Genomic DNA, 124,521 nt, shown 5'->3' with positions numbered 1-124,521 from the left:
TCGGCAAAAAAAAGAAAAAAATCTTAAGGAGCCTTTAGCATGTCCTCAAGTGCCTGAAATTCCACAGCACTCCAAAATAGGCACCCAAATGATTCATTTCCGAGGTGGGCATCGGATATCATGCTTCATTTAAACTATCTGTGTATGTATGTATGCATGTATGTATGCATGTATTATTATTATTATTATTATTGGAGTGATTTTTATTGACTGATTGTCAATCGGAGAAGGAGGAGGGGCAGATTTGAACTCAGGACCTGGGCACTGTCCCTGAACTTTTTCATTCCCGGTTAGGGCCTTTGAGCCACAGCGCCACTTCCAGTTTGGGGTTGGTTAATTGGAGATGAGAGTGTCATGGACTTTTCCTGCCTGGGCTGGCTTCGAACTACAATCCTCAGGTGTCAGTCTCCTGAATAGTTAGGATTACAAGTGTGGACCACCAGCGTCCAGTTTATGGGAATGATTTTTATAGCACTTCATAGGTGCTAAGTCCTTTCAAGTCATTAATCAGTTATTCGGCCCTGAATCTTCAGGTCAGTGTAGACATCTTCCATTTTACCGGAGGCTACCTAGACATAGTGGTTAAGTGGCTAGCCCGAGGTTAGGGAGCTTGACACTCTCAAACCTGTGTCTTGAATGATTCAAGAGAAAGAAAATTCCAACACTGTATTATTCATTGGAAGAAGGCAAAACTTATCTGGCCATTTTAAAAGTCAGGGGCAAGAAAAGGATTAATTGCATGCTGAGCTGATTTCTATTAAAACTTGACTTTGTGAAGTAGTGGGGGAAATAATCACACAGGCCCTAACTCATCTAAGTGAACTAGCTAAGAGCCTCAATTGCACACTACAACAGACGCTGCAGATATTTCTTCCTGAATTTTTATATGCCGTTCACACGCCCATTCTAAAATAGAAGAGGTGTTTTAGAACCAGGGTAACTAAATTTAATATTTAAGAATTATCTTAATAAAAGTCCCTTAGATTTACTTTTCAAAATTAATTTATTATTATAAAGGTGATGAGTCATTTCTTAAATGCTATAGGTGGCTAATACTCATATTCTTTTCATGGATAGGACTTTTTTTCCATATATTTTTTATTGTAATTAATAGAAGGGTTACATTATATTCACCAGATAGAAGGTGCATTACTTCACATACATTGATACCCTTTCTTATGTCTTGGTCCCTATTTCCCTCCTCCCACCCCCGCCCCTCAGGACTTTTTATTTGTCAGTGTTAAAAGTCTGAGTTCTAAGCTGGGCATTGATGGCTAACACCTTTCTTGTTAGCTACTCAGGAAGATAAGATTTCAGGGTTGCTGTTCAAAGCCAGCCAGGACTGGATAGTCTGTGAGACTCTTACCTCCAGTTAACCACTGAGACTGGAAGTGGAGCTGTGACTCAAGTGGTAGAGTGCCAGCTTTGAGTAAAAAGGCCAAATTCGACTGTGAAGCCCTGAATTCAAGTCCACACATGTCATGTCTCTTGAAGTAATGCAGCATGAGAATGGTTCTAATTAGAGATTTTAACTTACTTTAATAAGAAAGTATTTATTGAGAGTTCACTGTGTCCTGGGAAAGCATAGTATATGGAAGCCTGCTTCCTGTTTGTCTCTGGAGTGTGGAACAGAGGCAAGTGCATTTGCATGGAAGAACAAGAGCTTCAAATATACTATGATAAAGTTCTCCTGTAATGATGGCTGATCTGTGCTAGATTGCTCATTAGGAAATGTGGAACAAGATGTACCCCACCCCCTTGGTTGGCTTGAGCCCTCAGTTCTGGAGTGGGGAGTAGAGACCCATAATTTACAGAAATAAATTGTTCAAGTAAAGCTGGTATCCATGCATGATTGTGTTTTGTTTTCTCTGCATGTATATTTTGAACCTTTATTTGATGGGAGTGAGGCTAATGCTTGAATTTGAATTCAAGCCTTGTGCTTGCTAGTGATAGAACCGGTGTTCTACCACTTAAGCTACCAGGCCCTGCCTTTTTTCCTTTATTTTCCAGGTGGGATGTCAAGGTTTTTGCCTAGGCTTTTTTCAGATGATGAGTCTTCAACCTCTGCCTCCCTGTGCAGCTGTGATCATAAGTATGAACTACCACATCTGGATAATTTATTGAGAAAGGGATCTTGTTAACTTTTCACAGGCTGAACTTGAACCATTATCCTTCTACCTCTTGACTAGCTGGAATTACAGGCATATGCTGCTGTGCTTAGGAACATTAAATTGAACACTAAATTTTGTAAATACTACTAAAGAACTCAGAATGTTAAAAGTGGGTAATTTGGAGGAAAGAGGAGTGAAGACCTGCCCCCACCCCCGAGGTGAGACATGGCACAGTGAAGACCACCAGGGTCTAATAGACACTTTCAGATATTGTACAAAGAACAATGTCAAAGGGGAAGAGCCGCCCCCAAGGGCATGTAACAAAATATTTGCCACTGAATAATCATTCATGCTGGTGAGACAACTGTTAAGACCCCTAATATCTGACTGGATAGAAAACAAAAAATAATTCATGGAAGGGTCTCATGTGCTGGCAACATATTCCACCAGATTACCTATATATAAAGTTAAACAACTTACTATTTTATTTTTTTTTCTGCCAGTCCTGGGTCTTGAATTCAGGGCCTGGGCACTATCCTTGGACACTTTTTGCTCAAGGCTAGTGCTCTGCCACTTGAGCCACAGCACCACTTCTGGCTTTTTCTGTGTATGTGGTACCAAGGAATGCATGCATGCTAGGCAAACATTCTAATACTAGGCTATGCTCCTGGCCCTAGTTTTGAACATGGTAGGGCATACCTATAATCTCAGCCACTCTGGAAGCTGAGGTAGGGAGATTATTTAGTACAGGACTTGTGGAATGTCCTGTGCTATGCCCTACGAAGTTTGTCATCCATATGGTGACTGCCTAAGAAGGGGTATACCAGCCCAGGTCAGAAGAAGGCAGTTCACATTTGGGCTTTTGACATTTCTCTAAAGAAGGCATCTATGTGCCGCTAGCATAATGGTATAGTCTTGAAATCCTGTAAGACAGAGGTGGGGGCAGGACTGTGAACCCCTGGACAGTCTGGGGTACATGGGCAGACCCTGAAGAAAACAAAACCAAAATCTAACTAGGTTCACTTTTTTCAAAGATGTCCCTTGTATTATTCTCAACTGCAGACGGGATTGACAATTGAACATTATCTATAAACACAAGAAGTTGGAGGTCACCCAAGCATTCAATGCTAGACAGATGACTTGATAAAGCATGATCGCTACTCAAATGATGGGCACCAAATGATGTCTCTGCAGGGGAAGGTCATGCTCAGTGCTAAGCAGAAAAGCAAGTTTTATCTAGGTGTGCAACTTGCTTATTCTGTGGCTAGTCAAACTCGGTCTGTTCCCTGTAAGATAAGAGGTTAAAAATCGTATAATCTCCATGCAGTTGTTATAGTTATTACGTGAAATTCAGCACACAAAGAGTTTAGCAGAAAACAGCAAGTGTTGCATAACTGACAATTATAGATAATAGTCTTCCCTCCTTCCCTCTTTTCCTTCCTTTCTTCCTATCTTCTTTCTTCCCTCCCTTCCTCCTTCCCTCTTTCTCCCCACCTTCCTCTTTTTTCTTCCTTCCTCCCCCCATTTAATCCTTCCTCCCTCCCTCCCTCCCTCCCTCCCTTCCTTCCTTCCTTTGCTTCTTTATTTCCATTGCTTCTCTCTCTCTCTCTCTCTCTCTCTCTCTCTCTCTCTCTCTCTCTCTCTCTCTCTCTCTCTCTCTCTCTCTTTCCTTTCTTTCTTTCAAGAAATCTGGGACTGGAACTCAGAGCCTCCTATATACTTAACATGAACTGTGCAATCTTTAGCCTTTAGTTCCTTCTCTCTCTCTCTTTTTTAAGGAAGACATACCCTTGCCATTAAAGAATCATTGTCACTATTTAAGTTCAAGATCAAAGATTAGAGAAACCTGGAAAGGCAAGGGTGTCCTGTGCCAGGATTTATGAATTCCAATACAACTTAACTCCTAATTTCTCTGCCTTTCATCCAGTTTTTGTATTTTTGAAGGTCTTCTTCTGTTGGGTGGCTCTACTACTGTGTGTGTGTGTGTGTGTGTGTGTGTGTGTGTGTGTGTTTCTGCACTGGTTCTTGAACTCTAGACCTCAAGCTCTCCTTTAGTTTTTTGCTCAAGGCTGGCTTTCTTCCACTCCAGCCACACTTCTACTTCTGGGGGTTTGCTGGTTAATTGGAAATAAGAGTTTTATAGATGTTGCTGATTGGGCTGTCTTTGGTCCTCAGATGTCAGCCTGTTGGGTATCTAGGATCACAGAGATGAGCCACTGTGTGCTTAATATATATATATATATATACATATATAATTTATTTATTTATTGCCAGTCCTGGGGCTTGAACTCAGAGCCTGAGCTCTGTTCCTGGGCCTCTCTGTGTTCAAGGCTAGCGCTCTACCACTTGAACTACAAGCCATTTCTGGTCTTTTCTGTTTATGTGGTACTGGGGAATTGAACCCAGGGCTTCATGCATGCTAGGCAAGCATTCTACCACTAAGCCACACTAAGCTATTTTATAAGATGTAGGAGGGGGAAAAAAAAACCTTATTTCTTAAATTTAATTTGTAACAGTACTTTCCAAAGATGAGACAGACCTGAAGTTCATAGAGAAATTACAAGTATTATTTAGCAGGGAACTTAGTGACTCTCCATTTATGCAAGAGTTGCAGGTTGTCACCCCATTTTTTTTCCCTGCTCTGCTACCCAGGTGATTCTAAGCCATTGCTGAACATAAACGAACTTTTCTGCTAGTCCCAAAGCTCTCTGCACAGCCCCTCTGTCTTCTTATAGTTCTTGCCTTCTTTTCTCCAGCCAGCTGAGAACTACAGAAACAGATGTTCCATAGAAAATCAGGCTGTTGTAAAACTTATCAGCTTCTTTTTCTTGCTTTGCTTAATAAATACCCAAGTGAATATTCTAACTCCTATCCTTGAGTCAGCAGTGAGTGATTTAGTTTTTGTATTTCTTATTTAAAACCCAAATAAAGGAACTAGGTGCTAGTGACTGACATCGGCAATACTAGCTACTTGGGAGGCTGAGATCTAAGGGTCGAGATTCAAAACCAGTCTGGGCAAGAAAGTCTGAGACGCTTAAATAACTACTGCAAAGTTAAGAGTGGAGATATGACCAGGAGTTTGGCCTAGTGGTAGAGTGCTTGTCTGGCATGCACGAAGATCCAGGTTCGATTCCTCGGTACCACATACTAGAAAAAAAAAAAAAAAAGAGTGGAGATGTGGCTCCACAGAGTGCCAGCCTTGAGTGAAGAAACTAAAGAATAACAACCCAGGCCCTGAGTTCAAGCCCTAATACTGGCACAAAAATAAAATAAGAGTGAAATAACAAAACCTAATCAAGGGAAAGACTCCTACCTGTAATTCTTTCCCCACAGCTATCCAACAACTGGAAATGGGCAGATCAGAGTGGCCCTTGATTCTGTGTACACAGCTACCTATGAGCAGGCTGGGACGTGCAGAAAGGGAAGAGAATAGGCAAGCCAGTGCACAGAAGGAACCATTGCCCCTGAATTCTAATGTTCTGGCATTCATTCAAGGACAAGTGTGATTAGGACTTGGGATAAACATCTTCAGATAACCTTCAGAGAGTACACACACACACACACACACACACACACACACACGCGTACACTTCTAAACAAAATACCCAGAACTCTCTCCACCCCTTGGCTTCCTTCCTCTCTGGTTCTTTCAGAAGTTGTTTAAGACATGATACAGGCCTGGGAGTGTAGCCTAGTGGTAGAGTGCTCGCCTCGTATGCACAAAGCCCTGGATTCAATTCCTTGGTACCACATACATAGGAAAAGCTGGAAGTGGTGCTGTGGCTCAGTGGTAGAGCACTAGCCTTGAGTAAAAACTGTCCAAGGACAGTGCCCAGGCCCTGAGTTCAAGCTCCACGACTGACAAAGGAAAAAAAAAAGACATAGTACACCTTCAACTACCCACTCCCTCTTTCCCTCCCTCTTTCCCTCCCTCCCTCTCTTTCTTCCTCCTTCCCTTCCTCCTTGTGCCTTCATATAGAGAGCCTTTTTTTTTTTTTGCCAGTCTTGGGCTTGTGCTCAGGGCTTGAGCACTGTCCTTGGACTTTCTCAAGGCTAGCACTCTACTACTTGAGCCTCAGCACCACTTCCGGCTTTTTGCTATGTATGTGGGGTACCAAGGAATCAAACCCGGGTCTTCATGCATGCTAGGCAAGCACTCTACCACTAGGCCAAACTCTGGGCCCTAGAGAGCCTTTTGGGGGAGGAGACAGCTATGTGAAATTTCAACCATCCCCCTCAGGAAAGGTGGCCCCTAGCCCCCCCCCACAACAACCTCCCTCCCTGGCTTCTCAAGGCTACTTTGTGAGGCTAGGAGTAAATGTGAGATTTACCAAGAGTGGATTCCAGGGGCACAGGCAAAGAAGCCCTCCTGCCCCTCAACTTACTGTAAGTACCAGCACTTCCTTGAAATGTTTATTAGACAGAAGGAAACTAAGAAGAAAGACTGTTTGACTATTCACTGGGCTGTGATGTAAAAACTGGATGTATGTGCCTCACCCCAGGTCTTAAATATCAGACAGGAGACTAGATCGTTATTTCTCCAGAAAAGCTGAAAGGGAAGAGTATGTCTCTCCTTGCATTACCCATCATGTAGAGGTAGAGAATTCTCTGTGATCAGGGTTGTCTCTTATGTTGCAGTCCCACCAGATGTCAGTAGCACCTCCAAAGTTGGAACAACTCTGGTACAGCTAAATGTTCCCTGAGGAGAGATAAAATACAAAATGGCCAGCTAAATTTGAATTGCAGAGAAATGTTAGATTTAAAGTGTTCTTGTGCCAACAAATTCTCAGTTGTTGATCTACAATTCAAATTGGACTGGGTGCTTTGTCAGTGCATTTGTTAAATCTGGGAAAGAACTGTTTTCAATGAACAAAAATCCCTTCCCATTGTGTTAAACCCCTGCCTTAAAGACAGCAGGAACTGGGAAGTTGTTATTTGGTGGTTTATCAGGTGCTGAATCTGGTAAAACCTGGGAATGGGTGGCTGGACACCCAAGCTTTTCTTCTTGCCAATTCCAGGCACTTGCTTCAAGGTAGACCTCTGGAGTGTTCCTTTCTGGAGAAGGTGAGCAGGCCACGGAAACAGCTTGCCACCCTGGTATTTGAAGTTATGCAAAGCTGACTCTCAGGCTGCCATCCCAATAGGAGGCCTGTGTTACACAGGCTCTGCCCAGTGATGCCCAGACCCCTCCCTACCCCCCCAACTTTTGCTACCACTTCTCTCTTAAAGAGTGGACAATCGGATTAGGCGGAAACTCCACCCTAAAAGTGACATTTACCATTTACCATTTGTGTTTCTTAACAGAACCCTAAATGTATTCAAGGTGGTGATATGTTCAGTTCTGCTCCTGGATCACCATTGGCCCGAGCCATTTATGAGGATCCTGTCCTCTGTGGGATCCAAGCAACTCCATCTACGGAAGTCTGTTGAAATGTTCCAAGCTCTGCTGATAGAGGGGTCTGGAAATGGCAGACACTGCCATGACATTGCTGTAAATACAAATGCAGCGTTTGGTACAATGGCGACTCTCTCATGGTCAGGAGGGAAAGGCTGAAAAAAACCGTAGAGTTATGTGTCCTAACAAATGCCAACATGTGCCTATATTGCATTTTGTGTGTGTGTGTGTGTGTGTGTGTGTGTGTCTGTGCGCGCGCACAGATGTGTGTATCTTGGGATTTGAACCCAGGGCCTGGGCACTGTATCTTTGTTTGTTGCTCATGGCTGGCATTGTACTACTTGAATCACAATTCTACCTCTGACTTTTTGGTGGTTAAATGTAGATAAGAGTCTCACAGACATTTCTGCCTGGGTTGGCATCAGACCATGGTCTTCACATCCTAGCCTCCTGAGTAGCTAGGATTACAGGTGTCAGACACTGGTACCTGGCTTGCTTTTCTTATGACAAAAAAAAGAGCAAAGTGTTTTTGCTTTTTTTTTTTTTTTTGCCAATCATGAGGCTTGAACTCAGGGCCTAGGCACTGTCCTTGAGCTTTCTCAAGGTTAGCATTCTACCACTTGAGCCACAACACCACTTCCAGCTTTTTTTTCGTGTGTATATGGTACTGAAGAATCAAACCCAGGGCTTTGCACACGCTAGGGGAGCATGGTCACACTCCTAGCCCAGCTTTTTGTTTTTTCTGTGGAGGGGGGTAAGGATTTTTTTTTTACTTGCAGCTGAAAGCATTCTTTTTTTTTTTAATTGTATTTATTGTCAGGGTAATGTATAGAGGGGTTACATTTACATTTGTCAGGCAGTGGGTGCAATACTTCTAACCTTAATACCCCTTCTTATGTTTTTGTCCCTTTTTCCCTCCCTTCCCCACCTCCCAATGATAGCATTCCTATAATGCAGAGACCAAAGTAGATTTGGGACATAAAACAACCAAACAAAAATCTCAATGTACTTAATATCTGTAGAGAAATATTATACTGTTAAAACATTTCTCCCAAGAATAATATTGTCATTAGTTTGTCTTTCCAGCATTTATATAAAGGCACCTCTCTCTCTCTCTCTCTCTGTCTCTGTCTCTCTCTCTCTCTCTCTGTCTCTCTCTCTGTCTCTCTCTGTCTCTCTCTCTCTCTCTCTCTCTCTCTCTCTCTCTCTCACACACACACACACACACACACACCAAAACATATATACATACATTCATATTCTCTTTCTGCACTGAAAGTAGCATACTGTATGCATTTGATACAGTAATTTACAAAGTGCTCCACAGTTTGTTTTCATAACTTATACCTGGGCAGTCTCCCTGCATAAACATGAGCCTTTCAACAGCTGCACAGTGTCTCACTAGGTAGATGTCCTAATTTATCTAACCAGTATTCAATTAATGAATACATAGGCAGTTTGCAATATTTAAATCTGGCAAATTATATTCCAATGGATAGACTTATATGCCTGTCCTTTCACACTTATGCAGGTGATGGCAGAGGAGAGATTCTCAGAAAAGAGATTGATGGGTCAAAGGAAAAATGCTTCAGCATTTTTGTTAGATATTGCCAGATTCCCCTCCAAAAAGTATAATATGACTTTGCAATAAAATATGGGAGAGCCTGTTTCCCCTAGTCTTTCCAAAAATATGTGGTGTCTGGTGTTTAGGAAAAATACACCCCCTGTCCCCCTCCCAATGCCAGAAAAATGGCTTTTTGGCATAGTTTCATGTTTTTACCTGTGTACGAATTGTTTAGAGTTCATCTATCCACAGAGTCCCCAATCTCTCTCTCTCTCTCTCTCTCTTGCCAATCCTAGAGTTCTCTCCACTTACACTGCCCCCTTAGCCTCTTTTGCTCAAAGCTAACACTCTACCACTTGAGCCATAGCTCCACTTCTGGCTTTTTCTGTGATTAACTGGAGGTAAGAGATTTTCTTGCCTGACTTGGCTTCAAACTGTGAGCATTCAGACCTCAGCCTCCTTAGTAGCTAGGATTGCAAGCGAGAGCCACTGGCGCCTGGCTTCATCCCCTTTGTTTTTCTTGTTGTCTTGAAGTCTAGGAGCTGTCACAGAGTACCTGCCAACTCAGCAGTCACAAGCAGACATTTCTCCCCAGAACACTTGCAACCACTGGCCAAGAAGCAATCACCGGGTCTCAGCACTATTAAGAATACAAATCAAAACCATAGTAAGACACCACTTTACATCTGAAGAAAGTAGAGGGTAATAGATGTTAGCCAAGGAATAGATTTAGGTTTGGATGAGGTTAAAATGTGAAAAAGAATGGTCAGTGTTTATTCCATTCCAATATCAAGACTTGGAATTGGTCAGATGCTCTGCAACTAGAGAAATGATTTCTGCCCCACCCCCCAGATGAGGATATGATCCTTAGTCTGGGCCCACCTGGGCTTCGCAGACACTCATCATGTGACTGTGACTGCAGACCCCTAAAGAGACTGGCTGTTCACGTTGAGTTCCCAGACCAACAGCATCACCCACCACTATGGGAAACAAAATTCTGGGTCAAGCCGGGAGCTCATGCTTGTAAATCCTAGCTATTCAGGAGGCTGAGATCTGAGGATTGCCATTTGAAGCCAGCCCAGGCAGAAAAATCCCTGTGCTACTCTTATCTCCACTTAAACACTCAAAAACTCAAGAAGTGGCTCTGTGGCTCAACTGATAGAGCCTTGCCAAAAAACATTAGGCCCTGAGTTCTAGCCTCAATACAATTAAAAAAGAAAATCATTCTCAAGACAGGAGCAGATCATTAAGAAGCACTTTTTGCAGAAAGAGTTGTTTTCTAATTTTCTGAAATAAAATTCAGTTAATGGCAAGATGAATGCATAGAAGCCAGCGTGCTCTGTATATTTGCACAATAGTTTTACAATCCACTGGGAAAGAAAATGAAAGATTATTTAAACAAAGCACACTGTACTTGCAGAACTTTGAATGGTCACGTGATCCCAACGCTTTCCGCTTCTGTGATTATTAGTGCAACAGTGAAAAGTGCACTCTGAAAAACATGAGGTACAATGGTAGGAAACTGCTTCTGAGAATGTTATCAGCTTGCTTTGGGAAGGCAAAGGTTATCAGTGCAGAGGAAGCCCGGTTACGCAGAAGCAGGGTACTATTCCCGGCCAAGTTCCGAGGCTCCACAGAGACTCATTCTTAACTGCCCAACTTTAATTCTACAATGTTGGTGGTGTGAGTGTGTATGTGTGCACGCACATGAATGAGCGCCAGGCCTTGAACTCAGGGCCTGGGCACAGTCCAGGTTGGTATTCTATCACTTGAGCTCTTGAGCCCAGGCTCTACTTCTGGCTTTTTGGTAGATAATTGGAAATAGTCACAAACTTTCCTATCCTGGCTGTCTTCAAACCACAATGTTCAGATCTTAGCCTCTTTAGCAAATAGCTAATGACTTTATAAGAAGTAGTTTTTAAATCTGATAAAGTGCCAGTGCTTAGTCTTCATCAAATAACAAATGAATCCCAAGGAACCACAAGTCTTTTTCTTCACCTCCCTCCCCAGACTTCATACTGTCCAAAGGAGAGTTCTACCACTATTGGTGTGGATTGCCTGCACTGAAATCAGACAGGCAAGAGAAAAGAAGACAAGGGAGGCATAGGGGCATATAATTGTACTTCAGGTTATTCCAGAGGCAGAGGCAGAGGCAGAGGCAGAGGCAGAGGCAGAGGCAGAGGCAGAGGCAGAAAGACTTGAGGATCTTAAATTCACTGCCAGCCCAGGCAAAGTCAGAGTGACCTTGTCTCATAAACAAAATTTAAAGGTAAAGGATGGGGGTGACTCCAGTGTCAAGATGCTCACCTAGGAAAGCAAGGCTCTGGCTTTTGTTCCCAGTAACACACACACACACACACACACACACACACACACACACACACACACACACACACTCACAAACACACCCCTAAAAAGGTATTAATTTTTTTCCTGAGGCTTGAATTTCTTGCAGAGGGGAAATTTAAATTATAAAGCTAAGACATTCAGACAAGTCCCAATGCCCAGATAGACATCTTGGAAATGTTTCATCATCCAATAAGAAAAAGAAAACCCATACACATACATATACATATATACACACATACACACATATACATACTATATACTATATGCATATGTATATACATACAATATAGTAGATATTATACATGATAGATACTATATATTCATATTATATAATACGTATACATAATCTATATTGTATATCATTTATTTCATGTGTGTTCACCATATGCCTTTTAATTTAGATAGATTTCTTTTTTTTTTTTTGCCAGTCCTGGGCTTGAGCTCAGGGCCTGAGCACTGTCCTTGGACTTTCTCAAGGCTAGAGCTCTACCACTTGAGCCTCAGCACCACTTCTAGCTTTTTTCTATATATGTGGTACTGAGGAATAGAAGCCAGGTCTTCATGCATGCTAGGCAAGCTCTCTACCACTAGGCCAAACTCCTGGTCCCTTAGATAGATTTCTTATGGGCTAATCACTTATCTCAATCATGTCTCTATTTCCTGTTTCTTTGGGGACAGTGCAGCTCTTGGTCAAGGCTCTTATGAGGGTCACCCTTGCACAAAGCTTTGCTCAATATCTGGCAGCTTGCTCCCTCACAAGCCTCCAAAAATCTTAAATTTGGTAGTGCTGAAAGTGGAGTTTTAGGTTCCAGGGCTCCAAAGTCCAAGCCTATTGTGTCAGGCTGGACTTAACACGTGGAAGAGCAAATAAAAAGATGGGCAATGGGGAAGGGCAGAGAAAGAAAATCTATTATTTGGCATGGCATGGGTACAGTACAGGAATAGGCCAAGTAAGTACTTGAGCCCATCTTTGGGATCCAGACATGAGCGTCAGCTTTTGTTTGTTTTTGTTTTTTGCCAGTCCTGGGATTTGAGCTCAGGGAGTGGGCACTGTCCTTGGGCTTCCTCAAGGTTAGAGCTCTACCTCTTGAGCCACAGCAGCACTCTAGCTTTTTTCTGTGTACGTGGTACTCAGGGATCCAACCCAGGGCATCATGCATGCTAGGCAAGTGACTTTACCACTAGGCCATGCTCTTGGCCCCATGAGCTTCAGTTTTAAAGAGAGAAAAAATGAGAGCAGGTGGAAAGAGGAGCATGCTCAGTTAAACAGGTTCAGTCACTTGTGTGGCCTGGTTGGTCATCTCTCTCAGACCTAATTTTAGAAGGGATTCCAGAGAAATTAGGATCACTGTCCTTGCTTGAGGGGAACAATCTGGTCAAAGTAAGAAGTCACTGTTTCTGGGGGATAGTCTGTCTGGAGGAGTCTGTTTTGGAGTTTGTTATCCCTGTTTTCAGGGGCAGTTTTCTCCACCTCTGCTAGTAAATATCATCAGCCAGTACTGTCCTTCCAGGATTCCAAAATAGTTCTAAGGCTAGTGGCTTAGAACAAAAACAGACACAAAAATGGAGGAAGGGACATCAAGCTTTTCTCATGTTTTCATTTCCTTTTATGGGTCTGGGTAGAGTCAGTGTTTTTAGCAAAAGCAGCTATGGTAGCATCTTGTCCAACCCAACACATGGCTAATGTGGCTCTCCCTCCCATTTGATGTAAATATTGGTATATTTACTTCAGAAATATTAATGTATTTAAGGAATGGATAGATGAGATGTCAGGAAAAATAAAATAATTAAAAGGGTAGATTCAGGAACTTAGAGCCAGGAAATAAGTCACTAAAACAGAAGCTTCTTTTAGAAGCTTGACTAGGCAGAGAGACACAGAAAAAAACAACAAAAAAACAACCAAAAAAATCCAAGCATTTCTGAGAAATGCCCTAAACATTATACCTCTGTCCAGGTGTGTCAATAGGCTTCAGCTCTTAGGCTCTGTGTTTTGAGTAATAATAAGACCCATCTTAGCCATGTTTTGAATAAGAGACACACCCTATTGTCTCCATGCCTGGAAACTTAGCAAATGATTAGAGGTTGCTAGGTGACGGAGTAATGGAGTCCACCAGTTCAGAAAGTATAAATAACCACTAATTCCATCTCCCATTTATCAAGCAGTCTGTCCTTTTCTTTTTCTTTCTCCTGAAATAGGGACAGTGGATCTAATGGGCGCCATCTTGTCCATGTGGTGAATGATAGAGGATTGGGTTTAACTGACACCATCTTGTCTTCATGGTGGAGGCAAGGAATCCCACCTCCTAGATGATGGGTGTGCCTAAATTCCTAGAGGCAGGAGCAGGGACTTGAACAATAGGTTACTAGACCTGCCAGTCTTGAGTCATGCACTCCCAAGCTTCCTGTGAATCTACTTAGGCCTGGTCCAGCTCAGGCCTCCTGTCTCTGTGTTCATGTTTCTCTGTCTCCTGGCACTCTTCCTGGTCAACATGGAGTCTCAGTTCAGCTCCCCATTGGAGTTAATCTAGTTTGTTGGTAGTGTGTTTCTGCTCTTTCTTTCTTCTCCAGCCCTCATGGCTTAGTTTTCTAACCGTGTTAAGTGTATTCATTGGGCTTTGTGACACGAGTTCATCTGCAGACTAGTGGGACTCCAATAAAAGCCTCTAAATTTGACCTCTCAAAATGTGGCTTCTTTGTTTCCTCACCATACAGCACTCCCTGTTTTATCCCAGCTTGCTAAATGAGTCCTTGCCAAGCTTCCCTCTATGGGATGATCCTTTTTGGGAAACCCTTCAATATGTTTTTTTGTTTGTTTTTGTTGTGAATTTCAAGGAGTGTGATTCACAAGGAAACTGGAGGCCTGGGGGGATGCCCCCCCCTCCAGTCCATTCCCTTTATTGGTAGTGTGTTTACCACATGTGTTTAATCACAGTAACTAGGTTTTGGTTGGCTGCAGCAGGCTCTGTAGTCAATCAACTAACAAATTGAGCTATAATGAATTGACTGGGTGGTGAACTAGGCCTGGTTGGAATTCCCAGAACCTGTTCTGGAATCATCTGATTTTGTAAATTAGTTTTGTTTTTCCCCAATAAAACCTACTAAATTTAATTGGTCCGAGAGATTTTTCCTTTCAACAAGCCTAGCTTGTTCAAGCCTACCCTTCCTCTGCAATCTGTTGAGGGAAGGCCTCAAAGGACTGGCCTCTAACATTGATCCCACAATTTCTGCCTCCCAAGTAGTTAGAATTACAGGCAGCTTTTGAGTTTTAAACTTCTACTCTTCCCCCCGCCCCTCCCCCTGACCACCACCTTGATTATCAGGAGCAAGTCTTCTCCCCCTTTCCATGGTCACAGAGGCTATTGGAGAATAACTTCCATTCCACTCTCTCCTCCCCTCCTTCCTTGGCTTAAATGCCCACCAGGCAGATGTGCCACCCCTGTTAGACACTTAGTACAGATTCTGGCACCATGACTTGCATGATAACCAGATGATCTCTGCCCCCGATGATGGAAGCACAGCTGGCCTGGAAACAGATGTGTTCTTGGTTGCTGCCCTTTTGAAATAAATCCTTTCAAGAAAGAAAAGTGGGAGGAGCTAAGGGTTAAACATAGGGGCAGAGGGAAAAACAGCTCTTGGATTCTACTTCCACAAATCCTTTTTGTTTGGGTGGGAAAGGCTTTTTTTTATATATAGAAAGAACAAAAATTGTATGTATTTAAGGTATTCAATGTACTAAATTATCTATAGCAGTATAATGTTATCAGTCTAATGATTGCCATGATTAAGTGAATTAATACAACCATCACCTCTTCCAAGTTGTCATCATCTTTCTGTGTGATGAGGACAGTAAGATATACTCCCTGAGCTGACTTCAAGTATATAACCTAGTATTATTAACTAAGGACACAGGGATATACAGAATTTATTTCTTCTATTGCTCAAAGTTTGGCCTCTGACCAACATCTCCTCACTCAGTCAACTTCTGGCAACCTCATCCTGTCATCTACTTGTATGAGTTCTACTTGTTAACATTCCACCTGTAAATGAGGCCCCGTGGTATTTGCACTTCTGTGCTTGGCTTGTCCTCTGGGTTCACCCTCTTGTTACACATAGCAAGGTTTCCTTCTTCTGTATGGCTGAGCCATTCTGTTCTGTGTATGTATCACATTTTCTCTGTCTGTCCATCTGTCCGTCTGTCAGTCTGTCGATACTGATTCCATATCTTGGCTATTGTGAATAGAGTTATAATGAGCCACAAGGTGTAGCTGTTCTTTTCAGACATACAAATGACCCACGACATACAAGGGATTGTCTTAATATTTGCAACTTTATAATGATGAACCGAAATTATGGAAGTGGCTCAAGTGGTAAAGAGCTAGCCTTGAGTTGAAGAGCTCAGGGACAATGCCCAGGCCCAGAGTTCAAGTCCCATGACAGACAAAAAACAACAACAACAACAAAAAAAAACCCCAAAAAACCCCCTGGAAGCACTGAATACAAATTATTTCTTATTTTGAATTTGGATCTTCCCTATAACATATGGCATTTGGATCTCAGCTTCCAGTCAGCCCTGGGATCATAAGAGTAAACCAGACTATGTGTGCCATACCACTTAGCTAGGATGCTTGATAGTAGCTTTGGTGAAATACATTTGTTCTCATCTTAGGATAAGTCCAGCCTACCATAGGTTGGGCTCTAGCTGCATGATAAGTAAAAAAGCCTTGTATACCCAGAAGCAAGAGGGCCTGATTGAATGGCAGCTGGAGGTGGAATTGAGGTGAGGGAAAGAGCTTTCCTTTGCTCTGTGTGACTAGTCTGGAAAGCAAACACTGGCAAAACTCTCCATAGCTGGAGAAGACTGAAGTTCCTGGGTAAAGTAATGCAGAAGACATTGACACTCCCTTTAAGAGTTAGTGTTTTAAATCGTTGCATTTTTAGAGAGAACATGAGCCAGGGTACATTGACTCTGCACAAGGAGTTGATGATGATGCTGCTGTCTGGCTTTAGGCCATTTCTTGAACAGAGGTGGGGGGTTGACCATATTCTATGTGTTTCTCCTTTCCTTCCCTGGATAAGCATATTCTTCTCTGCCATGGGCCAGGTGATGCACCTCAGTGGTATCTTCCAGAGATCATTGCCTATTAGCTTCCTGGCACTTCCTGCTTGGTGGTGGTGGTGGTGGTGGTGGGAACCTGAAGGGAATGGAAAGGTGAAACAGCAATGCTTGAAGTACCTGGGAAGCTGCCCTTCTCCCAGCTCCTGTGGACCCTGGGTTCCTCCAAAGGCCCTGCAGAAAAGCCTTGGTGTACAGCTTGCTGTAAATGGGAGGTGCTAGAATCTTTAGGAGGCAGGGCCGAGTGGGGGGGGGATGGGGTATGTCCTCAAACAGAAGAAGCATTGGATTCTGGTCTCTTTCCAGCTTTGCAGTTGCAGCTTTGCTTCATCACATCCTTCACCAGTAGCTCAAAAGCAGTAGGGCCAACCAACCATAAATTGTAACATCTAAAATCACGAGCCCCAAACCACCCTTTCCTCCTTATAAGTCGATTAAGTCAGCCATGTTGTTCCGGTGGCAAAGAGTGGGGAGGAACAATCTCTTCCATTGTAGCAAAGATCACAAACCAGCACTCTTGTCTCTGGTGCCTCTTTTCCCTTTCTAGCATCTTTTGAGTTTTGCCCAAAACTTATCTTTAAGTTGTAGCACAAAGGAGATGGCATATAACAAAGCAGTTTATGAATACAATGCCATCTTAATCACCCCCTTTACCAGTCTCACTCCCCTCCACCCACCCCTTCCCTTCTTTTTCTTAATTTTGTAATATAGACAATGAATTCTTCATGGCTTTCTCCCCACTTTCCCCCCTTCATTTGTCTACCCCAAACCTCCTTGCACGTACCCATTTTTTGATATTGATTTTGTTGGGCTTGGACCTAAGCTTCTGAAAATATTATACCATTTGAGCTCATCATAGAGTCTTTTATCACACTTATCAGCAGCAACTTGATTAAGTGCTTCTAAGTTGACCACTTTTGGAGTGTACCATCTGTTTAGGTTTATATTGAGTTGAAAATACCTGTCTATAGGATTTAGTAGTCAATACCTTCAGTTTCTTGTTTGTGGGCTGAAATTTTGAAAAATCTCCCCCTTACCAGGGTCCTAACTGTTGTCTGTGTACTTTCTAAGTTTTCGATTTCTATTTTATTAATTTGTTTGTTAGTGTTTCCTAACCCAAACTTACAGTGTGTAGTGAGGGAACAGTGGCAAAAATTCAGGCATCGATGAGTGTAGCTGTGAGATGTCTGTATAGGGCTTTCATGGAAGTTAAATTTAAGCACGTAAGGTGCACAGTAGAAGGCTTGCATATGGAAATTATTTAGTAAATAAGAAGCTATTCTGATTATGTTATTGAGGAAAAGGTTTAGCTTGGGATTAAATGATAAGGTTTGAATTCAGCTCTACTATGGAGTAGCTATATGACCTTGGAACTATGGCTTAAAAAAAACCAAACTGCTACTTCAGCTCTTCAATGATCCTGCTGACTTCCCATCACATGGGTCAAGGCCTGTGGGATTCTCAGTGCCTGTCTGCTGTCCCTGAGTCTGGCTGGCTGGCGCTGGGCCTTAGTGGCCTGATGCAAACACTGGGGCTGGCAATAAACCAACGGTTGTGCACACAGCTAACCAAGCTCCTGTCTCCTTGAGGCTGTCACATCAGAGTCTGAGTGAGTCTCTAGGCCCTCCTTCCTAAGTTTTCTGCCAAGCACATCCTTCTGAGTGCGTCTTTCTCTGGGTTTCCTTGGATACTGGGATATTTGGGGGCCTCTATTTGGATATACTTTGGAAGCTGGCTGACTCTCTTCCCCTTCTTAGAATGCTCCCCCCCCATCTCTGGCTCTGGTTGAGACACTTTGAGGGACCTGAGTGTCTGTCACCTGTCATGAAGTTAGTCAAATATAATTTAAGATTCTACTCCTAATAGAGTTGGAAGGTTCAGGACACAAGCAACCTAAACAGAATGACATGGGGCATAACTGCTGTCTTACTTAGAGCATTCAGCTGTGGAAGAGAAGGCTGAAGTGTTCAATGAAGACACCTGGAACTCTTCAATGCCTTCCTTCTCTACTCCGATTTCCACTTCCATAGAGGAACAAGGCTGAGCTTGTACATGGTCACCACGCGTGAGTACTCAGGGCACAAAACACCCAGGGACTCCTCCCCCTTCTCCTTGGTCCCTTCCACATGCTTCCAGGGAGTTCTGCCTGGTAGAAAAATTTTAATGATTTAAAAAAATTGTAATTTTAATATAAAGATAGTATTTCTGAAGATGTCTATTTGGGGTGTGTGTGTGTGTGTGTGTGTGTGTGTGTGTGTGTGTGTGTGTGTGTGTGTGTGTGTGTGTATGTGTGTGTGTACCAGAATTAGAGCTTGTACTCAGGACTTTGTGCTGTGTTCTCATCCAGATTGCTATTTATTTATTTATTTATTTAATTGTCAGTCCTGGGGCTTGAACTCAGGGCCTGGGAACTGTCCCTTAGCTTCTTTTACTCAAGGCTAATACTCTACTACTGAGCTGAAGCATCACTTGCAGCTTTTTCTGTGGTACTCAGGGCTTCATGTATGCTAGATAAGCACTCTACCAGTAAGCCACATTCCTAGCCCCTCACTCAGATTTTTTTTTCCCAGTTCTGGGCTTAGGCTCAGGGCCTGAGCACTGTCCTGGGGCTTTCTCAAGGCTAGAGCTTTACCACTTGAGCCTCAGCACCACTTCTGGCTTTTTTTTTTTCCTATGTTTGTGGTACTGAGGAATTGAACCCGGGTCTTTGGGCATGCTAGGCAAGCATTCTACCACTAGGCCAAACTCCTGGCCCATCACTCAGATTTTTTTTTTTTTGCCAGTCCTGGCTTGAGCTCAGGGCCTGAGCACTGTCCTTGGACTTTCTCAAGGCTAGAGCTCTACCACTTGAGCCTCAGCACCACTTCCGGCTTTTTTCTATGTATGTGGTACCAAGGAATTGAACCCGGGTCTTCGTGCATGCTAGGCAAGCACTTTAACCACTAGGCCAAACTCCCGGCCACACACTCAGATTTTTTTTCATATATTTTTATTGTAATTAATAGAAGGGTTACATGATATTTGCCAGATAGATGGTGCATTAATTCCCATACATTGATACCTTTTCACATGTCTTGGTCCCCATTTCCCTCCCCCCTCATCTTGTTTTCCCCCCTTCCCTATCCAATTTCAAATAACCAAATACAAACATATCCGATATATCAGGTAACAAAGTGAGATACTGTAACAATATGAGATAACCAAGGGACAGCAAAAGAGATGAGCGATAACATAGTACATTAAGAATAACAATCATTCATTATATGGCTTATGTTTCTATATCCTAGAGATCCTTTCATTTAGTGTCCTACTATATGGCCTTTTGTATCAAGGTTTTGCTCTATTGCAAATCTCTGCTAGGAAAGCCCAAGGTTTCTACTGATTATGACAAATGAGGGAAACCATTGAGCCTAAGTTCCTTTGAGTCTGGCTTACTTCACTTAATATGATTTTTTCTAAGTCTTTCCATTTCCTAACAAATGGGGCGATGTCATTCTTTCTGACAGCAGCATAGAATTCCATTGTGTACAAATACCACAACTTGTTGATCCACTCATCAACTGAGGGACATCTGGGTTGGTTCCATATCTTTGCTATGGTGAATAGTGCTACAATGAACATTGTTGTGCTAGTGGATTTAGTATGTCCTTGTTTCTGGATGATTGGGTAAATGCCAAGTAGTGGAATTGCTGGGTCATAGGGGAGCTAAATGTTTAGTCTTTTGAGGCACTGCCACACTGCTTTCCATAGTGGTTGAACGAGTTTGCACTCCCACCAACAGTGTAGTAGTGATCCCTCCTGGCCACATCCCCTCCCGCATCTGTTGTTATTAGTTTTCCTGATCCTGGCCATTCTAACTGGAGTGAAGTGGAATCTTAGAGTTGTTTTGATTTGCATTTCTTTTATGACCAGAGATGTTGAGCATTTCTTCATGTGTCTATAGGCCATTTTTGTTTCTTCTTCAGAGAAGACTCTCTTTAAGTCTTTGGCCCATCTTTTAATGGGATGGTTGTTACTTTGGAGATTAGTTTTGGAGTGATTCAATTTTTTGAGTTGTTGATATATTTTAGATATGAGGCCTTTGTCCGTTGTTTGGTTGGTGAAGATCTTCTCCCACTCTGTAGGCTTCCTAATTAGTTTACTAGCTATGTCCTTTGCCATACAAAAGCTCTGCAGTTTAATGCAGTCCCACTTATCCAGCCTTTCTCTGATTTGTTGTGATTCTTGTTCCTTATTAAGAAAGTTTCGACCTGTGCCAAGGAGGTCTAGTGTATCTCCTATTCCTTCTTGTAAAGTTTTCAGAGTGTCGGTTTTTACCTCCAGGTCTTTGATCCATTTGGAGTTAATTCTAGTGCAGGGTGACAAAGAAGGATCCAACTTCAGTTTTCTGCATGTGCTTAACCAGTTCTGCCAGCAACACTTGTTGAAGAGGCTGTCTTTCTTCCATTCTATTTTTTTGGCTCCCTTGTCAAAGATTAGGTGGCCATAGGTCTGTGGTTTAATATCTGGGTCCTCAGTTCTATTCCATTGGTTCTTGTGCCAGTACCAAGCTGTTTTGAGAATTATAGTTCTGTAATAGAGTCTAAAGTTTGGTATTGAAATTCCTCCTGCGCTGTTCTTTCTGCTAAGAAGTGTTTTTGCTATATGGGGTCTTTTATTATTCCATATGAAAATTTGGATCTCCTCTTCTATTTCTTTAAAGAATGACATTGGGATATTGATGGGTATTGCGTTGAATTTCACGCTCAGATTTTTTATTCACAAATTGTTCTCTATCCACTTGAGCCTTGCTTTTTCTTGGCTAGTTGGAGATGGAGTCTCTCAGACTTCTATCTGGGCTAGCTTTGAACCTTGCCCCTCAGATCTCAGCCTCCTGTGTAGCTAGGATTACCAAAGTATAACCCACTGGCATCTGGAGCCTAGTTTTAAAGTAATACAGTTAATAAAGATGCTTCTATTTTATTGCTCGATGAGAAGGCTTCCAAAAATTGCAAAGATTGCCCCCCAAACCAACTTGGCCTCTAGTTGTTTTCCCAGTGACACCATTTTGGGTTGGTGTAATGTGGTATTACAACCCCATGGTTAGTTGTTGGTGGCTCAATCCTGTAATCCTAGCTACTTAGAGGGCTGAGATCTTAGGATCTTGGTTTAAATCCAGATCAAGTAAGAAAGTCCATGAGACTCTTATAGCTAGTTAGCCAGCAAAAGGCTGAATGTGGAACTGTGGCACAAATGATAAAGTGCTGGTCTTGTGCAAAAAAATAAGCTCAGTGACAACGATCAGATCCTGAGTTCAAGCCCACACACACATCATCAACACACAATCTGAATGTCTAAGAAGCAAACCTTAAATCCCTTCAGCTACCATGACTCGCTGTAAATCCTGGTGGCTATGCCCTGTGGACATGGCGAGACTTTTCCGGTGTTCTTCCCACTGTGTGTCCTGAGGATCACTTTAATGAACTCTGTGTCCTTGACTCACGTTTTGATGAACCCTTCTTGCCAGATGGGAAACAGAAGTGACACACCAGAGCTGAGCCAAATTACTTAGTATTTTTCATGCCTAAAACATTTGTTTTCGTAATTCCTTGAAAAATAGACAAAAGGCTGTTGTGTGAATGTCTCCTGCCATTGTTGGGCTGGTAACGTCAGAGTCTCCTGATCATTTGTTTGAAATTGTTTCTGAGGGACAATTTCAGATTGTCATGCAATGAACCTTTACTTATGGTCTTGGCCAAGTCTCGTAATAACATCCTTTCATTGTGTTTCAGCCATTCTCCTTGATTCTCCCTTTCCTTCCCCCACCCCTACCCCTGGTACTATAATGCAAACTCTAGATTTTGTGAATGCTTTTAAATGTTTCAATGTTTGTAGTAGATAATGGCCTGGTTTGGATAGAAGCACTCCCCTAGCTCCCCAGCCCTCACAAAAATGAAAACTCATGTGTTGAAGGCTTGGTCGTCAGCTAGTGGTAATATTTTTAAAATATATTGTTATTTTGATTATTAAGAGGGGTCACCGTTTCATAAATCAGGCAGAGTACATTTCTTTTGGAACAATGTTACCCCTCCCTTCGCTTTCCTCCAGTTTCCCCTCCTGTCCCTGCCCAGAAGTTGCATAGTTTACTTCACACATAGAGTAGGCTAAGTGCCTACCATGGCTGCATTTTTTTCATCCTTTCTCCCTCTATTTCTATACCCCCTAGTCCACCTCAAAAGACAGATAAAAGAACAAGCAAAACATCCCCCCCCAAGAAAACAAACAAAAAGCCAAAACAAACAACATCCTCTGCCACCACCAATAACAAAAAAGCTAGTAGTACTATTTGGGGAGGTTTTGGAAGAGGAGGTGGAGCATCTGCCACATGCCCCAATCACCATGATGGTCTGATTCACATGGAGCAAAGATCTGTGAAAACATGAGTCAGAGTAAATCCTTCCATTTCCCAAGTTGTTCATGTGGAGTATTTTGTCACAGAGATGCAAAGGTAGGCAATAGAGAAAATTGATACCAGCAGTGGGTTATGATGGTGGCTGCTTGACAATTCTTCAGACTTTGGAGTTAGTTTGTGGTGGCAATTTGAACAATTTGGAGACATGGGCTACAGCAGCAGTAGACAAAGATTCATGGGTAATTCCGTTAACAGTATTCACCAGTGTGCAGGAGTGTGAACAGCAAAGGCCAGGCTCAGGAGGTTTCACATAGAAATGAAGACTATTGGGAACTGGAAAGGAGGCCATTCATTTATATCCTGCCAAACACTCTGTCTATATTTTGTTCATGCCCGGAGACATTATTAGAGGCTGACTTTGAAAGGCTTCTCAGCTCAGACGTCTCAAAGGAGACTTTGAACTTGGACTAATGTTTGATCTATTGAGTCTGTGGGGACTCTTGGAGTTGGACTGAACACATTTTTGCATTCTGAGATGGATACAAGCCTTTTGTTTATGAAGATATGTTTGCGTATTTGCTTGACAAGGCATGGGATTGGGATGGTTTATTTTGGTTGTCAAGTGGATTGGATTGAGAAACACCTAAGCAATTAATAAAATACATTTCCAGAGAGGATTAACTCAAGTTTTCTCAAAGTGGAGCACCTCATTCCATAGGTGGGGGGCCCTGAAGGAATGAAAGGAGTCAAAGGAGAAAATAACTAGCACAGGAATTTTCCCTCCATCTATTCTTCCTGGCCACCATGACGTGAGCTGCTCTGTACCCGCACATACTCCTTACCAAGATGGACTGACATCCCTGAAGCAATAAGCAAAATATGCCTTCTCTCCTTTTAAGTTGATTGATCAGGCATTATGTCAAAGCAACAACAACAAAAATATGATTAAGTACAGATGAGAATCACAAAACCAGAACAGAATTCCGTATGCTTGTACCCATCAAGATCAACTGTATGATCTAATACATTCCACAATTAGTTGGAATTGTCTCAAACATGTCTTTTTTTGGAGCCAGTCCTGGGGTTTGAACTCAGGGCCTGGGTACTGTTCTGGAGTTTTCTCAATGCTAGTACTCCACCACTTGAACCACTGCACCACTGCTGTATTTTTCTGTGTATGTGGTACTGGGAAATTGAATCCAGGGCTTCATGCATGCTAAGGCAAGCACTCTACCATTAGGCCACACTACTGGCCTTCAAACATCTTTTTAAGCAGTTGGTATATTCGAATCAGGATTTAGCAAGACCCACACATTTTGGAATAGCAACAGAAAATTAATATGCCCTGAAATTCAGCTTATACAGAAAAGGAAGAATAGCATTCTTTTTCATGTTCATTAATTTCACAGCCTGCGGAGAGTTGGTGAGTTTGCGGTTTCCATAGATGATCACTGGTTTGATTATTAATTATCATTATGGGAGCAACTGAATTTTTACATATTGGACATAAACTATTATATGTTGTTTGATGTTCAAAATGATCCAATAGTTGCCAGAGAAAGCCTGTCCAGATTGGCTTCTTTATCTTTTTTTCTTTTTTCTTTTCTTTTTTCCAGTCCTGGGGTTTGAACTCAGGGCCTAAGTAGTGTCCTTGAGCTTCTTTTGCTCAAGGCTAGCACTCTACCACTTGAGCCACAGTGTCATTTCTGGCTTTTTCTATTTACGTGGTATTGAGGAATGGAGCCCAGGGTTTCATGCATGCTAGGCAAGCACTCTCCCACTAAGCCACATCCCCAACCCTTCTTCATTTTTTTCTTGTGGTACCCCACAGTCTCTGACCACATCTTTGCTTTTGGGTACAACAATTTATTTTAGTCTTAGGCAGAACAATTCTGCTTCAGATTTTGAGTTCATTGTTTCTGCAAGGGAGCTGGTATGTAGCATTTCATGTTATGATGGTTACTGCTTCTAGGTATGAGGAACAGTACTGAGGACTTAGAAGTACCTTCAGTAACTTAGAAATATCTTCAGCTCTGAGTAACTCAAGTCAACCACTCAAGGATTTTTTTAAAAAGGTACTTCTCTTATAATCATGAGAAAAAGTAAGTCAGTGCTTGTGGCTTGGGAGGCTGAGAAGGAGAAACTTGTGCCTTAAAAAAAAAGTCTGAGAGACCCCATCTCTAGAGAAGAAACTAGAGCTAGAGGAATGGATCAGGTGGTAAAACACCTGCCTTAAAAGTGACAGGTCCTGAGTTCAAACCTGGTACTGCCAAATAAAAATCAGTGGGAGAAGCTGTACATGAGGTACATGCAAATTAAAAATAAGGAGGGTACAGTGTCTCACACCTGTAATCCTAGCTACTCAGGATGCTGAGATCTGAGGATCTAAGTTCAAAGCCAGCCTGGGCACTAAAGTCGTGAAACTCTTCACACTAATTAACCACTAGAAAACCGGAGGTGGGGTGTGGCTCAAGGGGCAGGGTAGTAGTCTCGAGCTGAAGAGTTCAGGAACAGTGCCCAGACCCAGAGTTCAAGCCCCACAACTGACAAAAAAGAAAAAAAGGAGGATTGTAATCCAGGGGCAATTTGGGACAGGAAGCAAGAGCTTAAATAACTCAGTCATCTCAAAATTACCATGCAAAAAAAAGGGCTGAGGGTATAGCTCACTGTTCATTCTGTCCATTCATCCTTCCCAATCATAGATTCAAAATGCCTCGGGGCTCTGAGATGATAGTGGAGATGTTGGAATGAGACAAACCCCATTTTGAAGCTAGCTCTTTCACTTATTCATATTTTATTTGGCCTTGAGCAAACTACTTAGCCTCTATCAACTTTGGCTCCCTTGTGAGTGGCCTCTTTCACTCCTAATTAAGTTTGTGAAATTTGTGTGATTGCATTTGCATTTATTCTTATTGCTACCTAGTATTCCATTGTGTGGATATGCTGCAATTTCTTCATTTATACTTCCTTGAGTATAACTGTTCCTGGCACAAATGCTTGCCATAAAAAATTCTTGAACCTGATTTTTGAAAAATAATTATTGACTAGGTATTTAACTTTTATTTGCCTGTACACACAAAAACCTTAATTTTTTTTTCCCAGGTTGAAACCAGATTGATGTTAATAGGAAATGTATTAAAGAACCTAGGGGGCGCTGGCGAGCTAATTCATGCACAGTCCTAAGGAATGATTTCAAAGCATTGTTGATGCAAGAAAAACAGCTATACAAGGAAAAAAAAATAAATCAAGTTCTTCCGGGGCTGCACAACAGGCACGTTAGTATGCTTTGAAAAAAAATCTGTCTTTTTTTTTAAAAACAGTTGTTTCCTTTTTTTTTCCCCTGATAAGTAAAACAATAGCTTCTAGCCTAAGATAGTTATTAGTGCTTGGGACCAAACTCAGGGAAGGCAAGGCAAGTGATATACTACTGAGCAGCACTCCAATTTTTTTTTTTTGCCAGTCCTGGGCTTGAGCTCAGGGCCTGAGCACTGTCCTTGGACTTTCTCAAGGCTAGAGCTCTACTACTTGAGCCTCAGCACCACTTCCAGCTTTTTTCTATGTATGTGGTACCAAGGAATCGAACCAGGGTCTTCATGCATGCTAGGCAAGCACTTTAACCACTTGGCCAAACTCCCAGCCAGCACCCCAATTTTTAAATTTAATTTACTTTTATTGTTTTTGTCATCACTAGGACTTAAAGTTGAGGCCAGAGCACTTTCCCTTAGCTTTTCCCTTTGTCCAAGCATGGTACTCTACTATTTGAGCTACACCATCATTTTCAGGTTTTTGCTAGTTAATTGGCATAAAGAGTCTCATAGACTTTTCTCTCGAGCTGGCTTAGAACCAGGATCCTCTGATCTCACCCTCCTGTGGAGCTAGGATTACAGGCAGGAGCCACTGGTACCTGGCTTGTTTTTATTTTATTTATTTTAATTATTTTTATTTATTTTTTGTCAGTTGTGGGGCTTGAACTCTGAGTCTTGGCACTGCCCTGAGCTCTTCAGCTAAGGCTAGTGCTCTAACACTTGAGCCATAGAGCCACTTCCTTATTTCATTTTTCATTTCACATTTCAAACCTTTTTCAAACAAATTTCAAAATCTGTTTTACTTCTTGTTGAAACTATGATTGTATTTCTATATGTGTTTAATTTCACATGAGCAATATGACTTTGATATTGGTGATTAAAGCTTTTCTCAGTATTGTGTTTATTTTGTTGAATCCCCAGGTGATATCAGGCCAGAGACTAGCCAGGTAAGCTGTGTATATTTGAGTTGAGCATCTGGAATTACTTTTCAGATATTTTGGCAACAAGGGGATCCCCAATGTATTTTGCTCCAAGCACTTTAACACTTCTTTAAAAAAAAGAAAAGAAAAACAGCTCTGAAGTTTATAAAGAAATTTCATCTCTAGCTCCCTTAGTACTTTAAACTTTACTTAGTCAGATAGAGTTTGCAAAAAAGATACTTTGTTCCAAGAAACCTGCAAGATATTAAAATCCTACACATTTTGCTTCTCCTTGCTAGAAATAGAAAAAAAATGGCTGCCAAGAATAAATGAAGCTTTAAAACCACTTTGTAAAACTATTGGCATGTTGTCTAAAATCGACCAGTCATATAACCTATGACCCAACAATTTCATTTCCCTTATACATGCACTCAACAAAAGAGTCTGTGCAGAGCTGGCTACCAAAAAACTTAAATAGCATAATATTCCACCAGCACAATTCGCAACAACCCTAAGTGGCAAACAACCCAAGTGTCCATTTATAGTAGGATAAATGAAGAAAAGCTGTCACAGTTGAAGGATGGAATTTTACACAGCCCTCAAATGAACATAGATAGTCATTAGGATTTGACAGTATTCTCATCATGCCCAGCTATTTTTCAGACTCGTGTGTGTGTGTGTGTGTGTGTGTGTGTGTGTGTGTGTGTGTGTGTGTGTTAGAAAAGGATTTGGAGTTTTTGAATGATCTAGCACAGGGACAGTGTAAGTGGACCCTAATTTATGAATGCTGGATAGGATTTTTAAGATAAAGGAATATGTAGGCCAGAACAGCTGACAGCAACTAGAAACAGAGAGGATTGGGGCTGCCAGTCCCCGTTCACCTTCTGTACCTTCTACCCTCCTTAGCAGAACTTTGATCTAAGCATCAGGACTTCTCTAGACCTCTGCACATGCCCAGCTCATAGCGCATTCTCTATAATCACTTAGGAAGCACACACACAGCGTATCTCCATGCATGGTAATGAAGTATGTTTTCTCTGGAGGAGACCATAATCTAGGGATCTTGTTCTCCCTCACCATCTTCTTGTACATGGTGTCACTGTTTTGTTTTGTTTCGAGCCTCTGAATTGGCTCTCATGCTTCCATCTCCAAAGCCCAAACCTGTGCTTCTATTTCTGAAGCTTAGTCTTAAAAATGTATATCTTGAATGTTGTCCATAAAAGTCTTACAGTGCTGCCTGAGTTGAATATTTTAGGGAGATGTTGTAATTATTGTCCAACGCCAGTGAGCTCCTCCCGTCAGCAGAGGCCAGACTCCAATGTGCTAGAATTACTGTTCTGAAGTAGTCCAGTGACTCATTGTAACATCCAATAAAAACAAAGCACGTTTCAATGTTGCCACACCTAGGCAAAAAGGGACAGGCCACTTGATTGACATGCAGCAGAAGTGAAGCTCTTTGCAAGTTGAAAGTGTCTGAAAACAAGACATCCAGAGCAGGAAGGAGTTCTAAACCATTGGAAGACCAATGACACTTGAATAGAATGGTGATACCTCCCCTGGGCAAGCTCCTGCACAGGGTCTGGCAGGAGGTACCCAGGGAACTCACTTGCAGGTCTCAATTCAGGAAAGGAGCTGAAATGTGGTTAGCTACTCTGGGTGCCTTTGAAGAGTAAAATGGAAATACAGGATTCCTGAACTGAGGGCTGGTGGCTCACACCTGGAATCGAAGCTATTCAGGAGACTGAGATGGTGGATTGCAGTTTGAAGGTAGCCTAGACAGGAAAGTCTTATATGTGAGGGGGATTGGGCACTGGTGACTTATGTGCCTATAACTCTAGCTATTTAGGTGGTTGAGATCTGAAGATAGAAGTTCAAAGCCAGCCAGGGCAGAAAAGTTGGTAAGACTCTTATCCCTAATTATCTAACAAAAAGCTAGAAGTAGAGCTGTGGCTCAACTGGTAGAGTGCCAGCCTTGAGGGGAAAAAGCTGTGTGAGAATGTCAAGACCCGAATTCAAGCCCTAGTATCAGCACACAAAAAAGTAAGCAATGCTGGGCACGGTGGCTCATACCTGTAATCCTAGCTACACAGGAGGCTGAGATCTGAGGATCTGGGTTCAGAGCCAGCCTGGGCACTAAAGGACCGGAGAATCTTATCTCCAAGTAATCACTAGAAAATGGGAAGTGGGGCTATGGCTCCAGGGGTAGGGTGGTAGCCTTGAGCTGAAGAGTTCAGGGATAGCACCCAGGCCTAGCAGAGTTCAATCCCAGTGACACCCTCCCCGCCCCCCCACACACAGAGGCAAGCAAAACAACAAGAATTGGTTGTGGATTTGACTTCTACCGTTCTTTGAAACATTACTCAGTCCTTAAAGAAAGTCCTGGAAAGAAGTTTGTTAACGATAGTGTGAGAAAAGCAGACTGTAAACAGGAGTATGTGTAGATGCCATGGCTCCTATGTACATGTGAGAAAAGATTAGGAGTATGTACACCAAAATGACAACTGCTGGGAAATCATGAGTCATTACCTCTTCTTTGTACATTATTTTCTGAAGTTTTTGCAATGGGTAGTATTTTCTTCTTGGCAAAATTTCAAAAACTTAAGGAAAGTATGAATAATAACATAATCATATATTCACAAACCAGAAATGATGCTTGTGAGTATTTTTGTTACAGTTGTTTTTGGCCCTTTTTTCCCCTGAGTACTGTACCTGAAATTCCTTTTGCTCACTCTACCACTTTGGCCACAGCTCCACTCCTAGGTTTTTTATTTTATTTTATTTTTTTTTTATTGGAGATAAGAATTTCATGATCTTTCTTTCCCATGCTGGCTTTGAGCCACAACCCACAGATCTCAGCCTTCTTAGTACTTAGGATTACAGGCATGAGCCACAAGCACCCAGCTGTTTTGGGGTTTGAATTTAGAGTTGCTGTTCCCATTCCTGCCTCCCCATCTGAAGATCTGACCACCCTCATGACTGTGGTGTGTATCCTCTGTATTATTTGAATGCTCCAGAGAGACCGAAGCAATGGAGTGTTATTACAGTGTTTATGTAGATAAACAGTGTCTGTGGGGTTCACATCTGTGGATTTAACCAGCTGTGAATACAAAATACTGTACTTAGGGAAGGATGTGTATATGTAAGAAATGTGTAGGGTTTTTTTTTTTTTTTTTTTTTTTTTTGCTAAACAGATTTTTATTTCCTAAACAGGAGTATAACAACTGTTTATATGGCGTTTACATTGGGCTGGGTATTTTTTTTTTTTTGCCAGTCCTGGGCTTGAGCTCAGGGCCTGAGCACTGTCCTTGGACTTTCTCAAGGCTAGAGCTCTACCACTTGAGCCTCAGCACCACTTCCGGCTTTTTTTTCTATATGTGGTACTGAGGAATCGAACCCGGGTCTTCATGCATGCTAGGCAAGCACTTTAACCACTAGGCCAAACTCCCGGCCCTGGGCTGGGTATTTTAAGTAGTCTGGACATGACTTAAAAGTCGACAGAAGGGTGTGCACAAAGTGCTAAGTAGTATATCATACAATGAACTTGAGTATCCTTATATCTTAGTCTTATATCTTATATCTTATATCCTTATATCTTTGGAGGTCTTGGAACCAATCTCCTGTGGATATTAAGAGATGACTCAGTATGTGTGTGTGTGTGTGTGTGTGTGTGTGTGTGTGTGTGTGCAGTAAATCTATAGAAGCAGTTCATGCAGTTATAGAGATGAGCAAGACCCAGGAGCTCTGATGGTGTGAGACTGAAAGTCTGTGAATCAAGGGAGCTGATGATGTAGTTATAGTCAGAAGGCTTGAGATCCAGGGGTTACTGGTATATGCTACCACACCTAACCTGTTTACATGTGTTTTAAAAATCAATATAAGAGGACTCATTTTTAAAATTTTCACCAATAGGGCTGGGAGTTTAGCCTATTGGTAGGGTGTTTGCCTAGCATGCACAAAGACCTGAGTTCAATTCCTTGGTACCACATACATAGAAAAAAAAGCCAGAAATGGTGCTGTGGCTCAAATGGTAGAGCTCTAGCCTTGAGAAAGCCCCAGGACAGTGCCCAAGCCCTGACTTCAAGGCCCGGGACAGGCAAAAAAAATTCACCAATAGTATGTCTAATTTTTATTTGTCAGTTAGACTTCCACAAATCTAGGGGAGGCAAGTGACATTCCTGAGAGCAATCCATATAGATATCTGCAACTGCAGTGTCTTCCTCTGTGACAGTATAGTATTTGTTTAAATATATCATCTTCTCTTTACCTATTTTCTTAATGGATGGTTCATTTGATTCCAGTATTTGTCTGCTATAATCAATTCAGCAATAGCTTCTTCTTCTTCTTTTTTTTTTTGCATAGACTGCCTTTGGCAGAAATTATCATTAAAATGTCTGGCACTATTAAAAGTAGAATTATGAGATCATAGAATAATATGTACATAATTCAGTTTTACTGCTGAGCACAAAATTATTTCCACAATGACTGGAACAATATGTTCTCCTACCAGCAGTGATGAACATTTTCTATTTGTCTAGACCCTGATCAACCCCTGATGGTTTTAGATTTGTCAATATTGGTCCAACTCATAGATGGGAAACAGATCTAATCCTGGTTTAATTATCATTCTTTGGTTAGCAAGATGGGTTAGTGACCATTTGGGTCTCGTGTTCCATGAATTATCTATTTATTCTCTTTACCTATTTCTCTTTTTCACTTTTTTGTTTGTTTTCATTAGCCTCAGTTAGTTTTACAAAGGGGTTCCATTTTAACATATCCGTTTTTTTTAAGCTTATGTTGGTTATACAGGGGTAGATTTTGTTGTTATATCTCCACATTTATAGTATATTTTAATTCATCTCACTCCATCTCTTTGCTTACCTTCCTCCCCAAAAAACATCTCCAGTACTTTACATATTTTTCTTTTATATTTTACTCATTTAATATGATATGGGTAGGATATGATGAAAATATTGTCTCCCTGTTTGGCATTATCTGTTTAAACTCGATTATATTGTCTTTCGTGTGTGTGTGTGTGTGTGTGTGTGTGTGTGTGCGTGTGTTGTGGCCTGTATGTGAAATGCTCCCCATAGACTCTGTGTTGCTTGCTTGGTCCACTAATTCACAGGGTCCACAAGTAGAGCCACTGAGGGGCAACTAGATCCTTAGGGCTTTGACCTTATCCATGGGTTTAACTAGTGCTTAACGGGCTCTATTCAGAGGTGGGGCCTGGTTAGAGAAAGTAGGTCACTGAGGGTATACTTTGAAGGACATTGTTTGTCCTGGCAACCCCCTCCCCATCTCTCTCCCTTCCTTCTCTCTCTCCTGTCTCTTTTTCCCTCTCTTTCTTTCTCCCTCTGTCTTCCTCCCCTCTCTTCTTCCTCCCCTCTTTCTATCTTCCACTTCTCTCTCCTACTTCTCCTTCTTTCTCCCTCTCCTTCTCCCCCTGCCTCTTCTTCTCTCTCTCCCTCCCTTCTCCCCTCCCCCCCCTGCTTCCTGGCCACCATAAGGTGAGCAGCATTCCTCTACTACAGAGTTGCTACTAAGATGTTTTCTCTGAGCTTAGGCCCAAGGTGATGGGCCCAAAGGACCATGGACTGCTATCTGACAGATGACTCAAAACAAATCTTCAATTTAGATTTTTCTCAGGTATTTTGGTCCCAGAATATATATATATAAATATATATATATATAATTAAATACATATTCCTTTCCTTTTCTTTTCTTTTATTGCTAGTACAAGAGCTTGAACTCAGTGCAGGGTACTGTCCTTGAGCTTTTTTTTTTTTAATCCTTTTAATTTTTTTTTTTTGCCAGTCTTGGGTCTTAAATTCAGGGTCTGAGCAGTATCCTTGGGCTTTCCTCAAGGTTAGCAATCTACTACATAAGCCATAGTACCACTTCCAGCTTTTCTGTGTATGTGGTACCAAGGAGTTGAACCAGGATCTTCATGCATGCTAGGCAAGCACTCTACCATTAGGCCACACTCCTGGCTCTGAGCTTTTTCAATCAAGGCTGGCACTTTACCACTTGATCCACACCTCCACTGCTGTGTTTCTGCTTGTTAATTGAAAATAAAAGTCTCACAGACTTTTCTGTCTGGGATAGCTTGAAACCACAATTCAAATCTTAGCTTCCTAAGTAGCTAGAATTACAAGCATGAGCCACCAACACCTAGAATTAAGATAGATTTTTTTTTATCAGATATTCTCCCATTTATCATCTCAAGTATTCTAAAATTTTGTGTGTGAGGTGTGAAGTAGGGATCTAGTTTTATTTCTTTTCAAAGGGTGAGGTATTCTATCAGTTATTTACTGCTACATAATAATCTGGCCCCAATTTAACTGCATAGAACCCCAATATTTATTACCCTACAGCCAGGAATCTTGATGGTCTTGGCTTAGTTTCTTATTAGGACATGGCCATCATGCTATGGATTGAATGGCTCTGTCTCCTGAAAGCCTGTAAGTTGAAGCTCTATCCTCAGTGTAATGGTATTCAGATGGAGGTCTTTGGGAGGTAATTAGGTTTAGCTGAAGTCATGACACTGAAGTCACAGGATGGGTTGAGTGTCCTTATAAGAAGAGCAAGAGCTGGGAGTATGGCTTGAGTGGGAAAGCTCTTGCCTAGCAAGTTAGAGGCCCTGAGCACAAATTGCCAAGTAAAGAAGAGGATGAGACTTAGCAGTCCCAACCACCAAGATATAAGCACATAGCAAGTCAAAGCCGGCCCTTCCCAGATGCTGGATCTAACAGGTCCTTCCTTTCCGACTTTCTACAGCTAAAGCCACCTCATCGATTACATTTTGTTGAACACCCGAGTGCACTGAGGAGGAAGAGATGATGCGCTCACGAGGCTATGGGCTGGAAGCCTCTTGTCTCCTCCCTCCACACACTCCCTGCCCCCAGGAGATTTCTCCACGTCTGCCCAAGAATCCTCAGGATTTGGTAACTGGCCTCCCTCAGGGGGAGAAGAGCCAGGAGGAGGCTGTGTGACATCCCTTGTAAAGTCACACACTGTCACTTCCACTTCCTTCTATGTGTCAGAAGTGAGTCATACAGTCTAGAGGGTGGGAAATTCCATCCCACAGCTTAAAGGGAAGGAGCATTTAAAAACTGGCTGTTAAAACCCACTTACAGATGTAAGAAGTCTTCCGTTCCATCCCTCCTTGATTCACTTTGAAAAGCGACTCTTTGCTTTCCGATGTCTCATGACACTTTTTACTGTTTATCAAGTTCTCACAGGAATAGACATGTTTGGGGGCCCTCTGTGCTCCTCCATTGATGCTTATTGAGTTCTGCACCAAAAGTGTTCTAAACGAATCTAGACGTGTGAGCAGTCCTTGTGGTAGGTCACCTATGAACCACATTTCCTGTGTACAGATCTTTGGTTTTCCTCCTTGACTATAGGCTGGCCTTGACTTTACAGTCAGGAGAAGTAAAAGGATGTTAGCTTTTGGCCTAAACCTTGGGCCTGTGAAACGTTTGCTCCTGTTGTCTTGGCTCTTAGCATCCAGCCAAGTCAAACCTGAGCAGAGCCAGTACTGACCACCTTAAGAACAGCAGCCTGGACACCAAGCCCACCCCAGATGGAGAAGCTCAGTGGTGATTTTAACCCTTGTGTTCTAGAGACCAATAATGGTTCCTAGTCCCTTCCTACTTTTGTATCTCTTTTTCAAGGTTAGCTGGGGAGAAAATAAACAGAAAACATTTCATCTTTCTCTCTCTTCCTTCCTTCCTTCCTTCTTTCCTTCCTTCCTTTCTCCTCCTCCCTCCCCCCTCTCTCTTTCTTTCTTTTTGTCAGTTATAAAGGTTGAACACAGGGCCTCTACCACTTGAGCCATAGCTCCATTTCCAGTTTTTTGGTGATCAAGTTGGGGTCTGGCTCTGAACTTGGATCCTCAGATCTCAGTCTCCTGAGTAGCTACAATTATAGGCTTGACTATCATTTGCTTATCTTATTTTTAAGATTAATACCCTTCCTTCCTCTTTCCTTCCCTCTTTGCCTCTCTCCCCTCCTTCCTTTCTGCTTTCCTCCCTCTCTTCTCTCTTCCCTTCCCCTCCTTCATTCCTCTCCCTTCTTCCTTCCCTCTCTCTGTTTTGCTTTCCCTCCCTGCTTCCTCCCTCCCTCCCTTCCTTTTCTGTTTCTTCTTCTTTCCTTCCTTCCATCCATCTTTACTTTTTTTTCCCCGCGAGTACTAAGGTTTGAGCTCAGGCCTCATGCTTGCTAGGCTGGCATTCTACCAGCAGTCCTGCTTTTTGTGGGTTGTTTTGAAGTTGGAGTCTAGCCAACTTTTCTGCCCAGACTGGCCTCAAACTGTGATCCTTCACTTTCTTGAGTAACGAGGCTTATTGGCATGGTCCACAAGTGCATTTTTCAATTTTCCAAAAAAAAAAATTTAATTAACACAGAGTAATTACTTAGGGCCCAGTGTGACATTTCAATACATGCATAGTGATAATCATAGTAGGATAACTGGCACATAGGAACAATACAATTTCTATTGCTATTATAAATGAAGCTTTCCCTCTTACATTTACTAGTTGGCTGTTGATGGCATAAGGAGTGTCATTGTATTTTTTTTAATATGGAATGGTTCATGAATTTGCATGTCATCTTTGCACAGGGGCCATGCTAATCTTCTCTATATTATTCAGTTTTAGTATATGTGCTGTAGAAGCAGGCACAGAAGTATTATTGAGTTTTATTTTGTATTCAATGCCCTTGCCAAACTCTCCTTTAACAAATGGTTTGTTTAGAGTTTCTCTTGGAGTTCAAATAGAAAAGTACATTCTCTTTCTTCTTCCATCCTCTTTATAATTTCTATATTTTTGTAAAACTTGTGTTGGGAAGGTTTTCAAAATTGCATGAAAGGAAGTGGCACTGTGACTCAAGTGATAGAGTGCTAGCCTTGAGCTGAAAAACTCAAGACACAGTGCTCACGCCTAGAGTTCAAGCCCCATGACTGACCAAAAAAAATTACATGAAAGAAGTTATAGCTTTTGTTCACTGATGTTTATTTGGCTCTTTCTCTCATTTTGAAGAGTCTTTCCAGAGATTGTGTTTTTTTTGTGTGTGAGAGAGAGGTGGGGGAGGGAGAGAGAGAGAGTGCTTGTCCTGGGGCTTGAACTGAGTGCATGGATGCTGCCTTTGCTTGAGCTTTTGTGCTCAAGGCTAGCACTCTACTACTTGAGCCATGGAGCTACTTCTGGCTTTTGGGTGATTAATTACAGATAAGAGTTCCAACAAGGACTTTCCTGCCTATGTTGGCTTCGAACCGTGATTCTCAGATTTCAGCCTCGTGAGTAGCTAGGATTATAGGTATGAAGCCACCAAGGCCTGGCTACTTTTTGGTCTTTTAAATAATAACATTTTTGTTTTACATTCTTGATTTTCAATTCTATTTTTTTTCCAGTCCTGGGCTTAAGCTCAGGGCCTGAGCACTGTTCTTGGATTTTTCTCAAGGCTAGAGCTCTACCACTCGAGCCTTAGCACCACTTCTGGCCTTCTCTAAGTATGTGGTATCGAGGAATCGAACCCTGGTCTTCGTGCATGCTAGGCAAGCGCTCTACCACTGGGCCAAACTCCTGGCTCAATTCTATTGTTTTTATATTTATTTCTCTTTACTTCTAGGTGTTATTTTATTTCTGGTAGTACTGGGGTTTGAACGCAGGGCTGCAAGCTTGCTTAGCAATTTCTTCTTGCTTTTAGTTTGTTTTTCAGCTAAGGTCTAACACTTTTGCTAGGAACTGGCCTCAGACCTTGCTCAATCTTTCTAGCTCCATCTCTCCAGGAGCTGGAATTACAGGTGCATAATACCACATCAGGGGCTTTCATGGATTCTTTAGCATTTTTGCTTTTTAGATTAAGTTGACTTTAAATTTCTAATCTCTGAGGAATGTATTTAAACTCTAAAAGTACTCCTTACTTTCCATTTTTAGCTGTACCTTCTATTTTTTAAAAGAATTTATTAACATTGATTTTTTACATCATATTTCAAATGATGTATTTAATAAACAAATATTCAAGAAGGAAATCTCTATGCACCTTCTATTTTATGTGTATTATTTCATCATTTCATTTCTAATTACTTTGTTTCATCATAGTTTATTTTTGAATCCAGAGATTACTTAGGATATTTTTACATGCAGATTTATGGGCTGGGAGAATACATTTTTACACTTTTGATGTTGGTTTCTATTTTCAGTACATTGTGGTTGGTAGAAGACTATGATCTGATGGTATCATTCCTTTGGAATTTCTTGTGATTTCCTTTGTGCTTAAATGTTCAAGTGTGGAAATGTTCTGAGTGGGCCTAAATATTGAATATGTGTTATGTGTTGTCATGTGTTGGTTAGGAGTGTGACTCAGTATGGAGCATGAGCTTTCTTTTTCTTTTTTCAAGTATTGAGATTTGAATTTAGGATCTTATGCTTGGTAGTCAGATCTTCCAGTCCTTTAAGCTAGTCTCAGACTATGAAACACCTACTTATACTGCCTGCTGGGATCATAATCATATGCACCATCATGCTGAGCTTACTTGGTGATTTGAACTTCCACTAACTTTTTTCCGGGACTGGCCTCAAACCTTGCCTATTTCCATCTTCTGAGTAGCTAGGATTGTAGATAGAAGCCACAGGAGCTTATATTTAGTGTGAACAAGCTCCAACACAAAATAAACTGAAATCAAATAAAGGTGTCTTTATTTGTTTGGTGAAGATTCTAAAATGAATAGGTTTTATAACAAATATTTGTTTGGAAAAGAGATGGCAAAGTGTGCGTGTATGTGTGCGTGCGTGTGTGTGTGTGTGTGTGAATTGTCTATGTTCAAGGGCAGCAATGTTTACTGATTTGACTCAGGAGATTTAGGTAAAATGCTTCCTTTTCAACTTGAGGGAAGTGAGCTCTTAAAATCCATTTCTTTCTTTGTGATAATGAGGATGGATCACTGTATCTTCCTGGAAGAGCTAGGAGGAGTGATGGATTCAAAGTGCTTGGTAGGCAAGTACTCAGAAAGTGGCAGCTATTTTGAACCTAGACAAGAAAGAGCAAAGAACTGAAATAATAATGGCAGAGGGTTCTTTCAAAAACTCAAGTACTAATTACAAATGCAGGACGGATCTCAGAACTGTTCATGGAATTGCTGCCGAGCTCTGACCACTGCTGTGCTGCAACTTGGCAAAGGCATGATTCTACAAAGGGCAAAGTATGGCATTCCACAGATATTAAGATTTATAAGGACTTTGGATATTTATAGCATTCAGTTAAAAATATCCAAAGCGGTCTCCACATTGCATTAAAAAGAAAAAAAAAACAGGTCGAAATATCCAAATGTTCCCCTTTATGCTTCTTTAAAGTACTTCAATGTATTTTCTAAAACTGTGGATGCAAGTATTCCAAATTGTTGACCATAGCTATGGATGGCAGGAGGAAGAGATGAAGCCTGATAACATCCTATTTTCTGAAATTCCTGTAATATGTACAAATGACTTTTAAATTAGCATTAAACCAAATAGCTATGATGAGAAATTTCATGTTAAAAGAATCAAACCCTTCTATTTTTATTTCTAAATGTTTCTGGATATCCTAAACATTGAGTCAAATGACGTTTATTTCATCTTTTTTTATTTGTTGTTCTTTCTTGTGGGGGGGCTTGTTTCGGCAGTTCTGGAGTTTGAACTCAGGGTCACATACCTGTTAGGCAGGTGCTTCACTCCTTGAGTTACACCTCCAGTCCTTTTTGCTTTTAGTTGTTTTGGACAGGATCCTACACTTTCAAATGGACCTAAAAATCTTCTCCCAAATGCAAGAAGTAGGAGCTGGTTGTCAGTTGCATCATGGAGAGGAATGTTGTTTAGTTTTCCATCCCTGGAACCAAATTTCTGAGGTAGCTCACAGGTATGAGGGCTCCAGTTTGAGAGGGGACAAACAGATCCCTCTTGGCTTCCGGAGGGAGTGAAATGCTGGGGGAAGAGAGTGTGGGACAAAGCTCTCATCTCATGGCTAGAAAGGAAAGAGAAAACATGCTGAGAGCCTAGAGTATCTTCTACACATCTCTCCCCCCACCCAAACCTACTGTCTTCCACTGGGCCTCACCTTGAAAACTTTCACTGCACTCCCAATAGTGTCACTGTGTGTGCAAGCTTTTAACACACTGAGAACATTCTACATCCAAACTACAGCAAGGGGAAAGAAAATCCTAGGCTGTTTCCTGAACTGTCTTTCAGGTTGAGCCTGGCAGGACTGGGCATCCAAGGTTGAAGAGAGCTGCATGTGAACCGTATGAGGGATAAGGCCTGGTAGTTTGTGTGTGTGTGGGGGGAGGGGGTCTCCTGTGCACAGATACTGTGTGTTTCAGAGCCTGTGTTTGCAGAACTCAGCATACCTCAAGCTTGGGGCAGGTGAAGCAAGACCTGTGAGCTACACAAGACACAACACATCCAGCCCAACCTGCTAGGCACAGCTGAGAAGTCATCCAACTCCTTCACATACACCTACCCTGTCCACTCAGGGAGAGTGGTCTCTGATGGAGTGTCCCACTTTATCCCGGTGCCTGCCTCTTCCCTCAGCTGCCAGCTATTTCCAGTCCTCCACACTGGAGGCTGAGTATGCTGGTTCTAAAATGCCTATCTGACTTCCCATTCTGCTTTCAATCTTCCAGTCATCCCCCCATCACATTCTGGCTATCCCCAGGCTCTCTCACTTTGAGCTATCCTGAGGATAGTTTCCTTCTGTCTAGAAAATTCTTACTTCTCTTTCTGGCTAATTCCCAGCAGGTTTCAAACCCTGGGTCCTGTTCACTTGTCTCTCTGCACATCTCCTTGCTTCCTTCCCATTTTGATTTCCACGGCCAAGTCTGCTCCAAATCAGTCCCCAAGCTCCCTTTCCATGAGTGCATTGCGCTGTCTCAATTTATGGCCTCCATTGACAGGTCTCCAGTATACACAGCCCAAGGGCTGGGCTCTGCCCTGTGTACCCTGGCACGTCCAGTGCACAAATTGTCCTCAACATAGTTCTGAGGGCTTGATAAGCATTCATGGGATCAGTCTGTTTTCTGTTGCTAATGACACAATCCCATAGACTGGGTAAACAGAAAGAGAAGAGGTTTATTTTGGTTCATGGGTCTGGTCCAAGGGAGAGGGCCCACACGGACGATGGATCGCCTTCTTACCAGCAGAAACCCAAGGAAGTGTTCGATTATCACCTGGTAAGAGAAAGAGTGTGTGTCTGTGGTATGTGTCTCCTGATCATTCTCCTATAAAGCTACCAGGCTTCAATCATGGGGTGCCACCCCATGACTGTATCCAATTCTAAAAATCTTCCTAACAAGTGGGAAAGGGTGTAAGGTAGAGTGACCAGCTAGTGCATGGGGCCTGAGGTAGCAGCAGGCTCAGCCTATACAGTGCCCCAGCATGTTGGAACTCAGGGCTCACACTGGGCAGTAAAGTGGTAGGCACTACAGTATGCAAGCCTAGGGCTTAGGTCAGCTAAGGCCTTTCAGGTATCTCAAGGACATTCAGTGGTAGACATGGTGTGGACATGGTGTGACTGACCACTAAGGCGGCTGAATGGAGAATATGGCTGTGAAAAACAATATGGGGAAACAGACAAGTGTGGACTGTGGTCCGGATGCTAATGGTGAGTGAGATACCCGCATCAGGGCATAGGGATGAATGGCCAGGCAGAGAGGAGGATTTCCTGACAGTTGTCAGGGGGAGGGCTGGATGGCTTCAGGGTTTTGACTACTGGGTGGGCTGGAGGTGATACTTGTTTGTGAGGAAGGGGTGATTTGGGGGGTAAGGCTGAAAATCAAACTTTCTCTTTTACTCCTGAGTTGCTGTCTGGATTTAGTTTTGTCTTCTCTGAAACTTGGATATTAATGTTTATTTTATACATTTTTAGTGAGCCTCAAATGGGATCTGTTTCTTTGGATCTTCTATAGATGCCAGGTCTGTTTTCAGCCACGTGGAGGCTCCCTTTAAAAGAACACAAAGGAAACTCCCTCTGAGTAGCTAGCCATTGTTTCATTTGTGCAATTGTCTCTTCCCATTCAGAAAGGAAGTTTGGAAAAAGACCACTCTCTGTGTTTATTTAACATTCGTGATAGAGTGTTTACATGGGTTATATATACAGATTAACATTTACCTGGAGCATCAGGTCATATGTAAAACATGCAATGACCAATTAAAACATAGGTTATATACATTTCTAGAGAGCACTTCTATAGGTATGCTAGATCCTGTTTTCAGGACTTCATAAACATCTCAGGATTTTAAAAAGCAATAATCTATAGATTATACTCTCACTCTTATTTTTCAGGGGTCTAGAGAGGGAATTTGTTCTGGGTCCCACAGAAAATAAATGGCAGAGGCAGAAGTTAGACCCCAAAGCTCTAGCTCTGCTCTAGGTTGCATGAACCTTCCCTATGTCTGGTATATGTCCCTGAACATGCTTCTCTCTCTGGCACACCCGACTTATAGGCATTCCTACAAAACCTCTGTTTATAAAAGATTGCCAGGGTGGTTTTTTTTTTTTTGGCTGGGGGGGGGATGAGGGGGAGGATGTGCTGGTTCTGGGACTTGAACTCAGTGCCTGGACACGACCCCTGAGCTTTGTTTGCTCAAGGCTAGTGTTCTACCACTTGAGGCACAACTCCACTCCTGACTTTGGGTAGTTAAATAAGAGTCTCATGGACCTGGCTGCTTAGGCTGGCTTCAAACTGGTGATCCTCAGATTTCATTCCCTGCAGTAGCTAGGATTACAAGTGTGAGCCATTGGTGCCTGGCAAAGCTTGCCATTTTCTTTTAAGGTCATGAGGTCAGGCTTCTGGCCTAAATTACTAAGCACAGGCTTTTTAGGTCTTCAGCTCTCTCCAGGTGCCCTGCCTCCCTGTCAGCTGTTCCAAGTTGCGTCAAATCCTTGCAAGTAAAAGGTTTTCCACTCCTGTGTTGAAACAGACCACATGGCACACAGAGCAGAGCACTGAAGGGAAGAGATGATCACCACATGAATTCTCTTTCCAGACACATTCAGCTAGAGGACAGGCAGGTCCCCTGAGCTTCAGCTCTGGATCCTTCCTCCTAGCATCAAATGGATACTAAATCAGAATCTAGTGAATATTCACTTGCATGGTAAGCATATGTTTATTGAGTGCTTACCACCTATCTGCTTTGATGACCCTTAGGCCTAGCTGCAGCCTCAAGGTCAACGTGGGCACAAATCTGGGGTGGAGGTGGGCAAAAGTGGAGCCTGCCCAGAAGAGCCTGTTAAGAAAGGGATTGGGCAGTGAGTACACGACTGGCTTGTATTCAGGTGGGAACTTTGGGGCTCAGTGCCCACTCTCTGGAGTGTAGATTCGAATCCCTGGCCTGTTGCTTAGGTGCGTCACCTTAGCCACTGCTGGAACCCATGTTTAGCATGGGAAAAATGGGTTTCCAATAACCTCAGCGGCAGTTAAGAGGATTAAAAAGAGAGAATTCCTGGATAGCTTCTCGAGACTCCCGGAGCGGAGGCTGTAATTACCTGATGCTCAAACCTGTCCCTGGTCCCTTGACGTTCCCAGGGCCTGGGCGTCCATGGCTGTCTTCCAAGGGACCGGCTCTCAGCCTATTAGGACGCGCCCAGCTTTGATAGATTTATTTGCTTGCTTGGGGCGGGGCTTGGACCGAAGCGTGGTGGAGGAGGAGGTGGAGAAGGAGGTAAAAGGAGAGGAGGCGAGGGTAAAGAAAGGGAAGCCGCGGAGGGGCCGGAGGGAGCGGGGCGGGGCTGGGGAGGAGTCGGGCTGGGCTCCCGGGGCCCCCGCGCCGCGCGCACCGGAGCCGCTGGTGCGCACGGCGGGGGGCGGGGGCGGCGCGCGGCGGCCAATGGCGCGCGGCGCTGCGGCGAGGGCGGTGCAGGAACCCGGGCCACTGACAGCCAAACTCGCCAACTCCGCCCTGATCCCCGCGGGATCCGGGAGTCCGAGCCGGCCTGGGGCCGAGGCCGCCCGTGCCGTCCTGCAATTTAGGGAACATGGCAGCAGAATGAAGAGGCCCACGCCGGGTCGTGGCGGAGCCGGGAATCCGCGCGGGGCGCGCTGCGAACCGCATCCTTAGTCGGCCTCCTGGTGGCCGCTGGGTTATTTCATTGGGATCAGAGGGTGGGGAGGAAGAAAGAACACCCTCCCCCGCCTCCAAGCCGAGCGAGTCCGGGCTCCGGCCGGCAGGGAGGAGGAGAATCGCGCGTGCGGCTAGCTCGCTGCGGAGACGACGCGGGAAGGAACCGATCCAGGGCTGCGGCGGCGCTGGCGCCGGCATGAGCCGGCCATGGGGCGGCCTCGGTGGGGCGCACGGAACCGGCCGGCGCCGCAGCGGGAAGGCGGCCTGAGACCCAGCTCCGTGGGGCTCCGGGTCCTAGCACACCCCGGGGGCGTCCCTGACGCTGTCTCCGGGAAGGACGGGAACCCCGCGTGGCGGACACTGCCGCAGTCACCGTACTGACGCGCCCCGAGCCTGCTTGGTCTGCAGCTCGGTGCGCCCCGGGCGCCTGGCGCTCCGCGGTGAGCTGGGCTGCAGGAGCCCAGTGCGGGACTGGCTAGGAGAGGTGTGCGCGCGCGGGTGGGGCCGGGGCAGCCCGCAGCAGCGCCCCGTGGATCTGAGCAGCCATGCTTCCCGGGGTGGGCGTGTTCGGCACCAGCCTCACGGCCCGGGTCATCATCCCGCTGCTGAAAGACGAGGGCTTCGCGGTGAAGGCGCTGTGGGGCCGCACGCAGGAGGAAGCCGAGGAGCTGGCCAAGGAGATGAACGTCCCGTTCTTCACGAGCCGCATTGACGAGGTGCTGCTGCACCAGGACGTGGACTTGGTGTGCATCAACCTGCCGCCGCCCCTCACCAGGCAGATCGCCGTCAAGACCCTGGGTAAGCCTTGTCCAGGTTCCTCTCGGGTCCTTCTCGCCATGTCCACGTCCCAGAGCCACACATGGCCTCTGTCTTGCCCTGGGGGTCTGAGCTCTTACGCCAAGCTTCCTCCTTCCAAATCCATGGCCTTCCTCCCCCCCCCGCCCCCCCCAAACCACGCTTCTCTCCTGGCCCCACCTGGACGCGCCTTCCCACAAGTGTGGCTCGAGCTAGCAGGAGGTGTGGACGTCCAGGGGCGAGAACCAGATGGGATTAAATAGCTGCTTTGCTTCTCACGGGGGTGGGTGGGGGGAGAGGGAGAAGAAATGTGGTCCCCAGCTGTGTGTGTGGGGAAGGCACCGTGAGGCCAGAGCGCCACCAGAAGTGCCCGAATAAGGGCTGCACGTGTGCCTCCAGTTTTCCTGGAGGCCTGAGCCGTAGTACCTGCTGTCAGCAGCTGCGGCTTTCTTTCCACTGTGAGTTAGTTTATGTGCGATTAGAGTTGTGAAGATCAGCTGGGATTGTTTACTCTGTGCTGGAGGTGGGGATGGGGGGGGGGAATTGGAGGGGATGGGAACTTGCATGAGAGGTGTGCTGGGTTGATGAAAATTGAATAAAACTAGAGGAATTTAACCTTTAACCCTCCCAGGCTGGCTGGAAAGGTATGGATGCTTTGTGTTGGAAAAGGCTAGACTCTCTTATGAGTTTCATTTGGAAGCCTATGCAGTGGAATGGCCCTAATTCCCTTGAGTTTTGAGGTATAGCGTTGGCAAGCAAGGGGCGATCTGAGCTAGTCTCTCTAAGCATCAGTCTCTCTGTTGTGCTGGCAGGAAAAGAGAAACACGTGTTTTGTCCATCAGCAGTTCATACACATACCTAGAACAATCCCAGGAAGACTGCTCATTCTGTACTCTTCCAAGAAATTTAGAAGCCTTGAAAAAGATGGAGGTTTTTAAATGGTAAAGGGAGACCAAAGCTTCCAGCAAAATGGATGGCACCCTCTGATGGATTTGTAAGGAGACAGTCAAGGTGGTCAGTTTTAATGTTTGCTTTTCTTAAGCTTCTGGGTCACAGTTGCTTGGGTTCTTTGGCCTTGAATAGAATGTCATTGAGTTCTGGTCAATATTTCTTTGCTGTGTGAAGCATGGGGCATTTATATGGGGCGGCTAATTCCCTTGTTTACATTGGATCTGTGTACATCTAATAAAGTATAGCCAAACAGTAGTATAAATCTATCTGGGCAATTTATATAAAACCAGTCCTTTTGGAACAGTTTGTGCTCTAAGGCTCAGGGCTGGTCCTGTCAAGCAGGCATCTGGTGGTGACCCAGCCCTGAAGGGCAGACCCACAAAGCAACCCCAGAGCAGGGCAAGGGTGGTTTGGAGAACAAAGTTGTTCTTGTATTCTCACCATCTCTGGGCCTTTTGCCTATGAAACTGTTTGGGGAATCTGACTTAGATGTTTTCAGGCTCTTGTTCTGTGCCTTTTATTTATTTATTTTTAATTGCTGTGAGGAGTGGAGCTGTAGCTCAGTGGTAGAGGGAGAGCTCTTACCAGCAAGATCAAGACTTTGGGTTTCACCTCCAGCCTTGGAAAATTGAGTTTTTCTTGTTTACTGAAAGATTAGTGAATGACCGCTTCAGAACCAACCATAAGAGGCATGCTAGGTTTATTTTTAGTGAGTACGGCTAGAGACCAGAGGTTTGTTCATGTTTGCACATCTTTCAGGCACTTACCCTCTTATTTAAGCCCTTCTTTTGCCAGATGATTTAAGGTAGTCTGCAATGATAGAAAAAAAAATGTGCCATCCCTGGCTTTAGATGTGGCTAGACTGCAGTCTTGTGGCAGGTATCACCATCCCTAGAAGATTTCCGAGAGCTCTCCTTGCTTTTTGAGCAAGTGTCAGTCCCGTAGGTGGTTTTTCACAGTTGAGAGGCTTGACACACACAATTCAGGAAGTGAAAAACTCCAAGCCGTTATCATGTTGGCCAGATCCTTGGGGGTGTTTATAGATATTATTGTTTGCCTGGAACTAAAGCAGCCCAGCTTTAACTAGCCTAGATGACTATCATCCTCTTAGCAGCATCTTGTGTGTTGTTACTTGCCCAGCTATTGTGATAGATCTGTGGACCTCGATCCATACCTGTGTCTAGTCTCAGGCTTGTTGAAGAGAAGGCATGGTAGAGGGATTGTAGAAGAATGAGTCTTTGAATCCATTGAATCATACACATGCTCCTGTTGGTTTCCAGAAGGTTCTTTGAAATTCCTACCTCAGGGGCCTATGAAAGACCTACTGTATGAGTGTAAAGGGGTGAACCTACTGTGTATGTGGTGGCCAAGAGATTTCTGTGTCTAAAACATTGAACATTGTGGCTAGACACTAACCCCACTTAACAAATGAAATTGGCAACTGAGATTCAGAGACGTGAATTGAGCCTCAATCGTCTCACTCTTCCTCTCTACCTCCTAAGTCAGGTCCTTTTCTGCAATTCTGTGAGCCATGTCCTACCCTCATCTCACCCACGGCATCCTGTGCTTCATTTATACCACCAAGGTATACCATACTGGGTCAAAGCCATTTCCTGAATTCCTCTGTATCTGTTTTCCCTTCTATGAGAAGTCTAGGCCTTTACTTAATTTCTGAAGTAGGTTTCAGACCATCCCAGCTCCTACCTTCCTGTCTCCACCCTCCTGGCACCAGCAATGTTAGAGAATATAGACTGGGCCCTGTCATGGGTTCCCCTTTCCAAGAGTTTTCTGGCTTTCAGAAAACAAAGATCCATTCCCCCCTTAACTTCATGGCTTGACAGGAACGAACTGGCCTCTGGACCTGCTCAGTCTCATGTCTTGTGGAGGTCTTTTAAGGACTGTAGCCAAGAGCATCCGGCACCCCACCTTCTTCTGCATCTATTTGAATTTATTTGTTAAAATGTAAATTTTGTTTAGTTATATATTCACATGGTACAAATTCCAAATGCTATAAAAGTCTATAGTGAAGAGTAAACATGGTCTGTAAAAGCGATCATGTTTGTTTCTTTTCTGCCTTTTTGGCAATACTGGGGTTTGAACTTAGGATTTCACGGGTGCTGAGCAATCATTCTACACTTGAGTCACTCTGTCGGTCTCTTTTTGAGTTGGTTATTTTCAAGCCAGGGTCATGCTTTAAGCCCTGGCTTGCCTAGGCTGTGAGCTTCCTATTTGTGCTTCCCTTTGTCCCTGGGTTGTCAACATCATTTAAAAATATCTTCTGTTCAAGGTTTTTCTAGGTATATAATGGCAAAGACATGTGTAAAAAATTTTAGCCATCCTTTCCCTAATTGGTAATGTTCCATTGACAGTATTCTTCTGTGTTTTGCTTCTGTCATGCAGTGTTATCTTGAACATATATGCAAACATTTACATAACCTTGAAGGAGTCTTTTAATATCTAAAATTTAGGTGTATCACACACACACACATTCAGTTGGCCCTATGGCTTCCACATCTGCAGGTTCAACCAACTATAAACCAAAAATAGTTGAACCAATTATCTTATCTGGACATGTGTAAACTTTTTTCCTGTTGGTAACCCCTAAAGAAGACAGTAGGACTAGCGTCTATGTAGCATTTCATTGTATTAGTATTGTAAGTAATCCAAAGAGGAGTTAAGGTTGTTGTGGGAGGATATATGTAGGTAATGTGCAAACACTATGTAATTTATGTGTCACCCTTGGTAATCTGGGAAACAATTCCTACAGATGCTGAGGAAAAACTAAATTCCCATAAACAGGTATATAACATATGTGTGTGTCTCTCTCTACTATATATGCATGTATAGATATTAGAATGTTAAAGTATTCTTATTTGGGAGCCGGGAATGTGGTAGAATACTCGCCTAGGATGCATGAAGCCCGGTTCCATTCCTCAGAACCACATACACCGAAAAAGTCAGAAGTGATGCTGTGGCTCAAATGGTAGAGCACTGTCCCTGAACAATAGAAAGTTAGGCACAATGCCCAGACCCTGAGTTCAAGCCCCAGGACTGGCAAAAAAAATATTCTTGTTCCTTTTTTTGGCCATATGGTATTTTATTATATAAAGGTCAGAATTTATTTCAGTAGTTCCTGTTACTCAGCAACCCTGTTAAGGTTGCTTCCATACAGTGTTGGGATTTGAACTCAGGGCCTTGAGCTTTCAGTTGGCTTTTTCACTCAACGCTAGTGACTACCACTTCAGCCATACTTCCACTTCTGCCTTTTTCTGTTTGGTAACTGGAGATAAGAGTCTCATGGACTTTTCTGCCCAGGCTGGCTTTGAACCATGATTCTCAGGTCTCAGCCTTGAGTAGCCAGGATTGTAACATTGAGTTACAAATACTGGGCTCTTTCCATTCTTTTGCTTATGCAAACATGAAAGAGGAAAGCCTGTGTCATTTTGAACACTGCTCTGAAGGACGAACACATGAATGGAGGGCTGGTCAAGAGAGTAGGGGGTTCATTTCCAATTAACTGATAACCTGAAACTGTCCCTGTGGGATCTCTCTGTAAGGCCCTTGACTTCCAGGTACCTGGAATAAAGATGCTTTTGCTTTACTTTGTGTGGCTCAGAGCTCAGGCTATCTCCTCATTTCTCCCAGGCCAGCTAGGGATCAGTCAAAACTTGTCATGGACCCCTCTACCTGAGTCATGCAATTAGCTGCCTAGTTCCTGTCTTGTTCCTTGTCCCAGTGTGTTATGTATACACTGGAGAAATATGTATATATGGACATATAAATCATGGCTCACATACCACCTCCACACTGTTGCTCTGTTTCCTATGCTTCCAGGCTCTTGACTAACACCCAGGCTCCTTATCATAATGTGCTTGGCCTGAAAAGGCCCCACCTTGTCTGATCTTGGTACTACAGCAGATGCTCCCTCTCTGTGTCGTTTCTGTTCCGGAAATACCCCTCCCACTTTGCTGACCCCAGAGACCTTCAAGCCACCTCTTTTTTTATTTTTATTTTTTTCCAGTCCTGGCCTTGAGCTCAGGGCCTGAGCACTGTCCTTGGACTTTCTCAAGGCTAGAGCTCTACCATTTAAGCCTCAGCACCACTTCTGGCTTTTTTTCTATGTATGTGGTACCGAGGAATCGAACCTGGGTCTTCATGCATGCTAGGCAAGCACTCAACCACTAGGCCAAACTCCCGGCCCCTCAAGCCACCTCTTAACTTTGTCCCTTGCTTCTTTGACTAGCAGCTCTTTCTCTGTGTCCAGTTCTACCTTCACTGTTATTGAAGGTTATCTTGGGAAAAGCGTGGACCCAATCCTGGACCCATTTGTTCTCTGTCCCATGCTCAGTTTGGGAGGTTTGTTTTTTTTTTTTTTTTTTTTTTTTTTTACCAATTGTGTGGCTTACAGTTTGGAAGGTGTGTGTGTGTGTGTGTGTGTGTGTGTGTGTGTGTGTGTGTGTGTGTGTGTGTGTGTGTGTGTGTTTCACGTTGTTGTCTCCTTAGCTGCTATTTGTCATCCCCCCCCCACCCTGGGGGGCAAAGCAGGAAGGAGGATGCTTTGAAGGTTGAGCCCTTGTCTGTTTTTGCTCCCCAGGGAATCTTATCTTCCTTAAACAGTGCCAGACACCTAGTCATCTCATAGACAGGCTATAAATATGTGTTGAGTGATGAACGAGTACAGGGTACATTCTCATTGTGTGAACATATGCTTATGAGAAGAACCAAGGATTTAAACAGGATGTAGCCATCAATATAAACACAGTGTTTTTGTGTTGTGTGTACTAGCTTGCTACCTTTTAGCTTAAAGTTATAGCTGCATCTTCTGGAGAGCTCTTTAAAATGCAGGGCATAGTAGTTCCTGCCTCTACTCCCAGCTACTCGGGAAGTAAAAAACTAAGAGGATGGCAGGCTCAGTCCAGGCAAAAAGGGGAAACATCTCAACATAAAAGCTGAATATGGTAGTGTAAACCTGTAATCTCAGTAATGCGGGAGGCATAAGTAGGAGAAGTTTAGCTCAAGACTAGATCTGGGGGGACAAAATGTGAGATCCTACCTGAAAAAAAACCAGAAAAGATGGAGGTAGATTTGTTTAAGTGGTAGGGCCTCTGTCTAGCCAACAGGAGGCCCCAAGTTTAAACCCCAGTACTGATGGAAAAAAATGCAGATTCTGTGTGCAACCTGAGATGTGCACTTTCTGTCTAGCTGGCAGCCGGCGTGGGTGGAATGATAGGATGACCAGACACTAGAGCTGATGATAGCTTTTTGCCCTTGAGACAGAGGTTGAATTCTGCCATGATTAGTTACTCGCGGGGGAGTTATGCCACAGTACCCATTACCTTACCTAAAATGTGCCCAGGTCATTGTTCATAATCCTTGTCCGGGTTCACACCAGACTGTCCTGGTGTGAAGTCCATGTGAGTGTGGGAAGCTCTGAACTCTGATCTCTGTGCACATGTACCTGCCCTGACATGTTTGGCTTTCATTTGCTAAGGCCTTGGTCAGCCTTCTGCCCATTTGTTCTATTTCCCGGCAGCCCAGTTGCCCATGACTGAAGCAGGTGTTTGGGACAGGGGCAAGAAGCAAGAGGATGGAGGACCAAGTGTTGAAGATGAGAGGGCTTGACAGGTTGTCACTGCCACATAGTGGAATCCAGCTGCAGGCAGCCACACAGGAGGGACTTGGCCTTCTGGGAACCTTTCTAAAATCCTAGCACATCTTTTTCTAGTTCTTCCTAGAGATTTCTTTATTTTATTTTTTTATTGTCGGGGTAATGTATAGGGGAAGTTACAGTTACATTCACCAGATAGTAGGTGCACTACTTCTCACACATTGATACCCCTTCTCATGTTTTTATCCCCATTTCCCTCCCCCCGACCCTCCCAATCATCTTGGTTTTCCCCCCTTCCTTTTCCTATTTCAAGTAAAGTAATAAATGTATATACAATATACTAGGTACCTGGAGGTTTCTTTTGGATTTCTTCCTATCTTGATATCGTGTGCACAGAAGATGATTATGTTTTTCCTGGGAACCATAGGAAAGAGTTTCAGTGTACCAGTTGCGGTGAAGTTGCCGTAGTCCTTGGACATTATAGAAATGTCTCTGTTTACTTTTGGGAGCAGCCTTGGCTCTTTGAGCTGCTCTGGACCAGCTTCTAACTGACCCTTACCCCCCTAACCTTGTGTGTTCTCATGGCTCTGACTCAAAAAACCAAACAGAAAAAGTGTCTTGTTGAATTTGGTGTCATTCTTTTGAATGTAAAGTGATGCCTCTTTTTCATTAGTGCACAGCCAGGCAGTCTTTAGAAGTTGGCCCATCAGGCTTTGAAGGGCCCTAAAGGGATCACGGCAGTGGGTATTTGGGAATTGTGCAGCCAGGTTAGATTTTTCCCTTCACTGTGTAGCCCATTGGTTAACTCTTTAGTTAACTCTTCTGAGCTTCAAGTTGTTTCTTGAGTTTTCTTTCTACGACCAGTACTGGGGCTTGAACTCAGAGCCTTGAACTCTCACTTGGCTTTTTCTGCTCAAGGCTTGACCACTTGAGACACAGCTCTACTTCTGGCTCCCCATCCCCCCCCCCACATTTTTTTTGTTTTTCTTTTTTGCTGGTTTATTGGAAATAAGAATCTTAGACTTTTCTCTCTGGCTGGCTTTCACCACAGTCTTCATAGTCAGTCTCCTGGGTAGCTAAGATTACTGACATGAGCCACTGGTGCTTGAGCTTCAGGTTTCTGTATCTTTAGAGACAATGAAGGCACCTACCACAAAAGTCTGTTGGCCTGCATGAGTTTTTGTCTGCCATGTAACCAGCCACTATCTTGAATTTTGCTATGCAATATGGTAACCACTAGCCATATGGGCTCTTTGAATTTACATAAACTAAAACGAAATATGATGAACAATTGAGTTCCTCAAACAGGTGGGGGAGTACGGACGTGAGCAGCAAGCTCTAAGGGAGCAAATGGGGAGTCTAGCTGATGGGGTAATCAGTAGATGTTTTGCAAGACCAGGGTATGGCCTTCTCAATGTATTAGTACTTTAGTAATTTATTGTTGTGCTGGCACTGAGGCTTGAACTAGGGGCCTGGATACTGTCTCTTAGCTATTTTTCTCAAAGCTGGCACTCCACTATTTGAGCTACAGTTCTACTTCTGGCTTTTTTTTTTTTTGAGGGGGGAGGAGAAGTGGCTCATGCCTGTAATCCTAGCTACATAGGAGGCTGAGATGTGAGGATTGAGGTTCAAAGCCAGCTCGGGCAGGAAAGTCTATGATACTTTTTTCTCCAATTACCCAGAAAACTAGAAGTGGCACTGTGGCTCAAAGTGGTAGAGCATGAGCCTTGAGCAAAAGATTTCAAGGACAGTGCCCAGGACCTATGACTGATTTTAACAAAAAGTTTCTTTTACTTTTCCTACCTGGGCTGGATTATTAGATCTCAACCCTCTGAGTAGTTAGGATAACAGGTTTGAGCCACCAGCACCCAGATGGTGGGCTCTATTATTAACACGGAGAAATGTTATGGAAGTTCCCTGCATTCTCCCTGAGATGTTAGGACAAAGTCATCAGACAACCCCCTGCTTTCTGCTCCATCTCATTCATTTAGGACTTTAGACTGTGATTGTATTTTTGAATGATCTGTTCATCCATGGGCAGGGATTCTCTGGTGATGCCCTCAGCAACTCTGTGAGAGATTGACTCTCTTGGCTTACGTAGAGTAGAAACACAGAGAAACAAAGGGACTCAAAAGGATGCTATCCAGGAACAAGGGGGAGAATTTTGACTTCTCAGCAAGGTTATTCCTTATGGATGACCAACATAGGCTACAGCTCTCAGGGAAAGGAGGGGCTGATTCCACCCCTCACTCCCATCCTTCCCTTCATGAGAGGAAAGACAAAATAAATATTAGAACATGAAGCTTTGGCTAGTATTCTTTTGCTACTTGTTATTGCTTTTCTCCCTTCGAGTCTCATTAATGCTATGAAAGCAATACCCATTTGTGTGAGTGCTCCTTAGGGAACCAGGACTGCTAGATTCCAGCTTTTTGTGGTTTGGAGTATGGGAGAGGAGAGAGGGGGGGGGAGGGGGAGGGGGAGAGGGAGAGGGAGAGGGAGAGGGAGAGGGAGAGCGTATACATGCCAGGTTGTGCTTTTGCCAAATAACTCTTGACTGATGTCAAGAGCAAGGTACTGATTTTGGATCTCTTGTTATTTAAATGTGTCCCTAGCAGCTTCTGCTCATCTCCCACATGGATATGAATAATCAGAAGTGGGTGGTGGAAAATGAGATGTAATGAGATGTGTTCCCCTGCTCTGCCTCCCTCCTCTTTCCAATAGAGCTGGGCATGGAGGAGGCATAAAAATGTAGGAGGGGGGAGGGAATGCCACAGGGTTTTGTTTGTATGAGCTCCCATTCTCTAGCACTATCCCCATGGGACATTTGTTTACACCCCAAGATGCTGTTCTCACAGAGTCCTGGGGGATAAGTTTGGAGCCCCGAGGGATACAGCCTGCCTGATTTTATATGCAGAGTCTTTCACAAATTCAGAGCACAGAGGCAGTCTGATTTTCTCCTGGGTACCACAATGCTACATTTGTCTGTGGAAGTGAGATTTAGTGACTGGAGACTCAACTCATTCTTGCCTGAAGGCAGCTGTTCCCTCCCACACGTGTGTGTGTGTGTGTTGAGGGCATTCCAGGAAGGATGTCTGTCCAGAGCTGTTAGTCCACCTTCCTTTTTCCAGCCCTTGGATCCAGACAGCATTGTACTGATGTGTGTAGTCACATTTGGTAATAGGAAGGCCAGTAGCATCAGCTGTGTTCTGAAGAATTAGCCAGCATGGCTACTTAACAGTTGCCAACCTTTATATTCCCCACCCATTTTCTGAGGTCCTATGAAGTATAAGGTACCATTCTAGGTCATAGGAGGTGAGGTCAAAGCACAAAAGATGATATAGGAACTCATCCAGGGTTTATAATCTACCCAGCATCTGCCCATCTTTGAAGGGAGAAGTTAGCATATTAAAGAGTTCTTTCAAAGTGCAGGTGTGAGGTTGGCTGTGGTACAAGTGTGTTACAGCCTCCAGGGTGGACATTGGGCCTCTGCCTTTTACAAGTAAGAACCTCAACAGTAGAGAGATTGAATACCACTTCATGGATCTGAAGACATGTCATGTGTTCTCTACACATTTTTAACATCTAAGATCCAATAGATCTTAAGATGGGCTTTCTGGGGAACAAGGAAAATCATTTTAGGTTTCACAGCTGTGTCTTGATTTTTTTTTCCGGGGTGGAGCAGATTTTGTATTCCATTAGAGTCACGCAGCTGAGAACAAATGGAATCAGGATTTGACTCGTTTTTTTTCTGACTCTAGAGCACATGCATTTTCCAGTGCAACAAGTTGCCAAATATTGGTCCAGCCACAGTGGCCATGCAATCTTCATTAACATAGTACCAAAGGGGAAAGGAAAATGGAATCAGATTTTGTGCTTTCAAATTCCACAAATGAGAGGATTTACATGTGTCTAACAGGAGGTTGGACAAAATAAGAAAATGTTATTTAATGATCTTTTCTGTTGATTCATTTAAAAATATATTTTTGTGTGGCAGTCCTTGGGCTTGAACTTACTGCTTAGACTCTGTCCCTAAAGCTCCTTTCCTCCCCCCAAGGCTAGTGCTCTGCTACTTGAGCCACAGCTATACTCTGGGTTTTGGGTAGTTAATTGGATATAGGTCTCACGGACTTTTCTGCCCAGGTTGGCTTCAAACTTTGATCCTTAGATCTGAACCTCCTATGTATCTAGGATTACAGGTGTGAGTCCTCTGGTGCCTGGCTTTAAACTCCTTTTTTTAAAGAGGCAGCTGTTCTGTGGGTAATCGGATAAGCAGGAAATACTTTTCCTTTTTTTTCTGGTCTGTTTTAGAGCAGGTGTGCCATTTTGAACTTCACCGGTCATTAGTGATGTGACCAACTTGACTGCTTTGGTATCCCTGGAGGGGAATGGGAGGACGCACAGCCACTGTTAGGACACACAGCCATGGTAGAACAGTCAGGCAGCTCTTTCCCATGCATGACTGAATTTTAGGATGTCCCCAGCCACAGGCCTGTGTGTGTTTATTACCATGCTGCAGTGCCTGAGGGACCAGAAGGGGTTCTGAATCCTACACTGAATTCCTGGATTCAGAAAGCTGTCGTAAAGGACCTCATCAGAGGGGGTAGCTGCCAGTTCCACTGGCGGGTTTGGTTCCATTGGTTTGTACCGTCTCCACGTGCTTGCATTCACAGGGCCCCCTGGGGTTTTGTCTCAGTCAGTTTTCCTGACCGGAGAATATGGAAAGTAGGGGATTAGAAGAGAGGAGGCTGGTATGGGGATTTGATGTCTCTGATGAGAGGTCATGTGAAGGCCAACTGACAGTCAAATCAGGAGTGAACCCAGGGCTCAGGGGAGAGGGCCTTATACCTTTGGGCTCCGTTTGTCACCCAGGAAGAAGTGACTTCATGGAAACTCTGAAGGAAATAAAGTGAAATAAGATCTAGGAAAACATCGAAGTGCACAATCATGTTCAGTGAAACCATATTTAAAATTAGTGAAACTCTAATTATGAATGTTTCAGCTTTTCAGGTACATGAATCTGGGACATAGTCCATTCAATACTAACTATACCTATTTGAATTGTGTTTATTTACAAAGGTTGTAGCAAAGTGGAACATTTGCTTGTAATAATAAGAAAAGAAAAGGGATGCACAAATATTTCTGTTGTATTGACAGCTTTAAGACACACATATATACACACAGGCACACACACACCATCTATAGTCTCACTGGATTTTTTTTCTTCTTTAGTTTTCATCTTAAAAATATGGTCACAGTGGGAAAATACACATTTCTATTTCAAAAGATAGATGGGTCAGGGAATGTAGCTTAGTGGCAGAATGCTTGCTTGCCTAGAGTGCGTGAAGCCCTGAGAGGGAGAGGAAAAGGAAGAGGGAGAGGGAAAATAATATGGGAAATGTCGCATGATTGGGTGACTCTCTACTTCTTTCATCCTGTGGTCAAAAGACCAGGGCCCAGAATGGCTGGCTCCTACTGTGTTCCTGTGTTTGGTGAAGGAAAAATGTGTTCCATACTGGCCAAAGGGAAAAGGGAACCTTGCAGAAGTAAGGCAGTGAATCAGTGTTAAGGCTTTGCTACTGTTTAGGTGAATAATTGGACATGACCTATATGTACAGAGAAGCTCTTGGCTGTAGGGAAATTTACTTGTAATCTTAATGTTGTATGGCTGAAATCCATATACTTCGGGAAAGAGCTTATAATATCTCATCTTTTCTTTTCTGCCAAAACTTGTGACACAGCTCTTGATGGCTTGAATAGTTCCAGTCACATTTCCAAAGTTTATTCCTTTCTTTACAGGAAAGTTGCTCTCCCTCCACCCTCCTTCCCCCCCTCCCCCTCTCCCTCCCCCCTTTTGCCACCCCCCCTTACACACACACACACACACACACACACACACACACACACACACCATTAGTGGTGCAGTGTCTCAAGTGGTAGAGTGCTAGTCTTGAGTAAGAAGGCTCAGGTACTCAGGCGCTGAGTTCAAGACCCTCACCCCCTCCAAGGGTAAAACAATAACAGCAAAAAAAGGTTGGCACCAGTGGGCCCAATTATTTGGTTTGGACTATTTTTAACTGCTGCTTTATTGTCTTTGTTGTCAGATAGTTGATTAGCTTGGCAGCTGCTTTGTTGGGTTTTTTTTCTCCTAATCAGTTATACAAACATGATTCTGCTTTCTAAAAGGTCCCTGTCACCCTTTTATCTGCCAGGGAGGAGACAAATCCCCAGGGGACAAAGTAATATGGCAAGGGAGGTGTGGGAAAGCTGCTTGTCAGTAGAGAGGGTGTGTGTGTGTGTGTGTGTATGTGCGTATGTGCATATATGCTCATGTGTGCCCCCATGGGTGTGTCTCTTCACCTGCATTTTACCTGTGGAAGTGCTTATTCCTGCCCCAATGTACTATACCCTTGATGATGTTTAAATTCCTTAAATGACACTGCTTAGGAGAGCGGTATGGGCGGCGGCTTTCTACCAAATAGAAAGCAGAAATTGTCTGGGGTTTTGTGTAATTTCTGGAAACGAGTCCATCAGCTAGGCAGGTGGCTGGGTTGAACTTCTGCAGGTGCCCCATTAGCTAGCTGTGCTCCACTGAATGAAAGAAAGAAATAGCAATCCAGTGCTGATCAGCATCTTGAGCAACCAACTCGGGTGAGACCTTGTGGGTGGTGTGCAGGAGGCCACTGGGAGGGAGGTGAGAGGAAAACAACACCCAGGTCAAGCTTGAGTAATTGAGCCAGTTCACACGTGGACTGCCTGCTGCAGCCAGGCTTCTTGGGCATGGAATCGCTCCTCCTCTAAGGACAGAAAGCCTGTCCATAAAGATTATAACCTTGACAGGAAGTATCTGAGCCAATATAAAATAAACCCAGAAGGGGGTTTTGGAAGGAAAAGGAAACCTGTTTACTTGTCTCATCTTTTCTTCCTGCTACCTACTCAGATTAAAACAAAAACAAAATCTGGGCCATATGGCCACCCAGAGAAGGCACAATATCCGCTTGTCTCTTCCAAAGAAATTATATAATCCAAACCACAGGATCAGCAGAAAATCAAGGGGCAAATGGAGGCCTGTCCGCCTCTACAAGGAGATGCTTTTGGGTCATCCTGTGCCAGGATGGCTCAGCGTTTTCCAGCACAATTCTACGCTGGCTTTCAGTGTTTGGCTTCCCTTATAAATGAGGAGCCAAGCTTAATGGAGTAGTCATTTTTATTTATAGAGTATCCTGGTGATTCTTTATCCAAGCATAAGGTGACACGTGGAACATGGAATGGTGACAATACCCCACCTCAGCTAGATGCTGGGTGACCCAGGTTTCATTTTAAATTTGACGATAGTAACCTGGATCTCTGCCCCCACCCAAACCTTTTTAGGAAGAGAGGAAATCTAGGTAGAAAGGATACTGATTTTCACACTTAACTCACTGTCTCACCTCATATAGGCTTTCAATTTGGCTGTCCTTGGTTCCTCTTCTAAATGAAGCCAGCCAGACATAGTGGTACATACCTGTAATCGAGTTACTAGGAAAGCACAGAGAGGAGGAAGATCACAGTCTAAGGCTGGCCTAGAGAAAAAGCTCAAGACCCTATATGAAAAACAAACTACAGAAAAGGAAGCCAGGTGTGATGGCTCACACCTAGTTGCTCAGGAGGCTGAGATCTGAGGATTGCGGTTCAAAGCCAACCTGGACATTAAATAATGTCTGTGAGACTATTTAATTAACCACTAGAACATGGGAAGTGGGGCTGTGACTCAAGGGGTAGGGCGGTAGCCTTGAGCTGAAGAGCTCAGGGACAGTGCCCAGGCCCAGAGTTCAAGTCCCATGACCCACATACACACACAAAAAAGGAAAAGGACTTGGTGTGTGGCTCAAGTGGTAGAATGCTTTTGCAGTCCCGAGTTCAAAACCCCACCACTACAAAACAAAAAGCCCCCACAAAAGAAAAACAAATGAAGGTTTTATTTACAATGGCCCTCACAGTTGGCTGGCTATACAGACACCTGGAAGTTTCCAGATATTCCAATGCCTAGACCAGTCCCATCAGTGCCATCCATCTGGAGCTTCAGATGTTTTGTTCACACCAAGAGTGTGGTTCTGTAGGTCTCAGGAGGGATCTCTGCTCCCCATGTCTAGAAATCTTTCCAGGGCACACTGGCACTGCATGGCTCAAGCATGGAGAAACAGGCTTCAGGTAATCAACCAACCATAGTTTAAGGCACAGTAAATGTGGCACAAGGGGCTGGGAGTCTGGTACTGGGGTTAGCTTTTGCCTGTATGTGGAAGCTCTGGCTTTATCTCAGCATCTTACAAAACCAAGTGACACACATAACACTTATTACATGAATTATTACAGAAGAAAGAACTGTTCTTTCTGACAGGTGAACTCAGGCTACAAGAAAGAGGGTGACTGACACTTGAGAGAGTCTTGAATGAGGAGGGTTATCAATCAAGAAAGCTTCTGTTTCTTTAGAGAAACAGAACAAAGGGATATTTTTCTTTCCTTTTCTCATATATATAATATATACCTATGCCATACATAGATATATACTACTTATATAATATATGGCATAGGTGTATATATAATACTTGTATGATATAGGTACATATATAATGTAATATCATTTATATAAGCAAATGAACTTGCAAATGAGCAACTAGAGAGTTGATAATATAGTTCAAGTTCATAGTCGGTCGGGCTGAATTCCTCTTCTTCAGGGGCAATTAGTCTTTTTTTTAAAGTAAGGTCTTCTACTGATTGGATATGTCTCGCTTATATGGTACAAACTTCATTCAGTTTTGCTGATTTGAATTTTTTTTGTGCTAGTCCTGGGGCTTGAATTCAGGGGCTGCGCACTGTCCTTGGGTTTGGGGGCTTTAACAAGGCTAGAGCTCCACCACTTGAGCCACAGCAGCACTTCCAGCTTTTTCTATGTATGTGGTACTGGGGAATCAAACCTGGGTCTTCATGCATGCTAGACAAGCACTCTACCACTAGACTAAACTCCTGGTCCCTCAGACACTTTTTGTTTAAGGCTGGTGCTCTGCCACTTTAGCCATATCACCACTTCAGCTTTTTCTGTGTATGTGGTATAGAGGAATCCAGGGCTTCGTGCATGCTAGGCAAGCACTCTACCACTAGGCTATGCTCCCAGCCGTGCGTGTGTGTGTGTGTGGGGGGGGAGCTCTTTAGCACAAGGCTAAAACTCTTAACACTTTGAGCTGCTGTACCACTACATTTTAAGATTAGAGTTTAATAGATTGTCTTTTAATATAAACCTGAGAATGAAAAACCACCTTAAATTGTAGCATTCTTTTCAAAACAATACTGCAGTCTATACTTGAATGACCAAATTCTGAGTTTCATAGACAATGTTAATTTTTTGAGGTGGTAGACTGTATTATTTCACACATCATTACTAGTAATTTGTCTCTGTATGTGTCTGTCTCTCTGTCTCTCATTCCTAGTCCTTGGGCTAAAACTGTGGGCCTGGACACTGTCCCTGAGATCCTTTTTGCTCAAGGCTAGGGCTCTACCACTTGAGCCATGGCACCAGTTACGGCTTTTCTTGTGACGATTAGAGGTAAGAGACTCACAGGCTTTCCTGCCCTGGCTGGCTTTGAATCATGATCCTTAGATCCCAGCCTCTTGAGTAGCTAGGATTATAGGTGTGAGTCACCTGTGCCCAGCTTGTCTCTGTCCTTTTAAATGATGGAACCTGTAGCATTCAATATCCTGTGAAGCATTGCTGTACTGAGAAAAAAGTATTTCTGGACAGAAAGGCATGGTTTACAGGCAAGATTTCTAAGATTACATTTGCAAAAACAGACTTCACATAGTTGAGATAACTATTTTTTTCTTCACTGTTTCAAATTTAAGCACTCTGCTATCAATCTAAAAGCATTTATTCCTTGTCCTTTAACGTAAGGGTATCTAAGGTACTTTTAAATTCCCTCTTAAGGACTTGAATGAGACGCTACAGTCAGGTTAACACTTAGATTTTGAAAAACACTTCAATTTCATCTGCTGCTATTGGGATCTGGCTCCTTTTCATTCATTATATGTGAATTATAAACTCTTAATAACCACCTTTTTTTTTTTTTTGCCAGTCCTGGGCTTGAGCTCAGGGACTGAGCACTGTCCTTGGACTTTCTCAAGGCTAGAGCTCTACCACTTGAGCCTCAGCACCAGTTCCAGCTTTTTTTTTTTTTTTAATGTATGTGGTACCGAGGAATTGAACCCAGGTCTTCGTGCATGCTAGGCAAGCACTCTACCATTAGGCCAAACTCCCGACCCCAATAACCACTTTTTACTAAATCTAGAGGAAAGGAGTTTAGGTGAACAAAATAGATGGTCATATAGAATGATAAATAACCACTTTAAAAACAGATGGGTTCTTCTGCAGAGATATAAGGTAGCCCCAAAATGGTAACAGAATTTTGAGCTTGGACATGTTAAAAGTATAAACTTGGAAAATATCATTTTGGAAATTAAGTAACGTGTCTTTTGATTTTTCAAATCTGGAATAGTAGTTTCTAATAGTAGTTTCAGACAAATGTTAACGATCTTTAAAGCTATCAATAAAATGTTTTATGGTTATTGTAAAGCTGATGTATAGAGGGATTACAGTCACTTAAGTCAGGTAATGAGTACATTTCTTTCTGAACAATGTTACCCCTTCCCTTGTTCTCTCCCAGTCTCTCCCCCTGCTATGTCCATGAGTATTAATCTTCTCTCAATACTTGTGCTGAAACCTTTAGGAAAAACAATTGGTCTGACTGAACACCTCACTACTGTAGCCTCATCAAGCAGATACGTAGAAACAGTCATCACGGTGAGGGGTAGATAGCTGGCAAAGAGAAAGACATAGCTGGTGAGGGAAGACTTTGTAGCCCAAGGAAGCAAGAATGATGTATGTATGGGTGCCTCTGTGTGTGTGGGGGGGGGTGCCAGCATTGAACTTGGGTCCTTGCTCATGTCTAGTGTATGCTACCCTTCTGCTGTAAGAACACGACGGCTGGATTTTTATACTCCCCAGAAGTCCTGGTTTGGGCCAGATGTGGATGTGTCTATTCATCTCCTGTTGGCCCTGGTGGACATAGGAAACCCAGATAGATAGTACCTGGAACCACCCAACCCAGTTGCTTGGCTCTGTGTCCAGAGGAAATGGATTGCAGGGAGAAGCGCATAGAAAATCACCTCCTGGAGAACCCACGCTCGGTGCAGGTGCAGTGTGGAGCCTGCCTCATCCTCTTGTGATTTAAGTCATTTGGAACACTGGGGGAAAAACCAAAGCAGACCAAAACAAAACAAAAAACATGCACAAAAGACCCCCCCCCCCAGCTGTCTGGCACCCATGTGGTGTATCCTGGGCAGGGCCTGGCTTTTTCTGACGCTGACTCCCAGGAGGGCACACAGCTTACACTATTATCCAGAAGATCTCTAACCACCTGGGGGAAAAAATAGGGAACCGGATAACCTAGAGATGTCCAAAGCAAACAGAATGCATGCAGGCTTTAGGACAGGTACATACCCTGTTTCTGTGACTGCATGGCACCGTCTTCTCCATTTCATTAAGCAGTGGTCTTAATGTGCTCAGCGGGTTGCAACCGTGCTTAGTGAATCGGGGGGGGGGAGACTTGGCTAAATCAGCACCCCCGAGTCTGGGATGGGAAAGCTTCAATGCAGTCATGGGCCCAGCTCTGCTGTGGTGTCTAAGCCCATGAGAAGGTTCCCATCCGCATTGCTAGTGGAGATTAGGGGCTGAATGGCAATTTTGTGTCCTTTTAACTAATTTGTGGCTCTTGCCCTGCGTGTGCCCTCATGACTAGCTAAATGACAGCCCCTGCCCCAGCATCTATACGCAGACCCGAACAGACATTGTCAGCACCTCTTTCTCACGTGGAGATGTCTGTAAAGTCTGGCTAAAGGTTCACAAGGATAACAGATACTGTGCTTTGCATCGTTCTCCCTTCTTTCCACTCTGTCTCACCCTTTCCTCTCCTCTCTCCCTCCTTTCTCCCTCCTCTCTCCCTCCTTTTTCTCTCTTTCTCCTCTCTCCTCTGCCCCCTCTCTCCCCTCCTCTCTTCCTCTTCTCTCCCTGTCTCCCCCTCCTCTCTCTCCCCTCTGCTTCTCCTCCTTCCCCCGTCTCCTTCCCCCTTTCCCCTCTCCTCCTTCCGGCTTTTCCCTTCTCCTCTCTTCCCTCATTCCCCCCTCTCCACTTTCTCCTATTTTTTTCTCTTCCTTCTCTCCTGTCTATCATCCCCCATCTCCCCCCCACCCCAACACAAACACTGGTAGTGGGGCTTGAACTTGCATTGCCCTTTAGCTTTTTTCACTCAAGATTAACAATTCTACGGCTGGAGCCATAGCTCTGCTTCTGACTTTTGTATAGTTAATTGGACATAAGAATCTCACCAGAGTGTGTCAGCTTTGCTTTTTCCTTTGGTCTTAGGGCTTGAGCTCAAGGCTTGGGTACTGTCTCTGAACTTTTTTTTTTTGCTCAAGGCTATTCAAATTACCACTTGGAATCACAATTTCACTTCTGGATTTTAGGTAGTTAATTTGAAATAAGAGTCTCATAGTTGGGGATGGGAGTTTTGCCTAGTGGTAGACTGCTTGCCTTGCATGCACAGAGACCCGGGTTCGATTTCTTGGTACCACATATATAGAAAAAAAGCCAGAAGTGATGCTGTGGCTCATGTGGTAGAGCTCTAGCTCTGAGAAAGTTCAAGGACAGTGCTCAGGCCCTGAGTTGAAGCTCCAGGACTGGGGGAAAAAAAAAGTCTCATAGTCATGGGGCCGAGAGTGTGGCCTGGTGGTAGAGAGCTTGCCTAGCATGCGTGAAGATCTGGGTTTGAGTCCTCAGAACCACATACACAGAAAAAGCCAGAAGTGGTGCTCAAGTGGTAGAGTGCTAGCCTTGAGGAATGCCCAAGGACAGTGCTCAGGCCCTGAGTCTTTCCTGCGCAAGTTGGCTTCAAACTGTGGTCCTCACATTTCAGCCTCCTGAGTAGCTAAGATTACAGACATGAGCTACCAGTGCCCGGCCAACTTCGTCTTCTTAAATACTCCTTAGGAAACCTTTTCTTCTTCTTCAGTTGTAATTGTCCCCCCTCCCCCTCCTCAGTTGTATATTTGCTCACCTGTGTGAGCTGGAGGGTGGTAGATAGATACTCTCCACCTAGTGAAATCTTAGCAGCTCATTTTGGCTGGCTTGCAGAACCCTGGCATGTGTTTGTAACCTGAACAGGAGATGGTGGAGACACTTTGCTGGTTGCTCCCCCTCTCCCCCTCTCCCTTCCCCCCTACCCCCTCTCCCCTCTCTTACTCCCCCTGTTCCCCTGTCCCTCCCTCCCTCCTCTCTCCTCTCTCCTCTCTCCTACTCCCCCACTTTCTCTCCTCTAAGGAGACCAAACCCCTCTGACAGACAGGGTAGAACGTCCGGAAGGAAGATAATGGTGGGAATTGGCTGCATAGGTTAAACCATTAGACTGGTTTGGTTTGTTTGTATGTCTGTTTGTAAAGCCAGTGTGATTCAGTTTGAGCTGTGTTGGGGTGGACAGACTTGGTTTAAATCCCAAGAGTTGAAACTGGAAAAGAACCCCTATTTCACTGATCCCAGAATTTTGCTGGGGAAAATAAGGAAGCTAGGAAAGGATAAGGGAGGGAGGATTTCATTCTCACTCTCTTAAAAAAAATTCCAGTAATGACAGCCAGCCTTAAACACAGGGATAGCTTTGGCAGAGCATATAATTTAGTCTTTATGCACTTGACTGTACAGACTTTCTTCTCCCAGGCCTTTACCACTGACCTCACGGAGGCCATTCTGACAGGGCTGTGATGCCCATGGCCCACTGAAGAGAACGAGATGTCTGGCAACTCATTATGGTTCTGATGGGAGGTATTAGAAAGTGGGACAGAAATTCTAGGAAGAATCCTACCTCATTAACAGGCAGCAGTAAGGAACAAAGATCACCAGTCCAGATGAAATTAAGGAGCCCCCCCCACCCATGCTAGGGGAAAGGATTGTCTGTGTTTCTCTATGTGTTAATAATATGAAGAGTTTAAAAAAAAACCTTGAGGTTGATGATCTATCACTTGAGCCATATCACCACTTTAGGCCTTTTAAAAACTGGTTAATGGGAGAAAAGAGTGTCATGGATGTGCCTGCTCAGGCTGGCTTCTGAGATTGGCTTCAAAATTTTGATTCTCAGATCTCAGCCTCCTGAGTAGCTAGGATTACAGGCATGAGCCATGGGGCCGGGATAGAAAGGGCCCCCATGAAGAACTGTGGGCATCTCTGCGTTGTGTGTGCGCCCTCATAGGTGACATAATGCTGACTGACTTTTCTCTTGGTAGTTTGCCTGTTGTCAGATTATTAAGCAGATGGGGGTCTTCAGCTAGGGTGGGAGAATTTTGGGGCCCCTGCAGTTTTATCTAGGATTACACAGGACCTGGGGGAGTCAGAACTCAACTTGTGAGTCTGGTGTGGTGTCAGGTGGAGACAGACTTAAGTCAGAGGATGGAAGACGAGGGTGAGGGACAGTGACCCCCGAGATACACCAGATGAAGGGGAAAAGGGCTTATAAACTTGGCTGACAGGAAGCAGCTGCTGGAGGAGACATGGGCGATGTGGGGGCAGGCTGGTGCCACCCTCCTGGAGGTGGGCAGAAGATGTGAATTGCTGCCAGTGGATGTGGAAAACAAGAGGCTGCTGGCTGCTGGAGCTTGTTAGTGGGTGGAGGCTGTGATCAGTGACAAGGCGATACTGGATGAGTCCCAGCTGTGGTAGGCCATGGGGGCGCCTGGGTGGCTCAGGCAGTATGGAGGCTCTGTACAGGCCTGGGACAGGCACCTACGTATGTTCCATCTCTTCTGAAATCAGTGCCCTCCTTCCTCCCCAGCTGCTCTGGCTCAGTAACATGACAGATGGTGAGCTGTTCTTGATTGTCGCCAGAGCAGCGGCACATTACCGAGGGCCCGCCATTTGCAGAGCACTGCTCTATGAGATGAAAAATAGATCCATAACCTGGCTCCTGCTTGTAAGGAGTCCAGTTGGGAGATAGAAAAAAAATAGACATTACACTCACACTCCACTCACACTCCAACCTACGCCAAGGCATGAAGTTATGTCTTAGTCTATTTTGTGCTTCAGTAACAGAATGCCAGGCCTGGGGAATTTATAACAGGCAGAACCTTATTTCCCATAGTTCTGGAGGGATGAGACAACCAAGGTCAAGGCTCCTCACATGGCAGTGGAGTAGGAGAGACTGGATCTTCCACTTTTTTCTCAAGGCCATTTTGTATTAATCTACTCATGGTGGCGGAACTGTAAGACTCAAATACCTCTCTGTCCCAACACTACTGCATGGGGGAGATGGAGTTTCCAGCACATGAACTTTTAGGTAGAACATTCAAATCATGTCAAGATAGCACATAATTCCTGGGTCCCTACCTGCATGTACTTTTCTTCTTCCTGTCCACCTGCCATGGATAAATGGCACTGGTCTAACTACTGATTCTCATCATGAGTGACCATGCTTTTCTTGTAATCACATCCCTTCCATTTTACTTATAATTCTCAATCCAACATGTCAGTTTACGACACAGTGCATCTTGATCACTGTCACCCCTCCATCATTCTTCCCCGTCTCTCCCAATCCCACCCATCCCCTCAAGTTACCACTTGACCAGCATTTCTTGCAAGTCACACAGAAGTGCTTCCTCACTTTCCTCTCCTTTTACTTGGGGGAAAATGAGATTTTTCTGCTCATCTCCATCTGAGTTAATGATGGCAATGACCACATCCACCTCAGGGAACACCTATATATCATCTCATTTTTATTCTTACCATAACCCTACAATGCAGGTATCAGTACATTTTGAACTGGAATCAAAAGTACGCATGTGGGTCAGGGGTGAAAGGTCACAACAAGCTAATGCTGAAGTCAAGGTCAGTGTGACTTCCCCAGGCAGGATCTCTTGATGAGCTTATTGGGAAGTGGTATTGTTGGGGGCCAAGTAACGCCATATCTAATAACTTTCTGCTGAGACAAGGCAAGGCGCAAGAGGCAGGGCGCAAGACTTGATTAGCATTGGTTACAAATGTGTTATTGTTTATCACTCTCTGCTGGGATCTAGAGTGAGGGTTTATTAGCTGGAGGGGCTTCCTCAGGAGGGGGGCTTTTTAGAGAGATTCCTGCCTTGATGAAGCTGCGTGGTGTCTCTGTTCATGCTCCCAGGAAGGAAGGCTGAGTGCGGGAGGACAGCAGGCCCTCTTCTCTCTTGGCTTGTCCCGGTCGGGGCATGTTTTCTCCTACAAGTCGAGAGGGGCTGGGGACGAAGGACCCGACATAGTATTGATTGTATTCAGTTCAAAGGAGTCTGGAAATGAGTTGAAAGATGTATAACATACAGGGGCTTAGAAAAAGTGTGAATGAAGAAAATAGGACCACAGAGTGAGGGCACAATAAGCTAAGTTTGGATTTTAATTGGAAGAAGGTGAAAGCTCTAGATCTACGGGATGGGTTAGGCTGATTGGAAGAAGCAAAGCAACCATTCTGATCCAAGGACTCTACACAGAACTCCTGCAGTCATCGGATTCCTCTTGCTATTGCCCTGGGAGAAGATGCTTCTTGGATTCAGTTGAAGGCTGACAGTGGATCAGCCCAAGAAAATAATCAAGAACTGAGCCAGTCAAGTCTCCCTTGTTCACTTTCCTTGTTCCCTAGCCACTTTCTGAAAACTGTGATGGAGTCTATTTTAGAGTTACACTGAGCGTCTTCTGTATTTCATCCTGCTGCAGGAACTTGTTACAGATGGCTGATAATATGCAACAGGAAATACCTGGTCTCCATCAATAATGAATGATGCTTATGACCTAGGTGGAGAGGCACCAAGTGTAGCTTTATTCAGACCCGGCTTTAGTCCCAACTCTATCACTTCCTGAGGGTGTGACTTTTGATCTGAGTCAATGTTCCCTCCCTTCTCTTCCCCTCCCCTCCCTTTTTCTCTCTTCTTCTCCTCCCTCCCTTTATTTTTTTTCTGGTACTGGGATTTAAATTCAGGGTCTTAGCACTTTTGTCTTTGCTTGTTATGTGATGCTGGCTCCCTATCATTTGAGTCATCCCTCCAGCCTGGCTTTTTGCTAGGTAATTGGAGATAGAGTCTTGTAGACTTTGCTGCTTGGGCTGGCTTCCAACTTCTAGATCTCAGCCGCCTAAGTAGCTAGGATTCTGGATGAGACAGTGTCACTCAGCAGGTGAATCTGAGCACAACATCACCAGGAAGTGCTCCTGTGGGGTTGGGACAGCCAGTTTCTTTGGTTGTATCTTTTTGTCTTTCAGGTTGATTTATCATCACTCTCAATATTTATAAAGTAATGTGCTATCTATCTATCTATCTATCTATCTATCTATCTATCTATCTATCTCTAGGTCTGTTATCTATGGAGCACATTCCTGGATATTGCAGAACTTTCTAGCTACCTTTGCTCCATTTTAGACTCTGGAAATTTCCAGAAAGTCCAGGTCACTGCTCAAATTCCTGGCAGGTTCCCATTTGCTTCTGGCAAAGCCTGACTCAGGATCTGCAGGAGAGGAAGTGTGACTGGGAATGTCAGGGAAGATTATGTCCCTGGCTGTCTTTGCTACTTTTCTGTGCTGGGCACATGGAGCTTTGCTCTGCATAGCTGGGGCCAGAGGCAGTGTTTTCTATGGGTTTTGTGCACAAGAGAAGAACTCCATCTTTGATTTTTCCCTTGTGGGCTACTGAGTGACCCTTTGGTTAGGGGACCCCAGAGGAGCAGGAATGCCAGCTGAATGAGTCTCTGGAAAAAGATCCTCAATTTCTCTGCTTAGGGACCGCCAAGTGGAGAGGGCACCCTCAAACAGGAGCTGGTGCTAATTGACCCTCCAGGAATGGGAGGTTCAGAATTTAAGTTAGAAGACACTCAGCTGGCATTCACCGCAGCAGGTGTGGCTTAGGTGTGGGTGGCGAGACCTTCCCAAAGGCTTGGAGTCAGAATATGCAGAGTGAGAGAGCAGGGGAAACTGAGTCTATTTGGCTACGTCCCTGGGAAGACTCACCAGGCAGCTGTTACCTGCTGAGCGACCTGGAGCTCAGGTAAAGATGCTCTCTGGGTGACTAGTTCAGGGAAACTGGGTGTGAGTGATTGGACTCAAAAGTGTGGGCAGGTGACGGCAGCCATGCTTTTCCCAAGCAAATGTCTGTCTGTGTGGGTATCTGGGCTTAATCTGGTTGAGATGTTCCTTTCTGTTCTGAATTGACCGCCTAGGTTGAGAGAGGATGTCATGTGACCCGTGATGTGACTCCAGGCTTGCCTTTGCGGTGGCATAATGATATCCCTTCACATTCATCTTAGCAACCTGTCAAACTCTCAGCCTGGATGAGATAGCCTAGGTTTTCCTCTTAGAATCGCTTGTTGTTGTGTCCTTAGTTTCTCCAACCAGTGGGTGGCTAGTAGTCTTTCTCCTTGAGCAACCTTCTCTACATTCCTATGAGCCTAAGCCTGGCTTTCCTTTCAGGAAACAAAACCCTCGAAGGGCCAGCATCTCGAATTACCAAGGTGATTTAGTGATAGGGACTTCTGAAAGCACTAATCCTAAACGAAGTACTCAGTTCCGATCAGGTCAGAAACCTGACCCACCCCACACTTCTCCAGGTATATTTTGCTCACTGCAAAGCACCCAGAAGCTTTCAGAAAGCCAGTGCTTCGTTTAGAAACTTACAACAGGTGCTGGGGAGATGGGTACCTGTGGCATCACAGGGCCTCAGGTGACTAAAACCAGGTCTGGCATCAGATTTCCACCTAAATGCATTTATCATTGGCTTGAGGATTTTTTTTTTCATATCAAGGTAATTGGAGCTTTGCTCAAAGTGAACCTTAGAGAGTAAAGCTGAAGTCCTAGGGTCTGAAGAGACCCTCCCTACTGCAACTCCTTGTGCAGCCACCGCTTCTTTTCTCTGGCCCCTTACAGGACTGGGAAGCATTGACACCTATCTCCTGGCTGCCTACCTGCTGTCCTCTCGGAGGGAGGGAGGAGAGGACCATCAATGATCCTGTGAAGGTGGCAGATGTCTGCAAAGGACACATGCGTGTATGCACACTCCTGCTTAGACACAGCTTGGAAGTGTGCTCGTTCTCTCATATTCTCTCTCTCTCTCTCTCTCTCTCTCTCTCTCTCTCTCTCTCTCTCTCTCTCTCTCTCTCTCTCTCTCTTCTCTCTCTCTTCTCTCTCTTTTGGTTTCTTTAAAAAGAAACAATCACTGAAAGGCCAGGAAGTAGGATTTGGGGGTATGCCAGTGAGTGAAAGCCCATTAATGTCCCATATCTTGTGAGCTTAACAAGGGTGCAATTATTATCATGGACTGTGACTTCTGTAGGCTTATTTATTGCTGTTGCTGCTTCCAGTTGATTTTTTTTTTAAGCTCTGGATGGGGTTGTATTCATTATCAGGGGCTGACAAAACAAGCCATACACCAAGTGGCTTATACAACAGAAATGAATTCTCTTTTGCTTTGAGGGGTCAGAGGCCTGTGACATGCAGGTGTCGGTTGGGGTAGTTTCCTCTGAGAGTGGAGGGAGTCTGCTCCGGATTCCCCTTCCCGCCCCCCCGTCCCCTTTCATGCTTCTGACACTTGCTGACCCTCTGTGGTATTCCTTGGTCTATGGGCACCATGCCTCATCCTTGCCTTCATACTTATTTGTGTCTTCCCAGTGCCTGTGTCTATGTGCCTCTGAATCCCCCCATGCCCTTTAAAAAAAAAAAAAAAAGAACTCGGTATAGTGTAAGGGCCCAGCTCACCTTGAAGATCTCATGTTAACATCTACAACAATTTTATCTTCAAGTAAAATGGCAGTGACAGGTGTTGGTGAGGAGGAGGGGTAGGATATCAACATCCTATCAACAGTTCAATTTATAATGAGGGCAAAAGGGAGTTCTGAGCTCTCTTTTGTGAGGAGTCAGAGGTCACAGCTTATGGGATCTGATGGCATGGCACAGGAAGTGCCACGGACTGGCTGTGTCTCTGAGTAGCGTCACCTGTCCCATACATCATTGAGTAGACGAAAAGAAAAATGAAACCAGGTGTTAATGGCTCAAGTCTGTGATCCAGGCAGCTCAGGAGGCTGAGATCTGAGGATTGAGGTTCAGAGCCAGCTGGTACAGGAAAGTCTGTGAGACTCTTTTATCTCCAATTTATCTCCAATTAACCACCAGAAAACTGGAAGTGGTGCTGTGGCCCAGAGTGGTAGAGTGATAGCCTTGAGCAAAAAGAGCTTAGAGACAGGGCTAAGGCCCTGAATTCAAGCCCCATGACTGACAAAAGAGAAAGAGAAAATGGTTGACAGGATCCTATGTGTGTGTATGCATACATGTGTGCATGTATGTGGGTGTATGTGCCTGTGTGCAGGTACATAGATGTGTATTATGTCAGTGTGCATGTGTGTGGCTGCCCACATGCATCACTGCCTAACTAGCCTTCGATCTTGTGTAGCTATCATTAAAGCTGACTTGCTGCTGTCACTGCCTTTCTCCCTCCTAGTTCACTTATTGTTTAATGTTATGATAAGACAGTACTATTGAAAATACTTTAAAAAAGAAAAGAGGGCTGACTTGAAAGCAGCCAGAACATTACGGTGTGAATTTTTAGACTTTTATATAAATCTTCAAGTGACTGAATGATTTTGCCCTCTGGGGAATCTTTGAGCATGCATGTTTTCTGAATGCTGGACAAAACATTACCTTGACCATTGGACTTGGTCTTCTGAGAAACATTTATGCACGCCTTGCTCTGCACGCAACACTGCTACCTCTGAGCTGGAGGAGCACCCATGCCCTGGGGAGAGACAGAACCATTGTGGAACGCTGTATCAGCAGGGAACAGGTATTCTTTGCAAAGTCCACACCTGCAGAATCTGTGCAAGCTTTGAGACAACTAGGCGTGTGGGGTGCACTGAAAACCCAACTGAAAAGATGGAGTCTTGGTGTAGCAGGTTTGGTACACACTCAGTTGCTCACAAAACCTGTGTTGAACTGATAATGAGGCCATCTGTTGTTTTCGCCTTTCCTACATCATGTGACCTTCTACAAAATTCCCTACAGTAAGCCGCAGAGGATGAGACCTCATGTTCAGCCTCTGACACTCCACCTGGCCTTTCTAAAATCTGGGCGATTGCAAGCCCTGTTATGCCCTGGGGGTTTGGGCAAAGAGGCAGTAGGCTGTAGAGTGAGATACTTTACAGGCAAGGAACCTGAATTCCAAGGAGTGAAAGAACAGTGTGCCCAGGATCTCCTAGCTTCTGAGCCATATCACTGTGCCTCCAAGGTGCCCGACATCTTAGCTCCAAGGCCCTGTGTTCAGTCATTGTGCCATATGAAGGTGGGGCGCGGGCTCCCTATCTTTCCTCCTAGCTGTCTGCTCCCTCCCTGTTCTCTCCACAACCAGAGCATCCTCACACCATCCTTTGTCTAACATTGTAATCGTAGGCTATGTATGTACATCACATGTTTTGTTTTCAAGTCACTGAAGCTGGCTGTCATGTGGCCAGACATGGTTAGGATCCAGGCTGCTAAAGTCTGGGTGTTGGTGTCTTTCCAGGATTCATGTAGGGTCTAATCTCAGCCGGGAGATTAGTGTCCTGTGAGCTGCCCTGCCTTTTCTGTGGAAGTCTATGGTAATGAGATCTCAGTCCACATCAGACACCCTGGTTTTGAACAGACCCTGTTTATTCTTGGTCAGCCACCCAGTTTACAGCGTTTTGTGACACAAGTCTAGATAGACTAAGATACCTAAGGTGGCGTGAAGAACATCCAGATGGGTGCACTGGCTCATGCCTGGAAAATCCAATCACTCAAGAGGCAGAGACTGAGAGAACTGCAACTTGAGACAAGCCTTGGCAAAAATTTTATTAAGACCCTATCTTAATCGAAAGATCTGGGCATAGTAGTGTCTGTCATTCCAGCTATGGTAGAAAGTGCAAATAGGAAGACTGTGTTTCAGGCCAGCCTGGAGGAAAAAAAGCAAGGCCCATCTCAGAAATAACCAGAGTACAATAGTCTGACGTGCTGTTGAGTGGAGCAAGCTAGCTGGTTTCAGGAGAATAACAAGGGGATTCTTGGTGGATCAGTGCTTCTATGTGCTGCACAGCTCAGTCAAGAAGGCCCTCCCTTGCTCATACAAATTAGGAAAAGCTACTGCAGGAGGAAGGTCATCTGGGAGAAAATACAAGCTCTTGACCTCAGTATGCTTGCACTGTGTCCATGAACTTGAACTAGAAAACACATACCTCTGAATGCTTTAGGCACCCCTGTTCTGGGAAAGGAGTAGCTTTGCAGCCTGAGTAGCTACTATGAGTCTATTCGTAAGCAGAGAAGAGACTGAACATGCATTCACGTATGTGGCTGTCATGTTCTGGGTGGTTGTTGTTGTTGTCAGATGTAGGGCTTGAACTCAGGGCTTAGGTGCTCTCTCTGAGCTCTTTTTGCTTAAGGCTAGCACTCCTACCATTTTGAGCCACAGCTCCACTTCTGGTTTTCTGGTGGTTAATTAGAGATGTGAGTCTCATGGATTTTCCTGCCTGGGCTGGCTTTGAACTGTGATCCTCAGATCCCAGTCTCCTGAGTAGCTAGGATTTCAGGTGTGAGCCACTAGTGCCTGGAAGACTCATTATGGGCCATGAGAACCCAAGGCACAGTATACAGGGTGCCTAGTTTATGGTGGTACACTTGAATGATTTTTTTTTTTACTTGATCATGGCACAAAAGCAATAGTTACTCCGTAGAAACATCTAGAGGGTTTCCGTTATTTTTGTTGTTTTATTGTCAATACTGGAGTTTGAACTCAGGGTGACTTTCTGGGCAGATGTTCTACCAGTTGAACCACGCCTCCTACCTTTTTCCTTTAGGTTATAGTTTAGGTAGGATCTTATTATACTTACCACAATCCTACTTAAGCCTCCTTTGTAGCTAAGATTACACAGACATACCACTACACTCCGGTTATTTGTTGAGATAAGATCTCATTAACGTTTTTTGTTTTTTTTTCTTTTGCCGGGGCTGGCATCACACTCTTTACAGTCTCCCAACTAGCAGGGATACAGGCACGAACTACCCTGCCTGACTGTATACGTGGAAGTTGGTTTTTTTTTTTTTTTGTGGGTCATGGGGCTTGAACTCTGGTTCTGGGCACTGTCCCTGAGCTTTCCAGCTCAATGCTACTGCCCTACCCCTGGAGTCCCAGCCCCACTTCCCATTTGCTAGTGATTAATTGGAGATAAGAGGCTCTTGGTCTCTATTGCCTGGGCTGGCATGGAACCATGATCCTCAGATCTCAGCCTCCTGAGTAGCTAGGATTACAGGCATGAGCCACTGAGCCTGGCTACTTGGAGTTTTGAAGTTGGATCTTTCCGCAGGCTAGTGGGGTGCTAGCATATCCTCTCTTGAGATGCTGGGTATGACAGGAGTCGTGTGAGTGCTGAGATAATAAGAGAAAAGCAGCACCTAGGCTCCACAGTGAGCTGTGTTGCTGAACGAGGATGGATGGTAGGAAGCAACAGTGTGTTTTTCATTTACGATATTTCAGCTAAGGCTGTTGCTGTTGAAACGGAATGGAAGGGTCATCTGCATTTGGTTCATCCCTGTTTTCGGCTTGCCTTTGGCCCCAGGCTGCTGTATTTGGTTCTCCAAGGGCAGAAGCAGTTACTTTATCACTTGTTATTCCAGCATTTAAAATTAGTCCTGTTGTAGGGAGAGGCTGGCAGGGACAAATGTCAGCTGCTTTCAGAGCGGAGCATGTCACAAATACCCACCAGGTTGCTCAAAGCCTCCCCTCTCAGGCTGCTGTGAGTGTTCGTCAATCCCTGGGACATTTTAGAGCCAGGTGGCCCTGACTGATCTGCAAGTGGCTGAGATGCCTGTCTCCTCATCGTCAGGATGAGGATGGAGGACTGTGATGTGCTGGGTGCCACAGGCAGCCGCTGTGAGACCTGGGCAGGGAGGAAGCAGATCTTCTGCCCCTTTTTGGCATTTGTGAGGAAGGCCGAGGGTTGCTATGGCATTTGGAAACTTCCATTTCCTTATCCACATGCCTCACAATATCCCTCTTTCAGGAGGACCAAAAGGAGTCCTCCCTCCCTCAGACCTCCAGGTATGGCTGCATGTGTGGAACAAAGGATGGTTCACATCCTGGGTGGGATGGAGCAGGACGGTGTGAGATTTTGTCACGTCATTGCAACTGAAACACTTAGGATTTGTTTATTTCTGGAATTTTCCATGTAATATTTTTGGACTGCAGTCAACCATGAGTAAAACTGTAGAAACCAAGCTGCCTCACATACTTCTGTGTCTCCCCTCTCTTCCTCCAGGGTGAAACTCAGGCTCTGCAGGGCCCCCTCTGTCTTCCGCTGCTCCTCATCTCCTGCCCTGATGGCCTCATCGTCCATCACTAGGCAAGGCAGAACTTGGCTTGTGATGTGACGTGAGTGTCATGTTTGCTGCTCTGTCCCCCTTTCCTCCTTCACCATGGCACCTTTCCCTCAATGGCCTTGCCAGGAATGCTCTGTCACACCCTTTAAAACTTCATTCACCCAGACAAAGAACCAAGTCTGTCATTTGTGGCAACACAAATGGAGGGTGTGATGGTAAGTGAAATTAAGCCAGTCACAGAAACACACATTCTTCCTGATCTCATTGACATGCAAGAAACAAAACTCATGGATCACAGAAATGTGCCGAGTAGAATAGTGGTTAGCAGAGGCTAGGGTGGAGGAAAGGAAGGATGGAGCCCATGGTTAGTGGGGTGAGCAACGCAGTGGATGGAATGTAGAATTCCCTGTCTTCTGTAGCACAATGGGGCCGTTACGGCTGGAAGGAATTCGAATGCCCCAACACAAAGCAATGAGACTTCTTTGAGGCGGTGGGTTAAGGGGAGGGTGTGCAGACGAGCGAAGAGAAGAGGGGTGGGAGAATGTGGCCATAGTATTCAATGTGTATTAAAGACAGTAGAAGTAAGACATTTTAAAAACAGAATAATGCATTAAGAATTGCATGCATGAATGCACACTCCTTCCCTCCCTCCTCTCTCTGCCCTCCAACCCCAAGCCTTCTTCACTTCCTTCCTCTGCTCTCCTAAGGCTGAGTAGGCTCCTCTTCTCTGGTCCCAGTGACCTGGGCCTGCCCTGTCACCACACGTACCACTCTGCACTGACATTTCACTCCACCTTGAGCCCCAGCTCATCAGCCACCAGCTCTTATTTTCAGAGTCTTGTGTACAGTCCTGGGGCTTGACCTCAGGGCCTGAGCACTGTCCTTGGGCTTTCTAAGGCTAGAGCCCTACCCCTTGAGCCACAGCACCACTACCGGCTTTTCCCATGTATGTGGTACTGAGGAATTGAACCCTGGTCTTCATGTATGCTAGACAAGCACTCTACCACTAGACCAAACTCCCAGCCCCATAAAGAGCACTTTTAAAAGCTGGTGCTCCACAGAACACATTTTGGATGCTCCTGGCTCTCCCACATTCCCTCTGGCATGGATCCTGGTCTTAGGCCCTGACCCTATAAAAATGGTGTTAACATCCTCAAACCCAATTTTGATTGGGCTGCAATCCTTAAAATATAGTAAGCCTGCCTTATTAGATGCAGTTTTGACTGAGTGTGGTTAAAACTAAGTACCAACAAAAGAAATTCCATAACCAAAACTCTGAAGGTCCCTTGCACACGTTACACAACTTAGTTGTGCAAAAACACTCGGTTAGGCCTGCATTGTTGTCAGCTGTGTTTAAATTGTTGCGTGACCCACTAATTATCTCCCAACCCTTACTGTCGTGTCTCTCCAAAAGACAAATGGCACCCCCTAAAATCCAAGAGGTCAAAGTAAATGACTTAGTTGAAGTAATAAAGTGAAAAATCTAAGGTTTACTAAAAAGCAGCCTGACTAGAACAGCACGTGAGTGGCATGATGGGGAAATGAGTCAAGAAAAAGAAGTGCTGCATCAAACTTGCATCTGAAGCCATGTGCAATTTTTCCTACTGGATGAACTCTGTGGAGCCAGATACCCACTGACACCAAGGGTCTACCATATCTTATTTGGAAATGGGGTCATCTTGTTAAGTTCACTAGGGTGGATCCTACTGCAATATGACTGATTTTCCTTACTCAAAGAGGGAATTTGGACATGGACATTCATTCGGAGAAACAATCCCCTCCACCAATGAAAATAAGGTAGAGTTTGGGGTTTCTGTCTACAAGTCAAGCAATAGCAAAGATCACCAACCCAGCAGTAGAAGCTCAGGAGAGAAAGGCCTAGATCACATGCTCTTCCAGGCACTTGACATGGACCAAACCTACCCACACCTGGATCTTGTGTTCCAGAATGGTGAGCCAATAACTGTTGTATAAACCACCCGGTTTGTGTTCCTTTGCCCCAGTTCAAATCTATAATGATAATGAAAAAGTTCCATGATTGAGCAAGTATATGCCAGTCTTTGATATGTAGACCTGGGATGGCATTCCACTCTGGGCACCTCGCAGGTGTCAGAAAAGAGTCTGATAGGGATAAGGGCTGTGTGTATTGAGCCTCTCTTAGGACCCCATTTACTTGTGAGGTTTCCTTTGCTGTAGGCCATTGGGTTTGGTTCTCTGTCTATTGATGTTATCAGCCAGCAAGGCCTGAGAGCTGCGCTGCAGGCAACCACAACAGGATGGTTTGATTCCCCCTAGCTACTACCCAGTCTTTCCTTCACCCTGTCCTGGCTTTTTCACAAGGCTGGTCCTCCCATGCTGTAACAGCCTCTAGAACAGAGGCTCCACCTGGGGGGGTCACTTTGTTCTTATCCTGCTGGGACAGCCAGTGGTGCTGGTTTTAGGATTCTAGGAAGCCGTGACTGAAGAGACTAGTGTTAAAGGGGCTTTGAAATCAATCCTATTTAATAATATGGCTTTGTGAGCATCCAATTCCTGGCTTCCTTCTGCTAGGACTGCAGGTATGGGTGCCAGCAAGGTAGACATGGGGTAGGTACACACTCTAGCATGGTGGGGTTGCCTCCTTTCCCCTCTGCTCATTGTCTTTTGTCTTTATCAACAGCACTTTTCTCCTAACGTGGTTGAACAGATAGGTTTTCTTTAGGGTTTCCTTTGCTACCCAGGTTGGCACTCTACCACTTGAGCCACACCTCCAATCCAGCATTTTGTTGTTTATTTTAGAGGTAGAGGTTTGAGGACTTTTCTACCTGGGCTGGCTTTGAACAGCAGTCCTCAGATCTCAGCTTCCCGAGTAACTAGGATAATAAGTCTAAGCCCCTGAATTGGGATTAAGAAAAATTGCTTCTTTGTGCAATTTCAAATTATACAATAATGATTGATATGCTCACCATGCATGTCTTTTAATTGAGACCACAGTACTTGGTCAGTGCTGTGGTGGGATGCTATATGAAGAGATGAAATCGACATTTCAGTGGCGAGCTTGGCAGAAGAGAGTTGAATTTACAGACCCCTCAACCCAACCTGAAGCCTGAGTTCCACATGGCCTAAAGTTATTGGTTTCCTAAAGATAAGACCTGCCATTTACTCATCTGTTTCCACTTCCTTCTGACTGGAGCTTGAAGATTCCTGCTGCTGTGAGTAAAGTTCCTTGTGCAGAAATCAGGAAAGCAAGCCTATTAAGAACTACTTAGCTACCTTTTCCTCCTGTTCTTTGGCCATAGGATTTTTATTTGACTTTTAATTTTTGCCATGATAAAAGTTATTATAAAGAGGGGTTAGAGTTACATAAGTCAGGTAAAGAGTATTTTTTTTTTTTGCCAGTCCAGGGGCTTGAACTAGGGCCTGGGCACAGTTCTTGAGCTTTCTCAAGACTGGTGCTTACCACTGGAGCCACAGCACCATCTCTGTTTTGTGTGTGTGTGTGTGTGTGTGTGTGTGTGTGTGTGTGTGTGTGTGTCTTATGTGGTACTGAGGAATCATAACCAGGACTTCATGTATACTAGACAAGCACTCTACCACTAGACAATATTCCTGGCCCCAAAATACATTTTTTGACAATGTCACCCCTTGATTTTGTGTGTGTCCTAGGGCTTGAACTTAGTGCTTAAGTGCTGACTCTAGGTTTTTTTTTTTCTTCACTGAATGTTAGCACTCTATCATTCTAGCCACAGTGCCACTTTTGGCTTCAGGGGAGTTCATTGAAGATAGGAATTTCATAGATTTTCCTACCTGGATATCTCAGGTTCCTGTGTAGGTAGGATTACCGGCGTGTGCCACCCATGTCCCACCCTAGCAGTCTTGAGTTGGCTCATAGCAGCTTTGAGAGGAAGAGGTCAGGTATTGTGGCTCTGGAAATACAGAGCAAGAGCTTATTTCCCTGAGTTCTTTTTTATTTTATAGCTACTGGGATGAGGGGGAAAGGTGGGATTGGATGTTAAGCTCATCTCTGCAGGCTCAGATATTTATATGGGAAGTGATGCTCTGTGAGGGAGAGAGGACTTACTTGGAAGACTACCAGCTGGTGTGCTTTCCCTGGAATGTCAGCTACTTCCTCCTCCCTGATTTCTCTAAGTCGCCCCCAGCCAATACTGACCTCTCCTTTTGCAGAGTTTGGGCTCTGCTAGTGTGTATAGAAGCCAGATGTTACCGTGTTACTGACAATCATTGTACTTGGATGTATTTGTATTAGAACCAAGCTTCTCTCCGGGGAAGTTTCCTTTCATAGTTAGAAAGGGCTGATGTTTACAATAGAGCCAACAAAGTGAAAGATACATTACAAAGTTTATTTTGTGATGGTACCAGGGCTTGAGCTCACAGGCCTGGCGCTGGCTTGCTTGACTGGAGCTCTACCATTTGAGTCATGTCGATAGCCAAGCTTTTTGCCCTTTATTTTTAGAGATGTCCTGGGATATCTAAGTTTAAACCTCAATTTCTTCAAGTTTCAGTCTCCTCAGTAGCTAGAATTGCAGGAATGAGGCATCATACCCAGCTTTTATTTTTTTTTAAATTAACAAATATATACAACCCTTTAAAATTTATTTTTCAGTCAGCAAATATTATTGTATGTGTTTGTAGGGCACAATGTGACTCTTGGATCGATGCACACATTCTAGAAAGATTTAGTCAAACTAATATGTCCATCTACTTACCATTTTACCTTTTTTTTGAGGTAAAATGTTTAAAAAATATTTTTTGTGTGTATTCCAGTACCAGGGCTTGAACTTAGGACTTTGTGCTATTGCTTGCTTTTTTTTTCTACTCATGGCTGGTACTTGAACCACACCCCCCAGTCCAATATTTTGTTGGTTATTTTGGAGATAAGAGTCTCAGGGAATTTTTTTTAATTGTAATTAATATAAGGGTTACATGATATTTGCCAGATAGATGGTGAATTAATTCCCATACATTGATACCCTTTTACATGTCTTGGTTCTCGGGGACTTTTCTATCTGGGCTGGTTTTGAATTACAATCCTCAAATCTCAGCCTCCCCAGTAGCTAGGGTTATAGATATGTGTCATCAGTGCTTGTCTTTAAAAAAAAAAAGAGTCTGAGCCAGGAGTTTGGCCTAGTGGTAGAGTGCTTGCCTAGCATGTACAAAGACCCAGGTTCTATTCCTTGGTACCACATACATGGAAAAAGCTGGAAGTGGTACTGTGGCTCAAGTGGTAGAGAGCTAACCTTGAGAAAGTCCCTGAGTTCAAGCCCCAGGACTGGCCGGAAAAAAGAGTCTCTATGCAATTTCAAAATATGATAGGTTACCATGCAGTTCAAGACATTAAACCTCCTTTCTCCAGTCTGAATGAAACTTTGTATCCTTTGATCAATATCTCCCCCTTTCTTCCACACTCCTCCTCTTATCTACCAGCCTCTGGAAATCACCAAAGGGTAACAGGAGTCAGATGAGACAGCATTGCCTTTCTGTGTCTGGCTTATTTCACTGCACGTTATGTCTTATAATCTATCCACTTACCTTGTCTCAAATGCTAGAATTTCCTTCTTTTCAAAGGCTGCATACTATTCTGTATGTATCTATGGCACATTTTCTTTATCCATTCATACATTGATTCTGTGACCGCTCTTGTGTAGCTCTCCCTGTAACCTACCAGTTTTAGCTCCTTTGCATGTTTCTGGCAGTGAGATAGGTGGATCACAGTGTGTTATTTCGAAGTATGGAAGCAGTACAGAATGCTTGCGTCCAGCTGCTTGCTGTTACTTCATGCACTCATCTTCTTGGGTGTTTGGGAAGAATGCTGAACATCTCTTTTAATGGTGTTCAAGAAGGGATATGTTGTGCTAGTATGGGAGTGGAGAGAAGCAGAAACTTGGATCTTTTCTCCTTTTTCTCTTGGTTATGTGTTCATTGGTAGGTCCACATACATTTTGCTTGAAAAGGATCTGTCATTTGTGATGCGTTCAGATTTGTGCTTTCTAGAGAGCTTATCGTTACAAAGCTCATGAGTTCAGAAACAAAGTCCGACCTGAGCATGGGAAAATGAAGAGCAAATGGTCAAGATGGACCTGATTGAATCTTTGGAGCCAAAGTATGTGGCGGGGGGGGGGGGGCAAGGGAGAGAGGAAAGGAAGGCGAGAAAGAGGGGAGAGGGGAGAAAGGGGAAGAAGGATGAGGGAGGAGAGAATGTATATATGTGTTACATGTGTGTGCACATGAACCTATTTAAAAAAAAAACACTTGGATGCCTCATTTCCCCCTGGGCATACCCACTGTGGGCTACCAAGGGCTGGAGAGAACTTAACATTAAATGCTTATTATAGAATGGAATCCTATCTACCCTAGCACATGTGGGCTGTGCCCTGGCTGCTTCATTCCACTCTGATTACTTTTAGATTAGCAGATAAAGGAACCAGTATACCCGCCTAACCCTGTTCTGTTTTCTCCTGTCCACCCAGACATGTAGATAATTGAAGCAAGTCTTATCTGTGGGGTGGGTAGGAAGTGAAGAGAAGAGCAGGAGGGAATGTATCCAGAGCAGAACCCCCCCTCACACACAGAGCAGTGCCATTTTGGTAAAAGACTACATCAGCACTTATTTTAAAGTATTTAAAAGGCTCTGTGTGTCTTGAAATGAACTTAGGATGTTTGGGTAATAACCCAAGTGCTGTTTACATTGAAAGTTGTTCTCTGATTGAATAGAAGGCAGGTCTGGTTTTGATTTCTGAAAACATGTGTTTGTAAAATTGCTGCCAGGAGGCCAAGCCAGCCCTGGAACAGGAAGAAGCTTGGACTGTGGTCTTCGAAAAATGAATAGTGCCAAGCAGGGCTGTAGGACTTGAAGCTGTCACTGGATGAGGGGATGGGGGTAGCTTTCTAGGAAGTGGACGAGGTCATATTTGAAGGAATCACATTAACTCTTACATTGAAAGATCTAGACCCTTGTGGGAGATGCAGGTGGCCTTGAGTGATAAGATTGCTCTAGTTTAGGTTTCCCAGGACAATTGTTCGTGTCTGCCACCACCTTCTGTCCTTCATTTCAGTGTGGAGGTAGTAGAGGACGAACAGTTACAATCACAGCTTCTAGGATAGAGAGGCCTAGTGCCAACCCTGCCTCTTCCATTGACTTGGCGTGGTTTGTTTTGTTTTAAGATGGAACCCAGGGTCTCCCATCGGCTATGCAAGTCAGATCATCTATAAATATTCTAACAAATGAAAAACGGAGTACTTCTGGTCTCAGCATTTTGGATAAAATTCAACCTTTTTCCACATGAAGGGGGAGACACCAATCAAGATGTGTTGTACATAAATGGACATGTTAAGTCAAAATCCCCTTATACAACTTATTTGAAGACAGCAATAAAATTGTAAACTTTGGGGCTGGGAGTGTTGCCTAGTGGTAGAGTGCTCAACTAGCATGCACGAAGTCCTGGGTTCCATTCCTTGGTACCGCATACACAGTAAAAGCTGGAAGTGGCACTGTGGCTCAAGAGGCAGAGTGCTAACCTTGAGCAAAAAGTGTTCAAGGGCAGTGCCGGGGCCGTGAGTTCAAGCCCCAGGATTGGCAAAAAAAAAAAAAGTAAACTTTTCCATTTATGAGGAGCTGATTATTGTACATTGATGGCACTAAGTTTTCTCTGAGGCCTGGGAACTGGGGTTGAGTGGTCATAAGCAACTGTGAAAGGCTATCTGTAATCATGAGTGCATTTCTTAGTTAAGAGGTAATCACATCTTCAGTTCCCCAGTGTTTTTTCTTTTTTTCTTCCAGTCCTTGGGCTTGAACTCAGGGCCTGAGCACTGTCCTTGAGCTTTTTTTTTTTTTTCCAGTCCTGGGCTTGAGCTTAGGGACTGAGCTCTGTCCTTAGGATTTCTCAAGGCTAGAGCTCTACCACTTGAGCCTCAGCACCACTTCCGGCTTTTTCCTGTGTATGTGGTACCGAGGAATCGAACCCCGGTCTTCGTGCATGCTAGGCAGGCACTCTACACTAGGCCAAACTCCCGGCCCCTATCCTTGAGCTTTCTTAAGGCTAGCACTCTACCACTTGAGCCACAGCACCACTTCTTTTTCTGTGTATATGGTACCTAGGAACCAAACTCAGGGCTTCATGCATGGTGGGCACTCTACCACCAGGCCACAGTTCCCAACCTCCTCAGTGTTTTGAATTGTCCTCTGGAACTTTCTTTTCTGCTTGATCATATGTAAGGTGATGTACATAGTTATCTTTTATTTCTGGTTTTCACAGAATAGCTACAGGTGGGGCCCGGCTGTGATAGGGTGCCCAGGGCTGGTGCCAGTATAGGGATTTGACATGGAATGTTCTGACCTTGGGACATGGCCTTTTGTTGTTGTTCCTGCTCCTGGAGTCAGCCTGTCCCATTCTCTTACCCTGGTCTCATGAAAACACTGTTTTCTTCGGCAAGTGATTGCATGAAGTATGTACAGGGTACTCTGAGACACACCAGGCTCGCACAGCGTGGCTTCCTCAGGGATTCTGAGACCCATTCCCTGGGACCAGCAGCCTGAAGATTCAGGAGTGAGCTGGCCCCAGACAAAGCTCCAGCTGGAGTTTCCAAAGAACACAGTGTCTGTGACTGAATGTCACCGAAAAATGATCTTGCCTCATATTTCTTAGGCTACCTGAGACTTCTAGAGGAGTGCAACTATCACTATCTTCCTGATTTACAAGTGGAGAAAGCCCTAGAATGATGAAGTAGGTATGGTCTGGGAGTTCAGTGAAAGTAGTCAGAGCTGAAAATCACAGCCTTCCACTCCTGCAGAGCTACTTCTGGGAATTTATTGAGCTACACGAGCACAGTGTTCATTGCAGCATTAGTTATAATATTGGATAATTGCAGGCAACACGACCCTGTGGCAAAGAGTAGGGGAGAAGATTCAGTGCTGTATATCCTATTAATCTAACATTAGTGTGATTAGATTTGCATATACTGATGTTGAAAGATTTCTAAGCAATAGTAAATGAAAAATTAAGATGTGCTTTCAAAGGTGAAGGACATGACTCAAGTTGTAGAACGCCTGCCTACTAAGCACAAACTCCAGAGTTCAAACCTCAACCCTGTACCCCAAGAAAAAGGTAAAAAGAGAAATGTGAATTCAGATGTAGAGTGATCCATTTGGGTTATTTTTATTTATTTTTAGGCAGAATTTGGCTATGTGACTCAGGCTTCAAACTAACAACCCACCTGTCTCACCCTCCCAAGTGCTGAGATTATAGTCATACGCCCTCACATCAGGCAATTTGGGTTATGTAAAAACATAAATATTCCAGGTGAAAATGCAAGAAACCATGCAATGATTTTGTTGGAGGGGATAACCTAGCTTCATTTAACTTCATTTTTTTTTGCCAGTCCTGGGGCTTGAATTCAGGGCCTGAGCACTGTCCTTTGGGCTTTCCCAAGACTGGAGCTCTACCACTTGAGCCACAGCAACATTTCTGGCTTTTTCTATCTATGTGGTAACTGAGGAATCGAACCTGGGTCTTTGTGCATAGTAGGCAAGCATTCCACCACTAGGCCAAACTCTTGGCCCCTACTTCATATTTTTTTTTAAAGTGTACTTATGTTTTAAATTTAAATTTTAAAATTCTATTTAGGGACTTGAAATTTTAATTTTTTGAGCTTTTCTTTGTGTACCTTTTGCATAGGCAGTACATGCACATAATTCAAAATTCAAAGATGCATAGGTGGGCTCTCATGGCACATGTCTATAGTCCTAATTAGTCAGGAGGCTGAGATCTGAGGATCAGGATTCAAAGCCAGCTTGGTCAAGAAAGTCTGTGAAGACTCTACCTCCAATAAACCAGGAAAAAGCCAGAAGTGGAGGTGTGGCTTAAGTGGTAGAACACTAGCCTTGAGCAAAAGAGCTGAGAGATAATGCCCAGACCCCGAGTTCAAGCCCCATCCCCACCACCACCAAGAACAACCCTCACCCACACACATACAGAGGAGAGGAAAGAAGGAAGAGAGGAGAAGAGAAGAGACGGGGGGAGAGAGAGAGGAAGGGGGAAGGGAGGAAGGAGAGAAAAAGATGGAAAGAATTGATCTTTTATAGGAATAGGTAGCATATTTCAGAAAGTTCAGCACCACCTGTTTTCATTCCTTTTGCAATCTGGTCTTTATAATCATGGCAGCTGGTATCTAAACTCACTATGGACAGAGATGTCCATAGTTTTTATTTGATTCTATTGGGCATCTGCAGGTCTAAGGAGTGCTGCTTTATAGCAAAAGTAGCTTTGGAGACCCTGGAAAGTTACCTAGACAACTGTTATGACCCACAGCATAGGTGTTACCATTGTCAGCTTCTAGCAAATGAAGTGGGTTTATCTAGGCTTTTCCTCAATAACATTCAGGGCATGGCTCAGGATGCACAGGAAGAATTAATATATTTGCAATAATCTTCATATAAGGCTAGGAGTTTGGCCTAGTGGTAGTGTTTGCCTAGCATGCACAAAGACCTGAGTTTGATTCCTCTGCACCACATATATAGAAAAAGCCGAAAGTGATGCTGTGGCTCAAGTGATAAGAGTTTTAGCCTTGCAAAAGCTCAAGGACAGTGCTCAGGCCCTGAGTTTAAGCCCCCAGGACTGGCAAAAACAAAAAACAAACAAACAAAAAAGTAATCTTCATATAAGCATCTTTAGGAGCAGGAATCTTTGTGGGCTGTAGGAACTCAGAAAACCTAAATAGATGAGTCTGTCTCCTGGCTGGCTCCCATGAGCTGGGAGAGTAGAGAGGAAGTCACAGGCAAGTGGGGAAGGTGATAGATTGCACTGGAGAAAGGAAGAGCGTCATGTGGTAATCAGAATCAAAGGGTGGACCACCCATGAAAGCACTCCTGAGAGACTTGTCACCTGTGGAAGCCTCCTTCAGGTTAACCCAGTGGTTTTTCAGCCAGGAAACATTTGGAAATGTCTGGAGACGCTTGCTTATCCAACAGGAGAGCTACAACTATCAAATAAGTAACAATGCTGATAAAGAACACGCCATGTTATTTATTGTATGTGTTTTGGCCACAGACATATCTAACACATACTATATATGTACAACCATATTATATGTTAATGTCTAGGGTCAGGTAGGCCCATTACTTTGGAGCCCCTGATGAGGGGTCCAGGGCATTATGGTGGGACCATGTGATATAGCAAACTTCACCTTATGGAATGGACAGGAAAGAGAAAAGAAGAGATATATGCTCCTACGATGCCCATGGAAGACAGGAGCCCAGTGGCTAAGAGACCTCCCACTCAGCCCCACCTTTCAGAGTCCCTATCACCTCCTCATAGCACTGGGTGTGGACCAAGGCGAACCCTTGGAGGGCATCAGCCAGATGTTCCCAGTGTAGGCTAGGGCTTCATGGGTGTGTATGCAAAGTTTCTAATTAGCTTGTGGATATACTTAAATAATAAAGTGACTTTTAATGACCAGAAATACAGGAGAGGAAGTGGGTTTGGCAACAGAGTTGCTATTGCCTTGCATTAAAGGGGGGTGTGGTCAGGATATGTGTGTGTGTGTGTGTGTGTGTGTGTGTGTGTGTGTGTGTGTGTGTGTGAAGATAGACCAGAGCCACAGGAAAACTCTGTAGGAGAGTGTCCTGACAGCAGAGGGTGGGGGAGCAGGATGGGGTTACTTTGTCTTTTGACACTTCCTTCCTTTAAGTGTCACACTGGCAGCAGTGTCACCATTGGTTAACCTGGACTTGTCCCTTTTCTGTTTTGTTCTGAAGAGCCTTATCTCTTTAAAACATCTCATAACTGGATGAAATCTGGCGACAGAACAAGTGGTGATGACAGTCTTCTGTCTGTTGATGGATTCTGTATCTTGTGGTTTTGATGTTTGCTGCTACGACAGGTTCAAAGGAGCCTGGTATACTGTACAGCATGAACCAGGCAGGAGGCCTAGTCATAGAAGAAGTCCCTTCCTGATAAGACCAGAATGCAGCTGGGGAAATGGCTTAGCATAGTGGCTTTGAGTATTGAGGATGGAGAGAATTCTTGTGTGTGTGTGTGTGTGTGTGTGTGTGTGTGTGTGTGTGTTGTGTGCGTGCGCATGTGTGCGCATGTGTGTGCATGTGTGTGCATGCTGGTCTTGGGGCTTATACTCAGGGCCTCGGCACTGTCCTTGTGCTTTTTTTTGTTTTTTGTTTTGGTTGAAGTCTGACTACCACTTCTAGCTTTTATTTATTTATTTATTATTTTTTTGCCAGTCCTGGACTTGAACTCAGGGCTTGAGCACTGTCCTTGGGCTTTTTCATGGCTAGAGCTCTACCACTTGAGCCTCAGCACCACTTCCGGCTTTTTTCTATGTATGTGGTACTGAGGAATCGAACCCCGGGTCTTCATGCATGCTAGGCAAGCACTCTACCACTAGGCCAAACTCCCTACCCCACTTCTAGCTTTTAGGTAGTTCATTGGAAATAAGAGTCTCACAGACTTTCCTGCCCAGGCTGGCTTCAAACTGCATTCCTTATATCTCAGCCTTCTGATAAGCTAGGATTATGGGGTATGAGCCACCTATGCCTGGAAAGAGTTGGTTTTTCAGTGGACTATCCCAGTAGAAGAACAGGTTCTGAATAAGTTGATACTTCTGCTACACTTTGGGTGTGGAAGACAGGAGAATGGGAGGGGTTGCTGTGGGTGTACTCTCATTAGAACTTCTTAGTTGGTGATGTTTCACGCTTAGTAACAGCCTGGAAACTAAGTGTAAATGTTCATCACATGCTTATGGCGGTGCTAGATTACTGTTGGGCAACTTTCCATGTCATTAATGAAATGCTCTTTTTTTTTTTTTTGTACTAGTACTGGCTTAACTTCAGGGCCTTACAGTTTGATGTAACATTTTCACGCAAGGCTGGTACTCTACTACTTGAGCCACACCTCCATTTCTGGCTTTTTGCTGGTTAATTGGACACAAGACATTCACTGACTTTTCTGTCTAGGGCCAGCTTGAAACACAATCCTCTTATCTTAGCTTACTGCGTAGCTAGATTGCATGTATGAGATACCACTACTGGCTCACTGTGTCTATTCTTGATGGTCAGCATTCTGTACGATGGTGGCTGTTCCTTTTAGAAGAAAGTTATTTGGGTCCCTGGGACAAATCACAGAGAGAGAGTGTGTGCTGGGTGTCCTGAGTAGAGATATGGCCTGGGTATTGGAGAACTTCCATTTGGGTCCCCTCTCTCCTACTTATTAGCTTTGTACGCATGGGCGTGTCACTTCCCTTTTTTGGTATCTAATGTGTCATGGGTTGTGTCAGTCAAAGTGACTTTCACAAGCAGCCCGGCTCCATCGCATCTCCCTTTCTGAAGTTCATACATCTTCCTTCCACCTTATTCTGCTGTTGCCCTGAGCAGGGCTAAGATTCTGTCCCTTATTTAGAGCCCACCTGCCTACCTTGTTTCCTCCTGAGTAAAACAGGAATGATATTGAAGTTGGTCTTTGAGAAGTGCTTGAATGAGTGCATGAATAAGATGTACTATACCCAGCAGAGTCTAGCTTTGTAAATATTTATAGAGTAAATAAATGCATGCATAAATAGACTTTTTGCTTGTGCAGATGGTCTAGTTTTTTGATTCCCAAACTTTTTCAACATGGCCCACACAGAGAGCTTTATTTCCTATTCCAGGCCAGTGATTTGGCTTATCTGGTGCTGCCTAAGGAGCCAGATCAAATAATACTCATAGTCTCAGCTCTCTTCTTTGTAGTGTGGGCAGGATTGGTGGAGATTGCTCTTATCTACTCAATGCTATATCATCTGATGGCTCAGAAGATGGTAAGAGGCTGAGACTGTGATAGTTTTGCTCATTCCTTTGTCTGGTGTACATAACATCTTTTTCCTGGGACCTCAGTTGAGCTGTACAAAAGAACCTGCTCACAGGGATACCTGTTTTGTGGTAGCATAGTAGCTGAAATCTAAAAGTATGCATTCCTAGAGAGAATGCAGGCTACCTAGAAGCTGTCAGATGCTTTTGTAGCCACCCCTTTGCAAGTCACATAGTGCCATTTCAACTGCATTTCTTTCTTTCCCTTTTGTGCTGGTACTGGGGCTTGAACTCAAGGCTTGGGCACTGTCTACCTTTTGAGCCACAGCTCTACTTTTGGAACTGGTGATTAATTGGGGATGAGTCAGTTTCACAGACTTTTGCCAGGGTAGTCTTTGAACTGTGGTCCTCAGATCTTAGCCTCCTGACATAGGATTACAGGTGTGAGCTACTGGCACCTGGCTCTTCATTTCTTTCTTTTTAAAAAATTAACTATCACAGAGACCCACAGAAATCTAAGGGGGAGGGAATAAATGCCATCTCCTCATCAGCAGTGACAAAGTTTGGAAAGAATGTGTGAGATGAGAAAACACCATGCTTGCTTTGGTAGAAGACAGTCTGTCACATATATACACAGATCTCTAGCACTTCTATACATGTTTGCATTTGATATGTGTCACTATGTACCTGTATATAACATGTACCTGTATATAACATGGACATATAGGAATATAGAGAACACATTTTACAAAGAAGAGGTTTGCTTATTGCACATGTATTCTTTTTCTGCTTCTGTTCCTTCAGAGAACCCGTTCCATCCATGGATATACTGTTGGAGGAGGGTGGAGGGACCATTCTGCATCTTCTGGATTGCCCTGGGAAAAGAGCTATTTTTAAGAGCCCAGCATCTGGGCTGTTCCTAGGCTTAGGACATCACTCGACTACATTTTTGTTCAGGCTGTTACACTAGCAGCTCCTCAAATCTTTTAGTCTGAGAGAAACATGGAACTCCACCCTCAGTCTCTGAGATCCTTCTGTGGCCTGTGAATCAAGTAGGCACTATGCAGAAAGAATGTTCTGGAGACTGTTCAAATAAACCCCCTTGTAAGTGTACTCTTGGCACCATCTCAGCCCTTTTACTGAGGCCAGAGCTTGCCATGCATAGACTCCTGTCTTGTAAAAGAGATGTTAGGACAAGAGCAGAAAAGTTCAGTGTGAGCTTAAGAGGCATTTCACTGGGTTCCCTGTCTCCTGAAAGTACAGAGAGACCAGAATGGAATGACTGTCCTTTCCCTTTCTGACACTAAGAAGAAAAGGAAAGGGCTGCTTGCCTTGTCTGGACTTTGTTTCTTTCGAGGACCATCATGCTCAGTCCTGTAAATCTTTGAACATTGTATGGCGGTAGCTCAGGCTTCATTAGGTTTGGCTGGCCTAATGCCCTTTGAAAAAACAAGCAATCACCAGCTTTCCCTTGAACCAATCACTTTTCATTTTTGGTAGAAATGACCCTAGAGTTTAGCGTGCTTTTCTACACTTGTCAGCCCGGTGCTCTGGGGCCTACTAAAGATCCTTTAGAATCTGGAAATAACTCACACGGTGCATCCAAATGTGCAAATCTAAGAAAACAGAGACGGGTAAACAGATCTTCTGTGGGACACTACCTCATGAAATAAAGGAATCCCAATGTTAGTGTGAATTCCTACTTTACAGAGGAGAAAACTGAAGGCCAGAGAAGATATGTGCCTCAGACATAGGTTGTGAGACAAGGAGCAGAGACTTACACCCAGCCTACCAGGCACCAGACCTATGTTCTTTCTCCTAGTGGACACAACTAGCCATTGGGAAAGCAAAAGCATGCTGGTCACAATTTAAATGACTGGGATCTGGCCTCACTTCCTTGTTACCATTCTGCCGAACCTTGCTCCGAGATTGCCTCTTCTACTGAGTGAAAATGCTGTTTCTGGGTCCACAGGAGGATTTCTTCATAGTACCCCAGTGGGTGTCCAGGGACCTCCTCTAGGATGGGAGCTCCACTCAAGGGTTGGCTTGGCACTGTAACCTAGTGGCCCACACCTGTGATCCTAGCTGCTCAAGAGGCTGAGATCTGAAGATCGCAGTTCAAAGCTAGCTCAGGCAGCAAAGTGCATGAAACTCCTATCTCCATTTAACCACAAGAAGGCTGGAAGTGGAACTAGGCTCCAGTGATAGAGCACCAGCCTTAAATAGGAAAAGCTAAGGGAGCCAAGAGCCATTGCCTCACACCTGTAATCCTAGCTACTTGGGAGATCATGGTTCAAAGCCAGCCTGAATAAGTAAATCTGTGAGACTCATATCCACTGAGCTACCATCCCCACCCCTCAAAAAAAAAAAAAAGTGGAACTCAAGGTCAAATCACAGAGTACTAACCTTGAACAAAAGAAGTTCAGGGACAGTGTTCAGGCCTTGAGTTCAAGCCCTAAGACCCAAAGAGATAGTCTTGGGATCCTGCAGGAAGGTGAAGAAGTCAAGGTTTGTCCTGTGAATATGTCAGGTCAGGTCAGGACTGATGCTGCTTCTCTGCTTTCCAGTGGTCATGTGACCTTGAAGGCCTAGCACTGGCTGCAGTAGAATCAGGGGAAGGAGTGGGGGTAGGCTGGGGTGAGGAAGCCCCACAGAAGGGTGTTTCTTTGGTTTCCTGGCACTGTAGGTCTAGGTAGCCAGGCGGCCATCTGCACTGATGTGTTTGTAGAATGTGTTTGTGGCACAGTGAAGGCAAGAGGGAAACAAAGAAAAATGAAGAGCTGGAATCTCAGCCTGAGTCCCTGCTTCTAGAAGCCCTGTCTTGTCCATGGCGGACTTTCAGGTCTCCGCTAAAGAGTGACAGAAACCCAGACTCTAGTCCTTGGCCTGTGCCTATTGCTGTTCAGGCTTGATGGCCCAGTCCTTTTCTTCCTCCTGGGAAGAACTGGGGGGATAAGTCTATGGCCCTGGAAGGACCACATTTTCTGGTGAGATCTGACAGTGGCCAGGGTAGGGGTGGTGAGGTCACACATTGAGTCAGGAAGACAACTGAATGGACTGGAGTGTGTTACACTCTTGATCACTGAGATGAGATTTTTTGTGGCCAAAAGATCCATCTCTACCCTGGGTAACAGATTGCCTTCACCTGACTTTGATGTGTTAGGTCAAAGAGCACTAGCCCTCTGCCTTGTACCTAGCAAGTGCTCAACAAACAAATAACATCTGTTTTCCTCAGGTGTGGCCATTCTGTGCACCTGGGTATGAGTTTGGTTATCTGTGAGAATGTGATCATGTGTGAATGCTAGGGTGTGGTATTTGTATGTTTCTTTCCCTGAGTCGGGTAACATACAGGACAACTTGTATTTAATCTGAAATATAACACTTGATTTTCTTTTTATCATTTTATCTTGGAAGTGAAAGACTTTGAAAGGTATTCTCTCAGTTTGTTACCTAGAAGGCATCCAATAAACCCACTGTGGGGGTTTACTTGACCACCAGTACATTCTGAATGCCATATTTATTGTCAGGCATGTTTTTCTGTGTTGAGATAAGCATTTATCATGGCCTGGATTTAGAAGAAATAACCTAAATGAAGGGATACTGGAACAATTGTAGCACAATCCCATAACCCTATTTATGTAGGATAAAAGAATCATGGTTTGAAGCTAGCTTTGGGAAGAAGAAAAGAACTAGCAAGCTGGGCATGGTGGCACATGCTGTGTATTTGAATCCCTGTACTGGGGACGCAGAGGCGGGAGGATTGTGGTCGAAGGCCAGCCAGGTGAAAGCAAAAGAGCCTATCTGAAAATAATCAGTACCATGCTTGCCTAACAAGAGCAAGGCCTTCAAATCCCAGAATTGCCAAAAATAATGGTGGTTAAAAAAACAAAAAGCATAGTGGATTGGAAACAGTCCCTCTGCTGTACCTGTTGGTCACATACATTGATGCAAAGCCGCCCTGAGTTCTCACAATGGTGGAATCAGGCCACTGTGTTTCCACCAGGGCTTTTTCTATTCTCTAAGGTTATGTTCTTGCTGAGAATTCTTGACTTGCTTTGCCATGTGTCTCAGGAAAGGCTTTTGTTTAAACAAAGGAACTGCCCTTTGATATCTGTGATCCTGGGCTTCCGATCCAGATGGGAATAATCTGAATGCAAAGGAACGCGGGCCCAACATCACTGCTGACTCCCGAGCCAAGGGGATGCCTGTGGAAGCAAGATCTCCACCAGAGATGTCAGGTGGAGGTAGTTTCGCTTGGTAAAGAATCCATTCTAAATAGTATGTTATAAATCACACAAATAGTTATAGGCAAAGATATTCATTATGCACCATTTGTAACAGGGAATAAATAGTGTGTGTGATCTTTCAGGTCCCTTCCAGCCCGCTAAATATGCAGGGACAGTTTCTCTCTCCTTAGAGCCCCAACTAGACAACTTGTTTTGTTTTTTAAATATTTTTATTGTAATTAATAAAAGGGTTACATGCCAGGTAGAAGGTGCATTAATTCACATACATTGATACCCTTTCACATGTCTTGGTACCCATAACCCTCTCCCCCACCCCCCCCCTCCCGTCTTGGTTTTTCCCCCCTTCCCTATCAAATTTCAAATAACCAAATACAAATAAATTCAATGTATCAGATAACAAAGTGAGATACTGTAACAATATGAGATACCCAAGGGACAGCAAAGGAGATGAGAGATAACATAGTACATTAAGGACAACAATCATTCCTTATATGGCTTTTGTTTCAATATCCTGGAGGTCCTTTCGATTAGCTTCATACTATATGGCCTTATGTATCAAGGTTTTGCTCTATTGCAGATCTCTGCTAGTAGAGCCCAAGGTTTCTACTGATTATGACAAATGAGGGAAACCATTGAGCCTAAGTTCCTTTGAGTCTGGCTTACTTCACTTAATATGATTTTTTCTAAGTCTCTCCATTTCCTAACAAATGGGTCGATGTCATTCTTTCTGACAGCAGCATAGAATTCCATTGTGTACAAATACCACAACTTGTTGATCCACTCATCAACTGAGGGACATCTAGGTTGGTTCCATATCTTTGCTATGGTGAATAATGCTGCAATGAACATTGTTGTGCTAGTGGATTTAGTATGTCCTTGTTTCTGGATGATTGGGTAAATGCCAAGTAGTGGAATTGCTGGGTCCTAGGGGAGCTCTATGTTTAGCCTTTTGAGGTACTGCCATACTGCTTTCCATAGTGGTTGAATGAGTTTGCACTCCCATCAACCCAACTAGACAACTTGTATTCCAGGTGTGATGGCAGAATTTTCACAGCATCACATACTGTGTGCATGAGCTTCTTGTCCATTTTGTGCTCACCAGAGCCTCATGATCGAATGACAGCCTGAACTAGAGCTCAGAGGAAATAGAAGATGCGTGTGTATGCGTGCATTTCTGTGCACAAATGCATCACTATGTATGTACATGCATTTTTGTGTGTTTATGCATGTGTGTGGGGTGGGGTAGGAAGGCAGGCAGGAAATGTTCCAGCCAATCCTAGTTTTTTGACGACCCGTAGATACCCTCCTTCCCTGGATGCATTTCTCCTTGAAAGAGATTGTAGCTCCTAATTTCAGACTTGAGCGTATTGTCCAAGGAATGGCTCTTGTCCTGCCCAGCACAGGTTACTGCTTCTGTTTGACTGGGGAAAGGCCAGGGTTGCCTGGCTTTTAGCCTGATCATTTGAACAGTTATTCTCCTGACATTATTCATCCTAGCCAAGGCCCAGAAGCACATAGATGCTAAAACACACACACACACACACATACACAGATTACAAATTAGATCTTTTTTTTCACATGTTTCTCAGAGGGAGACATATAACAAAGACAGAGAACAGAGCTTGTAGGTGGGTGGCATATTGCATGTGTGCAGTTGTCAAAATCAGAAGTTGGGTCGGGAGAAAAGATTGATGGGGTTTCCTGAAAATATAGGTGGATATAGTCATGTAACTGTGCTATACCTACTTTAATGATTCAAAATAACAGTGCTGTGTATACCCTTGACTGAATACTCCCTGTGTGCCAAGTACCGGGGTGAGATGTTTTAGGTTGTTCTGAATTTTATTCCCTGTTATAAATAGTGCAGAGAAGAATATCTTTGCCTGTAACTGTTTGTGTGGTTTATGACATCTTGGTTAAAGTGGATTCTTTAAGCGCAATCACTGAGTCTGGAATTTTTCAAAAGAACACTTGAAACACATTGCAGCTTTGCTCTAATGCCACATCAGACACTTCCCACACAAAGGAGTACATGCCATGCCACTTCCTCCCCAAGACTTGGGAAAAGCAGTCCTTTGTGGGGGGTGTAGACTCAGGCATTGGCTGGCTGCCGAATTCAAAGTTCTAAAGATTTAAGGCAAATACCTGCCAAAGCTTATTCTACAGACCTAAAAGTAGGAGAGCAGCACTTGCATTGGGGTTTTATCAGCTGCGAGGCCAGATACTGTACTGCAGTTAGCGAGCATGCACATCCTGGACCTTGAAAGCTTTTCCATTGTCAATGTCATTCTCTTCCACTTCTAACTCCTGTAAGCATTCTGCTCTTAAGCTAGCTAGAGGCCTAGGCCTGAGCTCATCCCCAGAAGGATGCCTGAGAACGTAGGCCACTCTTGAAGTAAGCGCCTTGTACCTCTGGGAACTCAACAGCTCTTCGCTTGTTCTCAGTCTCTTGAGGCTTAGTTGTCACCCTTTCGAAATGGGCTCCATGGAAAAATGGGGGGATTTCCATTCAGACACTAACCTGTCCATGCAATGAAACCAGAGAGCCCACTGGCCATGAGTTTCCCTGTGGAAGATGTGTGCCCTTCATGCAGAAATGGTTTCAAGGCACGGGATTGGTTTGGTGCAAGCCAGAGGTGTGTAGTAAGCACCTGCTTGATCACCAGCCACTGCTACAGAGACAACACGCACCAAGTCTTACCCATATCATCTGGTAAGGGAAAGAGAAAGGCTAAAGAGAAGTGAAGGAGAAAGATGTAGGAATATTTACAGTCATCAGGCTGTGGGTAGGATCTTTAAGCTCAAAAGTAATGGCGGGGGGGGGGAGGAGAGAGAGAGAGAGAGAGAGAGAGAGAGAGAGAGAGAGAGAGAGAGAGAGAGAGAGAGAGAGAGAGAGAGAGAGAGAGAGAGAGAGAGAGAGAAGCCTGTATAGTGAGGAGGTCCTCAGGTAGGAAGGGAATGGACCCTTGGAGAGAGAATGGCAGTTGGCAGCCCTGGTAAGTCCATCAAGGACTTGGGGTTCTGTGTTACATAGATGTAGAGCCCTTGGAGGCTTGGCAGCTGGGGGTGACAAGATCTGAGGTCCTGTTTGAAGAAGTCAGGGGTGGTGACCAGAATGGTAATTTCTGTTCCAGTTGCAGATGAGAGAGGCTGGTGGCCATTGTGGAGAGTAAGAAGTGGCCGACTTGATGGCACCCAGTATATGGAGATCGGATGTCATTGGCTTTTCCTCAGCACCGGGGAAGAAGCACTCTGGCTGATGAAAGACTCATCAGGGCTCTGACATCCTTGCCTCCCCAGAGAAGAGTAGAAAGTTATAGGCTAGATTGTCTTGTTAGACTCTTGGCCACAAATCTCAATCCCAGTTTTTAATCATCTCTGTACCCATCTCCTTCTGGAAATATGCCCGCTTTTTCAAATTGTCATACATCTTCCTTGCCCAGTTCTTACTTCAACAGGAAATACAGTCGAAATCCAACATGGCAACCTGGACTTGTACAAGAACTATCTGTTCCTTTTCTTCCATGCCAAGCCTTCTGGTGGATGGGAACTTAGAAAAAAAATGAAAATCCCCACAAAGCCAGGTACCACCTGCTGCTGTGACTCCCAAACTAGACGGCCTGACCAGGAAGCACCAAGCAGACAGTCAGCAGTGTGAGTGGTGTACGCCTGTAGCTTCCACACCTGTCCCACTTCCTACCTCCCAGGTTTTTGCACTATTGCTAGCATTAATACAGGGGGCTGCGAGGTATTTCCCAGGGTGTCAAGAAGGCCCTCACTGAACCTGCTCTTTGGAGATGAGAGGTTTCATTGCAGCTTACCTGTGGGCCCTGTGCATGGCTGGTGTTATTCATAGCTATGGGGGCTGGGTCTTAACTTTGATGTGAGTTCTAGGCCAACTAGATTACTAAGATGTTGCCAGCTTTAGCCTCTTACAATTCTAGCTGAAGAGTATGAATAAGAGCTAAGGGGTGGAAGATGTAGGTGTAACCAACACTCTTGGTGTTGGAAGACACCTAGCCACTGTGGTGGCACAGATCTGAATTGAGGCTGGTCTCCTGGGTGTCGCTTTTTACTTTTCCATAATGATTGTGTTTAGGATACATTCATGATCGGATTCTTTTTTTTTTTTTTTTTGAATCATGGGGCTTAACTCTGAGTCAGGGCGCTGTCCCTGAGCTCTTTAGCTCAAGGCTAGTGCTCTACAACTTGAGCCACAGTGCCACTGCCAGTTTTCTGGTGATTAATTGGAGATAAGAGTCTCACTGATTTTAGTACCTGGATCCTCAGGTACTAACTGCAATCCTCAGATCTCAGCCTCTTGAGTAGCTAAGATTATAGGTGTGAGCCACTGGCATCCAGTGTCATGACTGAATTCTTCCGTTGAGAGGAAGAGCAGACCAAATGTTGGAATGAGGAAATAAAACTTGCTGCTCAGGAGGCTGAGATCTGAGGATCATGTTTCAAAGCTAGCCAGGGAAGGAAGGAAAGCCTGTGACACTATTATCTTCAGAAAACTGAAAGTGGAGCTGTGGCTCAAAGTGGTAGAGTGTTAGCCTTCAGCAAAAGAGCCCAGGGAGACAGCACCTGAGCCCTGAGTTCAAGCCCCATGACTGACAAAGAATTAACAAAACAAAACCTTGTTCTCTGCAACTTTCTGCTTACGGACCTTGTTGGATCAGTCTCGTGTCACTCCTACTTCGTGGCTGGGTTGGAGAGATGGGTATTTAGCCTCCTAGAAGACAGCTCTGAGTCCTTCAGTTTTAGCCATAACTTTGTTCGGTCCATTCCTCATCTTGCAGGTTATAGTTTTGCCTGTTCCCTGCGGGGGGGTTGGGGTCAGGTTATGGAGTGAGTGGCCAGCATCTGTAAAGAACAACCTTTGTTCAGGTCTGGGGCTTGCATTCAGGCCCAGTGATCTTGATACCATTCTCTTCTCTTACCAACATGCCCACATACCCTTCCTAGGTACTAAGGACACAGTGTTTACCTTTAGAATGTCTTTCTGCTCCCTTTTTGCTTACTCACTACATACTGGTTTCTACCACAATATTGTGAAATTCATTTGTGCATTGGTGAAAGTGGTCAGTGCTTCTAGACTGTGTTTTATGATCGAAATGTCTGTGCATGTGTGTGCATGAGCTGATGTGTGCACGTGTGCACCCATGTGCATTGAAGAGATGGATTAGACTTCTGCTTAATCTTTTCCCAGCAGGCTCTCAGTTCAGACATGCATCATTGTTTAGACAATAACATGGCAACTGATGTTGATATTTAGGCTGTGCTTGAAAAAAAACAAAACCTATGTTCCTACAATTATGAGAAAAATGTCCCTGGGCCCAGAGCATTGTTTCATGGGCTTTTGTTGTTGTTGTTTTATGCTAGGAGTGACTTAAATCATTTGGGCCATTGAGATGTTGTCAGGTTCTTCGCCAGTTTTCCCTAGCTTTGACCATATGAAGAAGATATAGAATGAGTATCTAACATGATGTACAGGAGAACTCTAGAGTACAGTCATTTTCCCTATCCAGTTTTCACTTTCTGAACTTTTGGTTGTTTACACTCAGCTGCAGTTCAAAAATGTTACATGGGGAATTCCACAGTGAAACAGTTCCTACATTTTAGTATGTGCACCGTTCTGAATAGTGTGATAATGTCTCACACCTTCCGGCTGTGTCTCACCCCTTCGTTCAGTGTATTGTGGGTATGGTGCCTAATTTATGAATGAAACTTCTATCATAAACGTATACGCATAGGAAAAGTACAGTCTGTACAGGAATCTTAGACATCTACTGGGGATCTTGGAGTAAATTTCTCTCATTTAAGGGAGAATCACTGAGTATCTTAGCAAATATCTGTTCTTCATCTTTTGTTTTCTTTAGGAAGTCTCCTTGCATTTCTCAGGCGATCTTGACCTCTTGAGATGATTCTGCATCAATCCCCAAGTTTCAGGAATGGTAGGCAGGCATCACTGCACCTAGCATAGTTAAATATGCTGCTTATTGAACACATTGTGTACTGTTTATAGTAGATATTGTGCAGGCTGTGATGTGGCTCAGTGGTCTAGCCCTTGCCTCATATGTGCAAGGCCTTGGATTCAATTTCTAAGATCATACAAAAAAAAAATCTAAAGGCAACACCAAAATAAGGACATTGCCCAACTGATTTAATTATTTAATCTTGTTGTTCAGTTAAATGATAATTTTGACTGAGAGATGATGTTGAAGAGGAGGAGGAATCGCTCCACTGAAGTGCCTTATAATAGCTGCTGGGAATGAGTGATTATCTCTTTTGAGAAAAAACATAGTTGGCTTTGACAACCGTGGGGCAGGTGAAAAATGTCATCTGTAGAATTCAGAACCTGGCTTCTGGGAGGGTTTCAGGTGCTTGGCTGTCTTGTGTGTTTCCTATTGGCCTCCTCTTAGCAGGCCTGGTTTAAGTCTGCTCCAGGTTAAGTCCTAAAGAGACCACTGTTTGCTGTTAGTTGGTATGAAGGACAGAACCAGATGGAGCTCTGTGACTGGACTAGGTTGATTTGGGAGAGCTTAGGGGTTACCTCTCCCAGCTGGTTCCTTGGGCTTTGCTGAGGTTACTTTCACACAGGCATGTTTAGAAGGCAGCTCTGCCTGTCTAATTGTCTAGGGGCTGGAGCTGGTACAGCATTAGCAGAAAGAGCGCATGCTTCTGAGTATTTCCCCCAACCTCCCATGCAGGCCAGAGAACGATGCTTCTTTTCAGCCTACCTCATCCTTGCTTACTTTAGGGAAAGACAGTGAGGGCTAAACCATACTCAGCCTGGAGCCCCTTAGCATGCTGGAGCCAAATACCATCTACCTGCAAGGATTTTATTGGCTTTTCTCTGGTTCGAGCTCTTCTTTTGATTGCCCTTTGAATGAAGAATATACATGGATTACTTGTCATTAAGTATTATGGTAGCAGGAAAGAGAATTATAGGACAGTAACAGGCTGTGAGATCTAATCCTCACGGTCTCTGTTCCCAGGCAGACTTTTAGAATTGACAAATCACCTCCATTCTTTCTGACTGCTACCCAAGAATATCCAAGCAAGCACAAGGGGCAAGGCATTGTGGTCCAGTGTTTCACCAAATCATCTTAAAAATGAAGGAGAGGGCCGGGAGTTTGGCCTAGTGGTAGAGTGCTTGCCTAGCATGCATGAAGATCCAGGTTCGATTCCTCAGTACCACATACATAGAAAAAAGCTGGAAGTGGTGCTGAGGCTCAAGTGGTAGAGAAAGTCCAAGGACAGTGCTCAGGCCCTGAGCTCAAGCCCAGGACTGGCAAAAAAAAAAAAAAGAGCATCAGACACAAGTGGCACCCAAGTCTCACCAAAGGTGGAGATTATGGTGACAAAGGCCATCATAGTGGCCCATCCAGGGTGTTGGCCCTCTTCCTGGGTTAGCTCAGTACTCTAGGCGAATATTACATTCCCAGGTTGGTTGTCTCTGGGTTTCCCATGTACACAGTGAAGGCTGCTGAGACCATCCAAGAGCCAGGGCAGTGCTGAGCAAACACCAACTGCGTGTTGTCATGGCAACCCTGTCGCAGTCCTCAGAAGCACAAAGTCTCCAAGCAGACAGGATCCCCAAGAAAAGCCTTCTCACATGAAAAGCTGAGAGTGGCTTCAGAGCAGCTAGCTGCACACCAACCCCATCACTATACTTGCTCACCACAGCCTCATGGCAGCAGGCCCCACAGGGCCTGTGGAGAGGCAGGGAACATATGATAGGAATAAGAGGAGGAAGAAGGGCTGGGGTTTTTACCTCCCCTGTGACCAGAGGCTTCCCATGAGGCTTTGCCTACCTCTTGAAGGTTCCCTCACCTTCCCCCCCCCCCCCATAGTGCCCAGCAGGGGACCAAGCCTTTGACACAAGGGCCCTATTGTCATGAACATGTAGCTATAGTAATAGTCTGATCATCTTGGTTACTTGTTGAGCATAGAAGAGCTGGAGTTGCTGTCAGCAGAATCTGTGGATGTTCTTTAATACTGGTCATAGCTCTCTTACTGGACGGGAAGTGGCTGCAGGACAGGCTGCAGAAAGACTCCTATCAATTGCATAGGAGTTGTGACCACACTTCCTGATGACAGGGACACATAGAGCTGCTCTTCCACGCTGGTATCTGGTGCCTGTCACAGACTGGGCTGACACTGTGAGCCCAGGGCTCTGGCACTGGGAGGAGTCCTGGTGCCGCTGCAGCAGAGGCTATCAGGCCGCCTGTGACAGCTGCAGTCTCTGTAGTGTCACTCCACAGCGATGGAGGCAGGCCCACCACGGGGTGATGAGGTCTGGCCAGAGCCAGATGTTTTCACAACTATCTTCTTAGTCCAGAGTGGCCCTTTGCCTTCTCTTCCTCATTATCTCAGTTGTCCTGAGAAGCCACGACATTGTGTGTGTGTGTGTGCTTAGATGTCCACAGGATGCAGGGCTCTGCTGGTGAGAGATACAGACTTTCTCGGCTTGGATTGGGTTTGAACTGTGATCCTCAGATCTCACGTCTCCTGAATATCTAGGATTAAAGATGTGAGCTACTAGTGCCTGGTCTCCACGTAATTTTGTAGGAGTTGGAACTCTGAAAGTTTTTCCACTGTCATCTAGGAGTTCAGCTCCACTGAGCTATCTGAGGCAGATGTTGAAGGAGGAGATGGGAGAGCCAAAGAAGGGTTCTCAGTGTCAGTGTCACGAGTCAGGTCTCTATCTCTAACCTCCCTCCTCCTCCTCCTCTAATTCTTTTCTATCTTAAAGTGATTAGACCTGTGAGAAGGGGGTGGGGAGTGTCCCATGACACTGACCTGAGCTTTTCAATTATTTTCCATTTTCTCTCCAGAGTGATTAATGCTGTTTCTCTCCAGCTGTTGTTGCACTGGTTTACCAAGCAGTAGGCAGCTAAGGTCAGATAAACCAAACATAGGGTCGAAATCCCGGGCATTGTTAGAACCTGCGGCCTGGACTCCCAGAACATAGAATCCAGAGCAGCTTACTGTGCTTATCTGAAGCCAAGGCATGTTTCAGAATGTCAAATGTTAGCCTTGAACAAAAGAAACTCAGGGGTAGAGGCCAGGCCCTGGGACTTAAACAAAGATAAAGGTGTAGGCCTTTGTTTTTTTCTTGAAAAGTGATCAAGTTATTCCAAGATAAATGAGAATAGAAGTAAACAGAGCCCTTATTTCTGTGTGAACTAGGTGAGTCCTGAATCATCATCCATAAAAGAAACTGTTTACTAGAATAACAACACTAATAGAAAAACTACTTTCTCCTCTCAGTTAATGATGTTCTCCAGGAAAATTTGCCCCTCCTGAGATTTCCACAGGGAGGAAGAGCTTTTCTCACCCTTTTTATGTCGTATAGTTAAGTAAGCCAAGCAAGACCATCGGAACTACACCTGCTCTCAGAAGGAAAAAAAAAAAACAACTAACCTCTGCCAGCAACAATTGTATTCTGTTGTGTTGTGATCAGGCAGCTATATTTCTTGCAAGAATATGTCAGTTCACACACTCGACACGTGGAGGGCGATTGCTGCCTGGCAGAGTGGCTGGCCACGCTCTTCTCCCAGTGTGCAGTAGGGAAGGTCATTTCTCACATACCTTTGTTAGATCTGAGTTTTTCTGGGAGCCACGCCAAGTACTCCCAACCTCTGGGAGCTGACCCAAAAAGAGATTCTCTGTGAACTTCTGCTCCTTAGTTAGGCAATCTCCAGAAGTGGGTTGGGTGAGCATGGGGAGGGGCGTGGTGGAGTTGGAGTCACCCTATTTATTTCATCACCAAGCTATGGTAGACAAAGGGCTTGTGTGTTTGCAATTGTCTCCTGATGAAACCCAGTGACTCAGGAAAAGCCATCTGACCCAGTGCTGTTGTAATAGCTGATGCTCTTAGTTTCATTTGATCTCAGTTTTTCTCTCATGTAGCTATCTAGAACCTCAGAATGGGGCAGAAGGTTGTATTTACATACAAAAAAAAAAACCCAGTCTCTGTTTTGAAGAAGGTTTTGATTCTAAGATAAAGCTCTTTGAACTTGGCTATCCTGGACAACTTTCTTGGCCATGGTAACAGGGTTGGTTTCTCAAAGGCACTCTAAAAGACATTGGAAAAGGGCTTTATTTTTTATCATGCTCCTTTATTCTGAGTACTCAAACTAGACAAAGAGTGCTGTTCCTAAAGAGCCCAGACCCAAAGCAACAGTGCACAAAGGGAGGTAGGAACAGAAAAGGACAAGAATATGTGGTCTCTACAGCTCAGTAGCTAGTAAAGGTGGCAGACACTTTGAAAGGAGCAGGGAGGAGAGAACTGGAGGCTAGGAAAAGCCAGATGGTAAGATCAGCTATTTTTCAGAGTATTCCTTCCTTCCAATGGATAAGTCTGAAGCATATACTTCCAGCTATCTATAATCTAAATCCCAAATCAGAGTTTCTCTCTTGAATAGCAGTGTTTTCTGGAAGCAGTCTGGATAACTCCCTGGCATCTGGGATCCAGGATCTTGTCTTGTTTGTTCTTGCCTACCTAGTTTCACAAGGCTTCTCCCCCTGTGGCAGTGTTTGCACAGGAAGAAAGAGGAGTGGAGAACTACACCATAGGTGACTTACATGGCACTAGCACTATTTTCCCATTGGCTAGAAGTTAGTCACATGGCCACCCATGATTGCAAGGGTAATTGGAAAATGTAGTTTCAATTTAAAAATGAGCCGTGCTGTTACTAGGAAAGAAGGGGAGAAGTGATCAAGGCAGGATAGACATCTCTGTGCTTGTTATCACCTGTGTGGTAAGAATTAGCCTAGTGGCAAAATCAAAGTAGCCACTTGGGCAGGACTGCCACTGAAGGTTTCCCAGTGTTCTACCATAAAACAGGTTAAGAACCATATATATATATATATATATATATATATATATATATATACACACACACACACACACACACACACATACACATACCACACACACACACACACACACACATATATATATATATATATATATTGCCCAATGGTCTAGGAGGTTATTTTCTTTTTTGTGTGTATTATTATTATTTTATTTTTTATCATTGAGGTAATTTTTATCATTGGGGATTATAGTTACATTCACCAGGTAGTAGGTATATTACTTCTCATACATTGATACCCCTTCTAGGAGGTTATTTTCTTAAACACCAATTCCAACTGGACCTAAATTTCTCTTTCTTTGCCAGAGAAGCTGAATTTGGAAGCTAAGGGTCAGTGAGCCATCCTGAGTCTTTATGTTTAAGATCAAATAAGGATATGCAAAACATTCCTGGAAGCATGGATTAAAACAAGTAGGATTCCTCCCACTTTCCCCCTAGCCCCACCCCTTCCTTTCTGTTTCCCTCTCTCTGTGTAGACTAGGATTCAGAAGTCCTCAGGTCTTCACAGGAGTTCTAGAAAAAGTATTTTCTGGAACCTTATTCTCTGATACGTGTGGCACTCTTTCAGGCTTAGTACAAAATGTCTTTCAAAGCGTTCGGGTAGGGACTGGAGGAGGAGAGGTGGTACAGAGAGCCCTTATGCAATGTGGTAAACAAGCAGCAAACGGGCGGTTCATTTTCCATTAGGCAGAGAGGCATTTTATTTCCCCTAGAAATGGGAGCAGACGTGAAAGCAATTAGTGTTAGTGGGTTTACAGTGACATCCTTAGAGCCAGCAAAATCCTAGAGCCAGATGTCTGTACTTTACTGCTTCCTTGTTCAGAGAACAGTCAGGAGTTTTTTTTCCACCCCTGCCCATTCCACCTCCTGCCAAAAAGCCCAAAATATCATAGTTGGGAGAAGAGACTATTCCCTGAATAGTGGAGATCTGTTCTCTAGAAGGAGAGTATGCTGCCTCTGAAGTTGGGAAAGAAGGCCAGACATGACAAATAGCCCCTTTGCTATTCCTCATAACCTTCCCAGCCCCAGAACCTCCAGACCACTGAGGAGTTAGAGATTGCAGTGTTAATTAGAAATGACAAACTCAATACCAATGCTAACCTCTCTCCCTTCTCCCTCTACTCACAAATCCTGGGAAAAGTAGAGGGGAGATGACAGTATATATAGAAGCCCTGAACACCACCCTTTCCTCTACTTCTACCTCAGAGTCTGTGGCACTGTGTACTCCATCTCATGTTTTCCTTTGGTTACCACCAGAAGACTAAAACCCTGAAAATCCACTGCTCACATATTTTCCAATGCACAGGTTTTGTTTCCCACGCAACTTCAGGTCTTCCTTCAAGACCTTGTGTTGTCTGATGAGTCACTGGTTGTACCCTGTGCCATGTAGCTGGGAACCACATGTGGCTACTAGGCACGTGAGGCTGTCCACTGTAAGAAAGTGGGAATGGATTTCCAAGATGTGGTTTGAACAACACATGTGAAATATCTCAGATGTCGTTGACTGATGAGGGGTTCGTAAATGTTCACATGTACTGGATTGAAGATAATGTGTTGTATAAAACATACTCCCTCTGTTCCTTTCAGGATAGATCGGGCCTCCCATTTGGCAGAACTGAGGTTGAAGCCCACATATTGTGGAAGCCACAGTCCTACTCTCAAGGCTTTAAAACTTCTTCATATATATGATTCCATCTGATCTTTAGCAAATACTTTACGAAAGGCAGCATGCTGGACAAGTCGCCCCATCTTACTGGCTGGCTGCAGTTCTCCTTAATTTTAAGGATGTGACTATCCAGTGAGGCCATGACCTTGTAACTTCCTAATAACAACAAGCTGGAAGCTTCCAGAAAAAAAAACCCATCCCTTTACCTTTCTTAGCCTTGTAGAAGTTTATGACTTCTGCGATCTCAGCTCATGCTGACCTCTCTCTCTCTCTCTCTCTCTCTCTCTCTTTCTCCCTCCCTCCCTCCCTCTCTCCCTCTCTCCCTCTCTCCCTCTCTCTCTCTCTCCTTCTCTCCTTCTCTCCTTCTCTCCTTCCCTCCTTCTCTCCCTCCCTCCCTCCCTCCCTCCCTCCCTCCCTCCCTCCCTCCCTCTCTCTCTCTCTCTCTCTCTCTCTCTCTCTCTCTCTCTCTCTCTCTCTCTCTATTTGTTGTTGGTTGTAGGGTTTGACCTCTGGGCCTGGGTGTTGTCCCTGAGCTCTTCAGCTCAAGGTTACTACCCTACCCATGAGCCCACAGAGCCACTTCCAGTTTTCTAGTGGTTAATTGTAAAGAAGAGTCTCTCAGTGTTTAGTGCCTGGGTTGGCTTTGAACCGAGATCCTTAGATCTCAGCCTCCTGATGAGCTAAGATTATAGGCATGAACCACCACGCCCAACTTGACCTTTTTCTTTCTTGATGACGTCTGCTGTTACCCTTTCTGATCTCTTGCCTTGTGTTATAAGGAGCAGTATGATGACATCAGGCCACCAGGGCAATCCAGGATAATCCTCCCTTGTCATCCTTCATTTAATCCCCAAATCTCTTTGGCCATCACCCAAGCAAAGAGAACACTCACAGGGGCTGCAAATCGCAGATGGCAGACAGGGGATGTGAGGTTTTCCTACACACTCTGAAGTTTTGCTAGAATAAATGAACAGAGATTGATTGGAGAAAAGCCAAGCATTTATTATGTACACAGAGGTAATCACATAGTATCGTTTTAGTTATCAGCTCAGCATTATTGAAAAAACTTACAAACCCTTTTCTACAAGGGGAGAGAGTGGGAGACATGAACCATTGTTCGAGGAACAGTAACCGGTTTTCAGGGGGGCTCAGTGGGCTTGGAGGACATGCAGAGGCCTAGGACAAACTGGCTTGCAGAGGGGTGGATAGATTGTAATTGATCCTCTGTGGGACCAAGCTGGAGGGTACTGAGGTGTGTCAGGTCTTTCCAGGTGCTTGGGCCATCTGCAGAGCAGTTTCTTCCATGTGAGTTGAGAATTCTCTTTAGGTTTTTATTATTATTATTACTATTTTAAGTGGTTGTATAAAGGGGCTTCATCAAATAAATCAGTTAAAAGTACAATGCATCTTGACCCTGTCACCTCTTTTCTAGTTCTTGCCCCCCCCCATTTTTTCTTGATGGTACTACAAGTTGAACTCAGAGACTTGTGCTTGCTAAGCAGCCAAGATACCACTTGAGCTATTTTTTTTTTAACGAGCTATTTTTTTTTCCATATACAGTGTGAGGTTTTATTCCAGCCTGGACACAGACTTACTCAGGCTTCCTGCATTGCTGGATGGAAGGCATGCACTATGTCCCACCCATTGTGTTCTCTTCTGGTCTCTAGGTAGACAAAGGAACTTTGTGGGAATCGAAAGAGGAGAGGTAAAGGGAATCAGAGGACCCTTGATTCTTAGGCAAGCCCTAACAAGAGTCAGAGTCTTTGTCACTATGGTGCTTTGGGTTCAGGTTCTTTTGGATGAACATGGGTATCCAGACCTGAGTTCAAATCCCAGAGCCCTTACCTCTGACACTGGAGATGGGAGCCTCTATTTCCTCATCTCTAAAATGGAGGCAGGTCAGGCACTGGTGGCTCAAACAGAGACTGATATCTGAAGGCTCTGGTTCAAAGCCAGCTCAGGAAGAAAAGTCTGTGACACTCTTATCACCAACTAACCAGCAAAAAGCCAGTCTGGAGGTATTGCTCCAATGATAGAGCACCAGCCTTGAGCAAGAACAACAACAAATGAGAGTGTGAGGCCTTTAGTTCCAGTACTTGAACTGGAAGGAAAGAAAGAAGGAAGGAAGAAAATGGAGGTAGAACTCTAAGTTTGGGGTAAAGTTAGAGAGGAGGTCTTGAACTGTGAGGCTGCCACCCAGTACAGAATACGTCCATAAATGCTGGCTTGATGAAGAGCTTTGCTTCCTCTGCTTAGTTAGTGGTGGGCCTTCACAGGGGAACATACAGCTTCTTGGCTCCCAGATCCTAAAACCCACTGCTGTGGACTAGGAAAGGGCAGGTGATGCTGCCATATTGAGATGGTATTCCTGCATCCTGGCTGCCCCTCATCCAGGCAGTGCACAAGCCCCTGAAGGCTTAAGAGGGCCTGATACTTGGGATGGGGAATCCCTTGGAGTGAGGAGTCTATAGAGGGAGGATAGGGAGGAAGGCCTTGGTTGCCCTTGCTTATGGCTGGGAACACACTCTGATGGAGTCCAGAGGGCTGTGACATTTATACATTTGTTCAGATGTTTGTTCAGTGGGAACAGGGACTGGAGAGGTTGTGATGGCTCTAAGTTTTTTAACCTCAAATGGAAGGTGCTCACCTTTATGGGAGCCCTGGCTAGCTGAGCACTTCCCATAAATTCTCTTTTGTCCTCAGGATTTTATTTTATCATCTTCTATGGAGGAAGCTGGAGCCCTGAAAGGGAACTCCCTTATCTGAGCTTGCCTAGCTAGGAAAGGGCAAGCCTAGCTTAGCTTCTGAGCCTACCTCCAAGACTCTGAAATGCTTGAATTCTTTGATAATAAGTAAATCTCTCAAGGAAGAAGGAAAAGGATCCCCCCCCCCCCCAATTCAGGCAAGCCCATGCTATGCGTTTTATCTGGTGGTTTACAGGCTTTTACTGCAGGTCCTGGGGTTTTGGGAGAGGGCAGTGCCACAGGCCACAGCTGTCCCCATCATTGCATCATCATTTGCTTTCTAATCTGTCCTGACTCCCTTCTGAAGCAGGCATTGTCTTACTCCATTTTGCGTTGCTATGGCAAAATGCTCGGGACCTGACAATAAATAGAGAACAGAGGTTTACTTGGATGGTGAGTTTTATGAAAGAGGTTATACATATTTTCGGGCAAAATGAAGCAGAATTTCACCACTCTGCCCAGAATGGCATGCATCTGAAATCTTCTGAGTCCTGGAACTCTCCATTTAATATTTTGGGGTATGATAAATAGACAAGTGACTGAAACCATGGCAAGTGAAACTGTGCCTCAGCAGGGACTGCTGTATTTGTCATCACCAGACTTGAGAGGAGGAGAGAAGACAGTCTTGGGACAGCACCTGTTCCTCCATCCTAGATGGAGAGTCTTGTTGGACTACCTCTGTAGGGCTGCAGGGTCTCCTTACCTATGTGGTAGCTTGCATGTGCATGTCTCCCCACATCCAGGTTTAAAAAAAATTAGTTCTGCTGGGGTCTGATGAACTATTTTGCCTAAGTTGACCTTGAATTGCAATCCTCCATCTCAGCTAGGGCTACAGGTAAACTGTCACACCTGGCTGAAGTTAACATTCTAATATGCCCACTTGACAGCTGAAGAAACTAAAAGTCCAAACGCATGATAAACCTTTGAGACTTAGCCCTTAGCTTGGCTCCCTTTACCTGTGTCCTTCATCAGTGTTCTCTATTAACGTGTTTCTGGCACCATCCAGAACTTCCAGCTCAGGTGATTGTTATTCAAGTCCATCTGTCTTCTATTACCTTCAAAGACACACACACACACACACACACACACACACACACACACACACACGCAAAAAAAACCAAACCAACCAAAAAATATTCGCCATCTTTTGTGCAATAACCCTTCATGTCCTTGAAAATAATATTACTTGAGCTTTCTCCTCTCTGGCTTTGTTTTTGTCTTCCCCTCTTGGGTTAACTTCAAGCAACAAAGATGTATTGAGGGTTGTGATTATGCTGGGCTGTTGGAAGACATCATTTGTCAAAAGGCTCTCACTCTCAAGTTCATAATAGACAGCATTTATCCAGCACTTCCTATCCCAGGCACTGCGCTCAGTAGCTTACCTACATTGCTTCATCAAATGTCATAGCAGGCATGGCAGCCAAGGGCAGAGGAGGAAAGGAACCCCAGACTTGAATTCATCAGGGAGGGGATCCTGGAGGAGGTGGGACTTGGGTTGCATCGTGGAAAGGGGGTGAACTGGAGAGGTGGGGAGCAAAGGTACAGGGAGGGAGATCCTGTTTGAGCTTGAGGACTGAGCAGGGAAATCAGGTCAGTGTGGGAAAGTCTCAAATATGATATGGGAGGCAATGGTGAAGATTAAGTTTCTATACAGGAGGGGTGTGTGTGTGTGTGTGTGAGTGAGAGACAGAGACAGAGACAGAGATTAATGGCTCAGTGTGTATGTTTGATTAATGGACCTCAAGAGAAATGACTGCCAATTAGCATAGCCAAAGCCCTTCTATTTGAATTTGGAACGAAGTGTTTGCATGTCCAGGTGCTACTTCCTGCTCTCAGTTGATTCATGGGCCTTGTAATATTTCTCAGTAAGAACAGCTTTTAAGCACCAGTTACAAGAACAGGTGTTTGTATATGCCTTGCCATACTTTCCTCTTGCTTGGATGTACTGCGTCCTAAACCTCTCTCAGTGGGGTTATGTGGGCAGAGAGGAGTGCTTGTGTTGAAAGCCACCAGGAAAAGCCACAGAACAAATCACGTTTGAGAGGAGACTTGTGAGGAGCTGAGGCTCATTGGTGAAAGAGCAGACTATGGCTAAGAAGAGCAGGCTCTGCCAACTGCCTGGGTGAAAAATGTTTCTATTGACTCTAACACGGTATAGCCTTGTCAGTGTTTCTCTGCACTGGCCTGGGTGCTACATAGGATCAGCTCTGCAAGCAGCTGCTTTTGTCTGTTCCTTCATTGTGTGCTAAACCAGTACACCATGCAAAGCACCTTAGTTCTGTTTGCAATGCACAAGAAGGGAGCTTTGGGTCTGGCTATCAGGAAGCTGTCTGACATCCCCTGTCACATTCCTTTAGAGCCTGGGGACAAAAACAGAGGGCCAAGGCCTGTGAACTGTAGTTTGAAGCAATATGAAGCATGAGTCTTACAAGCTGGTCTTGGGGGGGAAGAGCAGGGAAGGAAATGTAAAGGGGGGGCTACACATTGCTGAGCAGTTTTTCTGTGGAGAGGGAAAGAGAGAGGGAGAAGGAGAAGGAGGGGAGGAAGGAAGGGAGAGGAAGAGGAAGGGATTTTTTTTGCTCAAGGCTGGCACTCTGCCACTTGAGTCACTGTTCCATTTCTGGCGTTTTGCTGGTTAATTGGATATAAGAGTCACAGACTAGTCTGTCTATGCCGGTTTTGAACTGCAATCCTCAGTTCTCAGCCTCCTATGTAGCTAGGATCACAGACACGAGCCACCACTCCCTGACAACCTTTTGTTTTAATAAGACAAACCGGTAGACTTTCCTCTTTATAAGTTAGCTCAGGTGCTTGTTATTGTAACAGAAAGCCAACACCCAGTAGCTTGACCCCCTCATTTACTCTGGAAGTGCTTTAACTTTTATCCAGTGTGTTTTTATAGAATGGAAGCCCTTGAAGCAAGGGGGTACCTTTGTTCCAGGCACTATTTTTTTTCACCTATGTCTCATCTGCATTATTCTAGTCAATGCTTATATTTTTTTATTCTCTGAATAGAAATTAACCACTACAAATCTCACTCCATTCAATAAACTAAGGTCAAATTAGCCAGTTCTTCTCATGAAGCCCCTGTCTGGCTTTTCTTAATGCCCTGGGAAAGCCAAATAGTACTACTGCTACCAATAGTAATAACAATAGCAATTTCCTTCTGTCTCTGAGTTCTCTTTGGAACCTACATTCCCAGTCTCCTAGCTGCAGCCCAGAGGGACATTCACTATTCTTGATATAGGTCCCATGGCCTTTAACGGAGATTTTTACCACCATCATCTCTTGCCAGTGTCAAAGGACTGTGCTGTTAACTTCACGGTTTTTTGTGGCACTTTTAGACTGCTGATCTCATCTTCAGCTAATTAGAATGAGAGCCTGTGAGAGTAGCTGGCTGTGTGGAATTTCTCTAGCTATCCTATCTTGAGGTCACATATCGAGGATTGGCACATACCCAAGATGAGACCATGAACCTTGCTCCCAGCCTATACCTTCTCTCTTCTCTCCCTCACCCCTCCTCCCATTGGGTGGCAGCAGTTGCTAAGCAACCAGGTTATCTGTATCTGTGCTTGTTGGGTCAGTGGATGCAGAAGACAGACCTATAAAGTCTATTAGAGTGGGGTTTGTGTGTGTGTGTGTGTGTGGTATGTGTGTGCATGCGCGCACATATGCACATGTACCAATACTGGGGCTAAAACTCAGAGCCTATGTGTTGTCCCATTTCAACCATAGCTCCACTTCCAGCTTTTTGGTCATTAATTGATAAGAGTCTCATGGACTTTTCCTGTCCTCACTGGCTTCAAACCATGATCCTCAGCTCTTAACCTCCTGAGTAGCTAGGATTATGGTGAGAGTCATTGGTGTTTGGCCTCCATCCTCTGTTTTTGAGGTTCTGGGTTCTATTGCTGTCAAGGATGTAATTATTGCCAAGTGATCCTGGGCCCAAGGAGGATTGTGCCATAGACATATCAAACCATTGGGTGCAACCAAAAGTGAGTTGCTGAGCTCTCTTTATGAACAGCTAAAAAGTGTACAGCTAAATGCTCAGGCAACCCTTGACCAAGCTGGTCTCTCTGTGGTCACCCAGGCCAGCTAGTAGTGCCATCAGAACTTCTCCAGGCGTGGGGGTGGCTAATGTGCTGGGGGTGGGTGCGTGGGGAAACAGAACTGGTGTCTGCAGCTCTCATGTGGTTTTTCATTCATGACAGTCCCTGGGACTCAGCTGGGGTCCCAACAGAGAACATTCCAGGTTCTTTTTAAAATCTGCTACATTTCAGCAGTGACTTGGTTGTTGACCTAGGTGGTTTTTCTTGAAGTGCAACTTCCCATACACTGTGCATTTCATGTTCTCAGCCATTGGTTTTAGGAAGCCAACAGGGCCAGACCTCAGCTCCCACTCACACATGCTTTCTAGGCAGGCCAGAACCAGTTAGCTTTCCAGTCTGTACAGTCACCAACCCTGTGCTGTCACACAGCTCCCTGCCACCTACTTCTTTAGAATTATTGTGGCTCTGAGAGTTAACATGGATTCATTTATTTGGATCTGATACCAAGCACACATTTCTGAGCCAATGTCTTGTCATCTTCTAAGCTCAAGTGTTATTATTCTAGCTTTTAGCTATTTATGGGGCAGGTCTCTGAGCTTGCAAAATTGCTCACATTCCCTTAGCCTCCATTTTTCTTCCCTGTCCAGTCATGCTAGATCTTATTAATAAGCCTCTAGTGTCTCTTCTGTGCCCAATTCAGCCTTCCACAAAGGGATCTGGAAAACTTGGAAGCCTGTGCCACCTACCAGAGTAGTATTTTAATTGCCAACCACAGAAACTACAAGGCTGAGTTTTGTAGAATGGAATTTTGGGAAAGGACATTAGTTCACAGATGTGGTACAGGGAAGACTGGGAACGTAAGTTTGGAAAACAAAGGGAATGAAGAAAGCACTGGAAACTGGAATGGACAGTGCCAGTGTTCCCAACAACCCTTTCCTGGGTGGATGGACTCCATTGCTGGCCCTGGCTGAGCAGGGGAGCCAGCCCTAGGCATCCCCTGCCACCATAGCAGGGTCAGAACCTAGCCATTGCTGTCCCCACAGCATAGATCTGCTCCCTCTTCCCTCCTTGTTTAAAATCTCACAAACCAGATGTATGTGCATGTCTGCACTCAAACGGCTTCTGGGACAGCAAGCAACTGACTTGGTTCCAACTGTGGGAAGTTATGCCTCCCACCAAAACTTGCTTATGAGAACCTTCCCAGCATGGTAGGCTCAGACTCAGAGGCTAGAAAGCGTCTTCAAATGACCAATCTCTGCTACCCCTTGGTCCCTCCCGGCACTCCTCCCAACACACGCTGCCACCCAGTTATTACACTGAGTTACCTGTCCGTTTGCAGCTGTGGTCACCTTGCCGCCCCTTCCCAAGTGAGGTCATAGACTTGGGATGGCATCGGCAATGGTGGTGGGATAGGAGTGGAGGTGAAAGCACTGGGAATTTATGTTAATAAGGATCATCACTGTCCCAAGTGGAAGCTGGTCTGGTTCCCCGGGGGGCTGTGGGAGGGGCTTCTCTCTGCTCTAATCGTGTATAAGTGGAAAGATGTAAACCAGGTTCTCACAGCTGGTTCTTGAGTTCCGGTCCCCTCTGGCTGAAGGAGGAGCCATTGGCTCTTTGTGGGACAGCAGGGAGCCAGGGGCAGGTTTTGTTCCCCTGAGCTCCTGGGTTACTGGGCTGCCCTGGGTGGAGTGAGAATGAGCCACAGTGGTTCCTTACAGTCCCCTGCTTTGTGGGAGTGTTGGTGTGGCAAGCCCACTGCCTCTTGGTTCCTTCAGCCAGGCTGGGTGGTGCTTGCTTGTCACAGGCTGGAGTCCTCAGAGGACTTCCTGTGTTCAGCAGTGAAAACTACGTTCCCACAAGGCCAGCTTGGCTTTCCCAGCCACTGTCCTCCCTGATAAGCATCTTTCAGTTGCATCACATCTCGATGTACCAGAGCAACTAGATAGCCACTCTACCCCTACTTCGTGCCTCTGCCCCTCCCTAACACAAGCCGGTGGCCTAGGGGAACCTAAGGGCTCTGGCTTTGTTATAGCAAGCCTTCCCTTGTAGTACTGATGGATCTTGGAGAATGGATTTTTCTGTCTATTAAAGAATTAAAAGGCGGGAAGTGTTTAAGGTAAGCATAGTAAGTTTATTTGAAAGCGAGTGGAGAGAAGCCTTGGAAGGAAGCAGCAAAGCCCTCCATCCTGAGAAGGGCCCCCAAGATAAGCCCAATGGGGTCTTCTTGGGAGGTGGTGACTATAGTATGGGGCTCTTCCCATACCTCCTCCTGGGTTTTGTGCTGATTGTTTCATGGCTTGCCTGGTTCTCTTCCTGCCCTGTGCTGTACCTGCTCCTGCTGTCTAGAAGAAACCAGGCGAGGACACAATCACCTTGGTAACACAGAGACTAATAATAGGGTTGAAAACCCTGGAGTACCTCATTGAGGCACTCTTTTTGATGGAGTTAAAATACAAAACCATGGAAAGAGCTGGAAAGAAAGGGAGGTTTGAAGAGAATGCAGACACAAGTCACAGACCTTGCACTAGCAGGACCTGGAGACGGACTCCTTTCTGGAGGATGGGGTTTTGATTTCTGGAGTTCTGGAAAAGTGATGCAAAAGAGCAGGCTCTGTCTTAATCCATTCTAAGATGACCCCTACACACACACACACACACCCCTTCCCAACTCACGTGTCATTCCTGTGACTAATTTTAGGCAAAAAGGAGACTACCTGGCCTGACCTGAGCTAATCTTGGGAGCTCTGCAGTGGTGGCAGGAGTGAGGAGTTTTTAGGATCTGTGATTGGCTTAAGAATGCAGCACATCCGTATATACTAAGTGGAACATGAACTATAACTCTTGGGCAGGGGGCCAAGTGGAGATATTGAGGGAAAGCAGAAGAAAGGATGACATTGTCCAAAAAGCAGTGTACTTGTTATCTGACTTGTGAAGCAGTAAGTCCTCTATACAATACCTTAATAATAACTAAGATTTTATTTTTTTTAAATGCAAGGTACATAGCATTCAGGGATGCCAGCTGGCATGGTTGGTGAAGAGGTGAGGGCTTCATTTATCCAAACACATTGCACTGAATTTAGCTGGTAACCATGACCCTCCTTACCTACCTCTTGGGAAATGTCCATTTCTTTTCTCCCAGGCAACCAAGCTGATAGCCCTGCTATTCCTTCCTTTTGCTAAGTGGGTGGATTGGGAATGGAATTGTAGTCCCAAATAGTATTCTCACACCTAGCTCTAGCATTCCATTTCCTTTTAAGTAGCTGGGTCCTTCTGAGTTGTCTTTGGTGGACTAATGGGTCAGTACGGCACCCTTCGTCCATTCTTTACAAGAGATTCCGACTTCTATGGGGGAAAGTTGTGAGCATGGCTTTGAATCTGGCCTCTGGAGTGAAGTGGTCTTAGCCTCTCCACACCAGATGTAGTTGTACTGGAGAGATGGAGGGTGATGAGTTTGACACCAGACTGGGGCAAAGTTAGCATGAGACCCAACTTAAAGAGCAAGACACAACTAAAGAGGTAGGGTGCTTGCCCAGCATGTTCAAGGCCCTGAGTTCAACTCCAGTACCTTTCCTCCTCCCCCAAATTAAAAACCACGGCATCCTTTGGCTATTTGAGAGTGCTGTGGCCTGCTCCCCATGGGGTTGAGCCCTTTCCTGCCTGGTAGGTGCCATAGGTAGAGTGGGGGGAAAGAGGAATAGGGAGGTGAACTAGAAGAGCCCTTCACCTCTATTCTAGTTCCACTGCAAGTGCCATGGCTGTTGGCCTTGCCCACTTTCATCAGCTGTGACCTCTTTCAAAGCCTACTGCTGTGACAAAGGACACTGACCCAGTTCCATTTCAAGTTCAAAATGAGGGTAGAAACTGACATTCCTTTGGGACATGGGATGGTACCAGCTAAGCCTGAGGCCCCCACCCCCAGTGCCCTGGTTTCTGCTCTCTCCTGAGTCCTCTGGCATCCTGCACTACATCCTGCCCTGTCACACAGTGTGTGGAGCTGGTAGGAATGAGAGCAAGAAGCCCTGGGTGACACAAGAGAATCTAGCCAGCCTTAGGACAGAATCATTGGAGGGAGGAAGAACAGAAAGTTGAAACCAGGCAGGCGCAGAAGTGAGATGATCTGAGTTCAAGGTCCAGTTTGGTTTCTCGTTGAGGAACCAGGGAACATTGTTTATCTTCTCCAAGGACTATGGGAATAGTATTGGTGTCTGCCAGATGGGATAATATAAACAAAAAAGGGGGGACATTGTCTATAAGTGCTAAGCCCCTATGCAGGACATGGCTGCATTGGAAGGATTAGTTACTCTTTGAAGTTGTCAATAATAACTGCTTTTGACTTGGGGACATTTCTTTGTCAGGTGATGTGGGGAATGAAGATCTGGCTTCATCTCTAGTTTTCTTGAGGCACAGCCCTGTCCACCATTGCAGTACCCTTCAAGAGATGAGATGGGAGAGCTGAGACCTTTATTCAGGTTGCAGTATGGTGAGGTTACAAAAAACAAAACAAAACTTGTGTTTCAAGTTTGAACTCCCGTCTACTTAACCTCTCTTGAGCCCTGGTCTTTTAAGATTTTAATGAATCCGCCTCTGAGACAATTGCACCACAAGATATACACAGATCTTTTTTAATGGTTAATTATTTTGATACAGGTGATATACAGAGATGTTATAGTTTTGTAAGTCAGGTAACGAGCACATATCTTTGGGACAGTACTGTCATCCTTTCCTTCACTCTATACATAAGATTATCAGAGTTCAGCTTAAATACCTTGTTTTGGATCATATTTAAAAATTTTTAAATGGGACATCATCTAACATCTGAATAGGTAAACTCCTACATCTGCTTCAGAACCCAGCTGAGGTATCACCTCTACGTCAGAGGTAACAGTCATTTCCATAGTCTCTCTGATTGGTTATCTTCTTAATTTGCATGGTTGCCGAGGTGCTCCCTCTCTTAGATTTGTGTGCTGCAATCGCTCACATCTTGGTTGCTCTCTTTTCCTAAACTAGCTCCTCATTTTCCTCACTTGTTTGTTGGTCCTTTGCCCATGAGGTCGAAAGGACAGTGTGTAATAAAGGTAAAGACCTTTCTGCTTGAGATGTAGGGCTAGAGAGAAGCTACTCAGCAGCCCTTCCCATCAGATGTGGCCTCTTTCAGGGTCTTTGGTTGAGACTCAAGTCTCAATAATTTGCCTTGGCTAGCTTCAAACTTCAAACCTTCCATCTCCATGTTCTGCATACTGGAATGACGGGGGGGGGGGGGGTTCACTCCCAGAGCCAACTTCTGCCAAGGAGCAAGGACCCTGCCATGGGGGCAGCCTTTGCCCTGTCCGTCTCCTAGGACTCCCTACCGCAGCCCCCTGAGGAAGTGGGAGGCACATAGCTCTCATTTCCTGTCTGTGACTGCCTGGCTCCCACTTCTTCTCTTCCTCCACCCTTACATACCTCCTCTCAGCTCCCCATCTCTCCTTTCCCTCCCACTTCTACCTCATCTCCTTCCCTGCCCCTCATCCCAGGCTCACTTTCTCCCTCCCATCCCTCCCTCTTTCTCTCCTTCCTTTCCCTCTCCCAGCTCCTCCTCCCCCTTCTTTCCTTCCCCTCATCTCTCCTCTCCCCCTCTGCCTCAACCCTCCCATCTCCCTCCTCCCTTTCTTGTTCCTATCCCTATCTTCTTCCTTTTCCCTCCCTTCTCTAACTCTCCCCTCTCATTCCTCTCTTCTCTCCCTGTCTTCTCTCCAACTCTCCCCTACACCTCCTTTCTCTCCCCTACTCCCTCTCCCCCTCCTGTCTCCAACCTCTTCTCCCCCATCTCCTTCCTCTCTCTCTTCTTCTCTCACCCCTTCCTCTCTCTCTCCTCCTCCTCCCTCTACTTTCCCCTCCCCTTCCAGTCCCTTCCCCTTCCTCCTCCACCCTTCATCTACCCCTCCCCATCTCCTTCCTCAACCCTCCTCCCTCTCCCCTCTCTTCTTGTCCCTTCCCCTTCCTTTCACTTTCCTCTTCCTATTTCTCTCCCCTCATTCCTCCTCTCCCCCTCTGCCTCAGCCTTCCTCCCTCTCACATCTCCTTCCTCTACTCTCCCCTCCCTAACTCTTCTCTCTCTCCTCCCATTCCTCTCCTCCTCCCCTCCCTTTTTCATTTCCCTCTGCCATCTCCTTCCTCTCCTCCTCATCTCCTACACCCTTCATCTCCTACTCCCCTCCTCCCCTCCCTTTTTCATTTCCCTCTGCCATCTCCTTCCTCTCCTACTCATCTCCTCCACCCTTCATCTCCCACTCCCCTCCTCCCCTTCCTCTCCCCTGTATCGTCATGGCTCATTTCATACTCCGATCCTTAGACCTCTCTCTGCCTCCTGAGTAGGTAGGATTACAAGGCTGAGTGCTGGCTGCTGGCACACTGTGTATATTTCAGTAAACACTGCCTGCATCAAAACAGCCGGATTTCCTCCACATTTGCATTGAGAAGGACTCTTTTCTATTGTGAAAGCACCACTTATCTGTAAAATGGGGGTGGGGAGGCTATGGGAGGCTACCTATGGAAACCTATTCATGCAAGTTGAAGTCATCCGTTGTTAAACCGCTGGTGTCAGTTTGAAGACTAGTGACAGGGATGGGATGGATGCGCACACGCGCCTTGTGAGGATGTATGTGGGGTATTAGCAGGTAGGAAATGGATCCAGACCCCATTACCCATCCGGCCCAGGTATGGCTGCAGACCCAGTCCCCGGCAGCTGCAGGCACCGCCCCCCGTCAGTCACAGCTTCGCCCCCGGCAGCCGCAGACCCCGCCCCCGTTGGTCACGGCCCCGCCCCCCGGCGGTCACAGCCCCGCCCCCGGCAGCTGCAGGCACCGCCCCCCGTCGGTCACAGCCCCACCCCCGGCAGCCGCAGGCCCCGCCCCCCGGCGGTCACAGCCCCGCCCCCGGCAGCTGCAGGCCCCGCCCCCTTCGGTCACAGCCCCGCCCCCGGCAGCCGCAGGCCCCGCCCCCGGCGGTCACAGCTTTGCCCCCGGCAGCTGCAGGCCCCGCCCCCTTCGGTCACAGCCCCGCCCCCGGCAGCCGCAGGCCCCGCCCACTCCGCAGCACTCACCAAGCCGCTCTTGCTTCCCGCCCACAGGTATTGGCAAGAACGTCATCTGCGACCGCGCGGCCACGCCGCTGGACGCCTTCCGCATGATGTCGGCGGCGCACTACTACCCGAAGCTCATGAGCATCCTGGGCAACGTGCTGCGCTTCCTGCCCGCCTTCGTGCGCATGAAGCAGCTGATCGAGGAGGGCTACGTGGGCGAGCTGCTGGTGTGCGAGGTGCAGGTGCACGGCGGCAGCCTGCTGGGCAAGAAGTACAACTGGAGCTGCGACGACCTGATGGGCGGCGGCGGCCTGCACTCGGTGGGCACCTACATCATCGACCTGCTGACCTTCCTGACCGGCCAGAAGGCCGTCAAGGTGCACGGGCTGCTCAAGACCTTCGTCAAGCAGACGGACCACATCAAGGGCATCCGCCAGATCACCAGCGACGACTTCTGCACCTTCCAGATGGTGCTGGAGGGCGGCGTGTGCTGCACCGTCACCCTCAACTTCAACGTGCCCGGCGACTTCAAGCAGGACGTGACGGTGGTGGGCTCGGCCGGACGCCTGCTGGCGCTCGGCACCGACCTGTACGGCCAGCGCAACAGCGCCCCGGAGCAGGAGCTGCTGCTGCGCGACGCCACCGCCCTCAGCCGCTCCCGGCTGCCCGCCAAGGCCTTCAGCGACATCCCCGCGCCCTACCTGCTGGGCACCGTGAAGATGATGCAGGCCGTGCGCCAGGCCTTCCAGGACCAGGACGACCGGCGCACGTGGGACGGCCGGCCCCTCACCATGGCCGCCACCTTCGACGACTGCCTGTACGCGCTGTGCGTCGTGGACACCATCAAGAGGTCCAGCCAGACCGGCGAGTGGCAGAGCATCGCCGTCATGACCGAGGAGCCCGAGCTCAGCCCCGCCTATCTCATCAGCGAGGCCATGCGCCGCAGCAGGATGTCCCTCTACTGTTAACCTGGGGAGAAGTGGGGGGGACGTGGGGTCCCAGTAAAGGAAGTGTAGAGAGGAGGAGAAGGAGGGGGAGCGGCTGGATTATAAGCCCTCGGGAGGGGTGAATCCCCCGCATAGAAAAAACCCCAGTGGAGAGGGAGAGAGAGAGGTGGCTCAAGCCTGGAATACTAGCTACTCAGCACACTGGGATCTGAGGATCACGGGGAGATCCCGGTTCAAAGCCAGCTAGGAAGGTCCTATCTCCGGTTCATCACCAGAACACCTGGAAGAGAGCTGTGGCTAGAGCACCAGCCTCAAGTGTGTGAGGGGGGCGGGGAGGGGGAGGAGCTGAGCGACAGCACCCAGGCTCTGAGCCTAAGCCTCAGAATCCTCACACACACAAAGGGGAGGGCGGGCTGAGGACTCCCCCTCCCCCTCCCATACTGGGCTTTGCATGAGAGGAAGCCGGTTTAGCACCCTTTCCTTTTCTGGGCTTTACTGTGAGAAGCCAGGAGGGGCCGGATTCCCTCCCTACCTCATCCACCCACATATCTTGGATTCCCTTGCCAACCCAGTGGCCCTACCAGGTCAAGGCTCTGTGTCAGATGGCAGGCTCCCCTCACATGCCCACATAAGCTTGTTAGTCTAGGGAGAGGATGAACTAGTGAGAAAGTTCCAGGAAGAAGATTTTTGTTCTACTTGAAGTGTCTGCAGAGGAAAAATACTTGGTAGCAGAGTGTACAGCTTCCTGGATGGCCTTCGTCTAGGAAGCAAAACTGGGTGTAACAAGCTCCTAGCCCTTGACCCCGTGCCTTAGGGGAATGTCACTAATGGCAAAGGAAGGCTCACCAAAACAGGTGCAGGAGAAAGATAAGTTGTCCCTTTGGGCTTGTCAGAAATAGAAGAGCCGCCTTAGAGAAAGAGGAGATGGAGCCTGGCAGAGGTTCCATGCTGAAGTGTCAAGGTGGGCCTGCTCTGTGATTCAGGCAGCCCCAAGACACCCACATTCAGTATGGGCTTGACTGCAGAGTGCTGTGCTGCCCTGCAGGACTGGGGGACAGAGAATGCTCCTGAACAGAAGGGAAAATGAGTCCAGCCTCAGAATTGCTCTGTGCTCTCACATGCCCACTCTTGCCAAGATAGGGAAAGCTGTTCAGGAGTCTCAACCTGAAGCCTCTTCCATTAAGAATAGTTAAGACTCCTTCCTGCACATTGGTCTTAGCCTCCTGGGATTCTGATACCTGAAAGTTTTCGAATAGGTATTAAAGCAGAACAAAAGGATAACAAGAAACAAATTTTAATTTTATGAGCATGGGGGGTTAGAGCCCTCTGAACTCCCTCTGAGAGAATAAATGGAGCATAGAGGAAGCAAATGTTGTAGAAAGCATCTTGGGTTTGCTCCTTGTCTGTCTTGTCTCTTTTACTCTATTTTCAGAGCTTACACAGTGGAGCCAGCCAACCACAAGCTCACAGTTGGCCGAGCCAAAAGGGAACAGCCAGCCACATGCACACACACACACGCACACGCACACACACACACACACACACCATTTGTAAATGCTGCCATCAATTGCTGCTTAAATAATTTTGAAACATTCAAGTCGCTCTCGAAAGACCAGGTGTGTTTTTAAAATGGGGAAATTATTTTTGTTACCTAGCCTTTCAGCCCCCATAAGGCATGTACTTGTAAGGCTCGAGGTAGACCATTCCTTATGACTCTATCTAGCTTTAATTCAAAAATTCTTGGAAGTTCAAGCCAGTGTCTAGCCTGCAGCTGAGACTTAACATTTTCAAATATATCTGGCTGTAGAAAGGAAGAGCCCATTCCCCCAGGCTCAGAGTTAGGAAACGAATGGAAGTAGTCCAGCCGGGATCAGTACACTCAAGGCCCTGGCTAGAGCAGCAGCCATGAATCAAATACCAGGGGTGATGGTAGGTATTTTCTAGTACAAATAATTAGGAACTGATTTGCTGAAAATCACTACTTCCTGGTGTCCCATATTCTGATTGGTTGACACACTTTGTTTTATTCTAGAAATCCCACAAGATTGCCCTGAGGAATAAAGGGACCGAAAGACTCCATGGGGCCCACTCTTCTAAGTTATAATATATTCTTGGAGTCTGATTTTTATATTCTATTTAACCATGATACTTGAGTGTCTTTTTTCCCCTTCCAAAGGCCTCTGAGTTCTGTGATAAATATTCAGGATCTAAAACAAACAAAATGTGCATTTGAGGCCAGGGGATCTAGGATGAATATATATTCTGTAAAGGAAGCATGGGAAACTATCTTAGTAAGTATACTCAAACCTTATGGAAATGCATGTAGTAGGTAGATGTAGGCACAACAGGAAGACAAGAAGAGACTTGCTCAGTGGGTTTCTACCCTTGGCTGAGCATGCACTGTGAAGCTGAGATCTCAAGTTTCCAGCCAGATCTTATAGAAAGGACTTTGGTTTCATTCAGTCTAGTACCCTCAGAACTGGGTACTACCAGCAGAGCAAGGACTAAACCCCAGCAATAATAATCCAGCTCCTTCCTTCTTTAACATGTTTCAAGGGCCTGATATAATGTAGCTGGCATATTGAGGACTTCCCATCCTTTTTCCCCTTGCTTATCTTTTCCCCCAGCATGGTGTGGATGCCACTGGTTGTCTGTCCTAAAGTCCACATTCTCAGAAAGAATGTAGGTCAGGGCCTTTCCAGGTATTCACAAGTATTGGGAAATGTCCTGGGTTGTTTTGGACAGTTTAGTCTCTCCTGGAGAGCCTGTGGCCACCATCAGTTTCTCTAGGATTCTTGCCTCAATAGGATAGTTGGCTACTCCAATACTCCTAAGTTTCCTAGAAGCAAATGTCATGTCTGTTGTTTGCATACTCTAGGCACTATCTTGGCTCATTCTGAGACTTATCACAGAACACCTTAGAGTGCTTGGTTTGCTCATTCCCTTTTACACACGAGAAGCTTCCTTACCTGAAGTCCTCCCTCTAGTAAGCAGAAGTGGGCTCTGTTGAATCCCAAAACGGTCTTCAAAATACATGCTGTGCCCTACAGAAAAAGCATTGCCCCTAGAGCCCTGTAGAGAAATCAATTGCCCACAAAGCAACTGTGCATTGAGAGAACTGAGACCCACAGCTCCACTCAACCACAGAACCCATGGTTCCCCTTGGACAGGATGCCATCTTTGATGATGTTCTGCCAGGAAGATATTAGAGCTGTAAATAGTAGTCATCCCATTTTTCTTCTCCTTCCACAATGGAAATATCACTCGGCTCCTTTTCAAGTGGACTTCCTAAGTTGGGTTTTGATTGGCAGTTACCCTGAGAGTTATGGATTTTCAACACATGGTTGGCCAACTACTCAGAATTTGCTGGGGGTAGGTGGACAGGGAGGGAGATGCTGAGCACAACAGCATAGTAATTGGTCTTTCTCAGGGAGTGGGGCTTTTATGGTTTGTGACTGGAACTTGAGCTGTGCATTTGTACTGTCCTGCTCTTTTCCATACTCCCATCTTGTCTCATGGCTGCAGCTTTTGAACTTGACCTGGGATTATAAACTGGGTTTCTGATCGCCTTTCCTTTTGGTGGATATAGGAGATGAAATCAGCTAGTGATATTCTTGGGCAGAGTCAATCCAAAGTGACTTCAGAGTGTAAGATAGTCAAATCGATTCCTCTTCTGTCCCTGAGACAAGTGACATAGCCCTTGGCCACCTTGGTTTTCTGATTCTAAAGTGTTAACACTTCCTTACTCAGCACAAAGTTGATATTAGAATCCAGACCTAAATTAAATCCTCTGAGCTGTGGCATAAACTCAATTATGTCTTGAGTGTACTTAGAAAACTAGTTTAAATTTTTTCCCATTATAATGGGGAAACAGTGGTCTCTTTGTTTTCTTATGAGACATGAATGCAGATGTTCATCTTTGGAATTTGTGAAGCCCTACTCTACTTCTGTCCCCCTCCCTGTCCCATGTCTCCAAGTAAGACTTAGGTTTACACCTCTGACTCTACCCCATTGCCTAATTTCTTTGGCCATCAGAAGACCAGGAGTTTGCCGGGAAGAAGCCCTGACATTGAAGAGGCAGTTGGGAAAATAACT

General features: G+C 44.9%; 1 protein-coding gene and 1 non-coding gene across 2 annotated transcripts; one reads left to right on the top strand and one right to left on the bottom strand.

Moving 5' to 3' along the window:
* Nucleotides 1–35,726: 35,726 nt before the first annotated feature.
* Nucleotides 35,727–35,832, bottom strand: LOC150048507 (U6 spliceosomal RNA). Its single transcript, XR_016539354.1, has one exon. It is a non-coding gene; the product is annotated as a U6 spliceosomal RNA (small nuclear RNA).
* Nucleotides 35,833–43,073: 7,241 nt separating this feature from the next.
* On the top strand, nucleotides 43,074–120,766 carry Gfod1 (Gfo/Idh/MocA-like oxidoreductase domain containing 1). Its single transcript, XM_090356494.1, has 2 exons — nucleotides 43,074–44,040; nucleotides 119,528–120,766. Exons 1-2 carry the CDS (start codon nucleotides 43,788–43,790, stop codon nucleotides 120,445–120,447), a joined length of 1,173 nt encoding a protein of 390 aa, XP_090212620.1. The 5' UTR covers nucleotides 43,074–43,787; the 3' UTR covers nucleotides 120,448–120,766.
* The last annotated feature ends 3,755 nt before the right edge of the window (nucleotides 120,767–124,521 follow it).

The sequence above is a fragment of the Megascapheus bottae genome, chromosome 22 (genome assembly GCF_031878675.1).
Source record: "Megascapheus bottae isolate mThoBot1 chromosome 22, mThoBot2.hap1, whole genome shotgun sequence".
Lineage (NCBI taxonomy): Eukaryota > Metazoa > Chordata > Mammalia > Rodentia > Geomyidae > Megascapheus > Megascapheus bottae.
Note: the sequence above shows the minus strand (reverse complement) of the source record. Positions and strands in the feature narration are given on the sequence as shown.

Bases quoted from the DNA above. Each gene is read 5' to 3' on its own strand.
- Gfod1 (XM_090356494.1), top strand. From the start codon at position 43,788: ATGCTTCCCGGGGTGGGCGTGTTCGGCACCAGCCTCACGGCCCGGGTC. The intron at 44,041-119,527 runs GTAAGCCTTGTC...TCCCGCCCACAG, and splicing joins GATCGCCGTCAAGACCCTGG to GTATTGGCAAGAACGTCATC.